The sequence below is a fragment of the Salvelinus sp. IW2-2015 genome, unplaced genomic scaffold, assembly GCF_002910315.2.
Source record: "Salvelinus sp. IW2-2015 unplaced genomic scaffold, ASM291031v2 Un_scaffold16533, whole genome shotgun sequence".
Lineage (NCBI taxonomy): Eukaryota > Metazoa > Chordata > Actinopteri > Salmoniformes > Salmonidae > Salvelinus > Salvelinus sp. IW2-2015.
Window position 1 is genome coordinate 1 of NW_019957631.1, and position 101,948 is coordinate 101,948.

A 101,948-nucleotide genomic window follows, 5' to 3' on the forward strand; every position below is an offset into this window, starting at 1 on the left:
CCTGATGTCCTTACACAGCTCTCTGTGGAGAGGCCATTGTGGAGAGGTTGGAGTCTGTTTGATTGAGTGTGTGGACAGGTGTCTTTTATACAGCTAATGAGTTCAAACAGGTGCAGTTAATACAGGTATTGAGTGGAGAACAGGAGGGTTTCTTAAAGAAAAACGAACAGGTCTGTGAGAGCCGGAATTCTTACTGGTTGGTAGGTGATCAAATACTTATGTCATGCAATAAAATGCAAATTAATTACTTAAAAATCAAACAATGTGATTTTCTGGATTTTTGTTTTAGATTCCGTCTCTCACAGTTGAAGTGTACCTATGATAAAAATTACAGACCTCTACATGCTTTGTAAGTAGGAAAACCTGCAAAATCGGCAGTGTATCAAATACTTGTTCTCCCCACTGTATACGGGTACGGCATGATTACAGCATGTCTTCCTTTTCAGATTATGGGCTAAATCCAAACACAAATCTAACAGGACATTTATTGGGAGACGATAGCGATTCATAAGCCATGGATCATCATGCGCAAAAAAGTCATTATGGTCTCTGAAACCTATCTCCCTTCTAAAAGCACTGTTTTCAATGTCTTCCAATAACGCAAGAACAGCCATGGTTACTTTTTCTAATTTGACACACTATTTATAGAACATCGCATCCTGTTTTTAATTCAAAACACTTTGCGTCTGGCAATTAATTCCTCACACCTTTAATTGATAATTCCTAACAAATTGTTCATAAAGCTAATGCAAAGTTCACCACAAGCTTGGATGCATATGCGTCCCAAACTGCAATACCCCTACACAACCAGCAGGAAAATCACTTACGTCAAGTCTAGACTTTGCGTAGAGATAAGTTAATTTCCACGCCAAAGTAAGGTTTTATAAATATATGTGGTTTTCTGCGTAAGTCATACTTAAGATCAAAATTTATCGTAAGTCCGTTTTATAAATGAGGCCACAGGACAGCAATACAATGAGACCCAAGCCAATCATGAGAAAACAAAAGATAATTACTTGACACATTGGAAAGAATTAACAAAAAAACTGAGCAAACTAGAATGCTATTTGGCCCTAAACATATATTACACAGTGGCAGAATACCTGACCACTGTGACTGACCCAAAATTAAGTAAATCTTTGACTATGTACAGACTCAGTGAGCATAGAGTTGCTATTGAGAAAGGCAGACCTGGCTCTCAAGAGAAGACAGGCTATGTGCACAATGCCCACAAAATGAGGTGGAAACTGAGCTGTACTTCCTAACCTACTGCCAAATTTATGAAGATATTAGAGACACATATTTCCCTCAGATTACACAGACCCACAAAGAATTCGAAAACAAATTCAATTTCGATAAACTCCCATATCTATTGAGTGAAACCCAACAGTGTGCAATCATAGCAGCAATATTTGTGACCTGTTGCCACAAGAAAAGGGCAACCAGTGAAGAACAAACACCATTGTAAATACAACCTATATTTATGTTTATTTATTTTCCCTTTTATACTTTAACTATTTGCACATCGTTACAACACTGTATATAGACATAATATGACATTTGAAATGTCTTCATTATTTTGGAACTTCTGTCAGTGTAATGTTTACTGTAAATTATTTATTGTTTATTTCACTTTTTTTATTATCTATTTCCCTTGCTTTGGCAATGTAAACATATGTTTCCCATGCCAATAAAGCCCCTTGAATTTAAATTGAACTGAAAGAGAGAGAGTGAGGGGGGAGTGAGAGGGGGAGGGGAAGAGAGCTCTGAACCACACAGAGAGAGGGAGGGAGGGGGGAGAGAGGGAGGGAGGGAGGGGAGAGATTTTGAAAACATCCCATAAACCACAAAATCCTGTGCAACGCAGTGCAGGGCAAGACGCCCAGTCAAGCCCATTGTTTCTGCAACAAAGTTTCCGGTTCCATCCATTGCGAAGCAGAGTGCTAGAGTGGCAAATCCGGACATTCCATTAGCTGGCTCAGACATATGGTTGTTCTGTACACAACCAGAGCAATACAGTTACAGCCCCAAAACTACAGTATTACTGCTGTATAGAGTAGTACCGATGTAGGATAGATAGACACTTACAGTGCCTTCAGAAAGTATTCACACCCCTTTACTTTATCCACATTTTGTTGTGTTACAGCCTGATTTAAAATGGATTAAAAATAGATTTTGTGTCACTGGTCTGCACACAATACTCTATAATGTCAAAGTAGAATTATGTTTTTCGAAAAGCTGAAATGTCTTGAATCAATACGTTTTTAACTGCTTTGTTACGGCAAGCCTAAATAAGTTCAGGAGTAAAACTTTTCTTAACAAGACATAATAAGTTGCATGGACTCATTCTGTGTGCAATAATAGTGTTTAACATGATTTTTGAATGACTACCTCATCTCTGTACCCCACACATACAATTATCTGTAAGGTCCCTCAGCCGAACACTGAATTTCAAAACACAGATTCAACCACAAAGACCAGGGAGATTTTACAATGCCTCGCAAAGGCACCTATTGGTAGATTGGTAAAAATAAAAAAAAGCAGAGAATGAATATCCCTTTGAGCACGGTGAAGTCATTAATTACACTTTGGATGGTGTATCACTACACCCAGTCACTACAAAGATACAGGTGTCCTTCCTAACTCAGTTGCCAGAGAGGAAGGAAACTGCTCAGTGATTTCACCTTGGTGACATTAAAACAGTTACAGAGTCTAGTAGCTGTGATAGAAGAAAACTGAGGATGGATCAACAATATTGTAGTTACTCCACAATACTAACCTAAATGACAGAGTGAAAAGATGGAAGCCCGTACAGAATAAAAATATTCCAAAACATGGATCCTGTTTGCAATAAGGCACTAAAGTAAAACAGCTGAAAATGTGGCAGAGAAATTCACTTTACATCAAATAAAATGTTATTGGTCACATATGCATATTTAGCAGATGTTATTGTGGGCATAGCGAAATGCTTGTAAATGATTTATGTCCTGAATATCAAGTGTTATGTTTGGGGAAAATCCAACACATCACTGAGTACCACTCTTCATATTTTCTAGCATTGTGGTGTCTGCATCACGTATGGGTATACTTGTCATCTGCAAGGACTAGGGATTTTGATTTTGTTTAAAAATAAACGGAATAGAGCTAAGCACAGGCAAAATCCTAGAGGAAAACCTGGTTCAGTCTGCTTTCCATGAGACACTGTGAGACAAATGTACCTTTCAGCAGGACAATTACCTAAAACACAAGGCCAAATATACAGTGGAGTTGGTTACCAAGACAACATTGAATGTTCCTGTATGACCTAGTTACATTTTTGACTTAAATCGACTTGAAAATCGATGACAAGACTTGAAAATGGCTGTCTAGCAATGATTAAAAACTAACTGAGAGCTTGAAGAATAAAAAAATAAATAATGTGCAAATATTGTACAATTCATGTTCGCAAAGCTTTTAGAGACTTACATGTATTCTGACATGTATTGACTCAGGGGTGTGAATACTTATGTAAATTAAATATTAAATTAGATATTTCTGTATTTCAAAACTTTCTTAAAACACGTTTTCACTTTTGTCATTATGGGGTATTATGTTCAGATTGATGAGAAGAAACATCTATTTAATCCATTTTGAATTCAGGCTCTAACACAACAAAATGTGGAATAGGTCAAGAGGTATGAATACTTTCTGAAGGCAATGTATAAGCCTTTAAAAGTCCATAACTCAGTGAAACCAATAAATACCCTACGTGAGCTTTCGTCCTTTACTCTGCAAATGTCAAGTAACTTCATGACAGCATTAAGAAAGAAAGATGAAGACAGAAAGTTGCTAGACGTGTTCTGGAATGTGCTGTAAGGGTGCGGCGTCAGTATCAGTTCAGAGGAAGTGCTACTTTACCTCTGTGTGCCAAACAACATGATTGGGCAGGTCAGGGTGTTCCAGGTATGCAGTCAAGTATCAGTCTGATTTATGTACAATACCTAAAGTCTTCCAGCCATGGGAAATGCGTAGATGATTTCAGAGTTTTTCTAAGTCGGATTTCTGTACAGTTTAACATTTTGTATTTTGATATTTATTAGGATCCCCAATTAGTAACGGCTACTCTTCCTGGAGTCCAAACAGGAAACAACATAACAAATCAAATAAATAATATACATAAATACACACACATTTACATTGCAATTTAGCCATTCAGCAGACACTCCCATCAAAAGTGACCCACGGCTAGTGCATTTATCTTAAGATAGCCAGCCGAGACAACCACACATCACAGCTGTAACCCAACCACGTACCACATGCATAATACAATACATAATACAATGAAAAATACAATATAAAATGCATAAACATTTCTGTGTGGCTCTTCACAGTCCCCGTCCTGCCATAAGGTGGTCTTTTTTCTGGTTTTGAATCTGGTTTTATTGCTTGCTTGAGTTATCTGGGGTGGCAGAGAGTTCCATTTAGTCATGGTTCTATTTAATACTGTGCGTTTCCCAGCCTCTGTTCTGTACCTGGGGACTGTCATACCGATGAGTGTCCGAACTGTGTGCCAGTTCATCATTTCTCATCATGTATGCATTATGCAATGCTTTTGCAAGGGCACTGATCGGATATGTTCGGATATGACACTATGTTAAAGTCAAAGTGTTTAAAACTGAAGGGAAATACTGTAAATGCCTCATCCATTGTCAGCCTTTTTAGTGGGTATGTTCTTAACTCTAAGGTGGCTTTCTCTCCTCATCTCCTTTCCTTCATGTGAACTGTCCTAATTGAACTAGACAGGCGATAATTCTTTCACATGTCCTGTCCCCTCAGGTTAGTACAGATGAAGGGTAGGACACAAGGAGAAGAAGCCACTTAGACTATTGAGAGGCACCCCATTAAAATGAACCCAATAGCAATGGCATATCATTCCGCATTCCAATCAACTGATGTCAGTCATTGTTTCATCACCATTTACTGTAAGGTTTCATTGTACTATGGAATCCATGAAAGGCTTGTGTATCATCCCATATCCTGAAAAAAGAAAAGAAAAAAGACATGCAGAAATGATCCCTCTAGTCATTCAGAAAGGCATCCAAAGTGAATGTGTCAAATTAAAACATGTCTTGGCAGTTGGCGGAAGAGAGTGACTTATTGTAACTGCATCGGTCCAAAACTGAAGCAAGAAGTATTGGAACACTACTGTAGCTAAGCCAGATATATTTTGACACAGTTTATGATAAACTTATCTTGATCCACAATCCTATCCATGACCTTTCTGATCCAGAGATATCGGCACACATGTACAGCACTGAATGCTCTTCTAATGCACTCAAGTATACCCACATAGCAGTCAAAAGAAAAGCATAACAAATGTCCATTCAAGCACAAAACAATTATACGATGATAAAAGGACTAAACACAAACAAATAGCATATAGTAGGCTATTCAGTATGATGTAATGGGGCTATGGAGGATGGTGTCCATATTAGGACAGCCTCAGTATTGACACCGTAATGGAGGGCCTAATGGTACATCATTGAAAGACAGTTCACAGGCCAGGGTCACTCTGAAAGTTGAAGGATAGTCAGAATAGAGAAATGCATTGCTATGTACAGTACACTAAGGCGTGAGTCATGACATAATAGTCGGACTTGGTTTCCGAGTCCGTCCGTCCGTCCGTCTATATGGATTTTAGGACATAGGGGTAGATTCCATGACGCTTGCTGTTTGTATATAGGATATAAGAGGAGATTATGGATGGCAGATGGACATGTTTTGTAAGATTGTGTGAGTCACGGACTTCAGATGGTGTTCGCTCCTTTGTGATGGCAGGGAATTGGGAAGTTATTTATCTTATAACTTGTCCTTGTGGTAAAAATGATGTGGGTAAAACATGAATGAAAAGTGTGAATCTCGTAGCACCATTCGGCGCAAAAACTCGCTGTACCCAGTTGCGGACCACTTTTTGGAAGCGAAGCACTCGATTTCGTCTCTACGTTATATCGGCATCGAACATGTCACCCTCCCTAGGAGAGGGGGTGACCACGACAATTTATTGTTAAAACAAGAGGCTAAATCTTTAATTTAAAGACCCTTGCTCCTTTCGGTCTCAACGTAGACTTTGATCTGAAGCCATTCTTGTGATTTTTGTGATTTTGCTATTCATTGTAAATGTTTGTAGGCTTATGTAGCCAAATTGTATCTATGATCGCATGCTATCCATTCATGTTTTTTGTACGTTCTATTTATATCTTAAAATTAACCAATGATATCAGGCCACACCCGGCCATGATTACAGACACCTGTGTGTGTACTTTGACACTATAGAAACGAGTGACCCGCAGTGTTTGTCATTTTACCCTGATGAAGACAGCTTGTCTGTCATAACGTTGGTTATTAGGTTATTAAATGATTGCATCTGCGCTCCTTGAGTGTGTGGCTCTCCTCTTTTTCAAGGGAATTGGAATGAATCCATATCCTCTGGACCCATCTCTTTCTGATTCTCCATTTTTTTCTCTCCCATTTACATAAGAGTTGGCACACTTGGATAGATTGCCATTTTGGGCTCATCTGTGGAAAGCTGAGACTCTCACAAGACTCATCTGAAGGTCCCTGTTACCAGTTTACATGTTTTTATGGAAGTACTAGAGATGGAGATAAAGTAGTTTCATGTCTAAAATAATAGGATAAATACATGTTAAAAACAATGATCTTTCTTATATCTCTCAGCTATAGGACAGACACTTCAGAACAAACGTCCTTTAGGTTTTTTATTTGGACTATCTGTTGTTCCATGTAGTGAATCTGTTCTTCAATGCGTTTCTTTTGAATAATAGCAGTAATGCCAAATTTAATGTTTCATTAAATAAGTTATATATATATTTTTTTTATACCTTAAGAGGTCTTAAAAATCAAATAGCTAAATGCTTCTTGGTATGACCATCTTAAAGCAATTTCATTTGTTAGCTTAAAAGGCCCTCCCCTAGAGGGTTACGGCTTGATGCAAACAAACTTATTGTACAGAGATAACACTGTAACTGCCGCATGTCAGACATTTCGCTAAAACACTCACATAACTGTCTCATGAAAGTGACTTCAAAGCGTGAGCTCCTTATGGACTAACACTTCCTTGGACTCCAGGGAGAGTAGATGCTGCTTCTGCAAAAGCTAATGGAGATCTAAATAAACAAATAAATAAACACGTTCAGTAGGCCTACGTCTTCTTCAACCACCCAGGTTAATGACAGCTATTCAATAAGGTAAAGGTTGTTCCATGTATCAGGCATCGCAGGCTGTTCTTTTGTCAGTTTCTCTGAGGTCTTCCGTGGCCCATGGGCTTCAATCTGCTGCTCCCATGTCAAAAGTAGAGAGTGATTTCTAGGAGCAGCACACTACTCTGAAAAAATGGAGACCCTTGTCTGAAGTGATGAAATGGCTCATACTAAGAACAGGCCTAGCTTGTGGTCGACAGGTCAGAAGACAAGGTAAGACCAGACAAGGGAAGAAAGTGTTTTAGTTGACCAATGGGATCAAGGTTCATCAAATTGAATAACTACTGGGTGTTAGCCAATTGTGATGCCTGGAAGCAGCTCTAGTCAAGACAACACCACTAATATAATGCATTTGACAGAATAGTGTGATACAACTGAAATGTTTGTCTGCACAAAAATGTTTACACAACCATTGTTTAACTCTTTTTGTCAGAAAAGGTCTCTGCTCTAAATCAGTTGTACAACTTCAGTGTGTACGGGTCCAATGGTGGTTTTAGAAATGTGCTTCATCACTAGTGCCTCATCTTCACTCACTGTAGTAGGAGAAAACAAGTATGGCATGAACTGTTAATGACAAAAAGTGATTGAAAGCGTCTTGAAAAAGCGATGGCATCACACTGGAAGGAGATAGAGATACATGTCCATGACGTATACAGAGCATGCAAAGCAGAACAGAGTATTATCTCAGAAAGCACCCTATCAAAATGTAATTCCCTGCCTATTATTCTGCAGAGATGCACACAGAGGGCCAACAATATAACATGAAACAGTGAATATCACTTATTTTGTTAATTCATTCTAATTAGATCATCTGGATCCTTACTCATTTTGGACAAAGTGGCCTGGATTTCACACAAACAGACAAGATGGAGTGGAGGCTCCTGTCGTCCCTTCTGTTCGACCACACAACCTCCAGGCCTCAGTTTTTTCTTCCCGGGAACATCTCCATCAAAACCAAGTGAAGAGTTGCCAACTGGAATCGCTTTTTGAAAGAGAAACATGTTCTCAAGGAGAGAAAAAAAGTTCAGTTGACATGGAAACCAACTGACATAATTTCCCTCGCAAATTCCATTACTCGTCTTGTTGCCCTAGTTTACTTTCACGCTCATGTAATGTCCTTTTGTATACCAACGAAGGTGTAGCCGTACGTTCAGCTCTGGCAGGCCTTGGAGTTATGTAACCACTGTTGGTACAGTCTCTGCAGCAAGATCCTTTTCTTCCATTCCACTTAATATCCCTCCATAACAGTCCTTCACAGTGGAGGACACTACTCCATAAATCTCTCTTTGTATAGTGTGAAGGCTTCCAATGCCAAACAGAAGTCTGTACTTGTCAAACTGTACATCTAACCTGGTGACATTATTTTGCACAACTTGACACCACTCTGCCAAGAACCAACCAACTATAACAACTTTGTTTTATCCAACGGTCTATTGTCACAGAAGTGACATTATGTAACTCTTTTAACACCATGCTGCCAATTATCAACCTTCACTCTATAACATCCTTGTTTTATGCAACGGTCTGTATATTGTTAACATGCGCCATTCCATTATGTCTTGTAGTTTGTTTTTAGTTAAATGGGTTGTTGGGAACACCAACCGAACCTGGTCTTCACACCCTCTGCTCTGTGAGTGAAGACAGGATATCCACTGACAAGGCTGAGGATGTATTCACACTTAGTGCACCGCTGTTTCCTTTCAGCATGTATGCTATGGCGGAACCTGTCCAAGCTAAATGATTCATGGGGTTGAAACGGCTAATGATGGTGCAGAGGCTGCAGAATCCAGGTCTCTAGAAAAATAATTGAGCTGAAAAGACATCCAGGTTTTCTTTTCTGAAAGTCTTCTACAATGACCCGTCTCGCTCATGAGAAATGCTATTATTGCTGCTCGGCAACACATTGGTTCAGTATGTCAACAACAAAGCACTTCCCTTGCTAACAGTGCTTAATGTCGGCCATTTGAGTTCGAAGTACAAAACCAGAAACCCATTGGTAAAGAGAATCATGGATTTAATTTGACTTCATAACCTTTTCAAGTTTCCAGTGAGAAACAGTTGTGTTTCTAATAATAAAATCCCTCTTGAAGTGATGTTTAGCAAGTCAAGAAGCCTTGCTGATGCTTTTAGTCTTTTAAAAGAACAGAGAAGTTAACTTCAAGGCAGTGTGGATAAGTCCCTGTGGATTGAGTATGCGTGCTAAGTGGAGAACGGCTGGTTGGAAATAGCAAAATAAATGCGAGTGTAGAACCACATACTGCAGAAAGCTTTATTTAATGGTATATTGTGAGCAACAGCTGCTGTAGTTGAATGCATTGTACAGCTAGCTACTGTGTGTAGGCTATATGGAGAGTGTAAGACCTGTATATCACTCAAGGTCCTGACAGAAAATATTCATCATAAGTTGATGTTTGACTAGTAGGCCTAACCCAGTCAAGTCATAGGTACGTGATCATTTAATTGGTCTGGATATAGATTGAATTGTCAGAAAAACACTGTAAAAATAAACTCTTTTAGATGAGCTGTACACTATTGAAGTTCCCCATTTTCTGCTATCGAGTTCTGTATGGAGGCTGTCCATCCAAATTGGGTTTAGACTAGCTTAATGAACAGACACGCATGCTTGATAATAATTAAATGGGACCGCAAACAATAACTAATTCCCTTGGTTGGTAACCACAATATTTTATATGGACATAATCTAAATTGTTAGATCATAATAACAGAGAACTGTGGGAGAGTAAAGACAGAACTATGACTGCAACATCATTATGATTTAATGAAAATCATGACAATCATGACATTTAAAACAGCATCAGTCACAAAATATATACAAAGAGGGTTTGTTTATTAAATAAATACTGCACCATGTAATAAATTAATCTATTCATGTACACTATGTGAAATGGCATTGGTCCTTGAAGGGCCTCTGGCTTTCTCTACCTTTGATGATGTCACAGTAGGGCACAGTTGTAGCCGCACCATTGGCTTAGCAAAAGACCACCTGGCTAGAAGCCAACTCCCCACCTAGTGTTGTGGAATGTTTTCACAGTAACACGTTTCCTCCTCTGCCCTGCAGAGAGCTACTCAATTCATCTCCACCCTGTTGAAGCCTCGCCTTAACCAAAACCAAAACACCTAACTCCGCAACCACACAAAAAGATTGTCCTTTAAAAAAAAACACTAGCGTTTCAGTTCCTTTTTGCAATGTATCGTCTGGATCCAGCCCAGCATTGTCCCACTCCTCTTACCAGCCTTTTCTCTTGGCTTTCCATGAAGGGATGAGTTTTGTCCCTCCATTCCATCCTGTCCATGCTGCCACAGACTTGCCACCCTCCAACCACAACAGAGCCATGTCAATTAACAAGTTCTCCCGTTAAACCAATCCCAGCCTCTTGACCTCTCACACAAACACCGAAGCCCCCAAAATGGCTACAGTGTTGGTTCTTCAGTTGCACCTCTGCAGCAGCATGTTGAGTGCGTACTCCATGCGACTGCACAGGTCAGCGCTGCAGCCGGCCATTAGGAGGGTGCTCAGGCGCAGGGTGGTGGAGATGCGCGCCTCGTTGATGTAGGTGAGCAGGTACTCATCACTCTGTCTGCACAGGAGGATCTTGGTGTGGTCATGGTAGAAGTTCACCTGCAAGGGAGGGGAGGGAGGTTAGGAGGAGTACCAACTAAGCAAGGATTCTTTCACATGGGAGTGGGTATATGTAGACTGTCTGTGGTGAGGTGTGTGCCTAGCAGTCTAGTCAGATTAGAGATTTGTTTTGAGAGGTGTGCACGCATGCACTTGTGAAAGCGAGGAGGTTGCGTGTGTGAAAGTGTGGCTGGATATGCTTCAATATATTCTCATTTGTTTTTCAAATCAGGGAGTTTGTCCCCCACTTTCAAGAAGCACAGTCCAAGGGGTTAATATAAAATGGCTCCCTACACATTTTAGAGACCAGTCATCTAGAAATAAGACAATAAGCGATATAGCTGTGCAGCTGTACCTGGAAGGTGCCGTCATTGAAGAGCATCATGAGGGCCCGGTCTGACTTCAGCCACTGCAGCAGGTAGAGCCTGGGGGCCCTGGGGTCTGTCACATTGGGCAAGTCTCCACCATCCATAAGGTTCTCCTCCATGTAATGGGCAAAGTATTTCAGAATGGTGACCTGGCCTATGAATGGCTCTGGAGCCTCGCAGGTGGAGAAGACAGAACAATGGCCCAGCTCGGCATAGTAGTGAACGGTCCTGGAGAAAACACCAAGGGGGAAAACAGTTAGTGAGGAATACCAATGGCATGAGAATGGAATGGCTAAGTAATAGCAATGCCTAGGGATTAGCCAGGCCAAACATATCCTTTTTCTACCTAATAGCTTTGGAATTGACCATCCTATTTTCCCGTGTATTAGTAAGATCTGGAAACAAACTACTCAGACAGGGTGGCACTACTCACCTCTTATCTGCCAGCAGACTCATGTGCGTGCCATTGTTGAAGAGGACTCCCACGGTGTGGTCCGACAGCTGGTAGCCAAAGCCGTACTTGTTGGAGTAGTCGACCCATTTGGTCACCCACTGGAAGCTGCTGCCCAGATTCTCTTTGGGAAGATCATCAGCTAGGGGGAGGGGGGGGGGGGACATTAACTCAATACTACAGTACTGTAGGCTATAGCACAGAATTTAGAAAATCTTAATTTCTTGTATGGATTCATTTTAATGACATGTTTATTCGGTTGCCACGGTGATATAAATGAAATACATTTCTATCTTCATTCAGTTCATTGTTGTGTTTATTACATACCTTCCGGCATATTCTCCAGACACCCTTTCAGCACCCGGGCCACGGTGTCTGCTACACTGCCCATGGTACTGTCCTCAAGACCTGCAGACCAATCAAAAAATATCATAAAAGACCATTCTCTATGTTTACATTTGGTTTCAAAAACATCCTACTGAACTAGGAATCTATCCTATTGTATCTCAGTCTTCTAAAAATAGAAGACTGCACATTGATTGTCTCAAATGTAACTGGCAGACTTTAAAATCCACTCATACTTTAATTTTTTTTTAATCCAACTGTGCACAATATAGGGAATAGTGTGCAAGTCTCGCTTTGCACTTACATTCACTACTGCAGCTGCCCAGGGTGCCTCTGACAATCAAACGGATTGTGTCCCTCAGCTGCTGCTTGTTGGTGCCGTTGACCCCTTCCTTGACGGGGGCTGCTGGCCTGGCCACGTTGGGGGCCACCGGAGGCTTGCTGCTGTCCTCAGATGCCTGTCTGGAGAGAGGCTGGCTGATGGACGTCTTCCTCAGGTCATTCCGCAGCCTGGTGAGCTCCTCTTCCTCTTTGGCCATTCTATCTGTGGGCAGAACAAAAATGGCAGTTAGAAAATGGTGTCAAACTTTACAAAGATGGCCACTACGTAGAAGATCAGTATTGGTTTTTAACCACCATTTTTTTTGTGTTGCATTTGTCAGGTTACTTTGATAGATGTATGCATCTGTATTGGAGCAAGTAGACCAAGTTCCATTGCAATTTTTTGAAAATGTGTTTGCTCAATGTGAAAGTTATATCATCCCACTTCTTACTACTCAAATACCCTTTCAATACTTAACATTTCACTAGGATAATAAGCACACACAGACAGGGAGTATCTTTAAAGTACTACTTACTCAAAGTCCCCAAGTACTTGGCTTTGTCCTTCTTGCCCCCTCCGAACAGGGCGGCCGCAGCCTTCTTGAAGAAGCTCTTGGCAGGGCTGGTGTGGTGGAGGTCTGGGGCCGTGTGGCAGCAGCTGGCCGACAGCTTGTCTGGAGTGAACCCCTGGGTGACACACAGAAAGGGAATGGAAGTTAGCCTGATGTCGAGGTAGCCCAGGGTCCAAGTATGGATTGATCTCTACCTAAATATGGTTAGAAAGGAGGTGTGCTTGTGGGGATAAGTGTTGAGTATGCATGGTCAGAATGTGACTGAGGTCAGTCAATCACAGAGACTGACAGCCTCCCCCTTCCAAACATAAAACACACCTGGGTGAAGAAGTCATGTCTGAGGATGTCCTCCAGGTGTGGTCTGTCTGCAGGGCTCTTGGCCAGCATCCTGCTGATCAGCTGTTTGGCCTGGGCCGTCAGGGAGGAGGGCAGCGTGTAGCGTGCCTCGCGGATACATCGGTACGTCTCCTTCAGGTTGGTGGTCTCAAACGGGGGTCTGCCAAGGAGCATGGTGTACCTGCAGATGTAAGGGATGGACAGAGACAGTCAGTAACCCCACTAATGACTGACAGTGATTGGGTCAGACCTATACTCTATCCACCGTTTTATAGTCAAGGGAATAGCCTTGTGTTCACACAATCACAACCAATAAATTGTAGCTGCCTGCACACACTCAAGATAGTCCAAAGAAACACGAGTTGAATATCTAAACTCAAACTTCAACAGCTGAATCCTAACATGAGAAGCATGTGCATAACCTAAACCTATAGTACAATTCTGAAATCTCTGACTGACACAAATGCAGGATTTACCCAAGTAGCCAACATAAAGGTAAAGGTAAAATACACAAAAATCTCAGGTTAGGACTTAAACACTTAGGGAATTGAGACATGAATCAGAATGAAGCAAGAGGCTCTATTGAGGTGAATATGAACATGGAAGTATCCAAACAAAACATACATGACGCATCCCAGGGCCCAGATGTCCGACTCGCAGCCGTGGCCTTGCTTGTTGAGCACCTCAGGGGACAGGTAGTTGGGCGTGCCACATATCGTCCTCCTTCGGTTCTCAACGGGCTCCAGCTTGGCAGCCAGGCCAAAGTCCCCAACCTTCAGGTCCATAGACTCGTTGATGAAGAAGTTGCCTACGGGGAGGGCGTGGGGGGGTTAGTGACTTAGGTTATGTCTTCATTGTCATGACCAAAGAGGGGGAAATATACAAGAGGCAGTCTGTCCAATGAAATTGGCTATGCACATCTTATAAAAAACACAACATTCAGCAAGGTAGAATGACTATTCATTTAAAGCTGTGTTAAGTCAGAAGTCAATGAGCACAAATGTTCTATCAATGACCTGAAGGATGTGCCATTGTCCTAAAACATTACAGGAATGGTGAGCATCCATTCGTTTGCTTAATGGTGAAACAAAAACAATATTTCACCCAATGATCCAACAGAGACTGGTGTGACTAGCCAACCTACCCAGTTTCAGGTCCCTGTGCAGGATCTCCTGTTCGTGGAGGTACCTCAACCCGGAGACGATCTGTCGGAGGTAGTACCTCACCTCAGGCTCTGTCAGTACTTTCCGAGCCTTCAGGATGTGGGCCAGTGACTGCAAAGTAAACAAAGGAAGCGGTTAAAAAGATGTCACCTTTGTTGATACCAAGGATGTAGGCAGAAAAGTCAACAGGGTCGTATTAATTAAAGCACAACATTTTGCAACGGAAAATGAAAATTAGCATTTTTTAATTGACCATTTCAGTAAAGGTTAGGGGAGGGTTTAACTCACTCGTCGACTGCAGTATTCCAAGAGAATGTAGATGTTGTCTTTGTCCTCAAAGTGGTGGTAGAAGTGCACAATGTGCTTATGGTGGAGAATTCTGTGCAGCTCAATCTCTCTGTCAATCTGAGGAATTCAAATTGCCTTTGGTCAAATAACATGCACACACGACATGGGCCACAATCAATAAAAGAAAATAAAGTATTGCGCATACCTTTTCCCTTTGGTGCGGTTTGGAGACCCGCGTGTGTGGAATGATCTTTGCAGCATACACTTTGCCTGATGCTAAATCTGTGAATTCATAACATTTGGCAAATCCTCCCTATGGACAGAGAAGTGTCAGATCGGTAAATCAACAAAGATGTACTGAAAATGGACCAGCGGATCAATGTAGCCTGACGCTCAATATCTCACAGCCATTGGTGTAAATGCACGGACCCACATCGAAACAGTTTCTAGCCTACACCAATAATGTGATAAATCATAATATTATCAATAAAAATGGCTTGCAATAGGCTACTGCAAATGATAACATGAACAATGTACAACAACTTCTTTCCCCTGGACAATATTGGATTTAAAAAAATTATAATTAAAGACTCAGCCAGGTAGAATTCCTAACCAATCTGTTGAAATGAATTTACCTTGCCCAGAACTTTTCCTCGGCAATAGCATTTCCCCTTCGTTGGATCCGTAATAATCCGTGACAACTCTTGTGTGGCTTGAATTTGCTCCTCTGATTTCTTCCTCTTGATCTCGGAGGGCTTGTTCACGGAGTGTTCACACATGGTGGGTTGTGGAGCTATACTCCTGAGTATATCCATGTGTGCTGTATTTGATGTGGAACGCTGAACAGTCGCTCTGAGCTTTATAAAGGAGTGTCCGCCCCTAACAATCGACGTCACACAGTATGGCTCTCCGCCGAGGGGGTGAAGTGTGATGTGACTTCAAACCATGTTCAACAAATCGGTGTTGAAGAACGCACGCAACAACACCTCTACCCAGCAAACTCGTAGGCATAATAACCATAATGTGAGACAGGCTGATCCATATGAATATACACATATGAGCTTTCCTTACTTATTTACAACAACAAAAAAGAAACAAATCATAGCGTTACTAATATAATGTTCGTTAAATATGTAAAATATATATATATAATATCGGAAAATCTCGGGTACAATCCCATCTCTAGTTATCAAACTGAAACTTTTATCACCACCTTCAGATGATGATGAATGATGGTGCCAAATAAGAGACCGAGATGTTGGGCTACTATAGTCCCTAATAAATAAAACACTTACAGGGGTTATAAAAAAACACGACCTTTTGGCTAGCATATGTGTATTCAATAGGAACCGTTCTGATAGTTTGGAGGGGTGGGGACGCCACCCAGTGGAACTCAACGCATCTTCCATACATATTGTGTGCCTCGTTATGATGATCAGTGTGAAAAGAAGACAGATAGAGGTCTAGACAATATGTTTTTTTTTAATTATTGCTCAGCCAAATGACAATCAGTTGTATATAAAGTTCACCTAATTTCACACAAATCAAATATTCTACTGTTTGATCACAAAACATGAATAAATACCATGTTTTTCTATTATTTAAAATGTACTGTGTCTTAATATAATAATAATATATCTAATGTCTTTCTACTACAATCCACCCCCCCCACCTGCATTGGTCAGTGTGTGAAGATAAATACACGGTATAATAGCTAGTGGCATGACACCATGTGTGACAAACCTATATGCAGGAGGTGTGTGACAGTTTCACACTTTTTTTTGTTCATACCAAATCCAGAGGTGGTTGGTTGAAAGGGAAGTAAGACAATTAGAAACTCCAGTCGTCTCGCTTTACTGTCGAAGTAATCTACTGCAAGGTAAGACACATTTAACTGTTCTATAATCTTGTTACTATTGTAGTAGTACTATACTATCACTGTATTAATACAGTGGGTTAACATGATCAACTTTTGTACGGTAGCTTTTACGTTTGTGCGTTGAAATCAATATGTTTAAGTCCTGATGACTGGAAGGGAGTGGCAGGTAACCTAGTGGTTAAAAGTGTTGGGCCAGTAACTGAAAGGTTGCTGGTTCAAATCCCTGAGCTGTCTAGGTGAAAAACATGCCGATGTGCCCACCCTAATTGCTCCTGTAAGTCGCTCTGGATAAGAGTGTTTGGTAAAATGTAGATGTATCCTTATCTAAGTCCTGATAACCTGAAAATATAAATATATGACGTTTAGCAGACACTTTTATCCAAAGCAACTAACAGTCATGTGTGCATACATTATTTTTATGTATGGGTGGCCCCAGGCATCAAACCCACAACCCTGGTGGTGCCAGCGCCATGCTCTACCAACTGAGCCATACAGGACCACCCCTATTTTAATCCCGATAACTAGAAACATACATATTTTATGTCCTGATAACTAGAAACATCCCTATTTATATCCTCATAGCTAGAAAACATACCTATTTTATGTCCTGATAACTAGAAACATCCCTATTTATATCCTGATAACTAGAAACATCCCTATTTATATCCTGATAACTAAGAAACATACCTATTTATGTCCTGATAACTAGAAACATCCCTATTCATATCCTCATAGCTAGAAACATCCCTATTTTATGTCCTGATAACTAGAAACTACCTATTTATTGTCCTGATAACTAGACCATACCTATTTATGTCCTGATAACTAGAAACATCCCTTTTTATGTCCTGATAACTAGAAACATACCTATTTATATCCTGATAACTAGAAACATCCCTATTTTATGTCCTGAAAACTAGACACATCCCTTTTATGCCTGATAACTAGACACATCCCTATTTATGCCTGGTAACTAGAAACATCCCTATTTTATCCTGATAACTAGAAACATCCCTATTTAGATCCTGATAACTAGAAACATCCCTATTTATATCCTGATAACTAGAAACATCTTTATTTATATCCTGATAACTAGAAACATCCCTATTTATGTCCTGATAACTAGACACATCCCTATTTATATCCTGATAACTAGAAACACCTAGTTATATCCTGATAACTGAAACATCCCTAGTTATGTCCTGATAACTAGAAACATCCCTATTTTATGTCCTGATAACTAGAAACATCCTATTTTATCCTGATAACTAGAAACATCCCTATTTATGTCCTGATAACTAGAACATCCCTATTTATATCCTGATAACTAGAAACATCTCTATTTATGTCCTGATAACTAGAAACATCCCTATTTATATCCTGATAACTAGAAACATCCCTATTTATATCCTGATAACTAGAAACATCCCTATTTTATATCCTGATAACTAGAAACATCTCTATTTATGTGATGATAACTAGAACATACTATTTATGTCCTGATAACTAGAAACATCCCTATCTATGTGATGATAACTAGAAACATACCTATTTATGTCCTGATAACTAGAAACATCCCTATTTATGTCCTGATAACTAGAAACATCCCTATTTATATCCTGATAACTAGAAACATCCTATTTATGTACTGATAATAGAAACATCCCTATTTATTCCTGATAACTAGAAACATCCCTATTTATATCCTGATACTAGAAACATCCCTATTTATTCCTGATAACTAGAAACATCCCTATTTATATCCTGATAACTAGAAACATCCCTATTTATATCCTGATAACTGAAACATCCTTTTATATCCTGATAACTAGAAACATCCCTATTTATGTCCTGATAACTAGAAACATCCCTATTTATATCCTGATAACTAGAAACATCCCTATTTATATCCTGATAACTAGAAACATCCCTATTTATATCCTGATAACTAGAAACATCTCTATTTATATCCTGATAACTAGAAACATCCCTATTTATATCCTGATGCTAATTTGCATTCATTAGGCACTGTAATGTAACAGTGAACAATGAAAGAAAGGATAGTAAATAGTATGTTTTTGTAAAGGTCGGTATAAAGTTCTGGTAATCCATTATCCCTAAACATGTTAGTTTTATTTGGTAAGTAGATCCAATTATGATGTATTGCATATTTCACTGACGCAGAAAATACTTATTCAGTCAGTGGACATGCACCGGACGTGATTACTATTTCTGACCGTCTAGACTTTAGTCAGTTACTGGCTGATTTGAACATGGATTTGAAGTACTACTCCTTGTGATAAAAGTGTATGAGTCGAACATAAACTGTTCTGAATACAGACACTACTTTAGGCTACCTGAATACATACCACTACTTTAGGCTACCTGAATACATACCACTACTTTAGGCTACCTGAATACATCCACTACTTTTAGGCTACCTGAATACATACCACTACTTTAGGCTACCTGAATACATTCCATGTAGAAGTTTCAATTGACTTGCATTCTATTTCCATTTCTCTACATTTCTGATCCTACCTTCCTCTGCAGCTCCCTCTCCTGACCCTTCTGTACCAACATGTCTAACTGCACCTCCACAACCCACTGTGGGGACAACTGCTGCCCACACACCAGCAGGGTCAAATCCTTGGTCCGGTCACGTTTGTTCTCATCGTGCTTGGTGTGTGTGGAGGCCTAGCTTATTGGTGGCGTCGCCAGACCAGGCAGACCAACCCACCTCCCAAGTTTCGCCCAAGCTAACACAGATCAACAAACCTCCAGCGGAGTCCTCTAGAGTCTATGAGAAGAGTCAACCATGTCCTGTGATGGAAAGACCACCACTCCCATTCCCCACGGATGACGTGTCAATGTCTTGGCGGCTGGCTACCCTATGGGAAACCACAGTGGTAGAGCTGGGTGCTATGAGAGTGACTATGACAATTTACGACTGGCAAGACCAGAGGAGCCAAAGGCAGCTGCTGGCAACTGTTCAGCAAGCGTGGGTAGTGAGGGTGATGATATGATGTGTGATGCCCCACAAAGAAGAGGGTAGTGAGGGGGACTATATGATGTATAATGCCCCAGAAGAAGAGGGTAGTGAGGGGGACTATATGATGTATAATGCCCCAGAACAAGAGGGTAGTGAGGGGGACTGTATTATGCGTGATGCCCCAGAAGAACAGGAGGAGGACGGCATTTACGCCAACTACCGAAGGGTCGTCAAAAATAGTGATGTCTCTGCTGCAGCTGGACCTAGTGGCTTAGCTGTGCATAGATCCTAATAATTATCTGGAGGATAAACTCTGACCACAACCACAGTCTTCAATAGAACACTTTTCTCAGGTCGATTTTTCTTGTTTGTGGCTTCAAGTTGACTTAAGACATTTGAAAAGCAAACCTTCCCAGGAAATAATAAGGTCACACAAGTGAACTGATAAAAAAATGACTTCAAGCATGCAATCCTTATGCTATGTCTTTGGTCTTGCTGCATATCCAACAAAGTAAATGTGCATCAAAGTTATAGTAAACACTGTAAATAAGCATATGTATTTTATTCCCTTCTATTTTACATTCTGCTAACAGCCTTTCTATTCTGTGGCTAAGATTTAATAAGGTACTATTGAAGATTTAGAGGGGCAGCAATAGCCAGCATGGTCTTTTGTAATTCAACATGCACATTGTACAAACCATTATGTGGGGCCAATGAAATGACATGGAACTTATGTTAAGAAGTTTTCTTGCACACCATTGCTTACCATGCAGAGGGGCAATGAGCATGTTGCCATTTGCTCTAAGGAAAAGTATTTATGTAACCGAATGAAATGTATATGACTGTAACCTATTGAGACACTGAAGGATAGGGCTTGCGGACAGTGCTGACATCATAGGCCCACACCTGGTCTAACCCCGCCCCCTTGGAGCAGGTGTGTGGCCAATGAGGGAAGTGGAAGCGACACACCACCACCCTGGCATCCTCAGAAAGCTCCTTCAGCAGCTTCTCCTCTAGAACTTCCATCTGTCAGACAGCAATGGCACAGATATGAAGAAAGGGAATTAGATACTGTGCTACGTGGGTTGAGAGGTAATACCGGCCCAAAAGTAAGACTTTACTTCAGTGAACAGGGTTGAACAGGTTTGAGTCTTGTGGTCCACCAGGCTTTAAAAAAAAAGTGAAACTTACCACTGCGGGGGCCATAAATACAGTCACGTTGTTGTATCGTGATAGATCCGTCTGCAAAAGACAAGAAAAGAACATAGCATAGAAGCAAATGAAGCATCGCTTCTCGAACAACAGCAGTGGAACTTTTTATTTACATCTCTGACGATATTGGTCATGATTACTGGTAGAGAATCTGTTAATAATTTCCTATACTGTGTGTCATTGTTGTGACTGTAAAAGAGGTTATGATAAAATGAAAATGTTTTGCATACTGTTCCAGTGACTTACTGCACATACTGGAAATTAAAATAAATAAGAAGCATGTTCTCAATCGACACAGATATTTCTGTCATTTATATTAGTTTTTATTGGACACGTAGCCTACATGGTCCCTGACCAATAAACTTAATAAAATAAATCAATAAACATGGAATTCATACTGTACCTTCCAGACATCCTTGCTGACAAAATTGTCCTTAGTATATGTTTTTCCCCTCCACCAGGCTCTATCTCGTGGGTAGGTCTGCAGCGTTGAGTTGATCTCAAACCCAGTGCATTGGAACCCAACTGCCGGTTGTTGTGCAGACTGGTCTCATTCATTGCAGTGAGTATAAAATGACATTCACTTCATAACTAGTCATGTGGTGACAGATAATAGTTATATTGTTCTTTTATGTCAATGCTCAAAATACTATTGTACATAACTGAGTGAATGTCCCTGTCCTTTGGCCTAAGTGAATGAATAGACTTTGTTTGTTTCGTTCATATTTTCCAATCTTGAAGACAACAGGTTTGGAGACAGGTTTTAGTGAGAGAGAACTCCTTTGTACAGTATGTTTGTAGTTGTATGAGCTAGTCAATATCTGTCTGAGCATCTGGTTAAAAATATCACTGGACTAAGGCCTGGTTGGTCCATCAGTTAGTGTCGCCGTCTACAGCATGCAGATCTGCCGGTGTTAATGTGGATTTGAATCCAGCTCACTGCCTTTGTGAGGCCACTCTCTGTCCATCTTCCATCCCATCTCTCCTCTGTTCAATAAAACAAAATACAAAATGTTTTATTTCAAAAAAGTATAATATGACTAACAATACCTTGACCCTAAAGGGGACTTTCAGGCCTGGCATCACAACCATGACCCACAGCCCCAGTCAAGATGGCCGACATCCACAAGGTAACAGAGCTGTTGTTCTGGTAGCTGTAGAGGAGTCTTGTGTTGTGCTCCTGGAGCATGACCTCAATGGAGTCCTCCATGGTGACATCCCACTGCTGTGACCATGCAGAGAGGCCATATAAGAGTGCACAGTGTTTGATAATACGTAGGGTCTGGAGTTTTACCTGGTTAGGTACAACTAACCTAGGTATTATTTCAGCAGTGTTGGGGAAGCGACTCTGAAATCATAGTTTACCAAACTACCAGTTACTGCACATTGGAAAAAGTTAAGCTACACTAAAGCTACCCTTAAGAGAAATTTAAAAAAATGTTTACTTAACCAAAGTATTTCACCACATCCAAGATACTTTGTGAAACATCATATCTAAATCTGAAATGTTATAGACGACAAAATGCAAGAACAGTTCACTTTGGGGTCAGATGTTAACAGAATGTGTAATTTAGCCTATTAAACACCCCCCCAAAACAATTCAAGTGAGAATTAAGAAAGTCTGATAACAAAAATGTATTTATTTTATTTAAAAAGTAGTGTAGGTTCAGTAGTTAGCTTCACCGCAAAAAAAGTAATTAACTGAAGACCAAGATTTGAATTGAGTTCAACGACCACCAAGCTACTGCAAACATGTAGTTTCATTACTAGTTGAACTACATGAAGGAACTACTCCCCAACACTGTATTTCAGTACTAACTAAAGTTTAGAATTGAGACCATGAACCCAAACTATATCACTCTTATATTCTCACTATAATTATATGACTATCTGCTGTGTCATTTCTACATACAGGATTCATACTACGATGAACAAAAATATAAACGTAACATGTAAAGTGTTGGTCCCATGTTTCATGATCTGATATAAAAGAGCCCAGAAACGTTCCATAAGCACAAAAATCTTGTTTTTCTCAAATTTTGTGCACAAATTTGTTTACACCTCTGTTAGCGAGCATTTCTCCTATGCTATCGGCAGGCATTAGCTACGAACAACGAACACGATTGCATTTTATTAATGGCAATTTGAATGCACAGAGATACTGTAACGAGATCCTGAGGCCCATTGTAGTGCCATTCATCCACCGCCATCACCTGGTGTTTCGACATGATAATGCACAGCCCCATGTCGCAAGGATCTGTACATAATTCCTGGAAGCTGAAAATGTCCCAGTTCTTCCATGGCCTGCATCCTCACCAGACACTTCACCCATTGAACATTTTCAGGAAGCTCTGGATCAACGTGTAGGACAGAATGTTCCAGGTCCGCCAACTGAAGAGGAGTGGGACAACATTCCACAGGCCATCAACAGCTTGATCAACTCTATGCGAAGGAGATACCGCACTACATGAAGCAAATGGTTGCTAGATACTGACATTTATTTTTTAAGGTATCTGTGACCAACAGATGCATATCTGTATTCCCAGTCATGTGAAATCCATAGTTTAGGGACAGATTCATTTATTTCAGTTGACTAATTTACCTATAAACTATAACTCAGTAATTCTTTGAAATTGTGGCATGTTGGGTTTATATTTTTGTTCAGTATAGAATGAGACTCATTCAGTTAGTGAAATCCACTGGGCAATGAAAGAGGACGAGAAGTTGCTTAATAGGCTCACTAGTTAGTGGAATATCAGCTCTAGTCTGCACATTTGACTTTCTTTTCCTTTTGCCATGAACACTAGATGTCGCCACAGTAACATTCTAAATTAACATTCTAAAGTGTCATCGTCCAAAAACTGGTAGTGTACTAGTGCTGCTGTGCCTTCCACCTAGCGTCCAAGATATAGCAGATAACAGGGAAATGTAATTACATTACTGGCGACAACGTGATCACTGCTCACAAATTCAGTCATGTTCCACGTATATTACCATTTAAAACTCCTATTTTCATTATTAACCAGTGACATTATAGCAATAATCTAGTCATTTTTGCTAAACTTCCAGACAGAGCACAGCATAATATAACCCACCTGGCAAGCGTCAAATCCAGATTGACAAATTCTGCACCAATCAAATTCTTCTTTCCTCTTCTTCTATGATATAATTGTGGTCAGCAAACAAACATTTAAGGTGCTGGAGTGTGTGGTCAATCACGGTTTACAACATTAGCTCTACACTTCTAAATCCTCCTACCTAACTCAGTACACCTGGAAAATAAAAAAGAGCACTAATAACTTCTAAAAGACCATCCCCAAATTCCCTTCCAACCCCCGACCCCCCACCCCTACAACCTCTATGATCCGACACTTCAATCTTTCCTTCTCTTGAACATACTTACAACAATATAACGACACATGCAAAATCAAAATCACAGTTTCATCAACAATACACTCAAGACACAAACCATTCACCTTCTTGCCAATCAGATGTAATGACGGTTTCAATGTACAATGTCCTAGACGCAATCAAGCAAACACCACCTCTCCTTCCTAATCTGAATTTTGAATCTTGGTCCACCTACCTTTCTTTGAAGGGCATATAAATGCCGGCCCTTAGGCTCAGAGTCTGATATCTTCTGCCACACATCTATCAAAATGGCTTTGATCTTACATTTGGCCTCACCTCTACCCAGTGGAGCATGAATATAAATGATATCTAATTTTAAAGCCCTTTTGGCGGTCTGGTCAACAATTTAATTCCCTACCACACCCAAATGGGCTGGGACCCAGCAGAATCTCACTACTACACCCAGTCTCTCGATTCTCCACAATAACATGAATGCCTCCAATAGTAGGTCACTCCTATTAGATTTACCAGATGACAAACTATTCAACACAGACAGGGAATCGGAGCATACTATAATTCTGACAGGTTGTACGCCCTCCCACCACTGAAGGCGAACTACTATCGCCAACAGTTCAACTGAGTATACTGACAGTTCATCTGTTAGTCTTCTACATATCTCCACTTCTACATATCTCCACTTCTACACATCTCCACAATTCAGGAATGTAAACACCTGCTCCTGTGCTCCACTATCTGGGTCCTTGGATCCATCTGTGAAAAGCAGTAAAAATGCATAAAAACTTCTACCAATGTAATTGTCAACCAGTTTCCATATATCACTGACTTCTAACCAATCTTTCATTTTCTCTACCAAGGTTAGATCATCAACAGGATTCGGTAGTAATCACAGAGGAACATCCCCTATCACCATAGAAGGGCCAACCTCCAAAACCAATCAGATTACGATGTGAGCCTTTCTTTTACGCATGCTATATTAGGTTAAGATGTTTGGGTGAGCCTAGTTAACCCAATCAAAGTATTTTTCGTCGTTGATGACTGGTAAAAGACTACATTCCCCATCAGCTCAACATGCTGTGTGATTGTGAACGGTTCTCGCTATCCCGTATCGTCGGGACATCCCTAACCCATTGAATATGACCTGGTGAAATGGTTAAGGATTAGGATTATGGTTAGGCTAAGGGTAGGGATTAGGTTTAGGGTTTAGGATCGGGAAGTCCCAATGATCCCAGATAGAACTAACCGACTGTGAACGCGCGCAGTCGCGTGTCATTGCGCGCTCTCGTCTGTCTTGAAAAAAGGGGACAGCTCCGTTGCTTAAATCCAGAGGGAGGCACAGGCGGAGAATCTCTGGGTATCACTCGCTGAATTGAACACAACACATTTGGAAATCTGTTTGTCATTTAGTGGCACGCTCCAGGACGCACCTATGCAGGTAGTTGTATGTTTTTTGGCCCTTTATTTCTCATGACATATTTGTAGTCATATATGCCTGTGAATTATTTGTAAAAACTGTATGGCAATTATGGTAATCAAGCGCATCTGGCCACACTTACTAAAATTGTGCCCTGAAAAGGAGAGAGCTACGCATGAAATCGTATCTGTATACAGGCAGAGTGACAATATGTTTTTATGCAAAAACGAACTGATGGTGAAGAACATACGGTGTCAATATGGGGGTGGGGGTGCTTTTCTACCCTGTAGTTGTAGGAAAAACATTAGCCTATTTTACATTACTATGGATTGAATTAATAGCCAGCGATGAACTGTAACGTTAGTTGTTCGCTTGAATTTAGTAAATATCTTAGGCACATCATTTTATTAGCCTATGTGAGCTGGACCAAATTAACCCACATTAGATCTAATTGATGTTAGATACAATTGGTGTTAAATGATTAACATTTCTTATTTATAAGCTTTTATAGCTAGGCTAGACAGAAATAATACACCATCAAATGTAAATTAAAGTGTAATGTATTTTGTTGTGGAACTTTGAATGGTGTGCAGTTAACTGCATTAACCTTCTGTATTCATTTTGTATTTGGATTTTACATAATCATTTTGTAAGCTATAAAAATGTTTTATTAAAGAGAGCTTCTCTCTCTCTATATATATATATAACTCCCACTAATTTATTGGGTAAAACACCAATGTTTCAGCATCACTGTGCCTTCTTCAGGGTCATGTCATGAATACTTGAACCAGGTTATGTAGACAAACAGTGCAATTAGTGCAACCAATGACAATAGTGAGGGGTGTGTCATAATTATTAGGTTGATTAGAATGAATTGAGTGAAACTAGATTAGATTGTAAAATACTAGATTATAAAATAATCTAGTAATGATTCCTGTAAAGAAGTCTTAAAGTCAGAGCTTGATTAATAAAGGAAATAGCCAAAAGGCATATGGTACCCCTTTTCCCAATGTGTGAATGAAAATGTATCCCTCCCTTTAGCCAGGTAGAGGCTTGCCTGGGTCTGTATGTCTCATGGTGGAGTTATTGGATCTGAACAGCCCTGCTACACTGCTCTTATCATTTCTTTAACACCTCCATAGATTGAACATTTAAAAGGGATGCGGATGCTGATGAAATAGTGGTCACGGGGTTCTGTCCAAAGTATTGCACTAGAGAATAGGGTGCCATTTGGGACGCATACCTAATGTTCAGGTCTAGCGAACTCTGAAACCCCAATTGCTGAACACCAATTGCTTTTGAATTTGAACCGTCTTGTTCTTGCAGATGGCTGCAACACAGCAAGAGGGCTCGGACCAGAACTTTGATTATATGTTCAAACTGCTTATCATCGGCAACAGCAGTGTTGGAAAAACTTCCTTTCTCTTCCGCTATGCCGATGATTCCTTCACCTCTGCTTTCGTCAGCACTGTGGGCATAGATTTCAAAGTGAAAACAGTCTACAAGAACGACAAGCGAATCAAACTACAGATATGGGTGAGTCTAAAGTGTGTTTTTGTGGCATGATTCCTCTCCTCACTCGAAGAGTGTTTCCTACTGTCCAATGTTACAGTATACGTACTGTTTGCTGTTGTAAAGGAGGTAGTTCAGAACTGTGTCTGTGTGATAAGAAACCTTGCAGGGGACCTAAAGACTCCTATTGTTGGCTCCTAAGCTAATGCCTAGTCCAGTGTTCCCAAACTCGGTCCTGGTGCCCTCAAGGGGTGCATATTTAGTTTATTGCCCTAGCACTACACAGCTGATTCAAATAGTCAAAGCTTAATGTTGAGTTGATTATTTGAATCAGCTGTATAGACCATGGCCTAGGAATTAGTTCAGTTGGCTGCTGGACTGATGCAGTCTTGTCGTACGAAGGAGACCCAGGTTTGAGCCCCGGTTGGTCACTCTGTCATGTTCACAAGAGTTCATTTAGTGCCAATATTACATTTAAAATGCTTTGAAGACAGGAAGTCTGAATATGTATTTTGTTCTCTGCACAGTAGCTATAGTATTAAACCTACAGCACTGGGGTACTGGCGAAACTATCTGGGGTTTGTGAGGTTAGTGACAGCAGTTTCAAAAGGATTCAGGAAGGACTTTATTATCTCTAGGTGTCGTTTGTGAGGCCCAGGTCTGACCAATTCATTTTTTGGCACTTAATAATTGTATAGTCACAAATTCATGATTTAAAAAAAAATGTGCCTCGTATAGCAAAAATGTCTGAAGGATATGAAATTATAATGGCAGCCCAGTATGTTCTTGTCTATTTCTCCAATCAAGTGAGGTCTAACCCTGCTTGATGGTGTTAATGAAGGACATTTGCTTTACAAGTGTCTGAAATGATGCTGTCACTTCCTTTGAAAGAGGGTGAATAAAAGGTAGACAAGGATGGATAGATGAGTCTCTAGCTCGAACGTCTTCAGAGGGACAAATCCCTCCTCTGTCTACAGGATGCTGACATGATGACTAATCGTTTTCCAAGATGGTAACACCAGAGATCAAAGGAATGTTATTTCCATCTGTAATATTTTACTCATGCTTATCTGGAAAGCTATTGTGTGTTTGAAGCATTTTAAGGGGTTGTATAGGGATGTATGGAATAAAGATTGTGTCATGCGCAGTAGTTTTAGGCTTGTCTCTATTCACTCTAGAGAGTGAATTTCATAAATATAAAAATATTGAAACATAAAAAAAATAAGTTATACATTTTTAGAGTAAACTATCCTAAATCTATTCACGTCACCAAATAATTGATTAAAACAAACTGATTTGCAATGAAGGTGTCACGACTTCCGCCGAAGTCGGTCCCTCTCCTTGTTCGGGCGACGTTCACGGTCGACGTCACCGGTCTTCTAGCCATCGCCGCTCCACTTCATTTTCCATTTGTTTTGTCTTGGTTTTCCGCACACCTGGTTCACATTCCCTCATCTGACTAAATGTATATTACCCTCATGTCTGTGTGTGGAATTGTTTGTTAAGTGTGGTTCGCATCAGGCTGGTTTGCGCCGGGTATGGTTTGACCCGTGTGTTTTGTTTGTGTACTTTGGGCGTTATCGCTGTTTTCCTTGGGCATGAATAAAGTGCGCCTGTTATCACCCATCTCTGCTCTCCTGCACCTGACTTACCTTCAACCAGTTGTGCACATCGTGACAGATTTCCACACCACTTATGGAGTCAGCAGGAGCAAGTACCCCTGTTGTAGGGGTCGAGGAGCGCGTCCGGGAGCACACGGCGATGCTCCACCATCTCGGCGCCGTCATGGACCGCGTCGTCCAGACAATGGACCGCTGGGAGAGACCGGGAGTTCCTCCAGCGCCCTCCCCAGCAAAACAGGGGTCACCACTACTCGCCTCTCCTGTACCCGGTCCCAGAGGGATTAGTCTCGCCTTTCCCGGGGAGTTTGATGGGAAGGCGGCACGTTGCCAGGGGTTCCTGTTGCAGCTGGAACTGTATCTGGTGACCTTCTACCCGGCTCCTTCGGGACGGGAGAGGGTGTCCGCCCTCATCTCGTGCCTCTCGGGGAAAGCCCTGGAGTGGGCCAACGCCGTGTGGGTAGAAGGAGATGCGGCGCTGGACCACTTTGAGGAGTTCACCCGCTGCTTCCGGGTGGTCTTCGACCACCCGCCCGAGGGTAGAGCGGCGGGTGAACGTCTTTTCCACCTGAGGCAGGGGACGAGGAGTGCCCAGGAGTTCGCCTTGGACTTTCGCACCCTGGCCGCCGGAGCGGGATGGAACGACAGGGCCCTGATCGACCACTATTGCTGCAGCCTGCGCGAGGATGTCTGTCGGGAGTTGGCCTGCATGGACACCACCCTCACGTTTGATCAGCTGGTGGACCTGTCCATCCGTCTGGATAACCTGCTGGCCACCCGCGGCCATTCAGAAGCAGCTCTGTCGGTTCTCCCAGCACCACCGCTCCGGTGCCTATGGAGCTGGTAGGTGCTGCACTCAGGGAGGCCGGTGGAGAGACCTTCATGTGCACCATCTGTGGCCACAGAGGGCACACTGCCGGTCGGTGTCGGGTTGGTTCCTCTGGGGGTCGAGGCAGCAGGCAGGGCACTCTGGCGTCACCCCAGGTGAGCCTGAACCATTCTCATCCAGGGCCCTCTGTTGCCCATCTGTTTTTGCAAGTTAACTTTCCTGAGTTTTCCCCGCATTCCCAGCGTAAGGCGCTCGTCGATTCAGGCGCTGCTGGGAATTTCATAGACAGATCATTTGCCCATAGTTTAGCGATCCCCATTGTTCCAGTGGCTAAGCCCTTCCCAGTTCACGCCTTAGACAGTCGACCAATAGGGTCAGGGTTAATATGGGAGGCCACTGCTCTCCTGGGCATGGTGACGCAGGGGGGTCACAAGAAGAGATTCAGTCTCTTCCTCATTGACTCTCCTGCGTTTCCCGTGGTGCTATGCCTACCCTGGTTAGCCTGTCATGAGCCCACTGTTTCATGGCAACGGAGGGCTCTCACGGGGTGGTTTCGAGAGTGCTCGGGGAGGTGTTTAGGGGTTTCCGTTGGTGCTACTACGGTGGAAAGTCCAGACCAGGTCTCCACCGTGCGCATTCTCCCCGAATATTCCGATTTGGCTCTCGCCTTCTCCAAGAAGAAGGCGACTCAATTACCACCCCATCGTCGGGGGGGATTGTGCGATAAACCTCCAGGTAGACGCCGCACTTCCCAGGAGTCATGTGTATCCCCTGTCACAGGCGGAGACGGCGGCTATGGAGACATATATCTCCGAATCTCTGCATCAGGGGTACATTCGGTCCTCCACTTCACCTGCCTCCTCGAGTTTATTTTTTGTGAAGGAGGGAGGTCTGCGCCCATGTATTGACTATCGATACCTTAACCAGATCACTGTGAAGTACAGTTACCCGCTACCTCTCATAGCCACAGCGATTGAGTCAATGCATGGGACGCGCTTCTTCACTAAACTAGATCTCAGGAGCGCTTACAACCTGGTGTGTATCCGGGAGGGAGACGAGTGGAAGACAGCGTTCAGTACCACCTCAGGACATTATGAGTACCTCGTCATGCCGTACGGGTTGATGAATTCTCCGTCAGTCTTCCAAGCCTTTGTGGATGAGATTTTCAGGGACCTGCACGGGCAGGGTGTAGTGGTTTATATCGATGACATTCTGATATACTCTGCTGCACGCACCGAGCATGTGTCCTTGGTGCGCAGGGTGCTTGGTCGACTGTTGGAGCATGTCAAGGCTGAGAAATGCCTGTTCTTCCAGCAGTCCGTCTCGTTCCTAGGATACCGCATTTCCACCTCAGGGGTGGAGATTGAGAGTGACCGCATTTCAGCCGTGCGTAATTGACCGACTCCCACCACGGTAAAGGAGGTGCAGCGTTTTTTAGGGTTTGCCAATTACTACCGGAGGTTTATCCGTGGTTTTGGTCAGGTAGCGGCTCCCATTACCTCACTGCTAAAGGGGGGCCCGGTGCGTTTGCAGTGGAAGGCTGAGGCGGACGGGGCTTTTGGTCACCTACGGGCTCTGTTTACCTCGGCTCCCATGCTGGCGCATCCGGATCCCTCTTTGGCGTTCACAGTGGAGGTGGACGCGTCCGAGGCTGGGATAGGAGCCGTGCTCTCTCAGCGCCCGGGAACACCACCGAAGCTCCGCCGCTGTGTCTTCTTCTCGAAGAAGCTCAGCCTGGCGGAGCGAAACTATGATGTGGGGGACCGGGAGCTGTTGGCTGTGGTGAAGGCGTTGAAGGCATGGAGACATTGGCTTGAGGGGCCCCTTTTCTCATCTGGACTGACCACGGCAACCTGGAGTACAGGTTCTCCTGCACCTGACTTACCTTCAACCAGTTGCGCACATCGTGACAAAAGGTCTACAGTAGCCTCAGCAGCACACTTACCCAAATCAAGGTCAGCTTTTGGTTTTATTAATTTATTTCCAACGTGGCCTGCTTCTGTAACTGCTAAACTGCTTACTGACTATACTTTACTTACTGCATGATTGTAGCGGGTTTACTAATGTGTTAGTTCTAGTATCTATGTTGACGATGACATGACAACGATGCAGGTTGTGTGTAGCGGTCATGATATGAAGATTTGGCTTGGAAAAGTGTTTTTGCCTGGTCACAGACAACTGAAGTCCACAAGCGAAGGGAAAAGGTGAGAGGAGGAGAACATGTAGATAGCTGCGAGAAATAATTATATATACAACGATTAAAGTGATCATGCTGTTTTTATGTGGCTGCTATGAACGTGAAATGTGTTTCTATGTGATCAGGAGTGTATTCATTCCGCCAATTCTGTTGAAAAACGTTTCTTAAACGGAAGCAAACAGAACGAAATAAACATACCAGAAGTTTGTGCAATAGAAACCCACATTTGCAGTTATTGGACTAGTGATTACACCCTAGATCAGCTAGATGCAGGCAAGAGTGTGCAAGGCGGTATTTAATGTGTCACTACCTGTGTGCACCTACGTTGTAAACTTTCATTCTTAGGCTAGGTTGTAGCAACCTCATGATGGGTACAGGGAAAAATGTGAGTATCATGTAAAAGCCTAAACCTATCGATGTTACACTGAGCTGGGTGAATGGAATATGAATGACAGTCATCCAATACGCTGTAATAGAAATAAGGCCATGCTCATAATTTTTTTTTTGCATCCTCTCTCATCTAAAACGGCTCTGGTCTCACAGTATTCATAAAGCGTCTCTGAGTAGGAGTGCTGATATAGAATCAGTTGTGCCTTTTTGAGCATAATGAATGGACTGATCAGCACTCCTACCTGACTATCTGATCCAAGATCAGCACTGCTTTATGAATACAGCCTGGTCCCTAGTCATGATCACTTACTAACCCTAAGTAACCCCAACCCTTACTAACCCTAACTACCCTAACCCTTACTAACCCAAACCCCTTCTAACCCTTACTAACCATAACCCTTACTAAACCTAACTAACACTTACTAACCCTTACTAACCATAACCCTTACAAACCCGAATCCTGACTAACCCTAACTATCCCTTACTAACCCTAACTATCCCTTACTAACCCAAACCCTAACTATCCCTTACTAACCCTAACTATCCATAATTAACCCTAACTATCCCTTACTAACCCTAACACTAACCCTAACCCTTACCAACTCTAACCCTTACTAACCTAACAATCCCTTACTAACCCTAACCCTTACTAACCCTAACCCTTACAAACCCTTACTAACCTTAACCCTAACTAACCCTAACCCTTGCGAACCCTAACTAACCCTAGCCCACATTACTGTCTGGAGGATCGAGTGTCTAGTCATGCTTTTCTTGATAGCAAAGCGAATACAGGTCAAATTGTGAGTTTTAAATAAGACCTGCACTAATGACTTTGACCAACTGAACACATTAGGCTGCTCACTGTCTGCTGCAGAGTCAATGGCTACTAAGTTCAGCTGGAATGGAAAGTCAACCTAAAGCTTACACTACACAAATAATGGCCCAATCTCATGGTTTTTAATTTGTGCCAGGATGATTTTGAACTGTGTTGATTTTATACCCAAACCAAATTGACTTGAGAGGATGGTATGCTTGCTGAAGACCCTATGATCTATAGCCCTTTCCTGAAGATATGATCTATTGGAAGCCCCACTGGTCTGATCCATTGGAAGCCCCACTGGTCTGATCCATTGGAAGCCCCACTGGTCTGCTACTCACAGATATTAGACCTACATCTCTACTGGAGACTGTCAAAATCAAACTGCAATCTAGTTCGGAAACTGACCCAGTGGGCACACACTGGTTGAATCAACGTTGTTTCCAGGTAATTTCAACGAAGTTACGTTGAAGCAATGTGTAATAGACGTTGAATTGATGCATGTGCTCAGTGGGTATTTGACTAAATCTTCTGATCATCGACTCATATTTCAGTTACCGTCCTCTTCTCTAACACTACAAGCATTCTGCCTCCTGAGAACCTAGCAGAGAGAATCTGCTGCTGGTGTTTGAGCTATTCTGCCCCCAAATGTCTGCTTTACATGAACCAGGTGGTGGCCACACATGGAGAAGAATTAGGCCATGTATTAATCATCATGTCGATGGTGTATTACAGACAAAACTGTTCTTAGTAGAGAAAACCCCCAATATTTATCAAAATTATTTTAATGCTTCAAGCGTAGGATGAGACAGTATGATTTCAGCAGTGGTGTAAAGTACTTAAGTAAAAATACTTTAAAGTACTACTTAAGTAGTTTTTGGGAGTATCTGTACTTTCCTTTACTATTTATATTTTTTGGCTACTTTTACTTCACTACATTCATAAAGAAAATAATGCACTTTCTACTCCATACATTTTCTCAGACACTCAAAAGCACTCGTACATTTTCACAGGATATTGGTCCAATTCAAACGCCTATCAAGAGAACATCCCTGGTCATCCCTACTGCCCCTGATCTGGCGGACTCACTAAAAGCAAATGCTTCTTTTGTAAATGATGTCTGAACATTGGAGTGTGCCCTTGGCTATCCGTAAATAAAATAAAAAACAAAAAATTGGGCCGTCTGGTTTGCTTAATATAAGGAAGTTTAAATGATTTGTACTTTGATACTTAAATATATTTAAAACCAAATAATTTTAGACTTTTACTCAAGTGGTATTTTACTGGCTGACTTTTACTTGAGTCATTTTCTATTAAGGTATATTTCCTTTTACTCAAGTACTTTTACTTTTACTAAAGTATGACAGTTGAGTACTTTTTCCACCACTGGATTTCAGCCATGGTTAGAGAGAGTAAGTCTTTGTTGCATGGAGGATTTTGCTTCTAATATTTACCAGTGACCACAAAGCAAGTGTAATATTGTATCAATACAGTCATTTTACTTAGCAACAGTCAATGGCAGCATGTGAAATTATATTTTAATCTATGTGATACAAAACCTGAAACACATAAACAATTTACAGTAAATCCAAAGGACTCCTTCACCTTCATGAGTCATTAGCATACCCTCCCTCGACCTGGTCTCATCTGAGTCCCTCTCTGTCCAAATGAATATCACTCACTCCTGAATGTGCTACCAGACCCTGCCATACACTGAAACCATGGAAACAGGTCTGGAGCTAGCTAGCACAGAGGAGGTAGCTGGGGCCAAGGTCTGTGGCACAGGGGTTATACAATACAACCAGACTCATAAGATTGATTTTGGGAAACGGTGGCAGCAGTTAGCTAGCGGGTAGTGGGTGCTAGGCTTGGTCACTCTGCCCTGGCTGTCTGTAACCAGAGGTCTACACAGCCTTGCCCGGATATCTGAAATGTTTGAAATCGAGTTTTGCGGTCTCAAGAGGAGTTTTATTGGTATCGATTTTTCATTTACTTTGCAGCTGTCTTCAATCATGGCTAACTTAGAGAGGCTTACACGGAAGCCAAACCGGCTGCGCGCCATCGTGCATAAATGCATTTTGTCCCCCCACACCAAATGCGATCACGACACGCAGGTTAAAATATCAAAACAAACTCTGAACCAATGACATTAATTTGGGGACAGGTCAAAAAGCATTAAACATGTATGACAATTTAGCTAGATAGCTTGCACTTGCTTACTAATTTGTCCTATTTAGCTAGCTTGCTGTTGCTAGCTAATTTGTCCTGGGATATAAACATTGAGTTGTTATTTTACCTGAACTGCACAAGGTCCTCTACTCAGACAAATTAATCCACACATAAAACAGCCAACCGAATCGTTTCTAGTCATCTCTCCTCTTTCCAGTGTAATAATTGAATAACATGGATTTCTACATTTATTTTGCGACGCTCGCGCACGCGACGTGTCCGGTCTGGTCAGCATGTTAAGGAGTGTTAGAGGGACGTAGCTACAAAGGCTGGATACAATTGTAGTGCAATGTCTCCACTTTTACTGAGACTATACTGCAGTAATGAGAACAGCTTTAGAATATCAGATTCCATTTATAAATTAGGGTTAGATCCAACTAAACAAAGTCAAGCCATCAAGGCAGTCTGAAGAAGACATCAGCTTGATGTCGAAAATGTCAGTTACATGTATTCATCCTGAACAATGAATTAAAGTGAGCAAATAAGAAATTAATTGAATGGTTTTTGTGGAGTACACCTCTCTGCCTCAAATTAGTCCTTTTGGAGGTTTTTCTTGGTAAGCCCCATCAAGCTTTATGAAAACAATATTTATGAACTGCCATTACAGTGTATATACAGCACTTGACAATAGGCTTCAAAGCAGTTTACACTGTTATGGGGGGGATAATTTGACCTCATCCACCACTGGTCAGGGTTGGGGAGTAACGGATTACAAAAAAACAGTAATTGTAATCCGTTACGTTACCAGCAAAAATATTGTAATCAGATTACAGATACTTTTGAAAAACTAGATGATTACTGAGAGGATTACTTTTAAATTCAGAAAGGATGTTTGCGGAAAAAAATATGTTTCTCAAACTAGACGCTCTAATGTACTTGTCCTCTTGCTCAGTTGTGCACTGGGGCCTCCCACTCCTCTTTCTGTTCTGGTTAGAGCCAGTTTGCGCTGTTCTGTGAAGGGAGTAGTACACAGCGTTGTACGAGATCTTCAGTTTCATGCCAATTTCTTGCATGGAATTGCCTTCATTTCTCAGAACAAAAATTGACTGACGAGTTTCAGAAGAAATTTCTTTGTTTCTGGCCATTTTGAGCCTGTAATCGAACCCACAAATGCTGATGCTCCAGATACTCAACTAGTCTAAAGAAGGACAGTTTTATTGCTTCTTTAATCAGGACAAAAGTTTTCAGCTGTGCTAACATAATTGCAAAAGGGTTTTCTAATGATCAATTAGCCTTTTAAAATGATAAACTTGGATTAGCTAATACAACATGCCATTGGAACACAGGAGTGATGGTTGCTGATAATGGGCCTATGTAGATATTTCATTAAAAAATCATCCGTTTCCAGCTACAATAGTCATTTACAACATTAACAATGTCTACATTGTATTTCTGATCAATTTGATGTTATTTTAATGGACAAAAAATTGATTTTCTTTAAAAACAAGGACATTTCTAAGTGACCCCAAACTTTTGAATGGTAGTGTGTGTATACTGTATATACAGTACGAATCAAAAGTTTGGACACAGCTACTCATTCCAGGGTTTATCTTTATTTTGACAATTTTCTACATTGTAGAATAGTAGTGAAGACATCAAAACTATGAAATAACACATATGGAATCATGTAGTAACCAAAAAAGGCAGCCAGCAGCTTCCTGTGGTTGCGTCTCAAATGGCACCCTATTCCCTATGAGCCCTGGTCAAAGGTAGTGCACTATATAGGGAATAGGGTCCCATTTCAGACGCGGCCGCTGTCTTTATTATCCTCACATCTCTCATCGTTAGACGCCGACATTTAACCGTCTCGCTTTTCTGAAGAACAGCTGGCTTGTTTCCAGAAGGCGTCTTTTGTTCCTCCGACGAGGTGTGTGTGTGTGTGTGTGCGCCTGCCTATCTCCCTGGATATGTTTTGACAACCAATTTACGTCAGACTAGTCACGGTGTTGAATCGCATCTCAAACTCTCTTTGTCTTTTTGTGAACACTTCAACCCTGCATTAAAACTAGTTCATCCTCCTTCTTCACTCTTATGCAAAAACATTTAAAAAAAACTTTAAATCTGAAGAAAAATGGGTACAAATCATTCTAATGAACAATGTGTTCTTCTACCATGGCATTGTTGAATACTCATTTATGATTGGCTTGAAGGGCATTCTAGAGCATGCATTATTTCCCTGTAACGCACGGTAGAATTCAATGGCTATAGTTCGTTCTTGCATGTTCTATGTTTGAGCTGCTTTTTAAAAGCTGCTTTTGAATTAGATTTTCATAATAGCAAACTAGGACTGATGGTTTGGTTAACTAAACTAGCAAGTCTGTTTGTTTGGTTACAGAGGCAACTACTGTCTATCTAGTAAACTTGCTAACTGCTTTAGTGGATGTTGAACACATTTATAGCCATGGTATAAAAGGGATAATCAACTCGTGGCTCAATGCGTCCTGTGTAAAATAATGCAACTCCGTGGAACACACCTTCCACGTTATTTATTATCTTCCACAGAACCCATAGCCTCTTGTTGATTATCCCTTACATATGAATTGACTTGTGATTCAAATGGAAATACTTGTCCTATTTTTAGCTCATTAGCTTGACTAAACTTGAGCGGTGATAATGACTGCAGTTGTCTGGTCAAACTCCTAAAGCTTTTTTAGTCTGTCAGATGTTAACCCTATACCTAACCCTAACCCTTGGGTTATATCTCAGCTGCAGTAGTGATTCAGTGGATGAGATAATGCCATACGGTAGAGATTCATTGTGACCGCAACCCAAATATCACCCTATTACCTATGGGCCCTGGTCAAAAGTAGTGCACTACATAGGGAACAGGGTGCCATTTGGGACGTACATACTGTGCCTTTGAATAAGCAGCCGTGTGGGATAATAATTTAACTGGAAAAGCAGGGGGTCCTAAGCCTTTCAAAGATGCCACTGTGTGATGCAGGCTATTGCAGATGAAAACGCAGCAAGAAACTTTGGTTAGATCTTTCTGGGAGCATATTATGCACTGTAGCATTTGAACAAACAGGGATTGATTCCAAAAAGTATCTACTGTCATGATTCCAAAGAGTATCAACTGTTATAGTAGTACTAGGTGCATTCTCTTCCTGATTTCCTCTTAAATCATTTCAACTAGATATTCCACTTTCCGTTTCCTTCTCAAATCCCTTCATTCTGTATAGACAAGTGAAGGAAATGGCTGCCGTTCACTTCATAAATGGGAAGCATTAAACTGACTTACAGTAAATCTAGCAGCACATTCATAACATACACTACATGACCAAAAGTATGTGGACACCTGCTCATCGAACAGCTAATTCCAAATTCATGGGCATTAACATACCTCCCTTTGCTGCTATAACAGCCTCCACTCTTCTGGGAAGGCTTTCCATTAGATGTTGGAACATTGCTGCGGGGACTTGCTTCCATTCAGCCACAAGAGCATTAGTGAGGTTGGGCACTGATGTTGGGCGATTTGGCCTGGCTCGCAGTCAGCGTTCCAATTCATCCCAAAGGTTTTTGATGGAGCTGAGGTCAGGGCTCTGTGCAGGCCAGTCAAGTTCTTCCAAACCGATCTCAACAAACTATTTCTGTATCGACCTCGCTTTGTGCATAGGGACATTGTCATGCTGAAACAGGAAAGGGCCTTCTCCAAACTTTTGCCACAAAGTTGGAAGCACAGAATCATCTAGAATGTCATTGTATGCTGTAACGTTAAGATGTCCCTTCACTGAAACTAAGGGGCCTGGCCCAAACCATGAAAAACAGCCCCAGACCATTAGTCCTCCTCCACCAAATATTACAGTTGGCACTATGCATTGGGGCAGGTAGGGTTCTCCTGGCATCCGACAAACCCAGATTCGTCCGTCGGACTGCCAGATGATGAAGCGTGATTCATCACTCCAGAGAACGCGTTTCCACTGCTCCAGAGTCCAATGGTGGCAAGCTTTACACCACTCAAGCCGACGCTTGGAATTGCACATGGTGATCTTAGGCTTGTGTGCAGCTGGAAACCCATTTCATGAAGCTCCTGACGAACAGTTCTTGTGCTGACGTTGCTTCCAGAGGCGCTTCAGCACTCAGCGGTCCCGCTCTGTGAACTTGTGTGGCCTACCACTTCGCGGCTGAGCCGTTGTTGCCCCTAGATGTTTCCACTTCACAATAACAGTACTTGTAGTTAGCTGAGGCAACTCTAGCAGGGCAGAAATTTGACGAACTGACTTGTTGGAAAGGTGGCATCCTATGACGGGGCCACGTTGAAAGTCACTGAGCTCTTCAGTAAGGCCATTCTACTGCCAATGTTTTTCTATGGAGATTGCTGGCTATGTGTTTGATTTTATACACCTGTCAGCAACGGGTGTGGCTGAAATAACATAATACACTAATTTGAAGGGGTGTCCACATACTTTTATATATAGTGTATTAATCAACTCAGCCGTTAACAGAGCTCTCATCATGACCCGTCCAAGGCAGTCAGTGACACTTCTGGGTGAACTATTGTCACCTTGTTCCTGTTGCCTCTTGTGTGGTATCGGACAACCAAAGACTTTCATTAGCTTCAAAGAGAGAGGCGTTTTGTCCACAGATTCATTCACAGCTCTTCACTGCTCCATTCTGGGGCTGTGTAAACTGTAGAGTGGGGCATGCCTATTCATCTTGAGCTATATATAACCTCCTTGTCCTACCTCCAAGCCTGTTGGGAGAAAACGCAGAGAGAAAGAGATGGGGGTGGAGGAAGAGGTAGAGAGGCAGAGCAATGGAGAGTTGGAGAGAGGGAGAGGTGGGGGAGGATAGAGAAAGAGCTGAGTATCTTTTCTGCTCATTTTTTATCCCTCATTTCATTCAAGGACATTTCAGCAGTGCTCTTCTGAAAAGGCCTTGTCACACTGTCTGTAAGCGTTGTCCTTATCACCATGAAAAGCCACACACTTCAGTAGCAAGCAGTATGCATCACTTACCCGTGTTTGGAGGCTTTGGTGTCATTATTCTGTGCAACATTTTCATAGTCAAAATCGCACAGAAATGTTTGTTACAGCCTAAGCTTAGTCATGCAATACAGTAAGGCAGCACTCAACTTGACAGATGAGTTGTTGTACATTATCAATTTAAATTTAAGACACGAGTTGTTGTACATCTATCAGTTTAAATTAAAGACACAAGTTATTGTACATCTATCAATTTAAATTAAAGACACAAGTTGTTGTACATCTATCAGTTTCAATGAAAGTCATATAATATTTGAGAGTCTTGAACCTGTGCGTGAAGTATGTCCATTGCTCAGTGCAGTAACTAAGGGAATCAGGGGTTTGTTAGTAACTAAGGGAATCAGGGGTTTGTTAGTAACTAAGGGAATCAGGGGTTTGTTAGTAACTAAGGGAATTAGGGGTTGTTAGTAACTAAGGGAATCAGGGGTTAATTAGGAACTGAGGGAATTGGAGGTTTGTTAGTAACTAAAGAAGTCAGTTTGTTAGTAACTAAGGGAATCAGGGGTTTGTTTGAAACTAAGGTAGTCGGGGTTTGTTAGTAACTAAGGGAATCAGGGGTTTGTTTGAAACTAAGGTAGTCGGAGTTTGTTAGTAACTAAGGGAATCTGGATTTGTTGTGGAGTTAGATATCTGTCCATTGTTACATTGACATGCTGGTTTAACCTTTGCAATTCATCTTTTAGGCCTGGGCTTATTTACGATTCTCACGCTACGCTACGTGCGTTCAACCCTTCGGCAGATATCTAACTCCAGACATTGTGGTTTTGTGGAGGTAGCCTTTATCGAACATGATTGCACTGATCTACCATTCTGATACAAGATGTAAATAGCTATTCTATCAAAACTGGTTGCCAGGATAATGTTAAATTAACGGCCATTAACTTGATTTAAAGAAGCATATTTTAAATGCTGTTATTGGAAGCTAGCTATCATGTAGTCTCCCACAGTTAACACTATTTATCAAATGAATCCAAGCACACATTCTCGCAATGTATCTGAAGTTTTCTTATGGCTTGGAAAAAGGTTCCGCTTTAATAGGGCGTGGCATTCCTAGCATATTTCAACTGGATGTCTCAATCAGTCAATGCTGACATCCTCAAACAAACATCTGTCTACCGAGCTTATTCTCAGTGCCCCGGCTGCCCGCCGGAGAGATTTACTCTGCCTCCTCATTCTCTACAGAAATCTAAAACTGGAACCCAGGCTATATTTCCCAATTCTCTCTTCTTTTCTCAGCATGTTATACTCATGAACATTAGATTCCTCCCTCCCTAGGCACAGACAACCTCCAGTATCCATCCATTCATCCTTCAGCCCGTCCACCTGTCTATGAATCTGTGTTTCCTTCTAGAAGCATCAGTCCATCTAGCTAATAACAGGTCACTGTGTGTTGTCGGGGGTCTGAATTTATGGGTCTGCCTGGTGAAAGGATGCGGGGGTTGAAAACAAAGAGAGGGAGGGAGAGAGATAAAGAGAGAACGTGTGAGAGAGAGACACAGCAGGAGAATGAAGAGTAGGCCTCTGTAGCTCAATTGGTAGAGCATGGCGCTTGTAACGCCAGGATAGTGGGTTTGATTCCTGGGACCACCCTTACGTAAAATGTATTCACGCATGACTGTAAGTTGCTCTGGATAAAAGTGTCTGCTAAATTCCATTGTAGAGAGAGAGACTGCTGGAATCAACAGAGACTTCCTGGATGCTTGGACTGGGGCCAGACAACATGAATCTTTAGCGATTGTGTCTGTACTCTGTACTGATGGTGACTTCCCCTCTGGGGGGTGGCTGCCTGGAGGCAATGCATTAACTAATGCAGCCTTCATCACCTTAATGACTACTGTGCTAGGCTGCTAGCTCCAACCTAATGTATGTTCCAAATGGCACTCTATACCCTACATAATGCACTACTTCTGACCAGAGCCCTATAGGACCTGATCAGAAGTACTGCAATATTGAGAAATGGGTGCCATTTGGGACGTGGCCCTACTGTAGCCAGCCAGCAGGCTTCCAGGAAATGAAATGAGACTGTTAGAGCTATTTTGTCTTCTACGTAAGGGTTAGGGAGATGGAGTAGTCTGGGTACCAGTCTCTTTAGTTAACATTCCACTCCTTCTCATTGCCAAAGAAACTGGCCTTTTGGCAATCTTCAAATACTGTATAAACATTCTATCATTAATGAGCTTGAGGATATCAGAGGATTTGATCCTGATCCTATCATCCAATTGGATTCAGTGTTCAAACTTAATTCATGATCTAACATTGGGCATTCTGACATAATACATTTAATTGTAAACATAAACATTGGGCGCGGGGATTCCTGTTTATTGAATTTTTACCACCAGCCAATGTGATCACATCATACTAGAGAAGCTCTCGCCATTCAAACTTCCCCGCCAGTTCATTTTAGAGCAAAATAAGTGACCAAACAATTGTTCTACTTCTGGGACAAACAATGGGCTAGGCTACTGATTGAAGAGCTATAAGAGGAATAAAGAGGATGGAAGAGAGAGAGGCCAATGGAGATGCATGAATTGTGCAAGAAAGGAACAGTGAAGACAGAGATGAGTAAATTATAAATTAATTCATAGACTGGGCTATTAATCCACCATTCGTATGCTAGCCTATATATTAGGCCTAGCCTACAGTGAATTTAGGCGACCACTACCTGTGCAATGCTAGCCAGAGACCAACATTTGTTTTGGTCTAATGCACGTTTTGTAGCAATTAATTTAAGTTGAACATCGCCAAATGTTTCAGTTTAATTAAATGTGCAATAAAAAAGTACTAGGCCTATTTAATGAAACCCTGGTTGTTGGCCTGGGCAACAGATCGCAACGCAGCGAATCCCCATTCCCCACTGAGCTCATTTTTGGAAATGGCAAGTTCACTTTCTCATCCATAAACACATATCAAGTTCAAGTACGCTGTCCAGCAGCTCACATCAGCAGGATGGGGGGCAATTTCATTAGGAGGGACGTCTAAAAGCGTCAGCATGCTTCAGTTCGGCTGGCGCCTAGCCAGAGGGTATGTTCGCATACTCCCTTAAAAAAAAACTTCGCTTAAAATATGAGGAAAAGGGAAATAGTACTGCTGTCCATTTTGAGACGCCGTAGCCAGTATGCTCTTCCTCCAAATAATCAGAATGAATCTAAAATAACTCAAGAAATCGGTCATTAATTTTGACGTTTTAACCGAGGTGATCTTAGTCGCGCAATTTTACATCTATCTAAAATGTTAGGTGCAGTATTTCACAATGAAAACGAGTTGTCTCTCGTTGAACGACAACAAAGGGTGTGTTCGTAAATTCACTCTGGCTATCTAATCCGATTTCAGAGCACTCGTCTGAGTGTGCCAGAGCGCAGAATAATTGATGAATTTATGAACGCTCAACACCCGTTGAATATGGCCGGTGTCAGTAAACGTCGGCAAAGAAGCGTAATTAAATTTATGCCAGCAGCAAAATTACTGTCACCAACGCTCTGGACTAAATGTAAACAGCCTAACCAGCTCTGCTATGGCGTGTAAAATGGTCAGTGAGGTGTTCTCTCATTTGTGTCTGGAAGTAGCTAGCCAACGTTAGCCAGTTAACTTGGGTGCTTGATTGCCGTTGTGAGGTCAGAACTCTCGGATCAACACAACCCCTCATCCAGAGCGTCCAGTGTGCACTTCGAAGGCTCCGAGAGTGAAACGCTCTGAATTTACAAACGGACAATCTGACAACGCTCTGAATTTACGAGCGCACTACAGTTTGAATTTACGAACACACCCAAAGACTTTATTGAATAATCCCTTCTGTTGACCAATCACCGACAAAGGAGCATAGACTTCGGCTCCGAGTTTTGGCTTGCCTCAAGAAAAAATGCCGTGTGCCCGAACAGCCGAAAAAACCCCACCGAAGTCCAAAACAAATAGAAACCTCAAAATGTCTTCATAATATGTGCACAAACTCTTATGCGGACGCCTTAACGTGAATCACAAAAATAATTATTATGATCACATTTCCTCAATATAAATATTAGACCTATGGGGACACCTATACATTTGGCGGCCAAGCATGAGTGATCATTGTAGCTTTTTATCGTATAGCCATGTTGCAATATCTTCACGCCTACAATAAAAAACACCAGGCTTATGTCATAAGAGTTAATTAAATGAAGGAAAAAAATAATTAGGCCTACAGGGGGCAGTTTAGAAAAATGAATCTCGTGAAAATCCTCCTCTAGTATAAGCCACACTCAGTGTCCCCTTTGCTAAAAATATTTTCAGAACACTCCAAAATCTCAGGTTATAAAATGTACGAGGAAAATAAAAAATACTCACGATCTACAGCAATCCTTTAAGTGGACCACAAAAAATATGAAATACTTAGGATGCTTAATAAATGACAACAAACAACAAATATATAAAGGTAACTTTATTCCATTACTCAACAATATCAAAGCAGGTGTAATTAAATTGAATAATCTTCTCATAAATCTTACCGGTAGAATAAACCTCTTTAGATTGGCATGGCTCCCAAAGTTTTTGTATTTATTTTTATTACCACACACAAAGACATTCTTTTAAAAAGTATACTCGGTCATAACATACTTTTATATGGGAAAATATAACAGAATAAAAATGAAAGTTTTACATGTTCCTATATCTGAGTCTCCCTGCTGTTTGTTGCTACTTGGCTATCTGCCAAACTTTTCGTTTTTTACTTTGAACACATTTCCCAACGTCTTAGTTTTTTCCTCGCTCAACGTTTTACTTTAAACTTTTTCACCCCGGATGCTTTATCTGAACATGGTTCTACAGGACCTCCACCAGCCCAAAAAGCTAAGTAGCGTTAGTAACATTAGCACTATGCCATCTAATTGCGGTCGCTGTACTCATAATATACAGGAGAACTATCGCCTTATGGTGAGGATAGCCGTTTTGCAAGCCCAGCTTTAGATGCTGTTAGGGCAATTTAAGTGTAGGAAAGGATGAAACGGCGTCTGTACCACCACCAGTAAATACAGATAGTAGTATAAATCCAACGGCACATTCCCCGCAGCCAGACAATTTTCTCAAGGCTTCTGGAAAGAAATGCTGTGGGCATGCTCAACCGGTGTCGCTCATTCAGCCGACAGAAACTTCCAACCGGTTCTCTCCATTCAGCAACGAGCCAGAGGCTGAGCTTTCTCAGGTCTCTCCTCCACCAGTTACGGGTCTGAGCTGCCGAAGCCTCCAACCATTAGCTTGGACAAATTGAAAACCCTAGTCACTGGCGACTCCATTACTCGCAATATTAGATGTAAAAATACTCATCCAGCGACCATACACTGTTTACCAGGGGGCAGGTCTACCAACGTAAAGGCTAATCTGAAGATGGTGCAAATTGAGGTCACCAAGCGCAACAGCTTCAGCGTGTAAATCAGCTAGAAAGATGTCGGCATCGAGTAATCGCGTCTGTGCCTCGATCTAGGTTGAGCAAAACAAAACATGGAGGTGTTCGCCTTTGCAATCTCACTGGAATAAGACCTCCATTCCGGTCATTATTGAAAGAGATTGGGATATCTCACATCTCAAAATAGGGTTACTTAATGTAAGATCCCTCACTTCCAAGGCAGTCATAGGCAATTAACTAATCACTGATCATAATCTTGATGTGATTGGCCTGACTGAAACATGGCCCAAGCCTGATGAATTTACTGTGTTGAATGAGGCCTCTCCTCCTGGTTACACTGGTGACCATATCCCCCGCGCATCCCGCAAAGGCGGAGGAGGTGTTACAAACATTCATGACAGCAAATTTCAATTTACCCCCCAAAAATACGGTGTTTTCGTATTTTGAGCTTCTAGTCATAATCTATGCAGCCTACTCAATCACTTTTTATACAGTGGAAGTCGGGAGTTTACATACACTTAGGTTAAAGTCATTAAAACTCATTTTTCAACCACTCCACAAATTTCTTGTAAACAAACTATAGTTTTGGCAAATCGGTTAGGACATCTACTTTGTGCATGACACAAGTAACAATTTCCAACAATTGTTTACAGACAGATTATTTCACTTATAATTCACTGTATTATAAATCCAGTGGGTCAGAAGTTTACATACACTAAGTTGACTGTGCCTTTAAACAGCTTGGAAAATTCCAGAAACTGATGTCATGGCTTTAGAAGCTTCTGATAGGCTAATTGACATCATTTGAGTCAATTGGAGGTGTACCTGTGGATGTATTTCAAGGCCTACCTTCAAACTCAGTGCCACTTTGCTTGACATCACGGGAAAATCTAAAGAAATCAGCTTAGACCTCAAAAACAAAATTGTAGACCTCCACAAGTCTGGTTTACATTTACATTTACATTTAAGTCATTTAGCAGACGCTCTTATCCAGAGCGACTTACAAATTGGTGCATTCACCTTATGATATCCAGTTCATCCTTGGGAGCAATTTCCAAATGCCTGAAGGTACCACGTTCATCTGTACAAACAATAGTACGCAAGTAAAAACACCATGGGACCACACAGCCGTCATACCGCTCAGGAAGGCGACGCGTTCTGTCTCCTAGAGATGAACGTACTTTGGTGTGAAAAGTGCAAATCAATCCCAGAACAACAGCAAAGGACCTTGTGAAGATGCTGGAGGAAACGAGTACAAAGGGATCTATATCCACATTAAAACAAGTCATATATCGACATAACCTGAAAGTCCGCTCAGCAAGGAAGAAGCCACTGCTCCAAAACCTCCATAAAAAAGCCAGACTACGGTTTGCAACTGCACATGGAGAAATGTCCTCTGGTCTGATGAAACAAAAATAGAACTGTTTGGCCATAATGACCATCGTTATGTTTGGAGGAAAAGGGGGAAGCTTGCAAGCCGAAGAACACCATCATAACCTTGAAGCATGGGGGTGGCAGCATCATGTTGTGGGGGTGCTTTGCTGCAGGAGGGACTGGTGCAATTCACAAAATAGAAGAAATCATAAGGAAGGAAAATTATGTACATATATTGAAGCAACATCTCAAGACATCAGTCAGCAAGTTATAGCTTGGTCGAAAATGGGTCTTCCACAATGACCCCAAGCATACTTCCAAAGTTGTGGCAAAATGGCTTAAGGACAACAAAGTCATGGTACGGGAGTGGCCATCACAAAGCCATGACCTCAATCCAATAGAAAATGTGTGGGCAGAACTGAAAAAGTGTGTGCGAGCAAGGAGGCCTACAAACCTGATTCAGTTACACCAGCTCTGTCAGGAGGAATGGGACAGAATTCACCCAACTTATTGTGGGAAGCTTGTGGAAGGCTACCCGAAACGTTTGACCCAAGTTAAACAATTTAAAGGCAATGCTACCAAATACTAATTGAGTGTATGTAAACTTCTGACCAACTGGGAATGTGATGAAGGAAATAAAAGCTGAAATAAATAATTCTCTCCACTATTTTTCTGACATTTCACATTCATAAAGTAAAGTGGTGATTCTAACTGACCTAAGACGGGGAATTTTTTACCAGGATTACATGTCAGTGGTTTTGAAAAACTGAGTTTAAATATATTTGGCTAAGGTGAATGTAAATTTCCGACTTCAACTGTAGCTACTGTTTACAGGCCTCCTGGGCAGTATACAGCATTCCTCACTGAGTTCCCTGAATTCCTATTTGACCTTGTAGTCATGGCAGATAATATCACATTTTTGGTGACTTTAGTATATACATGGAAAAGTCCACAGGCCCACTTCAAAAGGCTTTCGGAGTCATCATCAACTCATTGGGTTTTGTCCAACATGTCTCCGGCCCTACTCATTGCCACAGTCATACCCTGGATGTAGTTTTGTCCCGTGGAATAAATATTGTGTATCTAAATGTTTTTCCTCATAATCCTGGACTATAGGACCACCATTTTATTACGTTTGCAATCGCAACAAATAATCTGCTCAGGCCCCAGCCAAGGATCATCAAAAGCGTTGCTATAAATTCTCGGACAAACCAAAGGTTCTTAGATGCCCTTCCAGACGCCCTCCACCTACCCATGGATGTCGGAGCACAAAAATAGGTTAACTACCTAACTGAGGATCTTAATTTAACCTTGTGTAATACTCTAGATGCAGTCATATCCCTAATAACAAAAAATAGTTGTCACAAAAAATTTGCTCCCTGGTATACAGAAAAGTCTTCCGACTAGCTTGGGAAGACAGTACTGTGGAATATCGAAGAGCCCTCACTGCTGCTCGATCATCCTATTTTTCCAACCTAATTGAGGAGACAATTAACATTTATTTTATTTACATCTTTCACTTCAGCAGTGATAAATTCATGAACGTCTTCAATGAATAGATCATGATCATTAGAAAGCAAATGATGAACTCCACTTTGAATCTGCGTATTCAGTTGTCCTGAATCTGCACAGAACTGACCTAGCATCAATAGAAACGCTCAAGTTTGACACATTCATGAAAATAGTCATGGCCTCTAAACCTTCAAGCTGCATACTGGACCCTATTCCAACTAAACTACTGAAAAAGCTACTTCCTGTGCTTGGCCCTCCTATGTTGAACATAATAAATGGCTCCCTATCCACCGGATGTGTACCAAACTCACTAAAAGTGGCAGTAATAAAGCCCAGAAAATGTAAAAAATTATCAGCCTATATTGAATCTCCCATTTCTCTCAATAAAAAAAAAACTGTTGCGCACTGCCTTCCTGAAGACAAAATAATGTATATGAAATGCTTCAGGCTGGTTTTAGACCCCGTCATAGCACTGAGACTGCCCTCGTAAAGGTGGTAAATTACCTTTTAATGGTGTCAGACCAAGGCTCTGCATCTGTCCTCGTGCTCCTAGAACTTAGTGCTGCTTTTGACACCATCTATCACCACATTCTTTTTGAGAGATTAGAAACCCTAATTGGTCTACACTGACAAGTTCTTGCCTGGTTTAGATCTTATCTGTTAGAAAGATATCAGTTTGTCTCTGTGGATGGTTTGACCTCTGACAAATCAATCGTAAGTGTCGGCGTTCCTCAAGGTTCAATATATTGTTTTCAATATATATTCTACCTCTTGATGATGTCATTCGGAAACACAATGTCAACTTTCACTGCTATGCGGACGACACACAGCTGTACATTTCGATAAAACTTGGTAAAGCCCCAAAATTGCCTTCCCTGGAAGCCTGTGTTTCAGGTGTAACGGATGTGAAATGGCTAGCTAGTTAGCGGGTACGCGCTAATAGCATTTCAATCGGTTACGTCACTTGCTCTGAGACCTGAAGTAGGGTTTCCCCTTGCTCTGCAAGGGCCGCGGCTTTTGTGGAGCGATGGGTAACGACGCTTCGTGGGTGTCAGTTGTTGATGTGTGCAGAGGGTGCCTGGTTCGCGCCCGTGTCGGGGCGAGGGGACGTACTAAAGTTATACTGTTACACAGGCATAAGGAAGTGGATGGCGGCAAATGTTTTACTTTTAAACTCGGGCAAAACAGATGCCCAAGTTGTTGGCAATTAATCTTGGTGGTTGTACAGTCGTCTCAAATAAAACTGTGAAAGACCTCAGCATTACTCTGGACCCTGATCTCTCTTTTGACAAACATATCAAGAATATTTCAAGGACAGTCTCTTTCCATATACGTAACATTGCAAAAATCTGAAACATTTTGTCCAAAAATTATGCAGAAAAGCTAATCCATGCTTTGTCACTTCTAGATTAGACTACTGCAATGCTCAACTCTCCAGCTACCCAGATAAAGCACTAAATAAACTTCAGTTAGTGCTAAACACGGCTGCTAGAATCCTGACTAGAACCAAAACATTTTATCATATTACTCCAGTGCTAGCCTCTACATTGGCTTCCTGTTAACGCTAGGGCTGATTTCAAGGTTTTACAGCTAACCTACAAAGCTTGCTCCTGCTGTACAAACCTACACGTACGCTACGGTCACAAGACTCAGGCCTCCTAATTGTCCCTAGAATTTCTAAGCGAAAAACCGGAGGCAGGGCTTATTCCTATAGAGCTCAATTTTTATGGAATGATCTGACTATCCAAGTGAGAGACACAGACTCAACCTTTAAGTCTGTACTGAAGACTCATCTCTTCAGTAGGTCTTATGATTGAGTGTAGTCTGGCCCAGGGGTGTGAAGGTGAACGGAAAGGCACTGGAGCGACAAACTGCCCTTGCTGTCTCTGCCTGGCCGGCTCCCCTCTCTCTACTTGGATTCTCTGCCTCTGACTCTATTACAGGGTCTGAGTCACTGGCTTACTAGTGTTCTTCCATGCCGTCCCTAGGAGGGGTGCATCACTTGAGTGGGTTGAGTCACAGATGTGATCTTCCTGTCCGGTTTTGCGCCCTCTCGGGCTCGTGCGGTGAAGGAGATGATCGTGGGCTATACTCAGCTTTGTCTCAGGGTAGTATGTTGGTGGTCTGCGGATATCCCTCTAGTCGTGTGGGGGCTGTGCTTTGGCAAATTGGGTGGGGTTATATCCTGTCTGGTTGGCCCTGTCCGGAGGTATCGTCGGACGGGCCACAGTGTCCCCTGACCCACCCCCGTCTCAGCCTCCAGTATCTATGCTGCAATAGTCTATGTGCCGGGAGGTTAGGGTCAGTCTGGTGTATCTAGTGTAATTCTCCTGTCTTATCTGGTGTCCTGTGTGACTAAGTATGCTCCCTCTAATTCTCTTTCTCTCCCTCCCGGAGGACCTGAGCTCTAGGATCATGCCTCAGGACTACCTTGCCTACCTCCTGGCTGTCCCCAGTCCACCTGGTCTTGCTGCTGCTCCAGTTTCAACTGTTCTGCCTGCGGCAAGGGAACCCTGACCTGTTTACCGGAAGTGCTGTTTTCGACTCTCTCTACCGCACCTGCTGTTTCAACCTCTGAATGCTAGGCTATGAAAAGCAAACTGACATTTACTCTTGAGGTACTGACCTGTTGGACCCTCTACAACCACTGTGATTATTATTTGACCCTGCTAGTCATCTATGAACGTTTGAACATTTTGAAGAACAATCTGGCCTTAAATGGCCATGTACTCTTATAATCTTCACACGGCACAGCCAGAAGAGGACTGGCCACCCCTCAGAGCCTGGTTTGTCTATAGGTTTCTTCCTAGGTTCCTGCCTTTCTAGTGAGTTTTTCCTTGCCACCGTGCTTCTACATCTGCATTGCTTGCTGTTTGGGGTTTTAGGCTGGGTTTCTGTATAAGCACTTTGTGACATCTGCTGATGTAAAAAGGGCTTTATAAATACATTTGATCGATTTTAACCTTCCAGACTTGGAATTGTATCAACTCCCTACTCAAGGCTTTTACTTGCTACATAGGGCTAGTTATTAAATGTACTAAAGAGGAACAATGGGTACATATTGAAGATGCGCATGCTCATGTCTATTTTTAAAGGATAAAGCTAAGAACATTAACAACTTAATAGTTAAGAACACTATAACGATATGGAAGAAAATGAAACGTATATTTTGCGAGAACCAATTTCACTCCCTAGAAACACAACCTTATGGAACAATCCTTGGACAGCTTTTTAGAATTCATCGATAAATTGGCCCACATGGAAAACGAAAGGCATAGAAACCGTAAATGACTTGGTAATAGGAAATACATTTATTTCCATGACAGCTTTAAAAAACAATTTTGGACTGACCAATGTAGGTATTTTCAAATACATCCAATTTAAAAGTTTTATATCACACAATGTTAATTTGAAATCTTTTGGACATCAGAGTAATCTTGAGGGAATCCTATTTGAGTCACCAAAAGATGTTCATATGATAGATAAACTACAGAAAACCTTGCAGAGAGCCTATACACTTTTTTATTATTATTATTATTGGAACCAAGATTAAAAAATAATTGATTTTGGCACAAGATGGAAGGAATGTTGAAACATAACTAATGAGATTACAGTTAACAAAAATGTACTCTTAATCCAGTATAAATTAATGTATAGAATTTATTATACAAGAGACAAAATTCACAAATTCTACAGCACAATGGCAGATTCATGTTTGAAGTGTAAAACATCTAATGACTCCATAATTCATGCTGTAACGGTGGTCCTCCTCCTCTTCAACCGAAAAGGAGGAGTATTGAGGGAACCAAGGCGCAGCGGGTTGTGAACACATAATATTTATTAAAGACAAGACGAAAACACGAACTTCACTATAAACTAACAAAACAACAAACGGAGTAGACAGACCTGAACGACGAACTTACATTAAACACGAGAACGCACGAACAGGGAAAATAGCCTACACATAAAAATGACGATGTACAACACAAACCGAACAGTCCCGTATGGTGCGACAAACACTGACACAGGAGACAACCACCCACAACGAACACAGTGAAACAACCTACCTAAATATGACTCTCAATTAGAGGAACGCAAAACACCTGCCTCTAATTAAGAGCCATACCAGGCAACCCTAAACCAACATAGAAACACACAACATAGAATGCCCACCCAAACTCACGTCCTGACCAACTAACACATACAACAAACTAACAGAAATAGGTCAGGAACGTGACACATGCCTTCTGGGAATTTTACAAAATTATAAATTCTAGGCGGAGTTGGAAAGATGGATGTCAGAAGTATTTCAATGTAAATGTACTTTTAATTTGTCTGTCTGTATATTTCAAGACATGACATACTGTATGAGGGTGCAGTGAGATACCCGATGGGCTGGACAATACTCTTCTCATCAATTATCTTAAAAAACATATTCTCAATAACTGGAAATCAGCCAATCCTCCGTTGTTCACACAATGGAAAGGTCAAATGTTTTGTTATCAAAAAATGTAAAGAGCGTTGGCGACGGAGAGAAACAAAATGGTGCAGTTTGAGGCCATGTGGCAGAAAGTGATAAGGGTGCTGGGGATCGGGGTGCTGGGGATCGGGGTGGGGACTAGTGGGTCTGGGCAGATGTGATGTTTGCATGATGATGTCATTTGTATGGTTTTTATTATTTATAATATATAAAATCTTATAAAAAAAATGGAATAAGGCACATACTTGCATAATAATTACATATCTAACGTCTGTAGTAATATTATAGCTCTCTCTCTCTTCCCCATTCAAACTTTCCTTGTTAATTATTTTGAAAGCATAGCCACGGGAAGTACGACTGCTGAGGGTGCTGCAGCACCCCACCCCACTGGGCCTTTACTAGTCCTGTATTTGCAGACCGATATAGGGCAAATATTGGTTTTGTTTAATCACAAAACTGGAGAGCAACATATGTCCAGTGATGTCCACAAAACATATTGCATGTAACGAGATGGGGAGATGGTGGTTTGGCGGTGGGGGGGGGAGGTTGGCTGGGAAGGGGAGGGGAGGAAAGAGAGAGAGATGGGGAAGGTTGGTTAGGAATGGGAGAGAGAGGAGAGAGATGGGGAGGTTGGTTTAGGGAATGGGTAGAGAGAGAGGAGAGAGTATGGGAGGTTGGTTAGGAATGGGAGAGAGAGAGAGAGATGGGGAGGTTGGTTAGGAATGGGAGAGAGAGAGGGAGTGGAGATGGGAGAGAGAGAGGAGAGATGGGGAGGTTGGTTGGAGGAATGAGAGAGAGAGAAGATGGGAGAGGTTGGTTAGGAATGGGAGAGAGAGAGAGAGATGGGGAGGTTGGTTAGGAATGAGAGAGAGAGGAGAGAATGGGGAGGTGTGGTGGTAGGAATGGGAGAGAGAGAGAAGAGTGGGGAGGTTGGTTAGGATGGGGGAGGAGAGAGAGAGATGGGGAGGTTGGTTAGGAATGGGAGAGAGAGAGAGAGATGGGGAGGTTGTGTTGGGAAGTGGGGGGCGAGAGAGAGAGTCCCACTCTGATTCCCAAAACCCCCTTTCCTTCCCAAACCCATATGAAACAGTATGGGAGTTTATTCAAAGTTGGATTTGTTTCGAATCATTTGTGGGTCGTGTTCGAGGGAAATATGTGTCTCTAATATGGTCTACTTGTCAGATTTAAGGAAGGTGCAGTGCGTCAGTTTCCCACTTCATTTGTGGGCAGTGTGCACATAGCTGTCTTGTCGTGGAGAGTCAGGTCTGCCTAAGCGGCGGCTCTCTCAATCGCAAAGCTATACTCACTAGAGATCGTGTGTACATAGTCAAACGCTTTTCTCCTTAAATATCTCTCTTACACTTCTCTGCATATAGTCACTGTCAGACAGACTTGATTTTCCACTCTCCAGAGCTGGCTCACCGTGTGAGGTTGGGGTTATGGTACTTGTACTCTACTGTCATATACAGGCTTCTTCTGTATTGCAGTAATTAGAGCAGTGTATTGGGACAGTTAGGTTGTTTCATGTTGCGTGCTTATGTGCAACACAGGACATGAGACTTGCCACAGGCAGTTGTAGTTGAGAACAGCTAGCCAGGTCTGAAAGAGACGTGGGTTCAGTTATGACAAGACGCAGGGGGCCATTGTCGTGCTTGCACTCTAGTTGAGGTTAGTCGTGGATTTGTGGGGGGGGGGGGCGGGGGTGCTTGTGTGTTTGTGTGTGTGTGTTTGTTTTATTATCCTTGTGGGTACCAGAAGTCCTAACAAGGATAGTTAAACTGTAACGATTCTCCTCTTCGTCTGAGGAGGAGTAGGAAATATCGGACCAATGTGCAGAGTGGTAAGTGTCCATAATTAGATTTTTAATAAATCAACTGAACACTGAACAAAATAACAAAAGCACAAACAAACAACCGAAACAGTTCTGTATGGTGAAACACAGACACAGAAAATAACTACCCACAACCCATAGTGGGAAAACAGGCTACCTAAGTATGATTCTCAATCAGAGACAACGATCGACAGCTGCCTCTGATTGAGAACCATACCAGGCCACACACAGAAATACAAACGTAGAAAAAAAAAACATAGAATGCCCACCCCAGCTCACGCCCTGACCAAACACATAGAAATAGACAACCTAGACATAAAACATAGAAACATACAAAGCAAACTATGGTCAGAACGTGACATAAACAAGGAAAATTTGCCAGTCCACACGAGGAGAAATGCTATGTTAAGTTTAGGGTTACAATTAGGGTTAGGGTTACAATTAAGGTTAGGGTTAAGGTTAGGAGTTAGGGTTTGGTATAGTTTTAGGATTAGGGGTTATGGTTAGGGTCAGATTTAGGGTAAGGGGTTAAGGAAAAAGGATTTTGGATGGGAATCGATTATTTGGTCCCCACAAGGATAGCAATACAAAACTGTGTGTGTGTGTGCCTGTCTGTATGCAAGTTTGAGTAAAATGAGGGCAAGTGATTAACAGTGTGCTTGTTTATGCACTCTATGTGTATGATGACTGAGTGTGTGTGCATGTGCATATATGTGTGTGTGTGCCTCTCTCTCTCTCTCTCTGTCTCTCTGTCTCTCTCTCTCTCTGTGTGTGTTTAGCCTAGCAGATCCTAGCTGCCACAGTCTGATAAGAGCTCGGTGGTCTTCAAACGGAGTTACCCCGCGGCTCAGCAACGAAGGCAAAATGACCACGTAGTCATGGTCCAGTGCCGTGGTCTAGCAGGCTGCTTCTGCTAGACTGATTGGTTGGTCCAGTGCCGTGGTCTAGCAGGCTGCTTCTGCTAGACTGATTGTGGTCCAGTGCCGTGGTCTAGCAGGCGCTTCTGCTAGACTGATTGGTTCGTTCCAGTGCCGTGGCTAGCAGGCTGCTCTGCTAGAACTGATTGGTTGGCCAGTGCCGTGGTCTAGCAGGCTGCTTCTGCTAGACTGATTGGTTGTCCAGTGCCGTGGTCTAGCAGGCTGCTTCTGCTAGACTGATTGGTTGGTCCAGTGCCGTGTCTAGCAGGCTGCTTTGCTAGACTGATTGGTTGGTCCAGTGCCGTGGTCTAGGCAGGCTGCTTCTGCTAGACTGATTGGTTGGTCCAGTGCCGTGGTCTAGCAGCTGCTTCTGCTAGACTGATGGTTGTCCAGTGCCGTGGTCTAGCAGGCTGCTTCTGCTAGACTGATTGGTTGGTCCAGTGCCGTGGTCTAGCAGGCTGCTTCTGCTAGACTGATTGGTTGAACCCGTCGTTGAAGGGGTTTGTGTCGTCTGCTCGACTCAATATATATATATTTTTGATGAGAGGACACTTCAATAAAAACACCAATGAGTGCTTAGCAACAGCGGTGGTGTTTGTTCTAGTTGCAGGTAAACTGGGATTGAAACGATGACATGTCAGATTTGAGAGAGACGGGTTGAGAGAAGATGCCAGACATGGCATCAACATGTATTTTTTATTTATTTTTTAACTAGCTGTTTAGGGGGGGTTCTGATTTATTTTTCACTCAATACTGCCGTCGTGTTGGAGCAGTGATGACTGTTACACATACACACACCATCTATGTTGAACTGTGGTTTCAGATGAGAGAAATCTCAGTCTATTGCTTATGGTTAATACTGTAATGAAATGTTGATATTGTATGGAAATGAGTGTTTGTAGGCTTAGGCTGTATAAAGGTGTATAAAATAATAACATATTTAACACTGACCCAAATACGTGGTTTGATTGATCCATCTCAGAAAAGTTGGAATTAGAAAATGATCACACATATTTTTTGTTGATGTATCTAAATATGCTTAAATTCCCTTTCAGAATGCTGTATTTAGACATAAAAACTATTTATGACCTTTAACTCTGCTTCAGTGGGGAGTTTTCGAGTGACTTGATACTGTAGGAAAGAGAATGCCATGGGGGAAATCTTTACTTTTCTCAACTGAATAGGGGACCTACGGGTTGAATTGACATTGGCAGACATACTGTGCAAGAGCAATGTCACAGAGGAAAAAAGACCAGTTCCGTGAACAGTCTTTGTCCTTCTGAGAGGCAGAAAGCTTAGGAATTCACTTTAAGATCCCGTGTATATTTGGGTTGTAGCTAGTATAGGCCTCAACTTAGCAGACATGCAGAGTTAGAACACACAAATGCCTTTTTAGATTTAGCATGATTCACTTGGAGGTTGCCCTGAATTCCACCCAGTCCAGTGTCTCTCCTACACGTAAAAAGTCCTAAGTGATTAACATTAGCAAATAACCTATTGTGAAGCTTATGTTTAGTAGAACCCCACCTCTCCCCACTGTTCTCTATGTGTTGATGGACGTGGTCTGTAGTTGCTTCAGACAGTGATGTGCTCCTATTGGTCTCCCAATGCCTGTAATCCAGCCATCTGGGAACCTTGGGATGTCCCTACCCTAACCCTAAAATTAACCCCTATCCTTACCCTAACCTTAACCCGATCCTTAACTATTTTACATTTTGACTTCAATGGGGTGGGGACGTTCCCAAGAAACACGGATAGCAAGGACCCCACGTCCACCCCTGCCCTCCTCTCCTCTGTCACCCTTGTCCACCTCCCCTCTCCTCCGGCCGCCCAACCGCCACTTCCCAGATGCCCAGTTACCATGGCAACAGAGGCACGGAAGCGTGGAAGCAAACCCAGCAGTCCGGGTGTGATAGTGATTGTGGAAACACCGGACTGGGCTATAGCTATTTGCTTTACTCATTTCATACGTATATATTCTATTCTACTGTATTTTAGTCATTACCACTCCGTCATTCTTTTACTTTTAGATTTGTGTGTATTGTTGTGAATTGTTAGATACTACTGCATTGTTGGGAATAGGATGCCATATGGGACGCATCCAATGCACTGCACAGGAAGTGGCCCTTTCTCTCTCTCTCTCTCTGTTGCTCAATTACAGGCTGAGGTTGTTATCGGTGCGTACGATAGTTATTAAGCAAAGTGCAAGAGCAGCTGACTGTCGGTGATGAAGTGATTGGTTTTTACTCTGAGCTGTAGATGTGTATCAGGCAGTGCTGTATCTCTGGTCTGAATTATGTGGCGTTCAATCTCTCAATAGATTATTGATGATAATAAGCCGCATTCAGACAGTTAGCGAGGTTGTTCGTACCACTTGTTTAGGATGGTCACCTATTCTCTACCACTGCTACTTTATAATACAAATTCACAGATTGTGTTGATTCACCATGCTTAACAACTAGGTCGTCAAGGAGTGATATCGCCCGAGAGGCCCTGTCTCTCCTTGTCTGTTTGTCTGTCTGTCGGGGTGCTTGTGTGCATGTCTGCCTATCTTTACTCCCAGTTAACAAGACTGTCTGGCTGTCTATGTTGAAACTGACAGTTTTATCTGAAAGATGTATGCCCATCTCTGTCTGTAGGACACAGCGGGTCAGGAGCGATACCGGACCATTACCACAGCATACTACAGAGGAGCTATGGGCTTCATCCTGATGTATGACATCACCAACGAGGAGTCCTTCGGTTGTGTGCAGGACTGGTGAGTCAACTATTTATTTCTGTCTGTTTTCTTCACCAGGTGTGTCATGGCAGTTGGATGTCTTTTCTTTTTGTTTTCACCTCCCTCTAACCCTTTGCATCCGTAATAGGGTGTTGTTGTACATCCTTTATGTCAAATACAGTACACCCTGTTTAAAAGGCAAACAACGGAAGAAATTCCAAGAAATGGTGTGATGAGTCATTGGTTAGCTTTGCTGAACATGGCTTCCACCTCAGTGGCCAAAGGCAACCATTTTGTGCACTGAGGCTTAAGTGGAAACAATGGGAAGCAGTGCATGGCATGAAACTCCATATTCTTCCCTCACATTGGGACCCTGAAGCATAGAGTGGATCGATAGCTGCTACAGTCGCATAGTATAGTTCCAACCGCAGGGGAGATGTCCTTACAACACACAGTCTGTGTTTACAGAGAGAATAGTTACACAATGTGTGGCGAACACAGACTAAAGTAGAGTTGAATGGTTGAATATGCATTATAGCCTAACTATTCGCAGTCGCTCTTCAGTCAAATGTAGCTTATAATGTCTTAATGGAGTCTTCAGAATGTCTTTAGAAGGCCTATATTGTGGTTTCACAAATCATAAGCTAGTAAAAAGGTGGTTAGCTCGTTTGCTATGTCTTGGTTGAGAAGTTGGCATAGCTAGCTGTCTGGTAGTTATCTAGCTAGAACAGTAGGCTATGCTAAGCAGCTAATATTGGCTAGCTAATTTGCTTATATTTGATAGCTCATTTGATGTAAGGTAATGTTATTTAGCTGTCATACATTTTAGAATGGAACAACGCGATGTAAACCACAAACCACAACCCTCCAGCGTTAGCTAGTAGCCAACATAGCAAGCTCTCAACCAAGACAACCAGCTAACTATGTCAAATGTGTTAAATGTTCCATGAACAGCACTTCCATTTGAACTAATTCAATATTATCATAACACAACACAAAAGATGCATATGGTACTTCATGCAAGCTTACCCATAGGCCTATTTTATCACAACCGGTTATAGTTCCTCAGAAGTTACTACTGCACTGTAGGAAGACCAAGGGAAAGGTTTGCTCTTTCTCAATGGGTCTATATGCTTGCATCACTAAACTGCATGATATTTAAACAAAAAAAAGGAGGAAAAAAGGGACAGAACAGAAGCAAACGGCAGTCCAGCGGAGGGGCTTAATATTTAAATCTATTGATTGTAGCCCTCCTCACATACACTCTGCTTCTTCAGTACAGGATTGAAATCTGAGACCGGTGTGAGACTTGAGGCTGAGGGGGTCCTAAAATGTACACCGTACTGTGGTCTAGTTTGGTATAGAGCAGCACAGCTGCCTGTGGTCAGTTAATGGACTAACAGAAGCCTGTTACACTGCAAACCCGCTAAAAGACTAACTGGGTGACACTTTATTTGGTGTGATTATAAACGGCTGATAAAAGCATTATTAGATGCTTGATAGACACTATGCATATGAGAATGTATTAACCATTTATATTATTTATTATTATAAACTGTGTGGTTCTAGCCCTGAATGATGATTGGCTGACAGCCGTGGTATATCACAGGCATGACAAAACATTTATTGTTACGTTGGTAACCAGTTTATAATAGCAATAAGGCACCTCGGGGGTTTGTGGTATATGGCCAATATACCACGACTAAGGGCTGTTTCAAGGCAATCCGCGATGCGTCATGCATAAGAACAGCCCTTAGCCGTGCTATATTGGCCATATACCACACCCCCTCAGTGCCTAATTGCTTAATTATATTATGATATGTTCTCCATGATTCATGAACAACAGGCTTTACATAGCAAGGCTAATGGACAAACTATGTCATAGTGTTCATTTGTAGTTGTAACGACTGTCTTCGGGTGAAAGAGAGGAGGACCAAGATGCAGCGTGAACATAATCCATATTTAATGGAAAAATACTTAAACACCGAACAAAACAACAAACCGACAAAAAAAGGAACGAAGACGATACAGTCCCGTAACGTGAACACAAAACACTGGTACACTGAAACAGGAACAATCACCCACAAACAAACAGTGAAAACAGGCAACCTTAATATGGTTCCCAATCAGAGACAATGACAAACACCTGCCTCTGATTGAGAACCATATTAGGCCAAAAAACAAACCCAACATAGAAACCCAAAACATAGAATGCCCACCCAGCTCACGTCCTGACCAACTAAACAAAGACTAAACAAAGGAAATAAGTTATAGTTATTCAGACCCTTTACTCAGTACTTTGTTGAAGCACCTTCAGCAGCAGTTACAGCCTCGAGTCTTCTTGGGTATGACGCTACAAGCTTGGCACACCTGTATTTGGGGAGTTTCTCCCGTTCTTCTATGCAGATCATGTCAAGCTTTGTCAGGTTGGATGGGGAGCGTCGCTGCACAGCTATTTTCAGGTCCAGGGTCTGGCTGAGACACTGAAGGACATTCAGAGACTTGTCCCGAAGCCACTGCTGCATTGTGTTGGCTTAGGGTTGTTGTCCTGTTAGACGGTGAACCTTCGTCCCAGTCTGAGGTCTTGAGCATTCTGGTGCAGGTTTTCATCAAGGATCTCTCTGTACTTTGCACTGTTCATCTTTCCCTCGATCCTGCCTAGTCTCCCAGTCCATGCCGCTGAATAACATCCCCACAGCATGATGCTGCCACCACCATGCTTCACCGTAGGGATGGTGCCAGGTTTCCTCCAGAGGTGACGCTATGGCATTCAGGCCAAAGAGTTCAATATTGGTTTCATCAGACCAGTGAATATTGTTTCTCATGGTCTGAGAGTCTTTGGGTGCCTTTTGGCAAATTCCAAGCGCGCTGTCATGTGCATTTTACTGAGGAGTTGCTTCCGTCTGGCCACTCTACCATAAAGGCCTGATTGGTAGAGTGCTGCAGAGATGGTTGTCCTTCTGGAAGGTTTTCCCATCTCCACAGAGGAACTCTGGAGATCTGTCAGAGGGATCATTGGGTTCTTGGTAACTCCCTGACCAAGGCCCTTCTCCCCCCTGATTGCTCAGTTTGGCCGGGCGGCCAGCTCTAGGAAGAGTCTTGGTGGTTCCAAACTACCATTTAAGAATGAATGAGGCCAATGTGTTCTTGGGGACTTTCAATGCTGCTTTTTTGTACCCTTCCACAGATCTGTGCCTCGACATAATCCTGTCTCGGAGCTCTACGGACAATTCCTTCGACCTCGTGGCTTGGTTTTTGCTCTGACATGCACAGTCAACTGTGGGACCTTATATAGACAGGTGTGTGCCTTTCCAAATCATGTCCAATCAATTGAATTTACCACAGGTGGACTCCAAATCAAGATGTAGAAACATCTCAAGGATGATCAATGGAAACAGGATGCACCTGAGCTGTCTCATAGCAAAGGGTCTGAATACTTATGTAAATAAGTTACTTTTGTATTTTATTTTTTATAAATTTGCAAGTATTTCTAAAAAACAGTTTTCGCTTTGTCATTATGGGGTATTGTGTGTAGATTGATGCGGGGGGGGGGGGTGTTTTAATCAATTTTAGAATAAGGCTGTAACGTAAAACAAAATGTGGAACAATTCAAGAGGTCTGAATACTTTCCGAATGCACTGTAGGTACCTAGGGATCATACTGTGGACAAGCTTATGTACAAGACACAATCTAATCTGAGAGACTCTCTCCTCCACTTTGAGCCATCTGAGGCTTTCAAAATGGGAATGGTCAATATGAGTACGTTCTGGAAGTTTAAGAATAATCCTGACTAATTAGTTCTGAGATGTCTGCAGTTTGTTTCTCATTATCTTGGGGGCTTATTGTACCAGGAAGAGCACACATCTTCAAGGTGGCACTGAACAAGAACCCCTGCCAATGCCACCAATGCATTCTTATCCAGATATTTAGAGGTTTTTGCCAGAAACCTAGTTTTATGTTTCACTTTGGAGATAGTATTAACAGAGATATCTGATGTCTCTTAACAGAGATTTCTGCAAAATTCCCGCTGAATGCTGACTCCCAGGGGACAGAACTCTCATCCCCTTCCATTTAACCCTTGGGTGTAACCATGGTAACCATGTAGGGGTTATTAGCCGGGTCATTGGATTAAAAATGGGCACAGCTGAGGTGCACTGACATGATGCCACATCCAGACCAGGGCCCTTATTCATAAAGCGTCTCAGAGTAGGAGTGCTGATCTAAGAACAGATCCCCTCTGACCATGTTATCTTATTTATTATGATCTAAAAAGGTAAACTGATCCTAGATCAGCACTCCTACTCTGAGACACTCAGGAAGACCCAAGTCTCTCTCCACTCCCAGAGGGATGTAGTGTAGAGTTTACAATAATAGTTTTGTCTTTCCCCATAGCGCTCAATGACCAATCCAAGATGACTGGTTAGAACATCCACTCACATGGTTTCCAAGGATTGAACCAGGCCTAACCCCTGCTCAGCTACAGCCAGCACTATGAATAACAGTATGCTGAATGGTATTCAAAAGGGATACTCATGATTTGGTGCTAGGCTTAGTGGAAGTGTGAGAGCAACAGAGAGAGGGAAGAAGGGAGATATAAGAAGAGAGAGAGCGCTTGGGAAAAGCAAGATATTGAGAGAGAAAAGGAGAGATTGTGCAGACGCGTGAGAGAGATTTCACTCAACCATTTTGTAGGCTAATTCAACCTGTCATAGCCCACGTGCTAAGCTGGGTAGAAAATGCAAATGATTCACTGTTATGCCTTATTAGTTGTCTCTTGATGCTTTCAAATTTCTCCAACTGTAAGCCCTGAACTGTAATATGGCTAACTGTAGCCATTGAAGGGGTGAGGGGAGAGAATCCGACACAGCCTGACATGTGAAGATCTAAACCCCACTGTGACACAGCCTGTCATGTGAAGTTCTAAACCCAACTGTGTTATGACACAACTATTTCAGTACACCAAATCCACTGCCCCAGGAAGGACTTTTAAGAGAATCCTCCCTGAACTCCCATCATAATGAGAGGTGGAGAACGGAGGCATCTGAGTGTTAAACTGTCGCACAAGAACACTTTATGCCTGCATCGTCGCCAAGTAGTGATGACTCAATGTGGATGTCATATTAGATGCGTATAGAAGATAAATTCCCACTGTGTAGTAATATTGTGTTTTAAAGGGATAGTTCACTCAAATTACTAAATGACATGTCCAAATCATCTATAAGAAACGTCATTGAGCTACACAATCAATATTGGATACTTTAGGATGATTTGGACATGCAACAAGATCTGCTCTTTTAGTCTGCAAATGGTGTCAGTGGAGGAGGTGTTAAACCTATTGAAGTCATTACCTGATGGTAAATCTACAGGTTATGATCTTATGGACAATTGTTTTGTTTCGCTGTGCTGCTCCCCAGATTGCAGTTCCACTGAGATACATATTTAATTGGTCACTGGAAAAGGGGATGTTTGCAAATGTATGGAAGCATGCGAAACTGTGTCCTAATCCGAAAGACTGCAAATAACCCATTACTCCTGCCAATAGTCGACCAATTAGTCTACTCCCTACACTCAGTAAGATATTGGAGGGTATTGTGAGTAGACAAATATGGGAGTACATGGAAAAGAATGATCTGATTACAGCCAATCAGCATGCTTATCGCAAAAACCATTCCACTACCACTGCATTGGTTGACATGCCTGACCAGTGGCTCAATGCTATGGATAATGGCAAGTTTGTGGGTGTACTATTTTTAGATTTCAGTGCAGCATTTGATTTAGTGGATCATGAAATAATTTTGACAAAATTAATGCATTATGGTTTTAAGGAGGTAGCATTGAATTGGGTACAGTCATATCTAACTGACAGGAAACAGTCCACCTATATCAATGGTTCATTTTCTTCCCCTTGTGTGTTAAACTGTGGAATACCGCAGGGCAGCTGCCTTGGGCCACTTCTCTCTTTAATATATACTAATGACCTTCCCTATGCCTTAGCTGAAACTCAAGCTACTATATTTGCAGATGATACTACAATTTATGCAGCAAGACAATCGGTTCAACAGGTACAGCAAGCTTTACAATGAGATTTGGAGAATATTAGGGTGTGGGTTTGCCAAAACAAACTTGTTTTAAACATCAAGAAAACCAAAGTTATGTTGGTCTGTTCCACTAGGAAAAGGCCAAAACAGCATGGGATACAATTAAGTATGGGAGGAGTTTTTCTCTTGATCTGTCAGTCACTGACACGTATTCAATTAGCAATGTCAGCTAACAATTTTTTGATTGGCAAGTTAGTCTAGCTGGTTATCTAAACTTGTAGTGATCATAGCCCAGTACCGATCGAGGACCCCCATTGACTTTGTTAGTTACGCTCACTCAGATACCTTTTGCCATGATTTATGCCATGTTAATGATGTCTTGCTTATGGCCCTGTCATGCCAAATAGTGTCCCCATGCCAAAAAGACAGCCGTACAAATGTACTTAGACTAGAGTATTTCAACAACTCTTCCAACTTGTTAGGTAATTATATGTACCTACGGGGGAAGGGTGGCAAGCTACACAGGAGAGTGATTTTTACTAAGGAGGAGGAGGAGGCTGTGCTGACCGAGATGCTTGCTGGCCATTTCGGAGTGAAGCGTATAATTTCCAAAATCAACCTACGCTTCTTCTGACGGGGAATTATCAAGGAAGTGGACAGATGGGCAAGTGAAATAACCTTTTGTTTATCAATCGTATTCTATTATATCTGAAATTATTATGATTTCAATGAATGTCATATCAGAGAGCACACAATGTTTCAATTTGTCCCTTTTTGCTTAAAGGTCAGTACCCTGTCTAGCCTGCCAGAAATTTGAGAAGACAGAGTTTGTGGCGCCAGAGTTAAAGCCCATAAAAGTTGTTTCACCATGGCACATGATCAGTAGGTGTCCCAATTCAGATTTTGCACTGACAAGTTGTTTTGTAATGGTTGCTTTATTTGATCACAGCAGAGTTCAATATTATTGAATGTGTGTTTTCAGTATCCTTACAAATGTGAAAATATGCATACTGTATGACACAGATACAGGTAAGAATAAAGTAATATTCTCTCTAACACTTTAAATGTTAGGGGTGGACCTCATCGGACCCTTCACGAAATCCAGGAATGGCAACAGCTGGTGTCTGACGGCGACCGACCACTTTACCAAGTGGCTGAAGGCAATAAAGGTCAGTAAAGGAAGAGCTTAACTCTAAATTCCCTTCTGTAACTTATTAAAAAGGGCACTTGGAACCAAAAATGTATTTTCGTTTTGTATGATACCCATCAAGGACGAGACTGGCGAAGCCACCTCCAAGGCGATGGTGGACATCTTCAACATCGACGCTTCTCCTGAGGTCATCTTGAGTGACCGAGGTCATGAACACTAGAACAAGATACGGATGTTATAGGTTATATTCTGTCACCAATGGTTTGTTTTATGAATTTTTTTACAATTTGTTTTTGTTTTTCTATGGTACATAATCAGACATATTTCAATATCTTACATTGTCAAAAGATATCGCTTTCCTACCCCCTCCTCCAGGTTTGGTGAATGGACAAACCAGACCCTCAAAACTGCGATGGGCAAGTCCCATGATTGGTACCAGGAAGGTTGGGAGAACAACCTGAAGGTAATTCTCTTTGCACACAACAGCAGCATCCAGGCCTCCACAGAGTATGGATGGGAGCTGCAGGTGTTGACTGAGGTAAACAATACAATTGTATATCCAATTATTGTATATATTGTGGTCTTTCAAATTTGTAATTGACTTAGTGTTGTTGTTTGTCTATTGCTTTTTTCGTATAACGTACTGTCGTGGAATAGCTAATCAAAGGGAAGAGAGACTGCAGATTCTTTTAAACAACACTTTATCATAAGATTAGAAAAAATAGAGAATCAACTACCCACTCAACAGTGCATAGTTGAAAACTCCACGAACCGTGCCGGTTCAATGCTTTTATAGAGAAAATACATACAACCCCTTTCTGTATATGTGGCAGTCAGCAGATAGTGTGTAAAAGGTCATTAGTTGTCTGTGTAAACTCAAGATGGCACAAGGTTGACAGCCTGAGGTCTCAACCGTCTAACTGCATTCACAACAACAAACACTATATTGTACTCCTTTCTATAAGGCTCCATACATGTGACTTTCTGTTGATAGTAAACCCACAGGATTTCACATGCTGCGGTTGCACCCAAATGTCTCTTAGCTGTAAGCCCAGTCTTATGACTAAGTCACACCAAGACATGTTTGTATTAGGTTAGAAAAAAACACTAGCATATAACAAGAGACTATTCTTTAAGCAGTAAAACATAGCATGACTAATTATGTAGTTTTCCACAACATTTCCTCCCTTTTGAGACTAAGTCTCAACCTAATAGAACATTACTTACCAGTATTTCCATTAAACAAGCATTAACATGAGGGAAAAGAAAATACTTTCTTACATTACAATTGTAAATGACCTCCATTGTCATTGAGTTTCAACCCCTCATATAGTGCAATTCATTCTCAGAAAGGGGAAAGGAACATATGAATTCAAACATTAGTACATACTTTATCACCACACACAAGGCAATAACTTCGTTGAGACTGTCCATATTGCCACAGGGTCACCATGACGGTAGGCCCTTAACTCTACCTTGGGAGCACCATTTACATAACCCCCGCAGTGAGCATGGCCTATGGACACGCTGCACCATTAACTCAATATTTTTACCTCGGTGTTATGGATTATCATAGTCTTCATCAGACATGTAATCAGGAATAGGAAATAAATCAGGTAAATAGGGTTCTGAGGCGTCTCCTTCAGGGGTCAGTAATGGCATGGCAAGAATAGTCTCCATGGCTTTGCTGCACAATTTCTTAACACAAGTTATAATCAGACTTATTGTAAAAAAAAAGGGACTAAGCCATAAATAAACCAATGAAATATTGTAGCTCCCATAACACCAAATAATGACTGAACCCATCCAAACGGATTCCAATCACCACTGAGCTCTTTCAGATGTTCAACTACAATAGTAAAGTTAACCTCACCCTGGGGTAGGAATGTACAGCAATGGTCACCTATCATTTGGCACACTCTTATGCAAACATTCTGTCCCCGTATGTACTTAGCCTCCCGCTACAAATACATTTTGCACAGTGAATCATGCTATCTAATTCATAACACATTAGTCCCTACTGGTAGTCCATTTACATAGTTATAAACATACTAAAACATAATCAAGTCATTTGTACTGTATCATCCAGAAAGCCATATGTATTGATGTCCTTTAACATTAGAATTCTAATAACACGGTAAAATAAAACCCCTACGATCAATGTTATTCAACCCAAATTTAGTGCTCCACGTTGAGTCTATTACTCATATGCAAGACCATCAACTTAGCACACACCAATACAGTTAGAATATAAATTTACAAACGGGATCATATATAGACAGTTTGTAGTACTTATTACCAGTATTAACTTTTTATTATTACAGCCCCCGTTTATCCCTGTCTTACACTGTCGTGAGTGACATGTTAATGACAGATCGGTATCTCAATGCATTCTTAGTCTAAATAACTATACATTTAGCATTGTGTAAATCTCCTCAAGCAACCTGATACCCCAAAATAACAATTTTAGACAAGTTAATAATATTAGTCCGACGTTATTACGAAGTTATTACTTCGGACCAATATTATTAATACACATCTCAAAAATAAATGTCAAAGAGAATTACAACACATTCTGTTGAAACAATTTTTCCAAATTGGTTATACTCCCCTTATCACACTGTCAACCTCATCGCAGAATCATAGGATCAGGAAATTATCCCGATCATCCAGCAGACCCAATCTGGTGAGATTTATCGAAAACAAAACAGAACAAACCATGCAACAATACACTCCTTCATATATCACTCAATACATACCTACATATCACTCAAGGTGTGTAAACTTCAATCCAAAAACCTCAAGACTGGTAAAACCCCCATTTTGACACATGATTCACATTGTGACTAATGTGTAAAAAACAACAACACTACAGGTTAAGAATTAATTCATGTCACTCACGACAGTGTAAGACAGGGATAAACGGGGGCTGTAATAATAAAAAGTTACAGAAATTTAAATAACAAAATCGAATTAGAATAACTACCCATAATAACTCCATAAAGAAAAAGAATTGTGCCCACAACCTGATTCAAGGAATAGAAAAATAGACTAGAGACAGTTCTGTCCTTCTCGTGGTTTGAATCACACATATAACTATTAATTATAAACTTCTCTGTAATTATCAGTATTATAAATGGCCTTCAAATCAGTATTACAAATGACCTTAAATCATCAACCAACCATCTCTCGGTTTTCCAGTGAGGGTGATCAAACCACTCTAGAAAGTCAGGACAGAGGTCAGAGTTCATTTAAACCCTTCAAATATGTGTTTGTTTCTGTATTAGATTAATCATTTAAAAACAGTCAAACATGTCATACATTTTATACATGTCATTTCATATTCAAGGTTACAGTTTCTTCAGTACATCCCTTATCAAAAGAGTACACATGTTCAATTAAAACTCAGAAAATAAAACTTCAGAAAATTCAAATTGTGTACCTCTTTCAAGATACCTCGGCTCTAACCTGTGGAAAACCCACTGAAACCAAATAAAATAACCACACACAATAAATCAGTCATGGTATTGAAACATTAACGCACATTCATGATGTAGGATAAAAACAAACAACATTTCCCAGGCCTTATTTAATGTGGGAGCTCCCCTTAACATTCATACTGTAGTGGACTTCCATCAGTCCTGGAAGATAGAATCCTACTCAAAACACATCAGATAATATAGTGTCCCACTTTGAAGAATACACATCTTCTAAAGTAAACAATCTCAGAGCCCCTTTCTGGTAATCCTATCATTTTAACTTGTTGCATTCATTTAGTCAAAATATAAAACCTGTTTTAACAAATCTAGGACTTTCAAAAAGTTGGCGCCGTCAGTTCAATATTCATCAGTTCAATATTCAGTACTAAAACATTCACTTTAGATACTTGCCACTGTTCCACGTAATGGAAACAGATTATCGTTTTAAATGACATTACCTTCCTGCTCAAATTCACTGGTGTTACCTAAACTACCAAGCTCAGCAACAATAACCAGAAACTGTCAAAGAACGTTTCCGATTGAACTATTCAGACCTCTGCTTCAAATGTCCCACTGCGCCCGTTACAGCCTGATATAGCCCAGCGAGCACGACTCGCTTTCACCCGTGGACTAAAACATGGCATTATTAGAGACTATCCAAAAACCACTAATAACATATTTCCATTCACATTATTAGAAGGCATTGTTTACATTTCAGTCTATCCAAACAATGTTACTCTACATTTTTAATACCAAACTCTATAGGATATTCCCTTTCTGCTTCACACTTATTAAATGTATATTATTAAAAGATTAACATGTAATGCGCCAAATACACAAAATACATCAGCCAATTCATTAGGGAAAAGATACATTTTGATGTTAGTTAAAATGTTCACAATACTTGAGCCTCTTTCTGCCCACAACTTCAATTCAGTCAGTAACATGGACCCAATGCTATTGAAATTACCAGTAAATCCCGCAAATAACCCAATTCTAATGGTTTGTAACAACACAATTACCAGAAGATTGCCTTAAAGTTCATCCACGTGTTTCTTTGCAAAGATTTCCCATGCACAAAGGGGATTTAGCAGTCAACGAGTTGAATCGACATTAATTGATTTGGAAACAGATCTGGCAAGGTCAATAAAAGCAGATAATATTTTCCCTTGCGACATAATGAAATTCCTTCAATACATCACATTTACTCCGCAATGATTTTTAATTTTATGGAAACCCTAATTTGGTTTCTTACGTCATTACAAGTTATGTCTACATTCAGTGTTAATTCTCCCTAACTCTTACTGAGGAAAAAAAAAAAAAATTCAAGCCGTATGGGCTATTTTATTTAAATGTATTAACCGGACTGAGAAAATCCCATAAGCATTTATAGTTTCATTGATTAGGGTAAGTGAATTCCCCATACTTTCCTGTCATAAATTTAACAAATATTGCCCCAACTATCACATTTGAAGGTAAGACCGAGGTGCAGACAATGTCAAAGTAACAAAAGTTTATTAATTCGAACACGGGCAGTCAAAGGTACAGGACGGCAGGCAGGCTCAGAGTCAGGTCAGGCAGAGGTCGGTAATCCAGAGTAGAGGGGCAAAGGTACAGGACGGCAGACAGGCTCAGGGTCAGGACAGGCGGGGGTCAATAATCCAGTAAGGTGGGGCAAGGTACAAAACGGCAGGCATGCTCAGGGTCAGGGCAGGCAGAACGGTCAAAACCGGGGAAACTAGAAAACAGGCACTATAGACAGGACAGGAGCAAGGGAGAAAACGCTGGTAGGTATGAATGAACAAAACGAACTGGGAGCAGACAAACAGAGAACACAGGTATAAATACACGGGATAATGGGAAAGATGGACGACACCCGGATGGGGGTGGAGACAATCACAAAGACCGGTGAAACAGATCAGGATGTGACACTCTAAACTCACTTTTCGAATGACCAATGGCCCCACACACTGCGCTTCGGTAGTTTTCTGCTACCCCCGCAATTTCCATGCTGATAACAGGTTTCAAACCTGCCATCAAAGCAGACGTACACATTCTATCAATATACTCACATACCCAAGCTGTGTTCAAATACAGATACTAATATACTATATACTACATGCTTAATGAGTATATACTTCATACTATATACTATTAGTTCATTTTAGTATATTGCAACCAAATGGTAACCTTGATGTTGAGCTTTGCATGTCTACCAGAAGTTGATGCTGTTGCTATGCGGCCTCTTGCTAGCTTGTTAGAATAACAAATAATAGTTAGACATTTTACTACTTTGTGTGCTTTGGAAATTCAGACTGTTTAGAGCACACACTGCCCTCTCTGGCCAAGGAGCAGGGTTGATCCAAGCTCTCTGACCTCACAAAGGCAGTCAAGCACCCAAGCTAACTTGCTAAAGTTGGCTAGCTTGCTTGCTACTTCCAGACACAAATAAGAGAACACATCCTCACTTTGACCATTTACCCACCCTAGCAGAGCTGGTTAGGCTTTTTTCATGTTATATACAATTTAGATAAGCTAAGAATGACGTGAATAATCATGTCAATAAATGTTGGATAGCATAGTTAACAAGTTTGATGTACGTATTAGTAGCCAACTAACGTTAGGTAGCTAGCTAACATTTATTACCGCTACATACTGCTGTAATGATATGCTATGCGGTTCATAAGGATAGTGTAACTAAAAAATGACCATAATTAGTTAAAGCAAAGAATTTGTATCCACTCTCGCATATTTCCAGTCAGCAGGGAGATGCTGCCCAATTTTATCCATGGTTGGATTTTTTCATATTCAAGCCGAATTGGTAGAACACCTTTGCGCTTCCTTTCCTATGGTTTTGCTATAGTTGACCTCTTCCTGACCGTGGCCAAAGAGTTTAGATTTACTCATTCACCGCTCTAATATATGCCAATTAAACTATTTTCTAAGGTAGTGATACCCACTTCCCTGGAGAGTAGTTATGGTATGTGCCTTTTAATTGGTAATGGTTTTAATACCTTGTATTAGAACCAATACTGGAACATCTGCCAATTTACTACTGGAGAATATGTGTTCCTTTATTCCATCACACAGTGCAGCCAGTCGGGATGATAGGGTCCATCGTGTGTCCATAATATAAATCTCTCGTCAATACACACACTCAGGAAACAAAAACAAACACACAAAACAAACAGTATTTGGTTAGGAACGTCTACTTTTCTTATAATTTGAAAAGAGTATTTCTCCTCCATCAAAATGTTTTTTGCTCTATGTAATTATAAATCTTGTACCCACATGGTAGTTCCTCTTATGCACATTTCCGTGTAGGGTTTACATTTATAGCTGGTTTGCCAATCATAACCAACTGTTTTACTAGTACACTGATTAATACATTTGATTTTACAATGTTTCTAAATATTTTTTCACACGTTCTTTTTCTTTACATTTTTTAAATATTTTTTTACCTGCAGGAATATGTTTTATATCTCAGGATTGTGCCCTGGAATCACATAACTCGTAACCGTGTCATATCATCCCATGACTGCTTTTCTGCTTCAACAGAGAAATACAACCCCTGTCTCTAACCAGGATACTTCTGCTTCAACAGAGAAACACATCCCCTGTCTCTAACCAGGATACTTCTGCTTCAACAGAGAAATACAACCCCTGTCTCTAACCAGGATACTTCTGCTTCAACAGAGAAATACAACCCCTGTCTCTAACCAGGATACTTCTGCTTAAAAGAAAAGATCCCAATCGGAGATGTCCCCTGCCCTAGAATTACTCCTAGGATTTCCCCTATTCAGAAATAACTCTGCTACAACAAAGTTTCTAACTAGGGGTGTCTTTGCTTCAACAAAGACAATGTGCACAACCTGTTCTTAGAACAGGATTTTCTATGATGTTTAAAAAAAAAATCAGTCCCACCCTGAGTTTATCTTATGTGTCCGGAATGACGTATCCACTCACTGACACTCCCGGCAGGTCTGAGGTGGGTCCCCCTCTGCTCCATTTTAGTCGGAGTGTTTGGGACCCTGAGCCATGTCTAACGGAGCCCCTGCGCGCAGTTTAACCTCCGTCTCCTGGGAGAAATCAGCAAGCAGAGTTAGCATCCCACAGCTGTCACCAATTTGTCATGGAATATCTAATCAAAGGGAAGAGAGACTGCAGATTCTTTCAAACAACACTTTATCATATGATTTGCAAAAATGGAGAATCAACTACCCACTCAACAGTGCATAGTTGAAAAGCTCCACGAACAGTGCCGGTTCAATGCTTTTATAGAGAAAATACATACAACCCCTGTTCTGTATATGTGGCAGTCAGCAGATAGTGTGTAAAAGGTCATTAGTTGTCTGTGTAAACTCAAGATGGCACAAGGTTGACAGCCTGAGGTCTCAACCTTCTAACTGCATTCACAACAACAAACACTATATTGTACTCCTTTCTATAAGGCTCCATACATGTGACTTTCTGTTGATAGTAAACCCACAGGATTTCACATGCTGTGGTTACACCCAAACATCTCTTAGCTGTAAGCCCAGTCTTACGACTAAGTCACACCAAGACAAGTTTGTATCAGGTTATAAAAAACACTCACATATAACAAGAGACTATTCTTTAAGCAGTAAAACACGGGATAATATGACTAATTATGTAGTTTTCCGCGACAGTACTTTCAAATCACTGAAACTCCACCTGATGTGGTGGAAGTTGTCGAACCAGATCAGAACACCTTCGAGAACCACCTTCAGGCACGGACTGAGGAGGTGGAGGTTTTTGACCAGGTAAAAATGATTGTCTGCTGTTAATTTATGTTCTGGCCCTCCAAGAGATATGTAAGTAATGTATTTGTAATATGAAATATAATTGCATTTATTCCTGTTATCAGTCAAGGTGAGACTGAACATGGACAAGGCGCAGGAGAAACAGAAGGAGAGCTACCGGAGCAGAATCAAGAAGGGGACCAAGTGCTACAACATTCGGGCAAATTACTTGGTTTGGAAGAAGGACGAAAGGAAGGCGAGACTTGGGAAACCTCGCTGCTCTTTCACCTCCTAGCTGAGGTCACCATCTGTTAAAGTTAATATAAAAAAATCTCAGATAATAACTATTTGGATTTGCACACAAAATAACCTGAAGTTAGATTTAGTTTCCCGAACACTGATATGTTTCTCTTTGTCTTCCTAGGGTTACCTCAGTGGACGCAACTGAAAACACTGACACCCTACACTTCAGTGAAGCCCAAAGTATGTTAAGCTTTGGTTGACATTTGAGAAAGCATGAAATGGTAGTTATGCTGAGCTTACAAAAATGTACCTCTTCAATTAACCTATCCAAATGACTTTAGGACTGTCAACTGTCAAATCAAATTGTATTTGTCACATGCTCCAAATATAACAGGTGTAGACCTTACCATGAAATGCTTACTTACAAGCCCTTAACCAATAATGCAGTTCAATAAATAGAGTTAATAAAATATTTACTAAATAAACTAAAGTAAAAAAATGTAATTCAATTAAAAAGCAACTCAAGAAAATTACATAACAATAACGAGGCTATATACAGGGGGTACCGGTGCGGGGGTACAGGTTAGTCGAGGTAATTTAGTAGGAGTAATCCCATCCACCAGAACCAGTGAATTCGGTTCAGTCTGATTCTCTGTGCTCTGAGTCGGAGGGGGACCAGCAAGAGGTAGGCTGTACCTTCCAAATGTGTTGAAAAGTACATACAGTTGAAGTTGGAAGTTTACATACACCTTAGCCAAATACATCTAAACTCAGCTTTTCACAATCCCTGACATTTAATCCTGGTAAAAAAATTCCCTGTTTTAGGTAAATTAGGATCACCACTTTATTTTAAGAATGTGAAATGTCAGAATAATAGTGGAGAGAATTATTTATTTCCGCTTTTATTTATTTCATCACATTCCCAGTGGGTCAGAAGTTTACATACACTCAATTAGTATTTGGTAGCATTGCCTTTAAATTGTTTAACTTGGGTCAAACGTTTCGGGTAGCCTTCCACAAGCTTCCCACAATAAATTGGGTGAATTTTGGCCCATTCCTCCTGACAGAGCTGGTGTAACTGTGTCAGGTTTGTAGGCCTCCTTGCTCGCACACACTTTTTCAGTTCTGCCCACACATTTTCTATGGGATTGAGGTCATGGCTTTGTGATGGCCACTCCCGTACCATGACTTTGTTGTCCTTAAGCCATTTTGCCACAACTTTGGAAGTATGCTTGGGGTCATTGTCCATTTGTAATACCCATTTGCAACCAAGCTTTAACTTCCTGACTGATGTCTTGAGATGTTGCTTCAATATATGCACGTAATTTTTCTTCCTCAGGATGCCATCTATTTTGTGACGTGCACCAGTCCCTCCTGCAGCAAAGCACCCCCACAACATGATGCTTCCTCCCCCGTGCTTCACGGTTGGGATGGTGTTCTTCGGCTTGCAAGCCTCCCCCTTTTTCCTCCAAACATAACAATGGTCATTATGGCCAAACAGTTCTATTTTTGTTTCATCAGACCTGAGGACATTTCTCCAAAAAGTACAATCTTTGTCCCCTTGTGCAGTTGCAAACTGTAGTCTGGCTTTTTTATGGCGGTTTTGGAGCAGTGGCTTCTTCCTTGCGGCCTTTCAGGTTATGTCGATATAGGACTCGTTTTACTGTGGATATAGATACTTTTGTACCTGTTTCCTCCTGCATCTTCATAAGGTCCTTTGCTGTTGTTCTGGGATTGATTTGCACTTTTTGCACCAAAGTACATTAATCTCTAAGAGACAGAACGCAACTCCTTCCTGAGCGGTATGACGGCTGTGTGGTCCCATGGTGTTCATACTTGCGTACCATTGTTTGTACAGATGAATGTGGTACCTTCAGGCGTTTGGAAATTGCTCCCAAGGATGAACCACACTTTTGGACGTCTCCCAAAAAAATTCTGAGGTCTTGGCTGATTTCTTTTAAATTTCCCATGATGTCATGCAAAGAGGCACTGAGATTGAAGGTAGGCCTTGAAATACATCCACAGGTACACCTCCAATTGACTCAAATGATGTCAATTAGCCTATCAGAAGCTTCTAAAGCCATGACAATTTTCTGGAATTTTCCAAGCTGTTTAAAGGCACAGTCAACTTAGTGTATGTAAACTTCTGACCCACTGGAATTGTGATACAGTGAATTATAAGTGAGATTATCTGTCTGTAAACAATTGTTGGAAAAATTACTTGTCATGCAGAAAGTAGATGTCCTAACCGACCTGACAAAAATATAGTTTGTTAAAACCTCTCTGGGATATGGCCAACATCCAGTGAAAATGCAGAGCGCCAAATTCAAATAAATTACTTTAAGAATTTAACTTTCATGAAATCACACATGCAATACACCAAATTAAAGCTACACTTGTTGTGAATCCAGCCAACGTGTCAGATTTCAAAAAGGCTTTACGGCGAAAGCAAACGATGCTATTATCTGAGGACAGCACCCCAGCAAACTAACACAGACCATCATATTTCAACCCTTCAGGCGCGACACAAAACGCAGAAATAAAGATAGAATTCATGCCTTACCTTTGACGAGCTTCTTCTGTTGGCACTCCAATATGTCCCATAAACATCACAAATGGTCCTTTTGTTTGATTAGTTCCGTCGATATATATCCAAAATGTCCATTTATTTGGCGCGTTTGATCTAGAAAAACACCGGTTCCAACTTGCGCAAATTGACTACAAAAGTTACCTGTAAGCTTTGTCCAAACATTTCAAACTACTTCCTAATACAACTTTAGTTATTTTTTCATGTAAATAATCGATAAAATTTAAGACAGGATATACTGTGTTAAATACCGGAGGAAAACTATGTGTAGCGAGCCTCTAACAAAGATTACACTTCCCTCTAGCCTTGTTCTGAACAGTGCTACTTCTTAATTTCTCAGAGGAAAAACCTCAACCAATTTCTAAAGACTGTTGACATCCAGTGGAAGCAATAGGATCTGCAAGAAAGTTGATTAGAAATCTGGATTCCCAATGAAAACCCATTGAAAAGAGTGACCTAAAAAAAAAAAATTCTGAATGGTTTGTCCTCGGGGTTTCGCCTGCCAAATAAGTTCTGTTATACTCAGACATGATTCAAACAGTTTTAGAAACTTCAGAGTGTTTTCTATCCAAATCTACTAATAATATGCATATCGTACCTTCTGGGCCTGAGTAGCAGGCAGTTTAATTTGGGCACGCTTTTCATCCAAAATTCCGAATGCTGCCTTCTATCCTAGAGAAATTTGTGGAGTGGTTGAAAAAACGAGTTTTAATGACTTCAACCTAAGTGTATGTAAACTTCCGTCTTCAACTGTATCTCCCTTTTATAACACTGCACTAATTCATCAAATCTTCTCACTGTAAAGTGTAACCTGTGTGTTTGCTTGTTTATGTTCCTGTCTCCTACCCTGTTCCCTTTAACTCTGCTCCTGTTCTCCAGGAGCGAGGGGTTCTGCCCATCACCCAGATGTGGATCCACCTGATGTCCTCCATTACCAAACACCCTCCAACTTTCCATTACATCAGCTACTGTTATTGTCATGTTGTCATTATCTGCTAATAAAGTTTACTGGGCTCATAATATGTGAGGTACACGGATTAACTAAAAACACTAGCACTGCAAACACTCAGAACAAAGAGAGCAGCAGTGCCTGGTCTTTGCAGTCTCCCTCTTCAAGTCCCCCTTCTGAGACTGGCTGCTTGTTGAGAAATGACAGGCAGAACCTCCCACCCACACAGCAACCACCTCCTCTATATTCCACACACCAGAATTCAGTATTTTAGTCTATGAATGCCACGTGAGTGTACAAAAAAATCTGTGAAAATAAGTTAATTAACTTATTAACACAACTATACCAAAAACTATGAAAGTTTATGTATTCAAATCTTAAATATCAATCAAATTTTATTTGTCACATACACATGGTTAGCAGATGTTAATGCGAGTGTAGCGAAATGCTTGTGCTTCTAGTTCCGACAATGCAGTAATAACCAACAAGTAATCTAACCTAACAATTCCACAACTACTACCTTATACACACAAGTGTAAAGGGATAAAGAATATGTACATAAAGATATATGAATGAGTGATGGTACAGAACGGCATAGGCAAGATGCAGTAGATGGTATAGAGTACAGTATATACATATGAGATGAGTAATGTAGGGTATATAAACATAAAGTGCCATAGTTTAAAGTGGCTAGTGATACATGTATTACATAAAGATGGCAAGATGCAGTAGATGATATAGAGTACAGTATATACATATACATATGAGATGAGTAATGTAGGGTATGTAAACATTATATTAAGTGGCATTGTTTAAAGTGGCTAGTGATACATTTTTACATAATTTCCATCAATTCCCATTATTAAAGTGGCTGGAGTTGAGTCAGTATGTTGGCATTAATATTATATATATATTATTATATATATTATATTATAATATAATAATATTGGCGTTTCACAAGGTGTTCGTTATTGTAAGTTGTAAGGTTTCCTATTTCTTCCACATTAATTGTTGTATCCTAGAACCTACAATAAATGCATATATATATTCAAGCACAGGGGTGTACTAATGAGCTATGCGATATATATATATATATTTTTTATCATAATAGAGGACTACTGAAGTTCTATTATTTCAGTGTAGATAAGGGAAGGGCAGGTTAAAATAAAAACATGACAGCCAGACAAGCTAGTGTATGAATCAAATGGATTTGCATATGAATGGAGTGGATAATTAGCTGGCTTTGGGATCTGTAAGGTAAGTAACTTTAATGTGTCAAGCGGATTACACTTGACTTGCGCTGGGTTTGTGCCACACTTGCTAAAAAGTTTAGAAACACTGTCCAGGTAAACAAAACAAAACAATGGATTGCTGCTGGAATTTTGGATAATGGTAATTGGCCAGACAAATGACTGCGGTCTCTGTAATAACCGTTGGAATAGCAAAAAACTAAATAAACACTTATTCTTACACACATTTTCTCCTCTCCTCTCCTGACGACATGTGTTATGTGTGCGTTTGCTGCATTGTGGGGAGTGTTGTCTAGGCAACCGAAACTCCAACATCTTTCTTGTTTCATCAAGGAGCGAAAAACTTTCATGTTAACACAAAAACGAACTCAACCCTAGCGGTTCGTTGCACCAAACAACATAGATTTTTTAACCGTTTCTTTTTTTTATTGACGGTCTTCATCCATAACCCGTTGGTTACACGGTTATACAGTAACTATGCACGCCCTAATGGATAGGTGAAATATTGTGGAAATTCTAACTGACCGTTGGTTTCATGTATTGGCTCACTCAGGAAAGGAGACAAAGAAAGTAAATGACATAACTATTGGGATTGGGGAAGACTCCTTGGCATTTCTAAAACAATTGAAGAGAACGATGCTATTTGAAGAGTTTCTGATATAAATGATTAGTGACGTTAAGTCATAGCTAAAGTCTCCTTCGCGTCAATGAACTCACGGCTTAACTGCGAGAAAAGCTCCACACAGTTTACAGAGTTGGTTCTTTAATCATCCAAATACATGGTAGCAAACACATTTTAGAGTGCTAAATAAGGAATAGTGTTCTTCTGGTCCCCCAAAAAGATCTATATTTGCACACTGTGCAACACTATAGCAATGCAATCCATCATAATCGCATTGACCCAATGGACTCAGTGAAAAAAATTAGCTATGAGTTTCTAGTAATTAATAATTGGGTGAAACAACAGCATGTTCAGTCCTATGACTAAGTCCCAAATGGCACCCTAATCCCTATGTAGTGCACTACCTTTGACCAGGGGCCTTAGGCCAAAGGAAGTGCACTATATTCGGAATTTGGTGCCATCAGGGACAGAATCTATGAACCAAGAGAAAGGTAAGAGCGTTGAGTATTGATTAAGTCCAATTCTGAGTTTCATAACAAGAAATGTAAATGCTGAGTCATCTTTTTCTCTCTTCTACACACAACCTCTTCCCCTCCTTCCTTTCTCATTTCTCTGTCTGTCAGTCTTAATATGAACCCACCCTGTGGATGGTTTCTCTACCTCCACCCACTTCTCTCCATCTAAGACCTTTTCGCTCTCCTTCCTTCTCTGTCTCTCTCGCTCATCCCAACCTAACACACTTCCCCTCCCTCTCTTTCACCCCCTCCCTCTCTCTATCCCTCCCTCTCTCTATCACTACCTCTCTTTCACTATCCCTCCCTCTCTCTATCCCTCCCTCTCTCCCTATTCATTGCCCTGTCTACTGGTTTCTCATTCTAACATAGCACAGTGTATATAATATGAACATGTGTCCTGATTATTACCACAATGTATCTTGATTCCTACCCCATGTATCCTGATTCCTACCCCCATGTATCCTGATTCCTACTCCATGTATCCTGATTCCTACTCCCATGTATCCTGATTCCTACCCCCATGTATCCTGATTCCTACCCCCATGTATCCTGATTCCTACCCCCATGTATCTTGATTCCTACCCCATGTATCCTGATTCCTACCCCCATGTATCCTGATTCCTACCCCCATGTATCTTGATTTCCTACCCCCATGTATCTTGATTCTACCCATGATTCCTGGATTCTACCCCCATGTATCCGTGATTCCTACCCCCATGTATTCCTGACTCCCCCTTATCCTGCACCATCCAGTACCCTGTATTACGCTGTATCCCCTTCTGCTGCTATTCCCTCTATGCCGGTCCCATGTATCCTGATTTCCTACCCGCGCATGTATCCTGATGCTACCCCATGTATCCTGATTCCTACGCGCCCATGTATCCTGATTGCTACCCGCCATGTATGCCTGATTCTATCGCCCTTATCCCTGATCCTACGTATGTATGATTCCTACCCCTGTTCCTGATTTCTACCCCCCTGTATGTATCCTTGATCTCTACATCGCCATGTATGACCTGATCCTAAGGTCCGCATGTATCTTGATTCCTACCCATGTATCCTGATTCCTACCCCCATGTATCCTGATTCCTACTCCCATGTATCCTGATTCCTACTCCATGTATCCTGATTCCTACCCCATGTATCCTGATTCCTACCCCCATGTATCTTGATTCCTACCCCATGTATCTTGATTCCTACCCCATGTATCCTGATTCCTAACCCATGATCCGATTCCTACCCCCATGTATCTGATTCCTACCCCATGTATCCTGATTCCTACTCCCATGTATCCTGATTCTACTCCCATGTATCGCTGATTCTACCCCATGTATCCTGATTCCTACCCCCATGTATCCTGATTCTACCCCATGTATCCTGATTCCTACCTCCCATGTATCCTGATTCCTACTCCCCATGTATCCTGATTCCTACCCCATGTATCCTGATTCCTACTCCCATGTATCCTGATTCTACCCCATGTATTGATCCTACCCCATGTATCCTGATTCCTACCCCCCATGTATCCTGATTCCTACCCCCATTATCTTGATTGGCAGCTAGCCCATGTTCCTGATTCCTACCTCCATGTGATCCTGATTGCCTCACCCCCAATGTGTATACTGATTCCTCCAATCCCACGCCATTATCTTGACTCCTACCCCATGTATCCTGATTTCTACCCCCATGTATCCTGATTCCGTAACCCCCATGTATCCTGATTCTACTCCCATGTATTCCTGATTCTACCCCATGTATTCCTGATTTCCACCCCCATGTATACTGATTCCTACCCCCATGTATCTTGATTCCTACCCATGTATCTCTGATTCCTACCCCCATGTATCTTGATCCTTACCCCAGTATCCTGATTCCTACCCCATGTATCCTGATTCCTACCCCCATGTATCTTGATTCCTTCCCCCATGTATCTTGATTCCTACACCTATCTCTAACCCTGCTTTTCTATCTCCATCCTTGCTCTCTCCCACTCTCTCTCTCTCTCTGGGCAGACAGCATTTGCTCTGTGTTGTTTATGTTGTGTACAGTTGGGGCCGGTATTGCTCTTCACCCTCACGCCCACAATAGTACCCTACCATATTCCTCTCTCCGGCAGCCACGATGTTGCCATGGCTCCAGGTTACAAAAATGCTCTGTAATACGTTTTAATAATATATATAATATGTGTTTATTTTGAATATAATACAGTGTTTATTTATCAGAGTACAGCGCTGTGACTTCCAAGGTCTCTTTGAAGCACATTTTAAATGATTCAGTTATGTCGCTGTGCATTTTTAAAATCAAGACTTTCAGGTAATTAAACCCTCAAGGGTTCTGTACAAAATGTTTTATGTGAGGTTTATGTCCCTTATTGGGCTTGAGGACCAGTAGCCCAGATATCAAAACATTTTCATCATGTGATTCACAAATGGTTTTGTGACACCATCAGAGGAGAACGTCCTCTGGCATTAGTTTATGAAAACTTTGAAATGACAAATCTAGGTTGGGGTAATATAATCCTTAGCCTAACAGAAATATGCTGGGAACAAGAAATAGTCAACATGGAACATCCCAAGTGTTATTGTCATGGATAACCGTTTATGACGAGACATGAGGTCCACATCTTCAACTGATGTAACTGTTACAGACTAGAGAACATGAGGTCCACATCTTCAACCTGATGTAACCTGTTATTGACTAGAGAACATGAGGTTCACATCTCAACCTGAGTAACCTGTTACTGACTAGAGAACATGAGGTCCACATCTTCAACCTGATGTAACCTGTTACAGACTAGAGAACATGAGGTCCACATCTTCAAACTGATGTAACCTGTTACTGACTAGAGAACATGAGGTCCACATCTTCAACTGATGAACCTGTTACAGACTAGAAACATGAGGTCCACAATCTTCAACCTGATGTAACCTGTTACGACTAGAAAACATGAGGTCCACATCTTCAACCTGATGTAACCTGTTACTGACTAGAGAACATGAGGTCCACATCTTCAACCTGATGTAACCTGTTACTGACTAGAAACATGAGGTCCACATCTTTCAACCTGATGTAACCTGTTACTGACTAGAAACATGAGCCACATCTTCAACCTGATGTACCTTGTACGACTAGAAAACATGAGGGTCCACATCTTCAACCTGATGTAACCTGTTACAGACTAGAGAACATGAGGGTCCACATCTTCAACCTGATGTAACCTGTTACAGACTAGAGAACATGAGGTCCACATCTTCAACCTGATGTAACCTGTTACAGGACTAGACAACATGAGTCCACATCTTCAACCTGACTGTTAACCTGTTACAGACTAGAGAACATGAGGTCCACATCTTCAACCTGATGTGACCTGTTACAGACTAGAAAACATGAGGTCCTCGTCTTCACCCTGATTCTATGATGCCCCTTTTCTTATATCTAGAGTACCAGTCAAAAGTTTGGACACACCTACTCATTCAAGGGTTTTTCTTTATTTTATATATTGTAGAATACATTGTAGAACAATAGGGAAGACATCAAAACTATGAAATAACATATATGGAATCATGTAGTAACCATAAAGTGTTTAACAAATAAAAATATATTTTAAATTTGAGATTCTTCAAAGTAGTCACCCTTTGCCTTGATGACAGCTTTGCACACTCTTGGCATTCTCTCAACCAGCTTCATGAGGAAGGCTTTTCCAAGAGTCTTGAAGGAGTTCCCACATATGCTGAGCACTTGTTGGCTGCTTTTCCTTCACTCTGCGGTACAACTCATTCCAACTCATCTCAATTGGGTTGAGGTCGGGTGATTGTGGAGGCCAGGTCATCTAATGAAGCACTCCATCACTCTCCTTCTTGGTCAAATAGCCCTTACATAGCCTGGAGGTGCGTTGGGTCATTGTCCTGTTGAAAAATACATGAAAGTCCCACTAAGTGCAAATCAGATGGGATGGCGTATCGCTGCAGAATGCTGTGGTAGCGATGCTGGCTAAGTGTGCCTTGAATTCTAAATAAATCACAGACAGTGTCACCAGTAAAGCACCTCCACACCATCTCACCTCCACTTCCATGTTTCACGTTGGGAATCATACATGCGGAGATCATCCGTTCATCTACTCTGTGTCTCACAAAGACATGGCGGTTGGAACCAAAAATCTCAAATTCGTACTCATCAGACCGATGGACAGATTTCCATCCGTCTCATGTCCATTGCTCGTGTTTCTTGGCCCAAGCAAGTCTCTTCTTCTTATTGGTGTCCATTAGTAGTGGTTTCTTTGCAGCAATTTGACCATGAAGGCCTGATTCACACAGTCTCCTCTGAACAGTTGATGTTGAGATGTGTCTCTGTGAAGCATTTATTTGGGCTGCAATCTGAGGTGCAGATAACTCTAATGAGTTTATTCTCTGCAGCAGAGGTAACTCTGGATCTTCCTTTCCTGTGGCGGTCCTCATGAGAGCTAGTTTCATCATAGCGCTTGATGGATTTTGCCACTGCACTTGAAAAACTTTCAAAGTTTTTGAAATGTTCTGGATTGACTGACCTTCATTTCTTGAAATAATGATGGACTGTCATTTCTCTTTGCTTATTTGAGCTGTTCTTACCATAATATGTAGTTGGTCTTTTACCAAATAGGGCTATCTTCTGTATACCACCCCTACCTTATCACAACACAACTGATTGGCTCAAACGCATTAAGAAGGAAAGAAATTCCATAAATTCACTTTTAACAAGGCACACCTGTTAATTGAAATGCATTCCAGGTGACTACCACATGAAGCTGGTTGAGAGAATGCCAAGAGTGTGCAAAGCTATCATCAAGTCAAAGAATCTAAAATGTATTTTGATTTGAAGAACATAATATGTATTTTGATTTGTTTAACACTTTTTTGGTTACTACATGAATCCATATGTGTTATTTCATAGTTTTGATGTCTTCACTATTATTCTACAATGTAGAAAATAGTAAAAATAAAGAAAAAACCCTTGAATGAGTAGGTGTGTCAAAACGTTTGACTGGTACTGTATATATACATGCATTCCGAAAGTGTTACGAACTCTTCAGATTTTCCACATTTTGTTACGTTACAGCCTTATTCTAAAATTGATTAAATACATGTTTTTCCTCATCAACCTACACACAATACCCCATAATGACAAAGTGGAAACAGGTTATTTGAAATTTTTGGAAGTGTATTAAATATGTATAATAGAAATACCTCATTTACATAAGTATTCAGACCCTTTGCTATGAGACTCAAAATTTGAGCTCAGGTGCATAATTTTTCCATTGATTGTTCTTGAGATGTTTCTACAACTTGATTGGAGTCCACCTGTGGTAAATTAAATTGATTGGACATGATTTGGAAAGGCACCCATCTGTCTATATAAGGAACCACAGTTGACTCTACATGTCAGAGCAAAACCCAAGCCATGAGGTCGAAGGAATTGTCCGTAGAGCTCCGAGACAGAATTATGTCGAGGCACAGATCTGGGGAAGCATTGAAGGTCCCGAAGAACACAGTGGCCTCCATCATTCTTAAATGGAAGAAGTTTGGAACCACCAAGACTCTACCTAGAGCTGGCCACCCGGCCAAACTGAGCAAGAACACAATGGTCACTCTGACAGAGTTCCTCAGTGGAGATGGGAGAACCTTCCAAAAGGACAACCATCTCTGCAGCACTCCACTAATCAGGCCTTTATGGTAGAGTGGCCAGACGGAAGCCACTCCTCAGTAAAAGGCACATGACAGCCCGCTTGGAGTTTGCCAAAGGTCATCTAAAGGACTCTCAGACCATGAGAAACAAGATTCTCTGATGTGATTTAACCAACATTGAACTCTTTGGCCTGAATGCCAAGCGTCACTTCTGGAGGAAACCAGGCACTGCTCATCGCCTTGCCAATCACATCCCTACGGTGAAGCATAGTGGTGGCAGCATCATGCTGTGGGGATGTTTTTCAGCGGCAGGGACTGAGAGACTAGTCAAGATTGAGGGAAAGATGAATGGAGCAAAGTACAGAGAGAACCTTGATGAAAACCTGTTCCAGAGTGCTCAGCACCTCAGACTGGGGCGAAGGTTCACCTTCCAACAGAACAATGACCCTAAGCACACAGCCAAGACAACGCAGGAGTGGTTTCACAACAAGTCTCTGAATGTCCTTGAGTGGCCCAGCCAGAGCCTGGACTTGACCCAGATTGAACACCTCTGGAGAGACCTGAAAATAGCTGTACAGCGACGCTCCCCATCCAACCTGACAGAGCTTGAGAGGATCTGCAGAGAAGAAAGGGAGAAACTACCCAAATACAGGTGTGCCAAGCTTGTAGCGTCATACCCAAAATGACTCAAGGCTGTAATCGCTGCCAAAGGTGCTTCAACAAAGTACTGAGTAAAGAGTCTCAATACTTATGTAAATGTGAAATATCATATATTTGCAAAAATGACTAAACGTTTTTTACTTTGTCATTGTGCAGTATTGTGTGTAGATTGATGAGGGAAAAAATTATTTGATCCATGCAATTTTTGGAATTTGGGAAATGTATGGGAATTTTGGAGATTCAGTGATTGAATGTCTCTGTCCTGTGCCATCACAGGTCCACCCAGATTAAGACGTACTCATGGGACAACGCCCAGGTAATCCTGGCGGGGAACAAGGCTGACATGGAGGAGGAGAGAGTGGTGTCAGTGGATAGTGGTCGGATGCTGGCCGAACAGCTTGGTGAGTGGACAACTACGCTGTCAATCATATCCTCCTCAAATCAGTACTCTCAGAAAGGGACAAACCCTGGCTGGAGAAATAGGTTTGACTCAAATATGTTGGGTAAGTGACATGTTGATATCAGTGGGTGATTTATTAGAATGTCCAAGCTGGCATGTCTAATTTTGTAGAAATGTAAGATTCAGTCTGCATCAATTTAATGTAGTCTTTGATGGTAAACTTTTAATGATAACATTACAAACTTTTTACTGGGTTATTTGAGAAGGGTCCAAAAAAGTAATCTGAGTGTGCAAAAAAAGTGGTCTGGAAGGTCCAAAAACCGAATCAGGAATCTCAAGAAAGGGATCTAGTACACATCCCAAAACCTAGTCCGGAAGTCTAAGGAAGTTATCCCGGGGTTCAAGGAAGTCATCTGGGGTACTCCACCACATTTCCTGGTGGTGCAATTCCATAAAATGTTTTATATTTATTGAAAACAGTAACTCCCCTTAATGTACTCTGAGCATTTCATTACTTAAGGACCAAGATTTTCTTTTCAAAATCGCTTCTGAATTTTCCTAATTGTATTGTTGTTAATGGTTTTCATCAAACAGCGATGATAGGTTCAATATACTGTAGGTCACGCAACAGTGTATGTGGTGTTTAGTTCTTATGATGCAGAATGATAATGGGTTTATGAGACAGCCTGTAGACACCTCTGCCATGTATTATTAATTAGAGCCTTCACTAGGCTCCTCTATTGCTAGGCCATAATTAAACACTTCTAATTGGCTGACACCAACACACTCCAGAACAGCACCTCACCCAGCCTCTTTCTGATTGGTGGAAAGAGCACAGAAGGGTATGAAATTTGTGAAGCAATATAATAATACATATCTAAATATTTTTCAAAAACGGTCACTGAATATACACACACACGCACGCACGCACGCACGCACGCACGCACGCACGCACGCACACAGAGACGCACACAGAGACAGAGACACACACAGAGACAAAACCCTGATATCTCACTTCTCTGCCTGACCCTTTCTATCTCTCAGGGTTTGAGTTCTTCGAGACGAGTGCCAAGGACAATGTCAACGTAAAACAAACATTTGAGCGTCTCGTCGACCTCATCTGTGACAAGATGTCCGACAGTTTAGAAACTGACCCGGCTGTCACCACAGGAACGCCCAATGCTAGGCTAACTGACAACCCTCCTCCCTTGCAGCAGCCCAACTGCGGTTGTTAACCAGGAAAATGACAACAATCTAAGACGTATGAGATTGCCAAAATATTGTATTATCCCTTAGGTAGATCTGTAATACCTTAAATTGTATTATTCTTCATATCTGCATATCTGATGTGCCTAGTACATTTTTTCAGATTTTTTTTATGTTTCAAATTGGCTGACACATATGTTGTATGTTCACAAAACTGAAAAATAGACATGTACAGTAATGCCATGTCAGTATGCGATGACCATGAATCACTAATGCCACGTCAGTCGGTACATTTATCTATTTATTTAGATAAAAACAGAAATACAGGATCTTCTATATACTATATTAACCAGAGAAAATAGTGTGTTGTTTATGGAATGCTCTGTCAATGACATGATGATCTGTGTATGGTTAAGTTGCCAGTTCCCTCTTGCATATCCTGTATTTCTTCCCTCACACTATTCCTACTGTGTGTGTGTGCGTGTGTGTGCGTGTGTCACTTTTAAGCATTGAACATTACCGTAAAAAACTATTACCTACCTTACGAAAGTGATACCTTTCAGTTAGTTGTTTGTATATTGTTTCATATTTTTCCATCGCCACACTAGATGTGAAACCCATGTGATTATCTGTGGTTAGAATGAACCAATGTGGTTATCTGTGGTTAGAACTCATGTGATTATCTGTGGTTAGAATGGACTAATGTGATTATCTGAGGTTAGAATGAACCAATGTGATCATCTGAGGTTAGAATGAACCAATGTGATTATCTGAGGTTAGAATGAACCAATGTGATTATCTGAGGTTAGAATGAACCAATGTGATTATTATTGGGGTATAGAAACCAATGTGATTATTCTGGGGTTAGACCAATGTGATTATCTGGGGTTAGAACCAATGTGATTATCTGGGGTTAGAACCAATGTGATTATCTGGGGTTAGAACCAATGTGATTATCTGGGGTTAGACAGATGCATGGCTTTATTCTCAGGATATTAATAAGTAGTTTGTTCAGTGACTGTGGATTAGCTGCCATAGTATAACAGTTGTCTAATACTAACATGTACAGTACTATATTGTAGGATAGGTAGCTAGTCATGATAATAATGCCAGTGTGGTATTTAACAGTTTACTTTATTAAATAAGTGGTACATTTAATGTGGCTGTAAAGTGGTATGATTACTAACCCGATGACTGTTGTTTGAAAACAGTATGCATCTGTGAGTGCAAAGAACAGTTTCTGATGTGTTTCTCAATGTTATATCTATGTACAAGCAATGGTCTGTGCAATACTGCCAACTGGTCAGTCATCTGGAGTAACTAAGACCTAATCATTTCTGTAGTGCGGAATCCATTGTAGGTCATCCTCAGTTGTCAGCCGTACGTTTCAGTCTGGGTTTACGGATGTCCTCAAATGGGTTCCGTACTGTAGTGTTAATGAAATGGTCCTAAATTAACGGCAGAAAGCTCATAATAATGCCAGTTCCTGGAACAATAAAGATTGAGAGACATTGTGAGACATAGAGAGAACCCAAGGAGAGGTCCCAGACAACTATTTCAGGGATGTGAGTCACGGCATCAATATTTCAAAAGTCTGACCTGACTTGACTACAGGATTATGAATAAGGAGCCACTTCCATAATTCATACCATCTCATTCTCTGGACTTCACCTCAAATACTTTTTATTAGAGACACTCCTTCTGACATTATTCACCATTCATTTACTGTACTTGCAGCAATGTTTTACTTCTGTTCGACTCTCTGTTACTTTTCTATTGTTATAGAAAAGTTCCCTTGAAGAAACCAGAGACAGTTATCCTAAATGGACCCCTACGTGCCAATGTGCTAGAAAACAAATAGAAAGGAAGCTGTTTTTAGGTGTTGTGAGATTATTTTGTGAAAAAGGGTATGTTACTATTAGCTAGACCAAGTGTCATGCCAAATATTGTCTTGTAGAAAATGCTGCAATCGATTGTTGCACTTGTGAAAACGAACTGCCTCTGAATTGTTGCATTTTCAGGGGCAAAAATTTTCAGCAGCACACTTGCATGAAATTGTGCCAGATCTATTTCTATATATCTATATCGGTATACTTATTGTATTGTATTTGTGCACCTTCAGGTCTCGTCTTGAGGTGCAATGGGCCAATAAGTGCAATATTTTAAAAGCCTGTTTCTCTGTGAATAGCCATCAGTCTGTGCCATGCATAACTGTTAGGATTGAATTCCTTTTTACGAGTGGTGTGTGAGTAGGGGTTCAATTGGCCAGGGGCGTAGTGGAAAGTCTCCTACTTTTGTAGCAGAAAACTTAAGACGAGTCCTAATAGTGGAACAAGAGAAAGTAAGTTCTGATGTCTTCCCGACTGAACCCCAGTGGGCATGATTGTGATGTGTGATAGTGAGAAAATGCAGCCTGTCAGAAAGCCAAGTCATTTTCTCACAATGTCAACACTGTTATCTAAAGACGGGAAACCTCTCTAGATGGTTCCGCTGCCAAGACAGTTGTCGACAAAGTGGTAGAGAGAATGCTGTACGTGTGAATGAGAGAATTCTATGTGTGATTGGATGCCTCCCCTTGTACATTCATCCACCTCCTTGATGAAATATATACTATTTGTTGTTTTATAGACTTCAGCATGTGTACAGCTTTATATTGTGTTTTCTGGTGCAGTAACAACAGCCCTCTTAGTATGCGGGTCCCAAGATATTGAAGTGTTGTCTGTTCAGCTTCTGTGAAACATCGAGACAGAGATGAAGCCTTACTACGGTATATGCAGTATGGACAGAAACAAGACAAACTGGTTGATAACAGGTCACTTTAGCCTTTGTTATTGAATAAGTCATAAACGGCATTGTCATTCCATTCATGATAACACACACAAAAAGAGAAACAGCGTACTTAGCTGTACACCAGTGGCTCTAATCACAACACACTAATGATCAAATGTTGACCCCTTGACCCCTCTTAGGTTAATTGGCACTCTACTATGTACAGTACAGTGTCCTTGACAGCAGGTCACTTTCCCTTCACCTCTTTGAAACAATTGTTTGTAGTGCGCTGCTCCTCGGTCTGGCATTTTCTGCTTTGTGGACTTGGAGAAGCCAGTTATGAGATCCTAGCCTGCCCTATTCTGCCGTCACATCTGTTCAAGCGTAACGCCAGCTGCTAACCTGACCAATATTCTCTGGGACCTTTCCTCCATGTAGCCTAACACAATTAGAATTCAAGCGGTGAACAAACCCTCAAAAGCCTCTCACAAATTCACCATACAACTGCTAAATCTCGTTTTCTCCTGTTGTTCTTTCATACGTTCTCAACATGTCTGTACTGTAGTTCGGAGTGTTTGAATCGAACCATCTCTTCAGCTGTAGAGACACACTGATAGTAATAAAATGTGTCAATGGCGTGTCTGGTAAAAAAAAGAAGTCAAGTAGTTTCTTTGAATTCTTGATTTGTATAATAGCTATCCTATAACAGAAAATGTTTGCTGTATCTCTGAGTCTTCAGATGGACCTAAACGGATAATACATCATTGTACTATTATAGTGACCTACAGTATTCTATTTTCCTTGTATGAACTACTCAATGAGTTGGATATTTACTTTTATGTGTATGTGACATGATGTATTACACAGGTGTTTTCAAGATGACAATAAAAATATACCAATTGTATTCTTGTGTCATTTTTTGGGGCAGTTTGTTACAATTTCAATGGTTTCATTTAAATAAAAATGTATGACAAACCCAGATGGTTTCTTTGTCTCACTGGCACTGTAAGTCTGCCATCTGCTGGAGAAACTAGTTAGAAAGCAATGTACCTACACCATATTCTTACTATATTCTTGCCAATTAAGTTTCCTAGTTATTAGACCATTTTAATTGGTAATGAAGTCCTTACAATTTCAGCCTTTGCCCTTCTTGTAATCATATTACTACATACTATTGTCATCTGAGTTAAGATATCTGTTCTTTTTCATGGTCATATTTTGTTGAGTCAGCATTGCCAAAGAAGGCCCTATTGAATACCACTTTACAGTCCTAATACCCATCAAATCTAGCGGTAAAACCCGGAAATGGTTCCATTCGTTTTTTCACCATTAATTTTTGCGTCAGGGATTTTAGAACTTCTTCATATAAGGTCTGTGTTTTTTCTAGGTTTACCCTGGCGTGACGTTTTGATAACCACGCAAATCTCTCTCGGACAAGGTAACTTTCGCCTGTAATTACCCCCCAAAAACGAAATGCTAATTAGACGCGGCTATCAAACAGAACTACACATCTTGTGGCAAGCTTTGACGTCATCCCTCAAGGCACATTTCTCTACGCAAACTCATCTCAAGTAGCAAGTAGATATTATAGTCTAATTAGTTTCTTGTGTAAATAATTGAGTGTATTTCTCGTGTGTGTATTTTAAAAAATATATACATTTTTCAAATTACCTAGCTAACTACTTTAGCATGTTTTAATTACTTGAATCTTGGCCTTTGTAGCGAACCAGCTAACCTTAGTACTCTCCGTCGATCAGAAGCAAGGATGGTTCTGTGCTACAGTATATACCAGTTTATAACCACTACTCCGATAAGCACACATGCATTTTATTGTTTTCCGACCTCTGTAAGCGAGAGGCATCACTGGAGCCGTGCGATAAGGTAAGCACTGTTTGCAAGCTGTTAACAAGCCATTTAGGTTAGGTCAAAGATCTGTGGTTAGCTCGGTGCATATGGAAATTTGCTAGATAACCACCGTCTGAAGTTACGTGTACAACGCACGTGGCAAACTAGTCTGACACAGCAGTGAAATTGTACCTTTACAAACATCGTATGTCACAGATTTAAGACCTGAATGTAGAAATCGTGGTCTGCTGGCCAGTGCCCAAAATCTTTAAATGACATCCCTGCATATCATTCCCTTTCAGATGATCCCCCTATCATTGTCGGTCATCCTCAGTGACCTTACGGATGAGGGTTTTAACTTTCCTGTTGAGAATTAGAATCAGAAGTACAGTCATATAGCTCATCGCAATACTTCACCTCTTCAGGCAAAGAGCACCCAAGACTGTCCTGATCATCTAGATAATTCCTCGATCACAGCAGAAATGTGGCCGCAACTTATTTTTAAAATTATTTTGTACATAATGTTGCTGCTACTGTCTCTTATGACCGAAAAGAGCAGCGGTTACTCACCTCGAACTTGTCCAAAAACCAATATTTAACAAGTTCGACACGAAGGAAATACTGCTTTCTCGAGACCAGGCCCAAATCCCTGTCATTTGCGTGAAGAAAAGATGGAGAAAAAGGCAGCGGAGGTCGGGCGAGTGAGTAAACCTCCACTACCATCCATACAATTGGCCAACCTGCAATTATTTGAAAATAAAATTGAAGATCTACGATTAAGACTATCCTACCAACGTGACATTAAAAACTGTAATATGTTATGTTTCACTGAGTCGTGGCTGAACGATGACACAGATAATATAGAGCTGGCTGGGTTTTCCATGCATCGGCAGGACAGGGAAACTACGTCTGGTAAGACGAGGGGGTTTCTGTCTATTTGTCAATAACAGCTGGTGCGTGATGTCTAATATTAAAGAAATATCGAGGTATTGCTCGCCTGAGGTAGAGTACCTCATGATAAGCTGTGCAGACCACACTATCTGCCAAGAGAGTTAACATTTATATTATTCGTAGCCGTCTATTTACCACCACAAACCGATGCTGGCACTAAGAACTCACTCAGCAAGCTGTATAAGGCCATAGGCAAACAAGAAAATACTCATCCAGAAGCGGCACTCCTAGTGGTCAGAGACTATAATACAGGCAAACTTAAATCCGTTTACTTAATTTCTACCAGCATGTCACATGTGCAACCAGAGGAACAATATCTCAAGCCCACCTATACTCCACACAGAGACGCATACAAAGCTCTCCCTCGCCCTCCATTTGGCAAATCTGACTATAATTCTATCCTCCCGATTCCTGCTTACAAGCGAAAACTAAAGCAGGAAGTACCAGTGACTCGCTCAATACGGAAGTGGTCAGATGACGCGGAGGCTACCCTACAGGACTGTTTTGCTAGCTGTAGTGGGGCTGTAATGGAGCGTGTCGAAAGTTTCATGTTTTTGGTGTTTACATCACCAACAAACTATCATGGTCCAAACACACCAAGACAGTCGTGAAGAGGGCAAAACAACACAACAGCAGACTGAAAAGTTTTGGCATGGGTTCTCAGATCCTCAAAAAGTTATACAGCTGCACCATCGAGAGCATCCTGACCGGTTGCATCACCGGGTAGTGCGTACGGCCCAGTACATCATTGGGGCCAAGCTTCCTGCCATACATGACCTATATACTAAGCGGTGTCAGAGGAAGACCCAAAAATTTGTCAGACTCCAGTCACCCAAGTCATAGACTGTTCTCTCTGCTACCGCACTGCAAGTGGTACCGGAGTGCCAAGTCTAGGACCAAAAGGCTCCATAACAGCTTCTACCCCCAACCCATAAGACTACTGAACAATTCATCAAATGGCCCCCCGGACTATTTACATTGACACCCCCCCTTTGTTTTTATAATGCTGCTACTCGCTGTTTATTATCTAAGCATAGTTACTTTACCTCTACCTACATGTACAAATTACCTCTACTAACCTGTTCCCCCGCACATTGACTAGGTACCGGTACCCCTTGTATATAGCCTCGCTACTGTTATTTTATTGTGTTACATTTTTATATTTATTTTTTACTTTAGTTTATTTAGTAAATATTTTCTTAAGTCTTTCCTGTTTTACATTTTTGGTTAAGGGCTTGTAAGTAAGCATTTCACGGTAAGGTCTACACATGTTGTATTCGGGCCCATGTGACAAATAAAATTTGATTTGATTTGAGATGTCCCATCCACATAGTAAGATTTTAGATGTGCAGATAGACCAATCCCAGTCTATTTTACCGTTACTTTAGTCAAGTCTGTGGGTTATGGTATTTTAATGTAAATGTTACCGTTTTAGTAATCAACTTATTAGCTAGCTAGTAAAAGTACCTTTTTTGTGTGTGTGTCTTTCAAATGGGCGGACCGGAAACCCAGTGACGACACTCGGGTCTGTAGCTGCCATTTTCCAGTGGAAAAGAGAAATGGTACCAGAAAAGGTAGGTCATCCATCATGACAGAAGAGGAAGATCCAGACTGTTGATTGGGAAACAAGAACAAACAATGAGGCATGACGATTAGGTGTTGAGTATGATAAATAATGTTTTTTCTGTCCAGATAAAGATGGTGATACAGCATTAAAAAAGACCTACCACTCACCAAATGTCTCTTTGCTTTCCACTCCAACAGGAGTGCATCCCTCAGACTGTGATGCATGGACATTCTGTGTCAGTGTGATCCGGTTGTGGAGACTACAGCTGATCGAGCCTGTGGACGGACAGGTCAGTAACTCATCAAATATGATAGACTATTGTGTAAAACATTGCATTTGTAGATGCATAGAAATTGTGACTTTATGTCCCCTTTTCCCATGTTTTAGACATGAGGCGTGACATGCAGAAACATCAGGCTCACCCCACGAGAAGCAGTAAATGATCAACGCCACCCTCAACAAGGAGATCTGCTGGAAGTGATGTACTCTCACTCTGGGGGTAAGACATCATTTAAACATCACAGATATACATTCCCACTGTGCCCATACAATGCGATGTGAATTGTGTTGTACTACTGTAACGGAGGAGGTGCACTCAGACCATTCTGTGTGATCAGGTCGCAGTTGTAAATGAGAACATGTTCTCAACTGGCCTACCTGGTTAAATAAAGGTGAAATATATATATATTTTTAAAGACCAGCCTTTGTATATGAATTTACGTTAACTACATTACTTCAGTTGGCTGCTTTGACCAAAACTTGAATGTCATATAATCTATAATAGGAGCCTATTGTTTTTGTGTGATCTTTATTCATTGTTCACTTGTTTTTCAAGAATGTCACGTACAGACATGGAAATGGGGCCTTTAGCAAGTAAGGGGTGGGAAATAATTTGAACATCATAGATATAAATTCCCACTGTGCCCATGATAAAGTTAACTACATTACTTTAGTTGGCTTCTTTGAGCAAAATGTGTATGTAATATAACCTATTCTGGGAGCCTAGTGTGTGTGTGTGTGTGTGTATGAACTATGTGGAATATTTTAGGACCGTTGTCTTCCCTGAAAACAGGTACTGACAGGAGGGGCAATATGAGTCTGTCAGAGGTTGACACGATGGATGGGGATGGTGATGGAGGCTTGGTGGTCCACACAACGAAGAAGCAGTGTCCCTTCCAGTGATTATGGAGCTGACCTGGTGCCAGTAAGGATGGTCTTCACGGAAATCCTTTGACTTCACTGCCTCTTCAATGGTAAGGTCCCTTGCACCATAGGAACACTTGACCACCACCACTGCAGACAATCCCAGACCCCGTTACCCAAAGCTCTGACTCCTGCATCTCCAACCCTGTAGCCATTTTGAATGCCTTGATGCCCTCCTCTTCGTTTACAGACATCACCCCATCCAACGACTGATCTGAGGACCCTTTTTAGTAGCGACGGAGGACAAGTGCAGTTTTTCCATAAACTTTTAATTGATCAATTGGGATTTTATTGCTTAATATATCAATCATATAGTGGGAAGGATCCTATACATGTAGACTGTGTGAATGCATGTACCACTGAATAAATAAATACTGTGCCTCTGAAGATTTGCCATATGATTGGTTTCAAATTCATCTCCAGTGATCATAAGGTAAAATAGATCTAAAACAATTGTCATTTAGCCTTTAATTACAATCCCCTTATCCAAACAGATTACTATTTTATCAAGCTCTTATCAGTAGCTCTAATAAATGTGTAAATTACAGTGCTGTTATCGGGGGGGAGGGGGAATATTTTTTCCCACTTGGAACCAACAGGTTCACTTATTAAGGGCTCTATTTAATCCATATTGCGGAAGTTCAGCATTACAGCGTGATTGAAATTTAAAGGCAATGTTCCCACGTTAGTGGAGACTGCATTCCAATCACTGGCCACTTTAATGAATGGATCACTAGTCACTTTAAACAATGCCACTTTAATAATGTTTACATATCTTACATTACTCATATCACATTACTTGTTAGATATTACTGCACTGTAGGAACTAGAAGCACAAGCATTTTGCTACACTCACATTAACATCTGCTAACCGTGTGAATGTGACCAATAACATTTGATTTGCATTCACGGTAAATGCTGTATGTGTTGGCTAAACAGAAATAATCTTTACATTTCTATCGCCCAATCTGTAACATTTCAGCGCTACAGATTGAATGGAGCTCTAAATCAAGGTCAGTTTATGTGTATCTGTAGACACACCTCCATTTCTGTTTTCTCCACCCAAAACAAATAACTGGCTGGTGAATCAGAATTAGTTGGGTAACATAGATAATTAAGATGTCTTATCTGCATAATATGCTTATGTGATATACTTGTTATTAGAATGTATCCCTTTGGACTCTGGTGATGGCAGTTGCACTTCTTCCCTCAGCTGGGGCTCAGCCACCTGGGGCCCAGAGAGGGGAGAGGTCAGGCTTGTCTTTCACATGTCTCTGGTGCTATGCAGAATATCAGAAAGGGAAGAGGACAGGAGGGAACATTGTCTTCATATGTGAATGTGTCTTTACCTATTCTTAAACCATGTGAATGGATGGTGTGATTAATGGGGAACCAATTACTGGTTTCCACAAAGTTTGTGCGCCAGTCACTTCCTCCTTTGGCCTTGGGGGATGTGTGTGGTAGTGTCTGGAGTTGACAATTGATTTATGCCATTGGTCGAGTTGGTGTTCTTGTTTTATGAGTACCAGGAACGAGATCGGAATCCTCGTCTTAGGGACCAAACTGAACGATAATTTATAGCGAATGCTATCTGGCTACGGGATACTCCTTTCTCATTTAAAAAGTCTCACCTTGTGACACATTCTATGTATCTGTTCTCCGTCATGTAGGTTGAAAGGGGTGTATCTTGGCTATAAAAAACCTTTGTACTTTTGTCTCGCCACTCTCAACGGATCATTAGAAATGGTGAATCGTTGACAAGTCATTGCTATTGCAAAGCTCTCATTATTAAAGATTTAGTTTAAGTATAACTCTGACTTGTGTGATAAGTTTGTCTCTCATTTGATAGTAAAGAAATGAACCACCACACTGGCACGTGTTTCCTCATGCTTAAGTTTATTAAGGTCAGAATGTGCACAGAGAGAAACCCACCATGTCAGTGTGACTCTTATGAAAAAGGAATTAAGTTCCATTTACTGGCGTATCTCGGGTCTGAATTCCCCTCTCTAAATATTTTTAAAATACACTATATGTATAAGTATGTGGACACACCTTCATATTAGTGGATTCGGCTATTTCAGGCACACCCGTTGCTGACAGGTGTATAAAATCGAGCACACAGCCATGCAATCTCCATAGACAAACGTTGGCAGTAGAATGGCCTTACTGAAGAGCTCAGTGACTTTCAACGTGACACGTGTCATAGGATTCCACCTTTCCAACAAGTCAGTTCGTCAATTTTTTAAATAAATTGTTTTCTTATGGCTGGGGGCAGTATTGAGTGGCTTGGATGAATAAGGTGCCCAGAGTAAACTGCCTGCTACTCAGTCCCAGAAGCTAAGACATGCATATTATTAGTAGATTTGGATAGAAAACACTCTGAAGTTTCTAAAACTGTTTGAATGATGTCTGTGAGTATAACAGAACTCATATGGCAGGCAAAAACCCGAGAAAAAAATCAAACCAGGAAGTGGGAAATCTAAGGTTTGTAGGTTTGCCTATCCAATATACAGTGTCTTTGGGGTCATATTGTACTTCCTAAGGCTTCCACTTGTTTGATGCTTCTACTGTGAAGAATGAGGGAAGGAAAGCTCTTTGAGTCAGGTGTCTGGCATGAGCTGATCACGCGCGCCCCCGTGAGAGCGACCTGCGTTCCATCGCATTTCTGAAGACAAAGGAATTCCCCGGTTGAAACATTATTGAAGATTTATGTTAAAAACATCCTAAAGATTAATTCTATACATTGTTTGACATGTTTCTACGAACTGTAATGGAATGTTTTGACTTTTCGTCTGACCTGCGCGTCATCAATTTGGATTTTGGAACTAAACGCGCGAACAAAAAGGAGGTATTTGGACATAAATTATGGACGTTATCGAACAAAACAAACGTTTATTGTGGAACTGGGATTCCTGGGAGTGCATTCTGATGAAGATCATCAAAGGTAAGTGAATATTTATAATACTATTTCTGACTTCTGTTGACTCCACAACACGGTGGATATCTGTATGTCTTGTTTGGGCTCTGAGCGCTGTACTCAAATTATAGCATGGTGTGCTCTTTCTGTAAAGTTTTTATGAAATCTGACACAGCGGTTGCATTAAGGAGAAGTTTTTCTAAAGTTCCATGTGTAATACTTGTATCTTTTATCAATGTTTATTATGAGTATTTCTGTAAATTGATGTGGCTCTCTGCAAAATCACCGGATGTTTTGGAGGCAAAACATTACTGAACATAACGCGCCAATGTAAACTAAGATTTTTGGATATAAATATGAACTTTATCGAACAAAACATACATGTATTGTGTAACATGAAGCTATGAGTGTCATCTGATGAAGATCATCAAAGGTTAGTGATTCATTTTATCTCTTTCTGCTTTTTGTAACTCCTCTCTTTGGCTGGAAAAATTGCTGTTTTTCTGTGACTAGGTACTGACCTAACATAATTGTTTGTGCTTTCGTCGTAAAGCCTTTTGGAAATTGGACACTGTGGTTGGATAAACAACAAGTTTATCTTTAAAATGGTGTAAAATACTTGTATGTTTGAGTAATTTTAATTATGAGATTTCTGTTTGAATTTGGCGTCCTGCACTTTCACTGGCTGTTGTCAAGTCGATCCCGTTAACGGGATCTCAGCCGTAAGAAATTCATGTTCTACCATTAATAAAGATGTTATACATTACAACCTACCATTATGTAAGATGTTATACAATATTTTATACAACCTACCATTATACAATAATATACAACCTACCATTATACAAGATGATATACATTACAACCTACCATTATACAAGATACATACATATGACCTACCATTATACAAGATGTTATACAACCTACCATTACACAAGATGTTATACATTACAACCTACCATTATACAAGATGATATACAACCTACCATTATACAAGATGTTATACAACTTACCATTATACAAGATGTTATACAAGAATCCCATAGGGCGGTGAACAATCGGCCCAGCATCGTCCGGGTTAGGGGAGGATTTGGCCGGGGGGACTTTACTTGCCTAATCGCACTCTAGCGACTCCTTGTGGCAGGCTGGGCGCCTGCAGGCTGACCTCACCAGTTGAACAGTGTTTTCTCCGACACATTGGTGCGGCTGGATTCTGGGTTATGTGGGCGAATGTTAAGAAACACGGTTTGGCAGGTCATGACTCGACCTTCGCCTCCCGAGCCCGTTGGGAAGTTTTAGTGATGAGACAAGATCGAACTTGGGGAGAAAAAGGGTATAAAATACAAAGTAAAATGTGTTATACAACCTACCATGACTCGACCTTCACCTCCCGACCCTGTTGAGGAGTTTTAGCGATGAGACAAGATCGAACTTGGGGAGCAAAAGAGTTTAAAATACAAAGTAAAATGTGTTATACAACCTACCATTGTACAAGATGCTATACATTACAACCTACCATTATACAAGATTATATACAACCTACCATTGTACAAGATGTTATTCTACCTACCATTATACAAGATGTTATAAAGGTAGAATAACATCTTGTATAATGGTAGGTAGAATAACATCTTGTATAATGGTAGGTTGTATAGCATCTTGTTTAGGTAGGTTGTATAACATCTGTATAATGGTAGATAGATAACATCTTTGTATAATGGTAGGTGTATAACATCTTGTATAATGGTAGGTAGAATAACATCTTGTATAATGGTAGGTAGAATAACATCTTGTATAATGGTAGGTAGAATACATCTTTGTATAATGTAGATAGAATAATCTTGTATAATGGTAGGTGTATAGCATCTTGTTAAGGTAGGTTGTATAACATATTGTATAATGGTAGGTAGAATAACATCTTGTATAATGGTAGGTAGAATAACATCTTGTATAATGGTAGGTTGTATAGCATCTTGTTTATGGTAGGTTGTATAACATATTGTATAATGGTAGGTAGAATAACATCTTGTATAATGGTAGGTTGTATGCATCTTGTTTATGGTAGGTTGTATACATATTGTATAATGGTAGGTAGATAAACATCTTGTATAATGGTAGATAGAATAACATCTTGTATAGCATCTTGTATAATGGTAGGTTGTATAGCATCTTGTTTATGGTAGGTTGTATAACATATTGTATAATGGTAGGTAGAATAACATCTTGTATAATGGTAGGTAGAATAACATCTTGTATAATGGTAGGTTGTATAGCATCTTGTTTAATGGTAGGTTGTATAGCATCTTGTTTTGGTAGGTTGTATATCATCTTGTATAATGGTAGGTTGTAATGTATAGCATCTTGTACAATGGTAGGTTGTATAACATCTTGTATATGGTAGGTTGTAATGTATAGCATCTTGTACAATGGTAGGTTTGTAATGTATAACATCCTGTATAATTGTAGGTTGTAATGCATAACATATTGTGTAATGGTAGGTTGTAATGTATAACATATTGTGTAATGGTAGGTTGTATAACATCTTGTATAATGGTAGGTTGTAATGCATATCTAGTATGATGGTAGGTTGTATATCATCTTGATATATGGTAGGTTGTAATGTATATCATCTTGTATAATGGTAGGTTGTAATGTATAACATCTTGTATAATGGTAGTTGTAATGTATAACATATTTGTGTAATGGTAGGTTGTAATGTATAACATATTGTAATAATGGTAGGTTGTAATGTATAACATCTTGTATAATGGTAGGTAGAATAACATTTG

General features: G+C 41.1%; 2 protein-coding genes, 2 long non-coding RNA genes and 1 pseudogene across 6 annotated transcripts; 3 read left to right on the forward strand and 2 right to left on the reverse strand.

The window, feature by feature from the left end:
- Positions 1-10,250: 10,250 nt before the first annotated feature.
- LOC112080852 (serine/threonine-protein kinase PLK2) lies at positions 10,251-15,584 on the reverse strand. Its single transcript, XM_024146785.2, has 12 exons — positions 15,376-15,584; positions 14,946-15,053; positions 14,741-14,857; positions 14,434-14,563; positions 13,914-14,097; positions 13,272-13,470; positions 12,918-13,068; positions 12,365-12,604; positions 12,043-12,123; positions 11,698-11,857; positions 11,252-11,492; positions 10,251-10,896 (listed from the first exon to the last, which is right to left on the reverse strand). Exons 1-12 carry the CDS (start codon positions 15,553-15,555, stop codon positions 10,705-10,707), a joined length of 1,983 nt encoding a protein of 660 aa, XP_024002553.1. The 5' UTR covers positions 15,556-15,584; the 3' UTR covers positions 10,251-10,704.
- Positions 15,585-20,123: 4,539 nt separating this feature from the next.
- LOC112080857 (ATP synthase subunit C lysine N-methyltransferase-like) lies at positions 20,124-22,033 on the reverse strand (annotated as a pseudogene).
- Positions 22,034-25,463: 3,430 nt separating this feature from the next.
- On the forward strand, positions 25,464-88,214 carry LOC112080853 (ras-related protein Rab-3C-like). Its single transcript, XM_024146786.2, has 5 exons — positions 25,464-25,627; positions 26,933-27,142; positions 58,309-58,427; positions 86,578-86,702; positions 87,746-88,214. The coding sequence occupies exons 1-5, from the start codon at positions 25,622-25,624 to the stop codon at positions 87,934-87,936; spliced, it is 651 nt and encodes a 216-aa protein (XP_024002554.1). The 5' UTR covers positions 25,464-25,621; the 3' UTR covers positions 87,937-88,214.
- On the forward strand, positions 70,350-77,668 carry LOC112080854 (uncharacterized). Of its 2 annotated transcripts, none has more exons than XR_002896245.2 (4): positions 70,350-73,839; positions 73,944-74,134; positions 74,243-74,301; positions 77,528-77,668. It is a non-coding gene; the product is annotated as an uncharacterized lncRNA (long non-coding RNA). The 2 variants fall into 2 exon arrangements; XR_002896244.2 differs by having other exon boundaries at positions 73,944-74,118.
- A 3,767-nt stretch (positions 88,215-91,981) lies between the features above and the next one.
- Positions 91,982-98,053, forward strand: LOC112080855 (uncharacterized). 2 transcript variants are annotated; one of them, XR_011479572.1, is made up of 7 exons: positions 91,982-92,114; positions 92,399-92,557; positions 94,985-95,046; positions 95,237-95,328; positions 95,427-95,538; positions 96,112-96,292; positions 96,433-98,053. It is a non-coding gene; the product is annotated as an uncharacterized lncRNA (long non-coding RNA). The 2 variants fall into 2 exon arrangements; XR_002896247.2 differs by having other exon boundaries at positions 91,982-92,557.
- Positions 98,054-101,948: the final 3,895 nt, after the last annotated feature.

What these genes read in the sequence shown, in the direction of transcription:
- LOC112080852 (XM_024146785.2), bottom strand. Translation starts at nt 15,555, where the DNA reads ATGGATATACTCAGGAGTATAGCTCCACAACCCACCATGTGTGAACAC. An exon ending in GAGGAAAAGTTCTGGGCAAG is followed by an intron (nt 15,054 to 15,375) that starts GTAAATTCATTT and finishes CTCTGTCCATAG; the next exon opens with GGAGGATTTGCCAAATGTTA. An exon ending in TCTGGAGAATATGCCGGAAG is followed by an intron (nt 11,858 to 12,042) that starts GTATGTAATAAA and finishes CCCTCCCCCTAG; the next exon opens with CTGATGATCTTCCCAAAGAG.
- LOC112080853 (XM_024146786.2), top strand. An exon ending in TTCGGTTGTGTGCAGGACTG is followed by an intron (nt 58,428 to 86,577) that starts GTGAGTCAACTA and finishes GTGCCATCACAG; the next exon opens with GTCCACCCAGATTAAGACGT. An exon ending in GATGCTGGCCGAACAGCTTG is followed by an intron (nt 86,703 to 87,745) that starts GTGAGTGGACAA and finishes TCTATCTCTCAG; the next exon opens with GGTTTGAGTTCTTCGAGACG.